A 144,179-nucleotide genomic window follows, 5' to 3' on the forward strand; every position below is an offset into this window, starting at 1 on the left:
TCCAACCAAACCACATCTTTCCACCTCTACGTTATGGAGGTAGAACATGTTAGGAACCCATGTTCTCTTAATTTCTGGAGCTGTCCATGGTTCCAAAGGACATTGTCTACATGCCACCCCTCAGCTCTTGAGTTCCCTAACCAACATAGAACATATTAGAGAGCTATTTTAGAGCTGGGATTTGAACCCTGGTCCACAGATTTCATGGCCCAGTGCTCCAACCACCCGACCACACTTTCTCAACTGGGTCTACTTGAGTTGGGACAAAACCACCAGGCCATCATGTTTGAAGGAATGAAGGCTCTGAAGGCATCTCCTCTTGAAAGAGAGGCAAAAAAAAATGAGAGAAGATATTATAAAAGTAAAATGATGTCTATGTAAAAATTTTAAGGATCATAGAAAATATTTCTGCCTGCGTTTCCATTCCATAGGGATCCACCACGCAGCTAAGGATGGCAGGAGGTGAGCAATCGAAACAGAATAAAACAACTGTGGGACATTCATGGAGGACAATAAGCCGTAAACAATAAAACCACAAATCTCATAAGCAAACCACAAGAGGCAGCAGAATAATTCATTCGTTTCCTTATTGCTTTGGCCCCGTCATCTTTTTCCCTCAGCTCTGCAATTCGCTTCTTTGGAATTTTGGTTTAAACTTGGAAGAACTTCCGATTTCAGAAATCAGAAATTTCTGATTTCTATGCAACCGGAGCTATCCTCTTGAAAGCACCTTGGATGTAATTGCAGTTCCAGCCGCCCATGAAGTGGTTTGGAAAACCTGTAAGAGCAAGGAGATGGAATTTGTGGCCCTCGAGATGTGGCTGGATTGCAACTCCCATCATCCAGACGAGCCAAGGTCGAGGGATGAAGGCATCTCCAAGCCAACAGCATTCCCATCCCTGCTATAGAAAACAATGAAATGAAATCCCTTGGTTTCTTCTCCTATGGAAGGAGTTGGGAATTTTGCATGTTTGCATTCAGCTCAAGGTTGAGGAATGAAAGGGACAGGATAAACCATCATCCACAGCTTTCTGTGTCAAAGCAGTAATCCATGGAATAGGTTTCCAAGACGCAGTTGTGAGGGAATGAGAATTTTGGCCTCTTTTGTATATGGCTGTGTCATAATTTGATGAGAGTATGACCTAGTGGTTTGAGCACTGGACTACAACTCTTGTAGGTGTGAGAGAGATTGTCGCAGCATGTGTGAGCTCCTAGTGCCTGTGAGACACACACAAAGGTTTTTAACACGTGTGTTGTCTGCGTGTGTGGGATTTTCACACATGAGCACCCTACAACAATCCCTCACCTGCACCCAGAGGTTTAACTTGTGCATTCAACCTCTGGGTGCAGCTGTGTGCAAGAGAGAGAGATTGCTGCAGTATGTGCCTGTGAGTTGGGCTGAGCATGGGGGCGCCAGACACAATCTTTCTGCAGGCGCCTGTGTGAGTGTGTTGCCTGCTTTCCTCCTTCTCTCCACAAAGCCCTTACCCCCTCTCTACTCTTCCCCCCACACAGTAAAATCACCCTTTACTCCTAACTACCCCCATCCCATACTCCCCCCTTACAGACACCCCGATTCAGACATCCCAAGAGTTTTGGGTACAGACAGATCCCCCTCCTTCCTTCCCTCTCTAACCCAACCACCGCCTATTTATCCTATCTCTACCTACCTACCCTCTCTCCCTTCCCACCTACCTCCCCCTCACTCACTCACTCACTCACTCACTCACTCACTCACTCACTCACTCACCCACCTACCTGCATACTTACCCATTCACCTATCTACTTACTTGTATACTTACCCACCCACTCACCTACCTATCCGCCTACTTGCCTATCTACCCTCCCTCCCTCCCCACACACTTACCTAACCCATCCCCATCTTTTCCTATCCCTCCCTCCTCATCCATCTATCTACTTACCTACTGACCTACCTACCCACCCACCCTCCTTTACCTACCTACCTACTTACTTACCTTATCTACCTACCTACCTACCCTCCCTCCTCACCCACCTATCCACCTATCTCCCTCCCTCCCTCCCTCCCCATCTTTATTCACCAATCCATCCATCCATCCATCCATCCATCCATCCATCCATCCACCTACCTACCTACCCTTCCTTCCCATCAACCTACTTACCAACCTGCCTACCCACTTTCCCTCTCTCCCTAGGTCTCCACTTACCTTCCTCCTCATCCTCCCCACCCTACTACCCACCTACCTGCCCTCCCTCCCTCCCATCTACCTACCTACCTGTCTGCCTACCCACCCACTCACCTATCTCATCCCTGGCTCCCTCCTTCCTTGGTTCTTTTCCAAACCACTGTTCCAGATCTCCCTCCCCCCCCTCTTTCTCCTTCCTTTTCTCTTTTTCCTTCCTCTCTTCCCAGGCTGGCTCCTCTCTCCTCCCCCTCCCCCTCCTGGTGTGGGAAGCCCCTCCCCTTTTCCCCAAAACCCCTCCCCCAGCCTGGGCTCCCCTCCCTCCTCCTCCTCTCTTTCTTTCCCCCTCCCTCTTTCTCTCTTTCTCTCCCCCTCCTTCCTTCTTTCCTTCCTCCTTCCCTCCTTCCTTCCTCTCGCCTCCGAAGCTTCCCAGCCGAAGCCATCCCAGGAAGGCGAGCAGAGGAGGAGGAAAGCCTTTGCCTAGCCATATATATATATATCATTACAAAATTACAAAACTAAATCATCCTAGGCATCATTAGACCTGATGGCAGGAAGAGGAGAAGGAAAGCAGAAGAAGCCAAGGCAGGACTGAGGAATACCAGCCGGATTCTGAGCTCCAGCGATCTCCATCTCTCACTATATATTTTTGGAGGTGTGCCTCTAGATCTCATTATTATTATTATTATTATTGGAAGAGGAGAAAGGAAAGGAACGGAAAGGGTGGAGGGGCTCATCTTCTCTGCTTCTGGATGCCTGGGTTGGTGAGGGATTCCCCGTCTGAGTATGAAAAGGACTGCTAGAGCCCCAGCCGCCCTCTCTGCGCAACATCAGCACCAGCAGCATCAGCATCAGCAGCATCTCCTCCAGCCTCGCCTCCATCCCTGCGCCCACTATGCCCTCCTCCCGAGTGGTACCCAGCGCCTCTGCCCCCTCTTGCCCAGCCGAATGAGGAGAAGCCCAGGCTGCCCCTTTCCACCCCACCATCGCCCCCAGCTCGCCCCCCAAGAGGAGCAATAAGAGCCGGTAAGAGGAAGGAGAAGCAAAGCAAGACAGTGGAGGGGAGGGGGGTCCTCAAGGTTGGATGGAGGGATGGATGGATGGAGGGGGGGTCTTGAAGTTCTCAGGGTTGGATGGATGGAGGGGGGGAGGTCTTGATGCTTTCAGGGTTGGTTGGGTGGCGAGGGGTCTTCACGTCCTCAGGGTCGGATGGATAGATGGTTCTTGATGGATGGAGGGGGTCTTGATGTTCTCAGAATTGGATGGATGGAGGGGGTCTTGATGCTCTCAGGGATGGATAGATGGATGGAGGAGTGTCTTGATATCCCAGAATTGGATGGATGGAGGGGGTCTTGATATTCTGAGTTGGATGGATGGAAATGGGTCTTGATGTTCTCAGGGTTGTGCTCTGCAACATCCCACCACATTACCTTTCTCTCTTTCTCCCTCCATGTTCATTTCACCCTCCAACCTTCCTTTCCTCTGGTCCGGAAAACTCTTTTTCTCCTGATGAATCCCCCTCCTTTTCCTTAAGCCCCCCAACCCATCTACCTACCTACTCACCTACCTCCCCAAACACCTCTTTCCCTCCACTTTATTGGTGTAAAAGCACCAGATCGTGCCTGATCGTGGAAGCTAAGCAGGGCCAGCTTGGGATGGGCAGGGTGACCAGAAACATCCTCCTCCTTTTCCAGGATGTGTCCTACATTTCAACTTTCTGTCTGGGAGGAATGCCACAATGTCCTCTGCTTGGAGCAGGGTGAAGAAGCATGGCTTTATATTTCTATGAAGGTTTTTAGCTTTGATTTGGGTCATGTTCTACATTTTTTTTTCTTGAAGGTCCTATGGTGCCTTGTCCTCCTTTGTGGTTAGGACTTCTCATCCCTGTGGATGGGAGACCATGAAGGAAATCCAGGGGCTCTGAGGCTCTTGTTTCAGAGGAAGGAACTGGCAAAACAAAAGCTCCAAATCATCTCTCCAAACCTTCCAAGCTTTGCGCTTGTAATTCCTTCTCTTATTTCCCCTGAAAAAAAAAATTAAAATGGTAGGGGGCATCAGCTCCCAGCCACGTTGCTTTGCAGTCTCTCCCCCTCTTTAGTGAGCAAAGGGTTAAGTCCTGTGTGTATATGTGCACACAATAGCACTCAAATTGTGTGTAACTGCAGCCCATGTGCAGTTGCATGTGGACTCTCTGATGGGTATCAAAAAAGCCACACAGTGTCTGGAGGCTCCTGTGTGCATCCAGTCTTGAATCTAGATTGTTGCTGTGTGTGTGTGTGTGTGTTTGGGTGTACGGTCACACACTGAGGGTGTGTAACTGCAGCATAGGCACAATCGCCTCTTTCTGGGTGTATTTTCAGATCGAGAGACATGCACAGGCGATGGAAGGGTACATGCACCTTCCTTGCTGCCTTACACACCAGCCTTGTGTGTGTTTGTCTGTGTCTCAGTCTTCCAACCTGGCTAGAGACTGCACATGTGTACACACACACACAGACACACAGCTTGTGTGTTGAAATCCACTGGGTGGCATGCTTGTGTTTGCTTGGTCACTCTTTGGAAGGGAAGGCGAGGAAGGGGACAGACTGGTGTGGAGCTTTGCTGGATGTGTGTGTGTGTCTGTTGGTGTCTATCAAAGTCTTCCAAGCTGGCTAGAGACTGTACATGTGTACACACACACGGACACAGCTTGTGTGTTGAATCCCACTGGGTGAGCATGCTTCTGTTTGCTGGGCCATGCTTTGGAAGGGAGAGTGAGCAAGCAGACAGACTGGTGTGTAGCCTTGTTGGGTCTGTATGTGTATGTGTGTTTGTATGTCTCCACAAACTGCAGCATCTCTGTATCTCTCTCCCCCCCCCCCATTGCATCCATCCACCCCCCATGTCTCAGTGTCAATGTCTGTGCCAGGCTTATATTGATCAAAACCAAGCCTAATAGAGTCCGGGAGGAAGAGCGAGGGTGTCCCCAAGGAGATAGTGTCCTCTCGGTTTAATGGATCACCCCGTTTTATGTTTGCAGAGTGACAACCCAGAAACTTGTCAGTCAAAATGCTTGGGTTTTGCAGACCACTTGGTTTCCTCCTTGGGGAGAAAAGAGAATAGCCCACAACTGTCCTAGAATGAAATGAGAAATCTTCTGTGTGTGATACATGAATGTGGAGTATCATAGATCAGGGATGGAAGCTCCAGGATGGTAGGAGGTACTTTGGGAGGCAGAGATTATGCTCAACTTTATTCCAGTTGTCCTTTCAATATTTATATTTGTGAAAGGTGGAGGATGCGCCATGCTCTGGAGGAACTTGATATGCACGAAAGGATTCAAGCATTCAGAGAAGAGGATTAGGAAGATGAGATGCAGCAGATAACACAGTTTTAGTGTGCATGCGAAAGAGTGATATGGGGAGGCGGGCTTGAACCTACAGCTTAGGTACTTAAAGCTCAGGGTAGCAAGAAGGCTGGTGGTGAGATCCCATAAATGGAAGGATTTGTTCACCTCTGTTGGAAAAGCAAGAGTGGGACCCCATCCCATCCAGAGAGGAGGGTGGGCTTTGCACAGATTTTGGTGAAGAGTTCAGAGGCATGGGTGGGTGATGCAAAGGAAGAATTTGCACAGACTCTAGGTTGGTGTGGAGAGATGCAGGTGTCCGGCTGTTGGGAGTCATGGACCTGCATGCACACACATGCACGCACAATCTGTGTCTTTCTTTCCCCTGCAACTCTCTTACACACAGGCTCACACAGGCGTGCAGCCCCACTGCCGATCACGTCTTGCTGCTGCATGGATGTTCACCTCTCCGACACTGTGACTAGCACACTAAGCATCCAGAGTTTTCCTCACAGATGTCCTTCCGCTTTGGGTCTCTCTCACACAGTGTGGCGTTTGTCTCTCTCTTTTTCTTTTTCTCTCTGATTTACACAACCCATGCACAAGGGGTATGCCTATTCACACACATGCACGCACATGGCTGTTTCTTTCACTGGCGCACAGAGAATCCCTTGCATTTTATTTTACACTCTGCTGGTCTTTTGCCCTATGCAAGCATCAAGACATCCCTGGCTATTCCACAGAAGCTGGGCTTTTGAGAGAGTTTACACAGAGGAATCCTCAATGCCACCTTCTCTCATACACACATGCACAAACATACATAAAACACCACCTGGCTTGTCTGTTTTCCCACTACCATTGCTTGGACACGCATGCAGTACAATTAAGTTTCCTTATATATTTTCCTCACTTCCCCACAAACACCACCCCCCAACCCAACATTTCACCCCAGTGCACTAAAACAGGGGTCTTCACTTGTGATTCTCCCTCACAGCACACATACACTCCCCATATGATGCTTCCTTGGATGCACACATGTTCTCCTAACTATCGCATCAGGCAATTGCACATTGATACCTGCAAACTCCTTTCAAAAGCAGTACAGTTTCTATTTTTAATGTTACCCAAATGTTACCAAAGATCCGCTTGTACATAGACCAAACAGACACAACACACACATCTGCACAGGGTTGATTCCTTTGGAAAGCACAATCTCCTGGTTGCAGTTTTCCTTCCCAGCTTGATCTGATACATTTTGTACTGTTGTCCGATTGCATATGCATGTGTGTACTGATGTGCACATATATCATGGCCAGAGCCTTCGTGGCCAGCAAAAAGAGAGATCGGGGATTGCCTTTCCAGTTCCTTTCCTCCCTTGCAGTGTGCCTTGCTTGTTGTTTTCCCTCTAGCTGTTGGTGTGTGTGTATGTGTGGGTTTGTTTCTTTGGGGAGCTCTTTAGCACTCAGCAGAAAAATGCTTTGCACACTCCGTTCCCCCTTCTTCCCCTCCCCTTATATTGCACTTTGCATGTACTCAGAACCCCAGGGAAAGCAAGATGAGATAGTGCTGCAGGAAGGAAGAAAGAAAGAAGGGAAGGGAAGGTGGGTGTTGGGTCCACCTGGCGTTGTGTTGGTGTTGCGATAAACAGGACAGGGTTGGTACAGCTTAGGAAATAGCTTTTGGGGTCCATGTATGGGGTGGAAAGAGAAACTCGGACTCTCCTGTGTGATATTGGGAACATAGCAAGACTGTGTTGGGGTATGCAAGGGAGCGTGTTGCATGTGAGTGAGCTGCGCCTGCCCTTTGGGGAGCTGGGCTTGTGTGTCTGTGCAATCGAGTGTGTCCCCCTGCTTGTACATTTTGCTGTGTTGGTGAGACAAGGACGACATGCAAGCGTTTTGTCTTGCACCAGTTGCAGGGACAGAAAGAGGGAGCAAATGAAGCAAGCTTTTGGTTCTTTAATGTGGCAATGTGCATCTGAAAACAGCAATTTCTGTGCATCCAGGAGAGGCAAGGGAGTGTGAAAGTGTGTGCTTAGAGATGTGTGTTCCTGATGTGTGTATATATTTGCATGCTGGGAAAGTCTCTCTCCCCCCCCCCCCCCCAGAACAGCCTCAAGGGAAGGAGGATGAGTTATACCTTGTATCTACATGCATTTTGTGTGCTTGTGTGCATTAATACTGAGACTTAAGGATGCACCCCAGAGTGCTACCGATGTGCACGCTCATGAACCGTACAGTGTTGAAAGGAGGAAGACATATCCTGACTCCCCTTCTTGAATTGTTGAGAGCGTATGTGGGGGAAGCTGTTTAGGAAACTGCATAATCTCCTTAAGGCAGGAATACAGATTCAGACAACAGCCCCAGTCTTGTTTCAGAGATATGTGTGTGCACATGTGCCTTCAAGTTGCCTGTTGGCTTATGGCGACCCCATCAATCTCATTGGATTTTCTTATACAATGAATACTCAAAGGTGGTTTTGCCAGTCCCTTCCTCTGAAATACACCCTACAGCACCTGGCGTTAATTGGCGGTTTCCCATCCAAGTACTAACCAGGACTGACCCTATTTAGTTTCCGAGATGAGACAGGATCTGAAGCCTTTAGGATATGCATATGTGCCTTTGAGTCATGGCTTGGCTTATGGCAGGTTCATGAATTTCATAGGGCTTTCATAGCCAAGGGATACTTAGAGGTGGTTTTGCCAATTCCTTCCTCTGAAATAGAGCCTACAGCACTTAGTATTTGTTGGTGGCCTCCCATCCAAGGACTAACCAAGGGTGAACCCGCTTAGGTTCTACATTCAAACAGGATCCGGTGCCTTCAAAGCTGTAAACCAACCCTTCCTTTTCTCCCTCCATGAGAAGTTGACTTTAGGTAGTCTTTCTTTGCTTCTTGTTTTGGGAAATGATATGAACAGCAGGGAAAATTGCATTTGGACTGAATGAGAGAGCTGCCTCTTCCTATTGAGTACACTCTGTGCATGCCCAGAGGTCTGGATGGTGGAGCATTCCTGCATTTCAAAATCCATACGGCTTGAACCATGGCCTGCTTAGATCTATTTGCTTTGAGGCAGGGAAAGGACATGATGTTGGGATATATAGTAGGCCCTTGGTATTCACTGGGGTTTGGTTCCAGGATCCTCTATGGATACTGAACTCCATGGATGCTCAAGTCCCATTAAATATGACAGAGTAAAATGGTGTCCCTTATATAAAATAGCAAAATCAAGGCACGCATATATATATAGTCAAGCTGTGAATACTTGAAGTTATGGTTAAAGAATCCATGGATACAGAAGGCCAACTGTATTGGGAAACAAGGAATGAGGATGAGGGCAGGAGATGTCTTGAGAAAGGGCAAAGCAGATTGAAAGGTTATGGGATAACAACATTAAATGGGATTATTTTCCGAGTATGAAGGGGATGCCAGGCTAAGAGGGGCATAGAAAGACGGTTCCTCCACCCATAAGGAATAAAATGTGTATGCACTACTGTCTTATTTGGAAAAGGGGTGTCAAATATAGACACAAAGGGGGTCTTCTTGTCTTGCAAAATGCATCTCCTATGAAGATACTGTGTCTCCCAGAAGGGGGAGCTCCGACTCTGTTAAACTGGGGTTCGGAGACAAGGTTTGCCAATGCCAGCTGTATGCCAAAGCCATTCCAATTCCTGTTGGTTTTAGACCTTGCTCCCCTCAAGCCTCTTCTTTTTTTCAAAGGAGTGGGCACCCAGTTTGGCCAACCATCTCCATTTTCCCAATAAAGCAAAGGAGATGGCATCAGGCTGTGAGCTGGGGAGAAAATCAACACAAATCAGCAACATACACATTGGCTTGTTGTAGCTGGGAGCTATTTATATTCCTCTTTTTTTGGGGGAAAAGAAGAGTGTGGGCGGCTGGGAGGGAGACAAGGGTTGTGTGGAACTGACAGCGCCTTTCGGTTTTAATGCCTTTCCAGAGCTAGAACTAGAGATGGAAAGACAGGGGCCGGTCCTGTCATTTGGAAGAAGGAGGCAGTTGCCTCGGGCAGCGAATGCTGTGTGGGCGGCAGACGGCGAAGACTGCAGAGTGGTCATAGTAGCATCTGTTTTCTTTCCATCACTTGCTCGCTTGCCCTCATATGGCAAGGAAGGGTCCTGTCTGTTGTGGGTTGAAGAATGCTTAGTCTAATTGGGTTGTGATGATGGTAATGGAGAGATGTAGCCTTGTTTTTCACCTCTTGGCTCAACCCTAACTGAGCATAAATATTTAAGGAGAGCTACACTTCCATCCTCTCTCCTCTTTCCAATATTGAGCAACTCAATGTTTCCAGGAAGACCACAACCAAAAGGACAACCTTGTAGGGCCTTCTTGGTAGCTGCTCCCAAGTTCTCAAACTCCCTTCTTAGAGAGGCCAGACTGGCTCCTTCCTTGCAGGAAACAAGCAGGCCAAAACCATTATATCCCAACAGGCTTTTGGGAACAGCTAGTGCCCCCAAACCTGTTGGAACAAAAAGGATGTCCAGAGCATGCCCTGATGGACCTTTGCTTTTGAACGGATACGTTTGAGATTGCAGAGACTGTTGTTTAGTGTTATTTTAAGCATGGCTTCTTACTTGAGCATTGGGCTATGGGGACTTTCTGATAGTTTAGCGCTGGGTGGAAGGTGTCCATTCTGGAAGGGGAGACATCCTCAGCAGATCCACAGATCCATTCCATGGCAAGCAAGGCAGTAGGTGGTTGCAACTCTCGTTGCCTTGCTATTATTTTAGTTACTTTCATGCAGAGTCTCCTCCAAGGTGCACCAGGGCCTTCATGGTGGATGTGTCCTCCTCTGTGGTGGCAGAGTATTTCTACCTGATCCAAACCCATCCAAAATTTAGATCATTTTGGTCTATCTGCAAAAGATTGGTGGATATGGAACTCGGGGCCTTTTTAGTGGTGGCTCCACATTGGTAGAATTGCACAAACGTTTGTGCAGCTCCATCCTTATAAGTTTTTAAAGGAAGCCTTCTGTTTAAAATTTCATTCTGTGTTATTAGTAATTGCATTCCTATCTCTATCTTTATCTCTGTATCTAATCTATATCTATATCATCTGTCTATCTTCTATATATTTAAATTGTTGGTTTTTTAGAGGTGTATATACTTTCATTTTGAGAATGGAAAGCTTTGCACCTTTATATTATGATAATAAAGAGAGGCAGTGTGGTGTAGAGGTTTGAGAGTTGGACTAGGACACTGGGAGACCAGGGTTCGAATCCCCGCTCGGCCATGAAAACCTTCCGGGTAACCTTGGGCAAGTCACACACTCTCAGCCTCAGAGGAAGACAATGAGAAACTCCTTCTGAACAAATGATGCCAAGTAAACCTCATGATAAGTTCATTTTAGGGTCGCTGTAAGTCACAAATGATTTTGAAGATGCAACAATTATGATAATGCGGTTATTGCTTAGGGGGCTTTAAGTTGAGAAGGATGACTTGAAGAACCTGTTCATACATGAATAAGTAACCAAACCCAGCCAGCCTTCAGTACATGTTAAGATGAGAATCTTGTTCAGCTCAGTATTTTTTCTTCTTGAGGACTTTCCAGCATTTTGCAGACGTCTCCATAAATTCGATGAGAAGAACCTAAGATCTCCATAGCAAGAATTCAATGAGAAGAACATGATATTTGCATAGCCTTCAGTGCATGTTAAGATTAGAATCTTGTTCAGATCAATCCATATCTATATGTATTGAGGACTTTCCAGCATCTTGCAGATGTCTCCATAAATTCAATGAGAAGAACCTGAGATCTCCATAACGGGATTATGCGAATTTGACCTGTGTAGTTGAGTGTTCAGTTTGTTTATTAGAAAGAGCATATTAACACTTGCAAATTTCTTGGGAAAGTCAGATAAAAAGAATGTGAGATCTAAAAAGGAAAGGGATGGCAAGTGAAATTGACTGATGCTGAACAAAGGTGGGGACCTCAGCGTTCCCAGAATTCCATAGGATAGAGCCATGACAGTTGAAGCAGTGTCGAGGTGCATTGGTTCTGCAGTGTGGCAGCATCCAAAGACAAAAGCTTACTCCCATATTTATCACATATGAGAGAGAGAGAGAGAAATCCTGGGAGCAATTGTATCTCCAGCTTAGACATGGAAGTCACGTCTCTGCGTCCTGTGATGAACTTCTCCCTTTCCTGCTGAAGCCCCTTGAGATGTTCTCCTTGATTGTTCTCTCCTCCACTTGCCTTGATTGGTTTTGTCTCACTTGCCTTGATTGGTTTCCTGGCGAAGGAGAGCATGACATCTCACGACCTTAACATTCATCTTCCTCCATTTCCTTGCTTTTTCTTCATTCAACCGGTGTTCATGATGCGGGGAAGGAAGCAAAGGTGCCCGGCTTTTCTCTCCCTTTGTATGAAAGCCCATTCAGGATCCTCTTGCCCGGCTCTCACGTGGGTTGGCTACTCAGTTCTTTGATGGATGCCACCTTTGTAGGGGCTTCTGAATCTTTGGCTCTGGTGCAACTTTTCGCAGACCAGATGCCAAGTGGCATTAATTGCGCGGCTGCCAGGGAGGGTGAGATTTCAGCAGCTAGCCAAAAAAGGGATGGCAATGTCTTTGATTCTTCTTAAAGCTGAATCCACATATTCTAGGGGTTGGGATAACAGTCTAGCAAACACCATAGAGCTGGAGAATGTTTTGTCAAATAGTGCTTCTTAAGATCTCTGATGTGGCGTGACTGCATTTTGTGCCCCAGTGTGCCAGGTTGGTACCATATTTGTGCCCATTGGTTAAATTGCTTTTTGTTTTCTTTTTGGCTTGTCACTTTGAATACCTGTGTTATAGATCAGCTGATCCAACCCATTGCTTGATGCTGGAAATCCATAGCTTAATTTCCAGCAGATGGCTATCCAGTCTTTGCTAGATGGTGTCCAACAAAGAAAAGTTCTGGGTGAGTGGCCTTTCATAAAATCATAGAGTTTGAAGAGACCTGAAGGGTCACCCAGTCCAACCCTATTCTGCCATGCAGGAATACACAATCAAAGCATCCCCAACAGAGATGGTCATCCAGACTCTGTTGTAAAATTTCCAAAGGACTAGACTCCATCACCCTCTGAGGCACTGTCTTCCACTGTCAAACAGCTCTTAACCTCATGAACTTCTTCCTATTGTTGAGGTGGAATCTCTTCTCCTGTATTTTGGATCCACTGCTCTGAGTCCTAGTCTCTGGAGGAACAGAAAACATGCTTTCTCCACCCTCAACATGACATCTGTTCATAGTTCAGTGGCATTGTGTAGCAAACAAACAAACATATTCTTCAGAGTGTGCCTTTAGGACAGCCAGCTCTTGTCTTATAAGTCAGCAAAGGAGAGGATATTGCAAAGCCAGTTCACAAGAGCTTAAACCAGGTGGGTCAAGGAGAACACAGTTTTTTGGACATCAGCTCTGTTCAATTTCTATTTCAGAAAAGCCTCTCCTAGGGCTAAATGGATCCATCATAATGGAAATGCTCCACATACTCTGTAGAGGGCATTTGGGGACCGGTTTTGACCCTTGGGGAAGCACAAAAGTGACCCTGGGGTTTGCTTGCAGTCAGCAGCCCAATCTTGGCCCAACCTTGGCCTATCTGCAAAGAGTGTTTATTTCATGATGCTTTTGCTTCATCTTGCTAGTGTTGGTTTATTTGGTTCTGGGAGGCTGCTGTCTCAGGGTCTGGCAAATGATGGGATGGCATGATTTGGAGGCAGGGTTGTGTGTATTTTGGCCTACCCTACACCTCCCAGCAAAGCAGTCCTGCAATGAAGGGCAAGGCCCTAGTGCCAATGCCAACCTAATTGGATCAATGTGAAGAGTCAACATTTTTGGTTCTGAATTCTGGGTTTCAGCCCTAGATTTCAAGGAAGTATCTAAGGTGCAGAAGACACTTTGAGGCTAGGTTCCAATCCCTTCAAAGTTTGGATTAAAACCAGGGGCAGCTAATCTGCTCGGGTTTTTTTAGTCCAAGCTTCCCAGGAGTCCCTGAACCTATTTTGGGGATAGAATTTGACATTGTATCTAGCTCCTTCAAAACCTAGAATGGCTTTGCCCCTTGCAGGCACTCTCCACTATCGATTCCCTTGGATGATCTGCGGACAAATGCTGTGCCGTTGGTTACTGGATGCAATTTTTAAAAAAGAAGAGACACATTGTAATTCCATTATACTAATGGGACATTGCTGTGGAAATGCAAATTAAATGAGTTTGAAACACACACACAAACACATACACACAATGGGAGGAAAATATATTGTTATTTAGCCTAGAGGGCATGTCTGGTGATGAGAGGAAATTCTTTAAGGTTGGGATGGAAGGATGCCAAGAGAGCCTTTCGAAATGGAACACCAAAAAGCCCCTTCAAGAGGAAGGCAGGAGGAAAGAGCATCCGTCTGGAGGAGAAGCCAAATTCCCCGCCGTGGGAGGTCATAAAAGCACCACCAAAGTGAAACCCATAAAAGTTCAGTGTCTTGATGTCGGTTAATTCTGCTCAGCGCTCTGTAATTAAGGAGGAGGGTTGCGTTGCAGATTGTAAGAGGACCCGGTTGCTGAAACTAGACAAACGTGTTGCGTGTTCCCCTTCTTGGTGTTTCCTTTCTTTGCATGCACCAAATGGAAATCTAAAGATGGCAGGGGATGGCTTTCTTCACCAGGGACAGGACTACCATAAGATGAAATGAAGCAGTTGATTCAGACAGAATCCAAAAGGTGCCAGCAAGGTTATAAAACATGGATCCCATCTTCCACCTTCCAAAATGGCTGGCTGCTTCAGGAGAACACCGACTCCACCTTGGCTGGCATTGTACTTGGGACTTTTATCTTCATAGATGGCCTTATCTATGTGCAAAATTGAATTTAGTAGTTTTGTAACATCCCTATTCTCCTAGGGGATGCTGTGACATTATAATGGAGAGGGATCTGTTGAGCAGCAGTGGAGCAACTGTGTCATGGCCCAATGCGAAATGGGCACTCATGCCCATTGGCATGTTTCCTGATGTACATCTGGACATCATGCTTGGAAGTGCCAGAACACCCTAGGAATGTCCAGTACCCATCCAAAGATCTTTTTCTAAATCCTTCCACTCCACGGTGGGTTCATTTTGGTCGCCATTGGATCACAGGCTTTTGACTTGTGGTTTGGGCAGAAGCCAAGAAGCTGTTCATCTCTTTGCGATTGTTGCATTGCCACAGATATAAATTTCCCATTGCCTGATGTCAGCTGAAACAAAATACTTTCGGCAGAAATAATTCACAGTTGCAACTGAGAATCAAGTGATAATTTGCTTGGAACAGTGTGTGCTGCCCTAGTTTTTAAGCACAGACGTAAATCAGGTGCAGCTTGCTTATTTATTTATTTTGGGTGTCTGGTGTGCTGCTCGGAAGGACTGTCACCAGTGATAGAGGGCCTGTTTCACATGCGGAGGGTCCCAGGTTGAATTGGGGACCTCCCACTAAAAGTAGCAGATCAGAGGAGATGGAAAAGGCCTCAAATGAGACCCTGGAGAGATGTTGAACAGACAGTCTTGTTTTACTTTAAATTGGTGGTTCTCAAACCTCCAGATGCTTTTGGACTTCAGCTCTCAGAACCCAGGCCAACATAAGAAATGGGTTTTAGAGGTTCTAGGAGGCAGAACCCCAAATACTAGGAGGACCAAAGATTGCGAACCAATGCTTTAGATAGAAAGGGGGAATGTTTGGCCTTCCAGGGGTGGTTGGACTGCAACTCACATCATCCTGCTGTGTATGGTCAGTGGTGAGCAGTCATGGGATTTGCAGACCAAGAACATCTGAACTGGGACAGTTGGTCACTCTTGAAATAGAGGATGTCTCCTACACATGGCTATCTTAGGAGAAACATGCAGGTCATTCTGACCATGGACTGTCCTAAACATGGTCCATTTAGCCAGTTTCATTATCCTACCTCCTTGTCCTTCAGATGACAAAACATATCTCTCATCCCCTCTTTGGGAGGACTGGCAGTGTGACATAGTATAAAGTGGAAACCAGTGGCAACTAGTGGCTTCTAAATCAGAGGTTGTGTGAAGCCACTCTGGAATTTGGTTTGGAGTTATCCAAGATATGTTCACCTTTTTACCTCCTTGAGATTAAAGCCTGGCATGGATTCGCCAACCCACTGACATGGAAGCTGCCAGCTAGAGGTATTCCTGTGGCAGGCACAGTCCTGATCAGTCCTCTGTCATCCTATTTCCCCCCCAGCTGCATTAAAAATGTCCCCATATCTCTCTCCTCATCCCATTTCCTCCTTGTTGTACTCATTATGTGTCAGTTTCTGCAAACTGTCTTCAAAATGCAAAAGATATTTTGCAGTTGCTAACTCAGCAAGTAGGGAGAGGAGAGGAAGGGAGAAAATCTTGCCCTTCCCAGTAGACTCAGGCAAAAGCAAGCTGTTGCAGCTTCTCCTAGCTTATCTGTCCTTCTTTGTCCATTACTTTTGTCGTCTTGACTGGACTTTGATGTTGCTTGGCCACATGGGCCCTGTTTTTTATCTCCGAAATGTTGGAAACCATGCAATTCATGGCCGAGCCAGCTCCCATCCATGACATTTGCTTGCACAGTCAGAGTTTTGAGGCCGGAGGGCAGGTAGCTGCTTATTGATTTGCTTCGTGTTTAATTTTGCAAAAGCCCTCCTGCCCTGCTCTTTAACCAGAAAGGCTCCCGGATTGGTTGAAAGATTAATGCAAACAAGAAAGTCCTTGCCCCGAGGCCTTCTGATCAAAAGGAGAGGTGACAGAGAAAGGGAACGGGAAGGGTAAGGATTTGTTTGCTGAATTTAGTAGCTAGGATTTTGACAGAATCTATATTTGGAAGGAAGGCTGCTCTATATTATGTTCTTCCCAGGAACAGCTATCTTTAAGACATCAACAGCCCATCCTCACCCACATTCACATTCATCACCCAGCATCTCTTGGGAATATGTTTATAGGCATGCACAACCTGCCAAAGGCTAGGCAACAGAAACATTGTTGTACTTGTTGTTGTTGCTGTGTGCCTTCGGGTCTTTTCTGACTTATGGCAGCCCTATCATGGGGTTTTCTTGGTAAGTGTCATCAGAGCAGGTTTACCATTGCCATCCTCTGAGGCTAAGAAAGTGTGACTTAACCAAGGTCACCCTGTGGGTTTCCATTCCAAAAACGTACCCGCCAACATTTCACGGGTGAAATCTGGGACACGTGTGGCCAAGGGACATCAAGACTGGGGTCGAGATGGCAAAAAGTGATGCATGGGGAGAACAGACAAGCTAGAAGAGGATACAGAAGTTTGCTTTTGCCCAAGTCAACTGGGATGAATAAAATTCTTCCTCCACCTCTCTAGAAATCTCCAGGTTCTCCAGGTCAACTCTGCAGTCAATTCCTGCCAGAATTTGATCATAGGATCATGCTGGAGGACCTACAAATGCCTAGAGAAGTATTTTAGGATCTCTGGCATAACTCTATGGGCAACTTCCAGCAGAATTGCCCTGGAGGACTTAAACATATCAAAACCATAAATAATCAAATCTGCAAAAGTCAGAATCGCAAATGTGGAGGGCTGTCTGGGCTTACAAAAGAGGTTCCCAAATGCAGGACTCAGTTTTGGCACCTCTTCAGTCTAGATTGAGATTCAAAGGTGATGCTGCTACAGGAAGCAAAGTCAGAGAAAGAGAATACTAATGGGAAGAGGTATGGAAGTGAAGGGAGCATCAAGTTTCTGTTCTGAGCAGATGGGAAAGGATGAAAGTGAAGCAGTTGCAGAGAAGGCAAGAGCTGGGACTTCAAGAATCAGATGGCGAGGAGAAGCGGAGTGGGTTGGGGGGATCGGAAGCAGTGGGGGAGACACTGTCGGGTATGAACACCGCTGCCATTGACAAGACAGGTGTAAATGCCGAGATAAGATGCCACTTAAGAATGAAGGAGTGTTCCACTTACAGGGCATGGCATCAGGGGGGAGATATAATGGCCAGGTGGGAGACTGTGATAAGGAGCCATACAGGTGTGAATTGCTGGTTAGTTGCAGGGGTCGGAGAGATGCAGGGGAGGCAGGTGTGAAGGTAGGATGTGGCTCCGTATCCATAATTCATATGTGGAGCGAGACAGACAAGGAAGCCTAGAGAGAAGGAGGGAAAATGTTGTGCCTGCTGTAGGCTGTACTGGAGGCTTCTTCCAGGACCGAGGTGGAAATTGGAGTTGTTGTTGCAGAGTGACTTCAGTTTTACATGCCGCCGATTCCTTGCAAGGCTTCATTTGTTTGTGGCAGGAAGGAGGGGAATAGGAGTTTTCAATTTCTAGATGGGGTCTGGAAGGGAAGCCTTCTTCCTGTCCAGGGGACAGATACAAGGCCAAAAGTCTTTGGTTTTTCCTCCAAACATGGAAGCAGCGTCCAGGGGGAAGTGGCCAGGGTTTGAAACATGGGTATTCTTTAATGCCCAACAGTATTAGGGACTCTGCGACCAATTCAGGAGGTCAATTGCTTGCAGGCTTCTAGAAGAGGCAAATTGCTTTTCCTTCTGGGGCTCTGTAGGATACAAGGGCCGTAGAAACAGCCTTGGGGGCCATACAGAGCCTTAGATTTGCAGGCAGTCCATCCTCAGAATGCTCTTGATCAGGATCTCCAAAGATCTTTAACAAAAATGAAGGGATAAACCAGCGATGGGCAAACCTTGTCCCTCAGGATGTTTTGGATGTCATTTCCTGGAAGCTCCAGCCAACATGGGCAATAGCAAATGATGATGTGATCTGCAGTCTAAAACATCTGGAATAATGCTGTCTGACACCACTTTACCTGCCGTGGCTCCATTCTACAGAACTTTGGGATGTGTAGTTTTGTGAGGCACCCCCATTCTTTGGGAGAGAAGGCCAAAGGCCTTATAAAATTACAAATCCCAGGATGCCACAGGATGGAGCTACAGCACTCAGGGTGCATTAATTCTACAGTATAGATGCTCCCTCAATGACCTGTGCATATCTTAAGTTGAATATTGAGAGGGATCTGGAGACCAAGATTCAATTCCTGCTTGCCCATGAAACCCACTGGTTGACCTTAGACAAGTTACATGCTCTCAGCCTCAGGGGAAGGCAAAGGCAAACCCCCTCTGAACAAATCTTGCCAAGAAAACCCCATGATAGGGTTGCCTTAGGGTCGCCGTAAGTTGGAAATGACTTGAAGGCACACAACACACATACAGTTTGCAAGCTATTTAGGCCTACCTAAATAATAATAAGTTTGGAGGGAGCTGCACATTCTGGGATCAGGCACGGAAAAGACTCTTCCGTATCCTCACCAACCATACAGATGAAGGTGGAGAGACCAAGATAAAGTCCTCACTTAAAATCTCAGAACTTGGGTCACCTTGGATGGAGACATGTGGCCTTTCTTTCTCCAGCTCTCTCCATTTTCGGTGTAATGTGTGCTCCTCTTAAGCTGAGGATGAGAGGATGTAAAGGAATCTACCTTCCATGTCATTGCAGAAACTGACCCATTGCTTCAAGGGAATTGTAGCTCCTTTTCTGTGAACCGGAAGACAAAGGCATTGATATTTCTTGACAATTCCTTGTCAGGAGTCTAGAATGGGAACAGGCTTAACTGTCTGGGGGGTTTCATTCATCTGGATAGGTTTCTGCATCAGGACGTCTGGAGTAAAATCAGAGGCAACTCAGAATATTCAATGAGACAGGGGTTGCAGGTGCTCACGGCAAAGCGAGCCTCACACGCTGGCAGGGAATACGCTGCCATCTGGTTTGTTGCACAGAGCCACATCAAAGCATTAATACTTGGGGTCCAAGACGCTGCTGGAATTACCTGTCCGCTTTCAGCGGGGAAAAATGCGACTTGGGGAGAAGATCAGTACGGAGGAAAGAGAGGCAAGGAAGCTTTATCTTCTGTAGAAAGGATCTCATGGTCTACCCTAGTGCTACGTAGAGGAAGCTGGCATGGCACAGTGGTTTAAATGTTGAACTATGACTCTGATTTGGATCCCCAGTGGGTGGCCTTGGGCAGGTGACACTCTCTCAGCCTTTGGAGTGTGACCCTGAGATCTAGGGACGCTGGTTAAGACCCCTTCTAGTGTCATTTTCCTGTCTGGGACCCTGTAAACGATGCCACTTCTTGCAATGAGAATTGCAAGTACGGTCTCAATGGTGCCATTTCTTGTAATGAGAACTGAAGGTGGGTGGGGAGAGAGATAGTCATGCTTCTTTTTTTCTAGACCCACTTTGTACACAGAAAACGCCAATCCTTTTGCTGATTCATTCCTTTCTGTGCCCTTCAGGATGTTCTCCAGCCCCTCCTTCCATCTCTTTCTCTTTCTATCTCTCTCTTTCTCTCCCTGGAGGCAGGTTGTACAGCTGTAGCAAAGTTGAAGTACTAAGACCAATTGCTGAGCTTCTTTCTTCTGTTAAAACCACACCGTAAGCAACAACTTAGTTGATTTTAACTTTTCTGGTTTGGGTCTTTGGAACAAAATGTGGGCCTTGGAAATGATGCTGACCAACTGTACCAAGTCAATTGTTTACGGATATCAAGGGAGAGCCAGCTTCGTCTTTGCATTCCTACATTCATTTCAGAGTTTTTGTAATTTCTGTCATTTATTATTGATTAATCTTGTAGTAGTAGTAGTAGTAGTAGTAGTAGTAATAGTAGTAGTAGTAGTTGTTGTTGTTGTGTGTTTTCAAGTCCTTACTGACATATGGCAAACCTAAAGTGAACCCATCATGGTTTTTTGGTAAGCAAGGTCTTTGCCTTCCTCTGAGTAGTCTGAGAGTGTGTGACATTCAGTGGGTTTACATACCTGAGCTGGGATTCAAATCCTGGTCTTGAGTGGTGGAATAGTCCACTGCTCAAACCACTACACTATACTGCTGGGAGCCAATTACCTGCTCTTAGAAGACTCTGGAGGCCATATACGTGCCAAACATGATGAGGGGAGAGAAGCTCAAACTGCAAGAGTATGGAAACTGTCTATAGTGGAACATGGGATATACATACAAATCAGTATTCCAACATGTGGCTTCTCAAATGGTAGAGTGCTTGGAGGGTTGGACTAAGTCTCTGGAGACCAAAGTTTGAATCCCATCTTGGCTATGAGACCCACTGGGTGATATTGGGCAAGTCACCTTCTCTCCGCCTCAAAGGAAGGCAATGATGGGCCAGCTCTGAACAAATCTTGCCAAGAGACCTCATGATATGGTCATCATAGGGTCACTGTAAATCAGAAATGACTTGAAGGTACGCCACCATCACCACCGCCACCAGGAACCTTCTGAAGCTCCATCAGTAGGACCAGCCTACCATTTTGCAGCGTGAGAGGATTGGCAGGTTCAAGGCCAAGAACTGTGTGGCTCTATACATCCTAAGCAAGCTTTTGGGGAATTCTTCTCTGTTGCCATCATGGCATTGTCAGCTTTTGTACTTGTCCTTTGCTTCAGGCAGCAGAGTGCCTTTGGCCAGCTTGTTGCTCTGGCCTCATATATTCTGTGATCAGTCACTGTCTCTGCAGCTTTGCTGTATTCCTCGAGCCCCTAATTCTCTAATTTGGTTCTTGTTTTCCTTTGTGCCTCCTTTATCGATCTTTGTGTCCATTTTCATGATCCATCAGCCCTTCGAACGGCCATTTTATTTTCATTTCATTAAACCGCACGCCTGTTTCCATCAACGCAAACATGCCATTCCCTTCCACCCAAGTCAACGTGAGCGATTATATCTTTCACTCCCAGTGTGTGTGTGTGTGTGTGTGTGTGTGTGTGTGTGTGTGTGTGTATATATATATATATATATATGCATGTGTGTTTTGATGCCTATCTTGGGTGTTGAACTTCGGAGACAGGTCACCAGAGGTTGTGTTGAAATATAGTGGATAGTAGCTGTGTGTGTCATAGGGCAGCATATTCAGTGCGGCTGGAGCTGTGTCTCCCATGCAGTTTGGAGAGAGAGGAGGACAAGAAAACTGAAAGGCAAAAGAAGGAGTAAAACATGGAAACAAAGCAATAGATTATAAATCTCAACTGGGGAATTTTCAGCTGCCTGGATGTACCAAAATGGTAAAGAACCTCCAAACGTGGGTCAAATGTGGATGGAATTATTGAGAGTTGTTGGTCGAAATATGTGAACAACCATGTTTTGTGAGCCAAGCGGTGTATTATGTATTCCAGTTGCCTCTGTTTGCCAGGGATAGTTTTGGTTAGGGATGTAAGTATGTATATTTATTTATTTGTAGCCTACTTTTCCTGACAAGGGACTCAAAATGGTTTGCAAAACAGTTGTCAGTTGGAATAGGTAGACAACCATGTTTTGCAGGCCTGGCTGTGTGCAATGTATTCTAGTTGCCTATATTTGTGACGGAAAGTTTTGGTTGGGGATGTAAGTAGGTATATATTTATTTGTACCCCACTTTTCCTGGCAAGGAAAAGTGGCTTACAAAAATGTCGTCGGTCAAAACAGGTGGACAACCATGTTTTGCAGGCCATGCTATGTATTCTACTTGCCTCCGTTTTGGTTAGAGATGTAAGTATGTATATATTTATTTGTACCCCACTTTTCTTGACAAAGGTCTTACAAAAAAGTGAAGGGCAGCTCAAAATCTTTGTGGGTTTTTTGGGCTATGTGGCCATGTTCGCCTGCATCTGTGGCTGGCATCTTCAGGAATAAACTCTTCTAGAACATGGCCACATAGTCCCAAAAACCCACCAAAAACTATGGATGCTGGCCATGAAAGCCTTCGACTCCACATTGCAATTGAATTGTTCCCCCATTCCTGTAGTTCATTGGAATAATTTTCTTGCATCTCTGTTTTTTTGTCTCCTTTCCCTTTCTCCCAATCCCTCCCTCCCTCCCTCCCTCCCTCCCTCCCTCCCTCCCTTCCTTCCTTCCTTCCTTCCTTCCTTCCTTCCTTCCCACACAGGACTCCACAGAATGGAGCAAGAATGAGAGGAAAAAGGCAGACAGAAAAGCATGAACTGGAGGCTTATTGAGTTCCTCTACTTCCTCTTTATATGGGACCATATCACAATCCAGCCCTCCTCCCAGGAACCCGCTGCGACCAACCAACATGTCTCCAAGGAATTTGATTGGCTTATTTCAGACAGGGGGCCTTTCCACCACGCGCGGAGCTACTTATCCTTTGTGGAAAGACATCGTCAAGGATTTACAACCCGATATAAAATATACAGGTAGGGCCCCGGCTTTCCCCGTCGGCGTTTTTATCCCCCCCTTTGCTTTACTCACTTCTTTCCAGAGACCCTGAAGCGGCAGACCACTCTGGTCTACAGCCAGGATGGGAAGAATATTTGGAAGGATCGACGTTGCAAAACTCGTTTTTGAAGTCGACGATAAGAATCGTAGATGGGGAATAATGAGTTTGGAGCTCATTCTGTGCCGAATTTGCAGGTGGAATTTTTTAATTTTATTTTTTGCACAGAAAACTGCACTTTTCTGTGCAGGAGGCTTTTCCCCCTCTGCACAGAAAAATGCCATTTATGCACAGAAACAATATCGTCTACGTTCAAAATGGCCACATGTGAATCTTCTGTGCAAAACGACCACATGTGAATTTTGCGCAGATTAAGTCCCGGATTGAGAATAGGCGTTGAAACTGGTGTGGTTTTTGAAGACTTTCTGGCAGCTTGGAGGAAATTTGCAAAATTACTTCTCCCTAGCTTTGAGAGGAGGATGAGGAAAGATCAAGTGAGGGATTGGCAATTGTGTTTTTCCACTGGTTCTCGATCTTTGGCCTTTCAGATGTTTTGGACTCCAACTGCCAAAATCCTTGGGGCCTCTGCCCAAGACTCCCAAAGGATCAAAAGTTGAGAGTCATTACTGTAACCAACTCTCAGTTGCACTCGAACTCTCTAGCAGAGAATTCTAAGTATCCCATGAAGCATGATCTCAGGATTATGGCTGCTAAAGTGGTATCAAAACGTCAAATGTGGATGCCCTTCTGGTTCATCCTCATGAGCACAAAATATTTCCTTCTTGAAAAGAGAAGCCAAGGGTTTTTCTTTTCCTTCTTCTTTTTGAGTCTGAGAGGGGAAAATATCGGCATTTATTAGCATGGTTTCTGCAATTGTTGAAAATTTGAAACAAAGATCATGGAAATCTTGTTGTAGAAACTATTTAAAAATGGGGAAAACATTGGATCAGCTGTTTTCTTCTTACTGAGCATGGCTTTTCCGTTGCTTCCTCTCTCTCTCTCTCTCTCTCTCTCTGTGCTTAACTTTGCAAAGAGAAAAGGGATCCAAGAGATATTTTTGTACCCATTGTGCGATGCATGATGGGAGAGAATCGCTTTTGATGCCTTATTGATGGAGGTGAAATCTCTCAGGGGGACTTGAGAATCCTTGGCAGGCTCTCTCGCTGTGTTGAGACAACCATAAATGAGACATTAGTGAAATTTCTTTGCAGCCAGGAGAAATGAGTGGCAGATGCAGAAAAGAAATGAGAGGTCAGGATCCTGCGCTGGAGCTCCATAGCAGGAATCGCTGCGTGCAGAATTACACAGTGGCTGAGATGCTACAGTTAGGAGAGGGACCATAATGTTAGATTCATGGAGTAATGCAACGGTGATCAAATGCTGCCTTGTGAATGAATTGCACCACTGTGCAGCTGAGTCTGCAATGCACCTCTGCATGCATCTCCATGTTGCACCTCTGCCCACCTTGAATGGAATATGGCCATTTTGCATCAGATATCCATTCAGGGGAACTTAGGCGTGTGTAAGGCCCAACAGGATTCCACCTTTGGATCTTCCCACACAATCTTTATGTTGAATGGCAATGTTGTGCAAATGGAACAAGGCTCCAAATGTGGAATTGAACGTGAAGTCAAAGGCTTTCACGACTGGCCTCCATAGTTATTTGTGGGTTTTGGGGGCTATGTGGCCTTGTTCTGGAAGTGTTTATTCCTGATGTTTTGCCAGCATCTGTGGCTGGCATCTTCAGAGATTTCACAGATGCTGGTGAAACGTCAGGAATAAACTCTTCCAGAACATGGCCACATAGCCCTCAAAACCCACAAATAACTATGGATCTGAATGCCCAACTCAAGGTGTATGGCCCTCCTTGCACAGTGTATCATGGATATCGATGCACACTTTGCATCCATGTGCAATGGAGCTGCATGAGCAACTCACATGCCTCAACCCTGAACTGAATCCACATTGGTCAAAAATATCCAACTGGTTACATAGGGGCATTTGCAAAACCAGAAGCTACCAACAGGACTCCAGATTCCTTTGCTCTTCTCAGCACCTTGCTAGTCCTCCAAAGGAGATTTGCATGGTCCCAACTTTCATTTCGTTTGGCAGTTGTCAAGAGCGCTCTAAGTTAAAAACCCTCCCTCCACTTCCAAAACCAAGGGAAAAAAAGTTTCTGATCATATCTGTTTAGCCTGTCTCTCCTTCTGCTGATTTGCTTTTTATGGCACTGTTTTACTGCTGTGTTTTACAATTCTCATTTTACGGCTGTTTGTTTATGTTTGTTTTTATGGAGGTTTTATTGTTAGGATTGCTTTTAATTTTGCAGAGAGACTATGCGACGCATATGTATGTATATGCATGTGTGAGTGAGTGAGTGTGTTCCAACTCTGAGTTTGCTGGAGAGTCTGTCTATTTCACTTTCTATAACATTGAACATTTATCAAGTATAACTCATTTCCCCCCATTTTTATGTTGATTTGCAAAAGATTCTTATTTTAAAGGGAGCACAGATGTTTGCGCATATTTTTGTCTTTGTTTCCCCCTCTGTAGCTCTACTAGCTGTTGGACAGGGTGAGGCTAGTTTTGTGTGCCATGTTTGATTGAGGAAGGCATAGAGTGCCATGAGAGTGCATCATGGCACATGTGGCAACAGGGCAGAGTTAGTGTATAAGACGTTTCCCCATTTGGCATTTGTCTTCTTTCCTGGTCACCTCTTGGGTCAATGCAGGTGGTGGTGGTCACTCACAGGGGACAAGGAGGGATTTCTTGCCCTGTCACCTGGTTGGAAATACACATGTCCCTCCACATTCTCTGGGGTCAGGGGCACAGGACCCCCGTGAATGTGGAAAAACCACAAAGAACAAAAACACTATAGCTAGAAAATGATAGGTTCTCAAGTGCAACTCTGTGGTCAACATCTGCCAAACATTGACCATAGAATTGCGCTGGAGGTGCTACAAATGCCTAGTGGAGTGTTCTCTCTAGGAATATAGGTCCATCAGTGTGATTTTTTTGGTTTAAGATGACCATAGAGCTGTGCTGGAGGACCTAGATATTCCTAGAGAGAACATACTAATAAGATCATTGAATAATCAAATCCACAAAAGTCAAAGCTGATAAGTATATTGGGAAAAGTTGGTAGGAGAACTTTTTGCCTACCCTGAAACATGGGATACTTAAAATCCCACCAGGCATTATTGGCTGGGTGTTGCCAGTTAAATAGGCCGCATAAGAGCTGGAAGTATGTAAAGTAAAAGAATGGCAGGGGAGGTAGGGGAAGTGAGAAGCCAACTAGGTGTAGTGGTTTGAGCATCAGACTACGACTCTGTAGACCAGGGTTCGAGTCTTCGCTTGGCCAGAGACCTTGGACAAGTCACATTTTTCAGCCTCAGAGGAAGGCAAAAGCTAGCCCCCTCTGAACAAATCTTGCCCCAAAAAACCCATGATGGATTCACTTTAGGGTTCCCATAAGTCAACAGTGACTTGAAAGCACACAATAGGTGCCCTTACCTGGACACTTGCCACCTTAAACAGAGCATCGACCTAAGGTATGCTCCACAGTGAGTTAGGAGATTGTAAATAGTGTGGCCTTTTCCACTTGTGTGCATTTTTTAATGTCTCCGGAATGGCACAGTACATTAAAAATTCCTGAGAAGAGCAAAAACTGAAGGATAATTGTGTTCTACTCCATGTATCAGTTCAGGAGGCATGAATTAGGTCAGTGCATATTAAAATGTGAGCCAAACAAAATTTTCTCACCCATCCCTCGAGTTCGCAGGGTATAAATGTTCAAATAAATTAGTTTAACTTAACTTCTTGACTCCGATGCAAAGGATAGACAGTACTTGGAAGTTGCGAATGGTCAAAACAAGGGGGGATATAAATCAGCCTCAATGTGTCCTTAGATGGATAGCATATTTCATTGAATGCTTTGTTCCTTTTATCTGGAGGTGACATGGATGGTCTTCTGAAGAGCGGAAAGTTCAAAATTGGGACTAATGAATAGGATTTAGGCTGAAATCTCCACCAGATCAAAGATGATGATGATGATGATGGTGATGGTGATGATGATGATTGCGTAGATAGTGACTAGGCTTCCTTAGAGGACAGTGGACCCTTCTTCATTGTTAGCCTTCCAATAGAGGTTGAATGGACGTATCTTGGGAGAGATTGACAGGAGGGTTGTACTAGATGCCCTTTTGTTCCCTTTCACTCCATGATTCTACCGTTCGTGGACCCAGTGAGATTCTTTTCCCTTCCCCTGCTGTGACTAAACTGCTATTAGTTATTGGGATGTTTAATTATAATTATAAAAGATGAGGAACACATTTTTCCCCCTTCTTCTTCATGGTTTAAAATTGATTATTTCGCAGTTTTAAAAAAGCCATTTCATGCCACATTGACCAAAAAAAAGGGAGGGGGGGTAGAACATTTATGTTTTGTGGATAAATAGAAGGCGTTTATTAATATCAGAAAACAGTTCCATCATATTAAGACATATATTTCCCTGCATGGGATGCTAACAGGCTTAATTGACATGCTTTGCAAGGTACAAATGTGACATTGCTACTCCTAGAGCATTACGTCCAGGTTTGCTTTTCCTTGCCATGGCCATTGCTTCTGAATTATTCCACCTAGTTATCATAAATGATAACAATGATCTCCTCTGTGGAACCTGCTGGACTGAATTTAAAGTATTTACATCTCACTGTTTGGTGCATATGCACCTGGAGACGCGTTATAATAGAGTTCAACAAATGCATATTAAGAAACAGTGTGCAAGGCAACCACATGCAACTAGTAAAAAGCTAAATCAATGACGTTGCTGCCATGTCAACTTTGACTTATGGCAACTCTATGAATGAGAGACCTTCAAGTGTTCTGGTCCTCAGCCATTTTGCAAAGCCAGGGCAACTTTGGCTTCCTTGGTTGAATCAATCCACCTGTACTACAGTCTCCCTCTTTCCATACTACCTCCTAAGGCCTCATTCCTACTTACAAATAAATTAGTTTGCGATCCGAATTCATGGATCGATTCGACAGCGGAGCATGGTTCACACTGCATTTGCCCTGATTGCATTTTCCCCCTGTAAAATAACCCACTTGTGGTTCACATTCACAAATGAATTGATTCAAAATGGACTCACTCCAGCCGGTCAAAGGGCAAATTTAAATTGATTCTGATCTACATCTGGTTCACATTTGTGTAGAATCGATTTATCCAAAAAGATGTGGGTTAAATGGGTCTGGCGCATGCCCCCCCCCTCTCCGAATCGCTTCAGTGATTCTGTTCAATTGGGAACCAGGGTCATTTGACCTGGTTCAAACTGATTTGGTGTCTGGTTTAAAAGGTAGTGGGAATCAGCCCTACTTTGTCAAGCATTATCTTTTCCACTGACTTATGGTGTTTCATGCTATGTCTAAAGTACAGCAGCCTCTGTTTATCTTGGCATTTATGTAGAGTTCAGGCTTGATTTGCTCTGAGACCCATCCATTTGTCTTTTTCTCAGTCCATGCTATCCTTACTCAGCCATGGAAACCCACTAGGTGATCTTGGACAAGTCAAATGCTCTCAATGGAAGGCAATGGCAAACCTTCTTGGAACAAATCTTGCCAAGAAGAACCCACGGTAGGTTCGCCTTAAGGTCATCATAAGTCGGAAATGGCTTGAACGCATGCAACACACACAGAGAGTCTTCTCTATCTCATGACTTCACTAGTTTCCAGACTGCGCCTGGTTCAGGCATGATTTCCCCCAAGTATCTTGCAAGAGGACATGGACTGGGTTCATTAGAAATACTGTATATCAGTTATGCTACCAAACCCTCTGAGATCCGTGCCCCTTTGGCCGTGATGTGACTGATATAAGCCGAGCGAGGGATTTTGCTACCCTTTGGAAGCCGAGTTTGTAAAGCCGGTGGAAAGTCACAACATTTTTCGTTCTAATTGGCAATTGTGTCTCAAATGGATTTGGAGGCGAGTTTCTTAAAAGCTGCAGAGTTCCTGACCTGCTTCTTTTCCTGGATTTCCAGGGATCTTTTCAAAACTGAAACAGATGCATTCAGAACCATCCATTGTTCTGTTTTTTGAAAACACACACACACACACAGTCACATGCATTCACACATACAAACAGTATTGAGGGCCCATTTCCATCAGACGTTTTGGACCAGAGGGAGAATTTCTGGATTTGGAGGCATAAGACCCTAACACTACATGGACCTCAGTGTAGAGCACTGGTTTCCAAACGTATGTCCTCCAGATGTTTTGGACTTCAGCTCCCAAATATCCTGAGTGTTGGCCAAGCTGGCTGGGGTTTCTGGGAGTTGAAGTCCAAAACATCCGGAGAACTAAAGTTCGGGAATCACTGGCCTAGAGGATAATGCCATAATTCATGTTGAAAACTGGATTGCCACCTGGGATTGGCTGCAACTCAGTTTTGTCTTTGGCAGCTGAAGAAGGTGAAAGCTGAAACTTTCTGATTTAAGGCTACCCTAAGGCGAACCTCTCATAGGTTTCTTTTTGGCAAGATTTGTTTGGACAGGGCTTGCCATTGCCTTCCTCTGAGGCTGAGAGAGTGTGACTTGCCCAAGCTCAGCCAGTGGGTTTCCATGGCTGAGCAGGGATTCAAACCCTTGTTTCCACAGTCATAGTCCAGCACTGAAGCCACTACAATGACTTTCTCTCTCACACACACATTTATATATCTGCTCTTTTCTTGTCTTCTCTCTATTCCCCGCACCACACTGCATGAAGTTATGTGCATAAGGCATTGCCCACATGCTTCAGCACCTTCGTCCTTACATTACCGGTGCGTCCATTAATGAAACACTACAGAGAAAGTGAGACTGAGCAAAAGATCTTTTAATGTTCCGCTGAAAGCAGGCTTTTGTGCACCAATTGTATCCAGAAAGGCATTTGAGTGCCGATGTTCTCTTTTGCTTGGTCTTTGTGTGACCCAAGGAAGAACTTCAGAAGATGTACCGAGAGGCGCATGAAGCCTTCCTGTACATCAGACTTTACAGGCAACCTGACCTCGCTTGAATGGCTGAGGAATAAATGCAGGAGCTCAGAATGATGGTGTCACAAACTATTTTTGAACCCAGGTTTCTTTCCTTTGCTTCTGTGGGCTATTTGGAGCCGGAACAAAGGGAAACACACCAGAAGACCCAGGAATGTAGTTTTATTATATCTTACCTCTCCAAGCTTTGATTGTGGTAGAGTGGGTTTCTTTCTTTTCTTTTTTGGACTGATTTCCACCTTTTTTCATTGCTTAGGTTAGCCAGCCAGATGTAGACTATGGAAAGGTGATGCTACATCATGCTTTCACAGCATAAACTGACACTAGGGTAGTCGAGTTGTGGTTGTGTTTTACCACCCTTTTGTGGAACACCAACATTGTCCAACTGGCTATGTATCTGCTGATGGGCTTGCTTATTGTCCCATTATGCAATGTGGAAGGCAGCCATTTCCACAAGTCTAATATCTCCAATAGTACATTGAAGGCCTGCTACATCTTCTAAGAATGCACACTTGTATGTGCACTGTTTACACTTGCAGATTGTAGCTTACGGAAAGCTGATCTGGATATTGATGTAATATGATGTCAAAAAAGTACAACCTGATGTGTAAGGAAACTTACGTATGTATAAAACACCAAAAGGAACCCAAGCACTGTGAACATAGCGCACTTCATACTGGAACAGGCCTCCTCAGATGAGGAAGGAGAATTGGAGAGGCATGATAACAGGCTCCAGCTGGAGCCAATGGAAGTTGGCAGTCCTGTCATGGAGTCGGCAGAAGCAGGACCTGGATCATCTCACACAGCTCCTGAAGATCATGAGGATGATATGGTGGCCCTTCGTCCTATCAAGTGTCATAGATCGTAATACTGGTTGCAGAGTAGCAGGAAAAGCACTGGTCAGCTTTAAAAGGACAACAGTGAGCTACTTAGGTGAGCTGGGCTACTATAAATTAGCGAAGCAAAGACCTTTTCTTTTTACTTCAAACCCTCCATTCCCACACTCCCTTTGTGATCTTGACTGATGGGTCTGGCTTTCTGGATCTTGGTGTGTACTGGTAGAGTAATCTTCCCCATGGACCGTATCAGGCTTCTTCTCAAACCTGACCATCTGCTTCTTCAAAGGTCTAGCATTCATTTCTAAAATCCTCCCACCTTCGTCCCTGAATCGGCACAAGGAAGTCTTGCATTTCCATAAGTCAAATCTGGTACAATTGTGACCCTCTAGATCAGAAGTTCTCAACCTTCCTAATGCTGTGACCCTTTAATACATTTCCACATGTTGTGGTGACCCCCAACCATAACATTATTTTCATCTTGGTTCCTAAGACCATCGGAAATATGTGTTTTCCGATGGTCTTAGGCAACCCCTGGGAAAGGGTTGTTCGACCCTCAAAGCGGTTGCAATCCACAGGTTGAGAACCTTGGCTCTAGATAGTTGTACTGCAGCTCTCATCACAGCTCATCATTGCTTGTATTGGCCTGGGCTGAAAATGGTACCTAATAACATGCAGAGAGCTGGAGCTTAACTACCTCTGCTTTATCCAGCTGCTTGATCAACATAAAGTTGAAGCACATGTGGGGGATATGCTGGGAGCTGGGAGATCAGCTGAAGTCGTAAAGAATTAAACCAGAAATCTGAACCATGGGAGAAACCAGGAGTCAAGAGCAAAGCAGAAGACCAAAAGTACAACCTGTACTAGAGATCAGTAGTCGTTGCTCAAGCAAAATGTCATCAAGGCAGGAAGCCCTCTCATATTCCTTCCTATAGAGAAAAGTAGACAGTCTTAGTAGAGGCAGTCTGGATCTGAAATATTCTCAAGTCTCAGTTGAGAAGCTGAAATAACACAATCTTCCGCATGGAGCAGTGGTCACAGTTCTCAATGGTGTGTATATTTTCCACCAATTTTGGAACATTGATCAGGCAGATGAAAGCAAGCAAGATGAAAGGAGATTCTCCTTGGCAAAACATTGCAAATCAGCACAGCAGGGGATGGAAACAGTAAGATTTGCACAGCCTTTATCATGCACATAAACTAAACATGTACTCTAGGTTGCAAGGAGTAGGCAACTTGGAAATTAGACGTATTGGGTTGCAAGGAGCTAAAATGAATTCTTTGCAGGGAAATAAACCGTGCAGCAGTTCCTCGATACAGACATTGAAACTTGCCCAGAGATGGTCCTAGTTATATCTTCCTTTTCTGACTTTTCTTGATGTTAGTTTATATTTTTATTCTTTGCCTTTTGGCAGAGCGTGTGCATTCTGGGAGTGAACAGGAGCCAGTCAGTTGTGCCATGTAGCTGCAAATGCCATTCCTTCTGATGTTCAGGGAACGACCTTGTTGGATGCCCTGCATTATACATCAATAGGCACTGGGATGTGCTTTCATGTATATGCATCGTGAGAACAAAGAGGGACCATGGGAGAGCATGCGTGACTTGAGTAGGACTCTCGAAAGTGGTGGGGATTCTGGTGGAAGGAACTGTAGGCTGTCAAGTGAAATTTTCCAATGCTAAGACGCTACCTAAAAGCAGGTCAAAACGTTGGTCCATCTAAGTTGAGAAGAAGTAGGCCTCAAGCTTGAGAAAGTGGATCAGGCTATTGCATCTCCTCCTAGATACTGGCAGGGCAAGAGTGTTTGCCAAAGGGCCATCTACTGCCTTGTGCAAAATTAGCATGTTATCCAAGCAGAAAAATCTGCACATTTTGTACAAAATGACAGTCTCCGGCTGCAGCTTTTTCGCCACGGAAAATAATATTCCATTCCTTGCAGAATCCTGGGATTTGAAGTTCTGGGAGGCAATATAGCTCTCTGATAGAGAATGCCAAATACCTGATACAGCTACAAATCTCAGGATAGCATGAGTTTTAAAGTGGCTTCAAAGTGCTATAATTGTATGGTATGAAAGAGAGGGAAAGAGAGAGGGAATGCTAGGAGAAAGAGAATGAAGAAGGGGTGAGTGAAAGAAAAGAATATAAGGGGTGGGTGAGAGATGAAGGTGAAAAAGAGAGAAGAGATTTAGTGGAAGAGGGAGGAGTGACTTAAATCTGCTCTCACCGACCACCAGTTTCCACCTTGTCCCCCAAAATCTAGGCCTTCAAAGCAGTTTGTTCCCCACTGCCTTCTGGGTGACTATCACCCACTCGGACCCCGCAGAGCCTTCTGAGATCCCAGACAAAGGGATGGCATGCCTACCCTCAAGCTCCAGATGCTTTTTTCAATGGCAATGCAGGGAATGATCCTGGCCATTTCTGCATTCTAGGCATGTACTCTTCCACCCAGTTCTGGCTTCTCCTGATGGAGGAATGATTTGTTCCACCAGCTGCTTAAGCACCTTGACTGATGGTGGTCCTGAGGTTAATGGCGCTTTAGTTTGGATGAGCTGCTTGGTAAATGGGATTTTCTCTGTGGCTCGAAAGCAGGCAGGAATTCAACAGATGCATTGCCCCACCTTCCTGGCTCCTTCAGGTGTTCTCCAAAGGGCTGAATCTCATCTCTCAAATAGAATCAGCACTTTCTGGATATTTCCTTTGAAGTCATTGATGCATGCCAGAGTGGATTCACTGCCCTACTATCAGTTGCCTTTGCCCCTGGCGGGTATCGGGCCTTGGCCAGCCCACCTGGGAGTGGCCCTATAAGTTGTAAAAGTTTGCACGCATAGTTGAACAGCAAGCAATGAGGTCAAGAGGTTAATCTTCAAGTACTTTGGCCCTCTGACCCAATGGCTTTGGTCTGCTGGATTCCTATAGCCCATGACCATGTTTTTGTTTAGCTCTATTTCTCGGCAGGAAATAGAGCTGGGTGATATAGCTGGGTGCATCTGTATATCAAACAAGGCATTTCCAGACTTCTAAGTGGAGGTGCTTTCCTTATAACCTCAGGAAATCTCTGCCTACATGTCTCCTCTATTTGTTTCATGGGAAAAGAGGTGGGGGGGGGATCTTCCCTTTCCTTCTGTCCTCCCTTCTGATGCTTTCCCACCTCTTCTCCAGACTCTCCCAGGTGGGCCTCTCCAACAAGCGCTGGAGGCTGGAGACGCTTTGCATTTTGGGAGATGAATCTCAGTGCCGTAAATCTGCTGGCTCACTCTCGGAAACCGGGGCGGGCTCTTGGGAGCGTATTTTAAGGTTCTAACAAGCCAAGCAGAAGCTATTACTCAGTTTTAATTTTAATGCTGCTTCCCTCCAAATGGGGCGGCTTTCGCAGCTCCTCACCGGAGCTGTTATGTAAAGAATAGGAGTCATTGTGTTTGACGTTAGGCATTAACTCGGAGTTCAAGCACGAGAAGTTCTGGTGCTACCTATTAAAGGGTGTTCTATTTTGGGCACCTCTGCAATTTCCCCGTGCTCCTTCGCTCTCGGCTCCTCTCCCCTCCTTGTTCTCTTGCTATTTATGAAGCCTGAGAACCACCCACTTGCCTCCATAAGGAGCACTTGCGCTCTCCCACAGAAGGCTGACATGGGTCAGACCTTGATGTTTCACCAGAACTATAAGTTCAGCTCTGAATGCACAAATGGGAGAGGGAATATCAGTGACAGTTGGTGACTTCCGTGTGAGTAGCGGAGTCAATCTGTCAAGGGACGTGTACCTGGAGAGCCATCAGGGTAGGCATGAACCTTTTCACTGGTTTCCTTCCCATTGGATGGAATGACTTTTAAATTAAAAACAAAACAAAACAATACCTCCCCCATTGGATACATTTAAGGACCTTTTTTGGGGGGAATCAGAACTTTCTCTCCCTACCAAAACTTTTAATCGAGGTTATCTCATGAAAAAAGGCAAAGCCTAGAGTGGACCCCTTGAATCAACTGGATTTACCCATTTGTTAACTCACCATTGGTGAGACTAACCAATACCCTAAAGGCAATAGTTCCTGTCTGATATTGGAAGCTAAGCTGGGACATCCATGGATAGGAGACCGCAAATGAATACGAGTGTATTCCATGTACCCCTTGAATAGTTTGGACTAAAATCCAAAGCAAAAAAAGACCACCTCACCGACATCAAGGCCACTGGTTGCTACTAGATTGCATTTATCTCCTAATGTCATCATACGCAGCGTGTTGATGCTTTTGTTGGCCATCTCCGCGATGGAGAAGTGGGATGAATATTTTAAATGGATGCATCTTAGAAAACAATATGCCTGCAGTCTAAGGCAAGCAATACTTGCTGCTCCTGGAGAAGTTATACATCAGCATGTTTGGGCTTTTAAGCAATGCATTTCCCTCCCTTCTCCCTCCCCCCCATGGTACTCCAAAGCCATTTCACATCTATCTCGCTTCACAGAGCTTTGCTCTGACACAGTCATTTGCAATAAAATATTGACAGAAAACTGCAACGAAGCCAACTTCACAAGGGAGTCATTCGTGCTGCTTGGATGAATCCCTTCGGGATCAGATGCTGAAGAGTAGGGACAGAGCAAGTGGGAGCCAAGAGATCAGAATGCATTTACGTTCCCGGAGTCTGCCTACTATCGATATTGCATTGTGCCTCTGACACCGAAGGGACGTGCGGCTGCACCGAGACGGGATTTGCACAAACATCCCAAGTGCTCAAGGAAAGGAGCTGTCCAAACATTTGGAGTCTAGCTCCTGAGAGGGAAAGGAAAGCTGTCAGTTTGGCTAGGGTTAAACTACTGGAGAAGAAGGAAGGACGTTTGTGGGATGGGCTGAAAGCTGAGAAGATGAAGCATCAGGGAAGCTAAGAGCTGTTGTTGTGACAAAGGAGATAAAATGGTTGCAGAAAAGTATTGGTCCGGGGTGGGCTGAATAAAATTAGCCTAGTAATGGGTAAGCAGTTTGAAGGTAAGAGGCAGGGCATCAAAAATGGCTGGTGGGTATGCCATAAAAGGTGGTAGAGATGCTTGGGAAAAGCCCTCGAGGCGGACAAAGGGAGTTCACAAGGAAATGCGAGAAAGGAAACCATGGCTGGGCTTAAGGAAGATGAACCTAAAGCTTTAGGCAGAATGGGAAATACAGATGCACACATCAGACCTACAGAGGTGTGAATTATTAATGCCAGGACTGGTACCAGGCCAGAATTGTATTGTCATAACTAGAAGGGTGGATCCTGCTGGCCCTTGGCCAGAGTTGGAGGACACACAGTCCCAGAAAACCATCCAGCAGAGAAAGCACTGCAACAGAGAAAGCGATCCATCAGAGTTATAGCTTCCTCTCTCATTACGACATCCACATTCCAAGTTTCCAAAAAGGTTGGCTGAATTAGCCCAGCCCAGGCAGATTCAGAAGGAAATTTTAGGCTGCATGCTCATTGCCTAGGCTTTCTGTGCAGAAAAATAAGATTCCTATGTGCTTCTTAGAGTGGTGAGACTGAGAGAAAGAAACCCTGAGAATCATAAAATTGAAGGAGGTTCATATACAATAATTTAAATCAGCAAAGGACAAGCTCTACTATACTGGGCCAGTCATAGCGTGACTGGTGGGTTACATACAGGCCCTGGGGCCTGTTTTTGTGTAGCGGTCCTCCAAAGACCCCCCACAAAGATACACCAAACACATGGAAACATGCAAAATCAATCTATCAATCAAGAAGGATAGATAGTTTGCATGCTTTCATGTCTTTGGGGTATTTGCAATGATTGCACAAAAGTATTGGTCAGTGGTGGGGAATACCCCAAATGCAAATTTGCAATACCCCAAACACATGAAAACATGCAAAATCAATCCATCAAAATAGATAGATAGATGATAGATGGATGGATGGATGGATGGATAGATAGATAGATAGATAGATAGATAGATAGATAGATAGATAGATGCTTTTGTGTATTTGCAATACCCCAAATGCATGAAAACATGCAATGCAATTGAATTCAATGCTATGCATGTGTGTCTCTGTGTGTGTATGCAATATTTTGGGACATTGTTGTGGGGGTCTTTAGAGGACTGGCATGCATATATACATATACATATACATATACATATACATATACATATACATATATACACACACACACACACACACACACCTACCACAAGAACCCTAGAATCCTTTCCTACCCTAAAATGCCTCTATTTTCCTCCACAGCTTCTCTCAAAATGGGAACTGGAGGGATGTGAGAGCACTTCCACTCACCATTTTGAGAGGAGCTACAAAGGAAAAAGGAGACTCTAGGGCTTGCTGGGGGAGGTATGGCTTGCAGGAGAAAAGGAAGGAGATTTCCCCCTTGTCACTATGCAGCAGCCCATCTTTGCTGTATACTTTTAGTGTGGCATAATGCAAGGCAGCATAAATATTCAGGCGTCCACCATTTCACAGTTGGCACTGCAACAGGCAACCATGATGCACACTCAAGGCTTTGCGTCTGCTTGAAGAATGGTTTGGTGCACCGGAAGCGGCGCTTACCCAGCCACTTGAGCAATTGTCTGGTCCTTTACAGGGCTTTGGTTCCAGGACGCTGTGTATTTTAATTCTTTCCCAAGAGACAGAGAAGGATAGAGAAATAAAAGATTAGGCAGCGCGTCTGTCATTCGGCTGCTGCCGGTTCCCCCGGGTGCCCAAGGAGAGATCCTTCTCGATGTGTGACATCTTTTATTTGATTTTAAAGACCTCCACATTTTTCAGTTAGGAAGGGATGTTGGAGCCACTTCCAAGGTACAATCCATCAGGCCACATTTGTCATAAAAAGGTGTGTGTGTGTGTATGTATTTAAAAAGAAGAGGTTCTTTGGCTGTGCCACTCTCCTTGCAGACTTACAGATATGCTTCCAGAAAGGTGAAATTTTAATGTTCAAGTATAGCGTCTCACACATTTGCGGCAGTTTGGGGCACAACCTCCTCCTCACAGAGAAAACAGTGAATATAAAGAAACATATATTCATATATTATTATTATTAAATGAGAAAACACTTGGCTAGGAATTTCACAGTCCTCCAACACAACTCTATGGTCAACTTCCACTGGAGGTTTGCAGTTCAGGATGTATTCTATGCAAAATTAGCTTGAGATCATTATGAGTAGAAGATAGCATTTTACACACCAGATAGCTCTTTCTCCATGAAAGACAATATATGTCTGCAGAACAGTATTATTTTCCACAAGGAAAAATGCTCAGTCCTTGTATGTAATATTTTTTAACTGGAGACTTATTCTGTGCAAAATTCACACACGGAGGTTTTTTGCTGACAATTAGCTTTTTTTCTGCATGGACACTAATATTTTATCTGCACTCAAAGGGGATCACAACCACGTGTGAATTTTTCACAGAATACAACTCCAGCTACACAATATTCTGCTCAGGAAGCAGCGTTTTCTGAATGGGAAATGGTGGTACGTTTGAATGACGCGAAAGCAAATGATGTGGAATCGTGGTGTCTCCATCCCAGCATGACCAAAGACATGGCACTTTCCTGTTCCTCGCTGCCTTGAAACCTTGTCTCCCCTCAGGCACATTAAATCCCTCTTTTGCCTGAAACTGGATGAGAGGTCTCCAATGACATGCGCTTTTTGCAAAACACAGAACTTCAAGATTTATTTCCTCGCCTTGCATCGCTCTGTTTTCTTCACTTTCTTCTCTGTTGAGTTTTATTCTGCTCTGTCTCTAAGGGTAAAGACTAGGCATTTTGCTCTTGTTGCTGTTGTTGTGTGCCTGTAAGTCATTTCCAACTTATGGTGTCCCTGAGGTGAACCTATCATGGGGTTTTGTTCACAGGAGCTTTGTTCAGAGGAGGTTTGCCATTGCCTAAGGTCAACCAGTGGGTTTCATGGCTCTACACAGAACATGCACAACAGAACATATAATGGTTATAGGACAACTGAAATGGAGACACTAAGTCATGATCATGCACTGATGACAACCATGCTCAAAAAACCCCATTACTGCTGTGGAGCCTATGGAATGCAGTTCCTCATGTCTCCGGACTCAATTCATGGACTCAGGAGGCACTGAGAATATCATCTCCCAGGTTTTCCAGTGTTGATCTTAAGGTCACTGTGAATCATGGACGTGATCTAAGGAAGCTTCCCATACCAAGACCACATATTGCAGATATGTTTTGGGAAGAGGATAAGACCCTGGCTTGCCAGATGGAGGAAAACTCCCTCAGACTCAAAGAACACCCATGAAGGACATGGAGTCTCCATCCTGTTGACTTTCTTGAAGGTGATAACAAGAAGTGCCTGGGGAACTCATCCTCACAAAAGAACTCCAAAGGAGGAGAGGATTACACAGAGCCATGGCAAATGGGATGATCTGAAGCAACAGATGTATGCTGATTTGTCTGATGGACATCATAATGTCCCTGCTGTTCCAGTTTGCTATCAACTTTGACTTATGGTGAGCCTATGAAGAAGAGATGTTCAAGTGTCCCAGTCTTCAGCTGTCCTGCTCAGGTCTTGAAAATCCATGGCCATGACTTTCTGGATTGAACCAATCTACGTCTCCAGTAGTTCCCCTCTTTTCCTACTGCACTCCACTTTACCAAGCATTATTATAAGAGCTGCATTGCCTCATGATAGTTCCTAAGCATGACAGCCTCAGGCTAGCCACCAAGTTAGTATTGTGTCTGCACTGAAGCACTACGAATGGAAGAAAGAAGAACTCAGCCTTAGTTCTCCAGAGTGACTTGACTCCCTGGCTCTCCAAATCCTCTTATTCACTTCTAAGACATTAAAATAATAACAATACTGGCATTGTTTTCTCACCATCCTTCCCCCCCTCCATCCGTCATGGGACAGGCAACATCATTCCCCTCCATGCTTGCTTCATCTCCAGTGATCTATATTAAATATTTATCTGAAGAAACAAGCTCTGGATTGCAGGCACATTTTCCCATTATGAGCTTTTATCAACAGATGCTTCCCTGAGATATTCTCCCTTGAGCTGACTTTCCCCGTCCAATTCTGAGCCAGACTTTCTGACAATATGACATCTCTTCCTCCCCCTTCCTTCCTTCTTCTTCTCCAATGACCTTTTTCCCCCTCCCTCACTCCATAACAAGCTGCTGATATGCCAGAATTTATGGGGTTATAAACATTTTTTATGGAACGGGGAAGGAGCCGGGTAATTCAGCAGTGCCTTTTCTAACAACAACAAGAACAACAACAATAAATCCTGTGGGGGTGGAGACAATGCTTGACAATTATAAAGTATTATGAGAAACCACCCCCATATTGAAGCAGTTAATGGGTGTTCAAAGGACAATGGAGCAATGGTGTTGGTTGTGTTGCTTTACCAATGAGGAACAACACTGGGCAGTGAAGTCCATGTCAGTGGGACAACAAATCCACTCCACATGTTAAAGGAGATGTCCAAAGTGCTGAGCTGATGTGGCTGGTTCAGTACTTGAATTCTGGAATCGTTTTACCATCCTAAAGGTAAAGGCAAAGGTAGTCCCTTGACATGAATACTAGTCATAACTGACTGTAGGGGGCAATGCTCATCTCTGTTACTAAGCCAAAGAGCCAGTGTTGTCCAAGGACGACTCCGATGGTCATATGGCCAGCATGACTGCACCGAACACTGTTACCTTCCCACCAAAGTGGTACCTATCTATCTACTTGGATTTGGATGTTTTCCAACTGCTAGGTTGGTAGGAGTTCACCCCATCATAGGCCTCGAACTGCCAGCCTTCTGATCTTCATATCATGAGAAGTGGCATCTTAACCACTAAGTCACCACATCCCTTCTACTGACATAATATACAACAGCTGTTGCAAAGGAGGAATTGAGCATTCTACTACATGTTGGCAAGGCGGTTTTCATTGAAAGAGAGACATTCAGGTTTGATAGTGGCACAAACCGAGGGCATTGTCCCTCCAATAGTAGTTCACACCCTTAAAAGATCATGCCACTACATTCAGTAAGTAGGCAAATGCCTCTCATATAAGAATCCTGCCCTCTCTTGACATGTCCCTTCGACCCCCAAATTTCTAGCATTGTTGTTGTTATTACTATGTGCCTTCAAGTTGGCAACTCTATGGAAAACCTATCATGGGGTTTTCTGAGCAAGATTTGTTTGGGTGATGGTAATTGTTTTTCTCTTCCTCTGAGGCTGAGAGAGTAGGACTTGCCCAAGTATGACTGGGGCCTAGAGAGTATGACTTGTGGGTTTCCACAGCTGAATAGGGATTTGAAATGTGACCTGCAGAGTTGTAGTCCAACACTCAAGCCACGAAACTACTCTCTTGTCTCTCTTCTATGCAACCATTAAAGGTTCAGGAGCCCTGTTTTTTTTAATTTCACCTACCAACACTAGGGTAAGATGAATGAGGGAAGAAACATGTTTAATGCCCTGTCTTTCCAGAAACTAATCTCTGGAGGGTGATGGGAGAGAAGGGATGCAAGAATCCAGGAAAAGGTACCATGCTGATACTGGTCTTTGAACATGTCCAAGTTTGCATGCATAACAGAGCTTAACAGGTCTATCATATGCAGAATGGAAGCCTACCACCATTTTGGACAGCATGGACCAAGGATGGGGAGTGAATGCAATACACATTGCTCTTCACCATTGGTGTGGTGGACTCCTAGGTATGCTTGGACCCCTAGGAGAGGCAGTCCAGCTTCTGAAAGGCATCACGTCCTCCTGCCTTGCAGATAACCCATTGGTTTTTGGTGTGTGAAACATAACCCAAAAGAAGCAGAAGGGGATAGGGGTGTGAGGGAAGAGACACTGGCAAGGTTGCTCCAATGGTCATCTGGTGCTTCAAATGTGTATTGGGCACTTCTGATGTACGCCAGGCACTCCTGTTGTGCTCCAAGAAGATTCAAAGAACCTTGATGTGCATCTAATGTACATTGCACATTCAGTCATGATGAATCAGTAACTCCATGGTCATGCAGTGGATGTTGTAATGCCATAGCAGCTCCGAGGTGAATATGGATATTGTGAAACAACTGAGTTCAATTTAGCAAACGCAGAAGGACATTTACAAAGATGGACGTCCCTAGCCGAATGCTGCCCGGAGTTGGGCGATTCTTTAGCACCTCAAGGGCAAGGTATTACATCCTAAAATTACTACCTTAAACTACCAACTATGGAGGGCAGTAGATTACTGAAATGGCGCTTGCCAGTAGAGTCAGTTAAAAGATATAGCTCATTTAAAGCCTCCTGTTTGTAATAAACTGCACTCTTCATTATTGGTTTGCAGGGTTAAGCAAACGAAGAGACCCGGTGCAGCTTCCTTGTATTTTATTTTTATTGCACATTTTAATACTGTGTTGCACCTGCTCCTCATCCTCCACAGAAATGTAGCATCCAGAAGAGGAGTTAACAAGGAGCCTGTTGTGTCCATCGGAATCTAGCTGGGCCCTGGAAATTGTGTATATAAGGTCAAGTCGAAGGCTTTCGTGGCCGGCATCCATAGTTTTTTGTGGGTTTTGGGGGCTCTGTGGCCATGTTCTAGAAGAGTTTATTCCTGATATTTCACCAGCATCTGTGGCCGACATCTTCAGAGAATTATGCTGGCGAAACGTCAGGAATAAACTCTTCCAGAACATGTCCCCATAGCCCCAAAAACCCACAAAAAAACTTGGTATATAAGCTTGGGTGGTTCTGGGACTCCCTTTTATCTGAGGTTCCAGCAACCAAATAGTTCAGAAAATAGGCAACATGATTTGAAGATGATGTTCATCACAAATGAGCCAAATGCAAGCACTTCAGGTTTCTTACATAAATGGATCAAACCCAGAGGATTTTCATCAGAGGTCAGGGAACACTTTCTTTGTAAGGAAATGCTAAAACTGTAGACCATCCCTCTTTATTTCTCCTTCCTCTCTTCTTTGGTGCCTACCGGTCTCCTTCCTTCCTTCTCTCCCTTCTTCCCTTTTTCTTTCCTTACTCATCCCTCCCTCCCTCCCTTCTTCTCTTTTTCTTTCCTTACTCCTCCCTCCTTCCCTCCCTTTCTCCTTTCCTTCCTTCCCCTCTTCTTTCCTACCTTCTTCTTCCCCTTCTCTTCCCTATAACCATCACCTGAAAGTCAACTGAGGGTGAAAAAAAATTATAGAGATTTATCCAGCTATATCTGGCATGGAGAAAGAGAAGAGGATCTCATTATGGCAGAAGTCAAGTTCAGCCAATGAAACTGATGATCCATTTGTTTTAATGAATCGCTATATTACAGTCAAGATTGCAAGCGTGTGTTTGCGGGAGGGCAATCCGGACTGAGCCCAGAGCAGAAGGTGCAACGGACTCCATCCCCCGGAAAACTCACCCCATTGAGACGGAGCCCAGCATGCTTATTCTGCAGCGAAACATAAACTAAAGACACCGCTCCTTGCTCCGTCCTTTAAAGTCTGTTTGATTTGGCCCTAATGCCCAAGCAAGGGCACCTAGGATTGCTTCTGCCATGATTCATTGCCGCTTTGAAGGTCTCGACTCCTTCCTCTGCTGCTGTTGTGATTTTCTCATTATTTGTGGCTTTATTGGCTCCTATTTATTATTTTTTTATATGAGTGGCTGCGTCGTCGATGGATTGTGTTTTAAAATTGTTTTATATTGATGCTAGCCATCTTGTGGACCCTGGTTGGGGGGGGGGGAAGGGGGTGCAGAAAGAAAGGATTTCACAATAAAAGAAATAATAAATAAATTGGATTCGGGCTGGGGAGGGTTTTGAGTCATCTTTGCTTGAAAGCCACGCTTGGTGTGGAAATGGAGCCAAGCGCATGCTTGTCACTAAAGCATGTCAAACACGCTGCCTAGATGTGCATCTGTAAAGCACAACATGTGGATTAAATTCCAAAGAATTGCCAGCCATCGAATTATAGAATGAATAGGTTATGGAACTGAAAGTAGTCCGAAAAGTCATGTCTTGTCTAAATATGCCAAAGGCATCAGATCCCATCTGATCTTGGAAGATAAGCAGGGTCAGATTTGGTCAGTACTTAGATGAGCATGAGCTGGTCAACTGCAGAATAGCTTGCCTCAGTGGAGGCAGGATCTGCAGCATTTGAGATGTCAAAACCAAGTCTGAAGGACTACCTGTATGGGATGCTGTAGATATGGATTTTCTGCAGCAAGAAGAGGGTGAGCTAAATTATTGTCATGTATCTGTATTCATTTACAGTATTTTCACATTTTTCCCAGTACTAGGGCCCAAACTGGCTTGTAAACTATTGCAACCAATACAGACGAAACAGACAAACACATGAGTATATATGGTTGGCATTCTGCTTGGGTCATACATCTTTGTAAATGTGTGCATGCCTTCAAGTTGCCTGTCCATTTAAGGTTCCCCCATGAATCCCATAGAGTTTTCTTAGGCCAAGGAAGACTTTGAGATGGTTTTGCCAGTTTCTTCCTCTGAAATCTTTCTCCATCACCTGGTATTCTTTGGCAGTCTCCTAACCCTGCTTAGCTTCCAAGATCAAATGAAATCTGGTGTCTTTAGAGTATTAAGGGTGACTGCTGGTGTCTTACCCTTGTATACGTTCCTCTGTGGAAGTGGTTGCTCATTTGTGTTTGGTGAGGAACAGTCTCACTCCATTCAAAGTTGCAGGGATGGAGTTATGTATGAGGTGCCATCGTATGAGCAGATCCACCTGCACAGGAGATGTTCCTGAGATGGACATGCACATGAGATGTCCATGCATTTTGCACATTCATCTGTGAATTAAATTGTATGCATGGGTTGTTTAGCACTAGCAGGCCATAAACCTACATGCAGTGATTCACTCTACATGTTCCCCATACAGGATCTCAGCCTGTATCTACTACTTCACATTGGTAAGCCACTCATGATTCATTCAGGGGCTCTTTTGTTTTCGGTGGTGAAGCAGAACATTAACATTCTGCCCCGATATCTTACCCCGATGGCACCAGCAATATAAACGAAGACTATGCCTTAGTCGCCAGCTCATATTGTTGGATTGCATCCTGGCGCTGGGCCATCCTCTTGACAGGTGATTCCTTCTGCCTTCCTTTACTTGGGCAATAAAATCATCTCAGCACCAAATAATTAGGTCTGACTCATAAAAGGAGGCCAGGCTGTCTGAGCCGAGACAGTGCTGGAGTCAATGTCATGCTTGTTTGATTGCAATTTTTCTTTTATTTTGTTCCTTCCTCCATCCTTCCCTTGGTGATTTCTTCCTTTTATTTTTTAATATGGTGCTGGAACAATCCACTTAACTAAGAGCATCCTTAAAGTCATGCCAAATTGTCCTCTTCCTCTTCCGAGCCATTGCTCTACCATCAGCATGTCCAAAATCTCCAACACATTGGCTTGTTCTCTTTGTATCGCCTTTATCTTCACCACCAACTTCACCATGGAACCTGCATTAACATAGTTCGGCACCTAGTGTGGCTTCTCTGGTTTCTAGACAGCCAGCCATGTCCTTCTGCAAGATACTCCATTGCATCCTGAATACTATACAATGTACAGTATAATCTCTTGCTGCTCTTGTTCCTCACTTCCCAAATTCATCCAGGTTGAGCACACATAACACACACTGAATTGCTTTAGATGCTTGATAACTTTGCCTTAGGGTCACCAAAAGTCAGAAATGTCTTGAAGGCACACAACAACAACAGTGAAACAGCAGCAGCAATGCTGTGTTTTTCGGCACTGAGGATTCCCCCCACAGTGTTCTTGAAATAACCGAAACAATGTGCACCCTCAGCGTGTCAAAACAGACAGGTGCGCTTTGATCGCAACATATTTGTTTATTGTTTGTTTTATTATTGAGAACACATTTGTGTGTCTGCCTTCCTCCCCGAGAGACAAGATGGCTTCCCTGGCACACGATAAATCCCGGGTTTCTGCTGAACGCTGAGAAACTCTGCAGAGTCTTCTGCTGATGCTCAGCATACTTTTTCCTTTTCTTGATTTATCTAGTTCTCCCTTTGGTAATGCTGCTGAAATGCAGCCTTGTTGATTTCCAGAGAGAGAGAGAAACTCTTGCAGAGAAACAGAAATGGGTAATGGGACCCTGCAACAAGGTGCATCCCCTCTAACTGTCCTGGTTTGACAGGGACTGTCCCAATGAATCCTCTGCCATCCTGTTTTTCCTTCTGTTTTGAAAATTTCCTTGTTTCTCGCTCCTCCTCCATGTTTTGTCCTCAGCTTATTCCCATTGCTGCAAACTGAGCTTAAAAATGCAAAAGGCGCTTGCATATCAATAACTCATCAGGGAGGAATGGCGAGGAAGGGATGGAACCTTGCCTTCCCTGTTGGATCAGGCAAAAGCATCCATGCGCAAGCTGCATCCATGCACAACACTTCCACATACAAAACTCTGAATCATTGAACTGAATACTATTCTGCATTGCATATATATGTGTGTGTGTGTGTGTGTGTATGTTTGTGTGTGTGTGTCCTTGTTATCCACCGGGGTTTGGTTCCAGGACCCACTGTGGATAACAAACTCCATGGATGGTCAAGTCCCATTAAATACAATGGCATAGCAAAATGATGCCCATTATGTAAAATGGCAAAATCAAGGTTTGCTATTGGGAATTTATATGGTTGGGTAATATTTTCAAGCCATGGATGCTTGAATCCGTAAATAAAAAATCCGTGGATAAGGAGGGCCAACTATATGTGTGTGTGTGTGTGTGTGTGTGTCAAATTATTTCTGTTCTTGTTGTGTGCCTTCAAGTCTCTTCCACTTCATGGCAACCTTAAAGTGAATCTATCATTGGCGTTTCCTGACAAGATTTGCCCAGTGGACGCTTTGCCTTTGCTTTCCTCTGACACATAGAGAGTGTGATTTGCCCAGCTGGGTTTCCATGGCCAAGCAGAGATTCGAACTCTGGTCTCCAGAAAACCGGAGACCTTCCACTGATGAACCAATGCATGCGTATGACACCAACAGGATCCTGTGCTGTGTTTAATCTCTCTCTCCCTTCCTTTGGTATCAAGTACCAGCCCTTGGGCTCTTGCACAAAACTCATTCCTCTCCTTCTGCCCTCTGGCCTCCTTGGCAATTTGAAGATGGAGTATTTAATTTGGTCCGAGGGCCTTTTCTTCCTGGAGTCTTCTCTCCGGCTAGAGATGTGCCTGCCCTTGGGTCAACTCGTCCCAGGAGGCTGAAATCCTTGCCCCGTCCTCTGAACCGTATCTTTCCACCTCATCATTTCCCCTCCAACGTCTCCATCCCCTTGAGGCTCCACACTGCTAACAAGCATTCACAATACTCTCTGGTGATGCCCACCATTTTATTTTATCTTACTTCTTTAGCAGTAGTGGCACACAGTCTTTCTGTTGTGTGCTCATTAGTCAAGCATTGCTACGGGGCAAAAATAGAGATTGCCTTTTTCTGCTATAAGTAAGATGGCAACATTTGGGCAACCTTCTTTCCCCTTAGGCTACTAGAGGTTCCCTTGAGGTTCTAGACTAACTGGTTTTCTTTCCTCTTTTGTTCTCACCAGGACTTAAAAGTTGGGAAAAAGTCACTCAATAATAATAATAATAATAATAATAGCCATGAGACCAGTCTGGGAATAAGTGAGTCTATTTTCCCCTTGCCATTTCTGTAGCCACTATGAGAGCAGGACTAAGGGTGCATCCACACTGTAGAAATAATGCAGTTTGATACTACTTCTGTTGTAGCTCCATCCTGTGCAATCCTGGGATATGAAGTTTTACAAGGTCTTTGGCCTTCCAAAGAGCACTGGTGCCTCACAAAATCCCAGGATTGTGTAGGATGGAGAAATGGAATGGGCTAACGTTTGCCTAAAACCTACACATCTTAAGTTTAGACATTGGCATATGTTCCGATCTCATTGCCACATGGTTTCCCTCTTCCCATATTTATACCATCATGTATATTTTGTCCCATGTGGCCATTGGATTTCCCTTCTCTGTGTGTGCATGAAAAAGTGTACATATTCTCATTCACATTTTAAAAATATTGTATTTCAGAATACAGTTGGCCCTTTGGATCCACAAGAGGTTCAGTTGTCATGGATGTGAAAAAATACCAATAATTGCGCCCCATATTATTAAATGGCGGCATATTATTATTAAATGGTGTCCGCATACACATCACCGCCATTTGGTAATATGGAGTGCGATCTACCTGTTATATACCACAAACCTATATACTTACCTGTTCTATACACACACACACACACACACACACACACACACGTATTTAATGTTGCCCATATGTGGTCAAATTAAATATTGTACTTTAAATGTCTTCCTTCCAATCTAGACAGACTCATTGCTTCAATATGAATCACTGTATATTGAAATAATATCTTTCCTTCCCCTCTTTGCTTTCCCTTCTTTTGCTCCTCTTCCTCTCACCCTGAAACTGTTAGCTCTGGCCCTAGAAATGTCCCTGTGTCTCTCTGTGGGGGTAATGCACCCTATTTCCCCTCCTTTCCTTCCACCATCCCTTCCCTTGGTCTTCTGCCTTTCCTGCCTGGATTTGGAACCTCACCTGCCTTGTGTTCCTGTGTTGTCGCTTAGGGAATTTGCCCGTTGGAAGGTGAGGAACACAGCCATCGAGCGGAGAGATCTGCTCCGTAACCCGGTCCCCCTGATGCCTGAGTTCCAGAGGAGCATCCGCCTGCTGGGCAGGAGGCCCACAACGCAGCAGTTCATAGATACCATCATCAAAAAGTACGGCACGCACATACTCATCTCTGCCACCTTGGGAGGTAGGTGGCCGCTGGGTCTGAACCTTCGGTTGGCAAGGATTTGGGGTTGGGGTGGCAAATGGGGAAGAGGGTCAATGGACTGTACTAGCTCTGATGCTTTGGACTTGTGTCAGAAGTCCTTTTTGGTTGTCATCTTGGTTCCTTCAATCTATGGCTGAATCCACACCCTCCAACTTTCCCAGTTTGTGGGGACAATTAATCCTGTGCCATCCCACTTTTTCATTTGCTCTTAAAATGTCCCAGTTACTTTCTCCTCCCAGAAAAGAGGAGAGAAGTGGGCAACATCTTGCTTTTCCAAGGAGGTGCCATCTCCATCCCCAAGATGGATAATGTTTTGGTTTTGCCACTATTGCAATTTTTCACATGTGTGAAACCGATTGTTTTACAAGTGAGTGTTAGCAAAGAAAAACATTGGATGGTTGTTCATGGCAGGAATCGTTCTGGTTTTTTACACTGGTGTAAGGCCTTTATACACCTAGGTGTATTTTTTTTTTGTGTGTGTGCGGCTGTTGTGCAATGGTTGCATTAATTTGGGATGCATTAATGGAGTTCATTTTGTGTTCAGTTGTACACTCTTGGATGGTGTGTAACTTCATCAGAGTAACCTTTGATTCACTGGAATTGTGGAAACAACAGCTTTTGCATACCCCAATGCACTGTGGGACAATAACAAGGCCTGTTGGCAGATATGTAATAGGTTACACAGTGTTGGTATTCAGCAAATGTATCTTGTAGTTCATCTGTGTAATTGCACAAAAATAGATTGGCATGCACTCGAATTATGCAGGAACTTGGCCTGTGTCTTTTGGATCTATCAGTTGCATTATGGAGTTTGCTTCATGAAGGGAAAAGACAGTAGTGTTGCGCAGAATGCTCAAAATGCCTTTGCTTGGCCCCAAACTGCTCTGATGCCATGGGATAGTCACAAATAACCTCAGAAGAGGATGAAGTGAAAGATAGCTAGACCAGGTTCTTGACAATTTGGATTACCAGCCTCTGTGTACATTAGTCAGCTCCTTCCCAGGAGGCTCAGGCAAAAGCAAACTGCTGCAGCCTCTCCTAGTTTCTGTGTTCTTCTAATGAATGGCCCCTTGTTTATGGAATTCCTTCTCCAGATCCCAAAGAACTTGCTGCCACCGGCTAAAGGCATTGCCATTCATCACAAGGGCTGTATAGCACAGTCTTTGCATAAGTCCACACATGGGGATTTGCATAAGAAGAACCCCAGTGTTGGATAATAGGGTTTAGTTTTGAGCAAACCGGTGTAGGACCACGCCGTGTGTTTCTGTTTTTCCATGCGGCGGCCCATTCACGAAGGACACCATTCAGATGTCGTCTTCTCACCTTCTTGACCTCCTGCCACCTGGCTCATTCCTTCCCCGTCTCCCTCGAAATCCCTCACAAACGCCGACCTTTTGACAGTGAAATATATTTTTAATTTTGCCCAGGCACGGCGGTGAATTATTCACCGCGGCTTGTTCGCGCGCCTGTTTTTACGACACAACACTGTAAAATATGCACGGGCTTTGTAATGGGAGCTGGCGATGGACAGCGGCACTAAGCGTTCCATCAGCCCCCGATGCAGAAAACGCAAGGAAGGGAAGCCGCCGGGGGAACCGTACAAGGGGAATGAAAGATTCGTCTTGACGGCAGTAAAGAGGAAGATGATGCAAATAGAGCCTCTTGGGAGCATGCATTGTGCATGAGCAGAAGGATTCGCCTGGTTGGAGACTGCAGGCTTGCCTTACCCCCAACCCACCCAGGATATACGACCCATCAGCCCTTGACAGTCCATAGCTTCTCCGTTTCATTAGAACAATCCCCAAATTAACCCCACAGAGCTCTGAAATCTGCTCAGCGCATCAGTGGCCATTTTCTCAGTGCTGATCTTTACCCATAAAGGGATTAAACGAATGCATTCTCCTTTCCGTCTCGTGGTGATGTGACCTAGTAGCCACTTCTGCAAGGACAGTACCACCTCAAGCTGCAGGCTGGAAGGCATATCTTCATGCAAGTTATTCTTGCACGAACGAGAAGAGAAAAACAATACCTTTCCAAAAACCATACAGGAGCAAGTGGGGTCTGATGTGCTCAGATTCCAATCAGACCAGATTCTGGGAGTCACCAAGTGGAATAAAGCCTCTCGCGTAACAAACAGACACTGTGGCTGGCATCTCATTCATGACCTATGTATGTGCAGCAGATATAGAAGCAGAGTTGTGTGAGCAGCTCTGTTGTCTGTGGAAATTGTGCCTTGCGGGTTGTGCATTTCACAACAGCTCGTGTGGCTGATGTCCATTGCACAATGTTGCTACCCTACCCGGGGGTTGCATCGTGCTGGCTTGGCACATCTCTGCAGGAAGAGATTTATGCTATGCTGAGCTGACGCTGGGTTGCAGTCTCTGTTTGTTGATTATCGTGGCTGATTTGTGGATGCAGAGCATAATTAATATATGCAAAAGAACATTTATGCAGCCATAACCCTGATCAGATGGGAAGCTGCAATGGCCCACAGCTGTTGGCAGAACTGGTGCCCTAAGATATTGCTCCATGGGCCAGTAGGTAAATAGCAAGCTTCCTTCCCATTGAGTGAGAATAAAGGGATGTGCACCTGTGACCATCTCATATAGTTATCTCCTGCTACTCTCAAAGCTTTCATAGGAAAACCATGTTTTTTTGCCACAATATAGGCAATCTAAGGATCAAGTGCCACCAAAGAGCCTTGAGGGCCACATATGGCCCCAGGGTCACATTGGCCACCTTTCCATTTTATAAGCTCCTATTGACTCCCTTGGAGGTCTCTCAGGAGTGGGAAGCACCTCTCACACCTGGAAGTCCTATCTTCTCGCTGCGCTTTCCTTCTTCCCAGTTTCATCCAACCCACATCCGTGTCCCCTTTGCACAAACCCAAGCAAGGATCTGCCTTCCCCATTTTTATTTTTTGAGTTTCCAAGAAAAGAGCCAGCGCCGAGTGGTTTCTGGGAATGTGTCCGCTCAAGGATGGAGTGGGCAGTGCTGAGAGCTAATTTGCAGGGAATGCCCTGAAGGGAAGATGGCTTTGAACATTGCGCCTACTTAATAAATGGGAAATTAGGACTTAATAATGCAGCAAAAATCTATTAACCCTCCTTGATTGCTGACGCTGGCTTTTTCGTCGGGGATGGGCTGCTCTTTTCCCCTTCCAGATCTATAGACGGCAACAGTTTCACGAGTGAAGATGGAGGCACACCACACTTTCATACCAATCGCTGTTACACCCAAGACACACACAGAGAGCAAGCAAGTTTTCCAGAGACTGGCACCATATGTGTCCCAGTGCCACCCATTTATTTTTTAACCCCTAGAAACTATCCGCAGACTGTCTTTTCATGGCTCTAGCAACTAGTCTAGAGACCATCATCTTGTTCTTTTCAGTGTAGAAGAAAAGCTCTTTCCGGCACAGAAAATTCTGTTCTCTCCAGAAAAACAACTCAATTTTGTGCAGGATAAATCCCAAACTGAAAAGGTTCATGTCAGCCTGGGTTTTTATTACTGTGTGGATGAAAGGCCTCCTAAGAAACTCTTTGGATGCCACTTTGTGTTTCATGGAAGAAGAAAAGTGAAACATAATTGAAGTGTGAACATCAAGTGCTAAAAAATAGCCAGAATTTTGAATATTAGCTAGGTTCGGTGATAGGATTTTGTTGTTTTTAAGATGCTCACCAAAATTCCTCATGTTGCGCTAAGACCCTTGGCAAGATAATCCATGGATTTTTGCTCCTTTGTGGGACATGTGGAACATTTCAGAGATATTGAATTCACACTAAATCATGTACGCAGGCGTTTACTTTTACTATTTTAAAGTATGGAATGGCAATGTAGTTGGAATTTGGAGAAACCCAACAACATTGAGTCTTTCACAAGCTTAGTATTAAAGTCCTAGAGAAGTTTGATGTGAGCATATTGTTCATTTCTCAGGAGATCTTGTCCCAACATGAAGCAAATTTCTGTACCGCTCCTATGATGTACTTTGAAGCTCTCTTGGGGATGTTTTGTGCCTTGATTGGAAATCAAAGTCCCTATCTATTTTCCTGTTCTCTAGCCCTGATGAATGCGTTGCTATTTTTACAATGCATTGTTAACATCATTTTCAAAGTGAGGCCCTCAATTTTCAGTTCTTCCAGCTTCTAGACCTCTTGTTCCAGGTCAATAGAAGTAAACTCCCTTGAGTCTTGCATCTGTTGGGGAGGATTTCTAGGTACATCTTGACCCAAATTCATACTCAGGGACATTAAGTTCTAAATCCTATGGGACTTAATTTGGGAAAACTGAGTTGAAATATTGAATCAGTGGGGTTTGCATAAGTGTTGACACCCCTTTCGGCAAGTGGTTTAATATATATCTTCTGTCTGGGGTTACCATTAGGATTCTAGTCTAAGGTAGAATCGTAGAGTTGTAAAGGATCTCAAAGGCCATATAGGGCAGTGGTTCCTGAACTCTGGTCCTCCTGATGTTTTGGACTTCACATCCCAGAATTCCAGACTGCCAGACAAAGTAGTTGGGGCTTCTGGGAATTGAAGTCCAAAACATCTGGAGGACCAAAGTTTGGGAACCACTGATCTAGTGCAATCCCTTTCCATGTAGGAATATGCAACTAAAGCACTCCTGAAAGATGCCCATGTACCGCTGTTTGAAGACCTTCAGAGATGGAGGGTCCATCAACACATGATACAATGAGAATGAGAATGTCCTCCTGTTCCTCCTCCTCCTTCTGTCTCTTTCTCTTCCGCCATCACCTCCACCTCCTTCACTATATTATGCTTTTTGCATATCTTGAAGAAAAGAAACAATCATCTTCTTAGATATTAAAACAGTTCAAGACAAGCTATAGGAATGTGAGCGGAGTAGTCCGTTATACCATTGGACTCCCTTGCCAAGGTTGGCTCTATCCAAGGACTGACTCAGGTGGCTGCCTTGAGTGAGATGCAAAGGCAGCCAGATCTGTCCTGGACTCTCTATGCTACTCTGCTGTAGAACTTGGATTTCTTTTATTTTCTGCCAAATAAGAGCTGGAAGGAGAGTGGAAATTGGTAAGAAGGAAGTATGTGATGGAAGATAACTGGGGAACAGAGGAAAGAGCCAATATGAAGCTCTTGACCCTAATCTCTGGATTATCTTGTGGGCATTGTGCCAGGGTTGTCAAATGTGTACTCGAAGCTTTCCTTCTAAAATGAAAGTGGGGCTATTTGGAATTTGGCAGCGCTGGCCATGTTTTGCAGTATGTTTTTGCATTGATGCCATCCGTCTCAGTTTCTCCTGGTCTTCAAAGTAATGCTCCTATTCTATTTATGATGTTATTGACTGCACCCAGATGTGGACCTTGAGGTTTGCCAACCTCTCTTCACTCCCTGTCTTAAGTCACTTTGTTTGTCAGTACTTCTTCCAGTGTGGTGACCTCTCCCTCTTTCCTCTTTTTTTCATTCTAGGAGAGGAAGCCTTGACCATGTATATGGACAAAAGCCGACTTGACCGAAAGTCAGGCAATGCAACCCAAAGTGTTGAGTCCCTTCACCAGCTCGCCTCCTCCTATTTCGTGGACCGGGATGGAACCATGAGACGTCTCCATGAGATCCAGATCTCTACTGGAGCGATCAAGGTACACCTTGCGTTGCATTTCTTTGGCTTTAAGGAAGCTATCCTTGGACTGGGATGGTGGTGATGGAGATGGTGGTGATGATGATGATGATGATGATGATGATGATGATGATGATGATGATAATGGTGGAGATGGGATGATGGTGTTTGATGATGATGATGATGATGATGATGATGATTTATATCTTGTTTTTTTCCAGTCTGGGAATCAAGGCAACTTAGAGAAATTAAATTATATACCACTAAGAGCTGTCCTCAATAAAACATACAGGAACTTGGGATGTAATTAAATCACTAGAATTAAAACCAGCATGGTCTAGTGGTTTGAGTGTTGGATTACAGCTCTGGGAGACCAGGGTTCAAATCCCTCCTTGGACATGGAAACCTACTGGGTGACCTTAGCCTAGTCATACACTCTCAGTCCCAGAAACCCTTTTGTAGGTTTGTCTTAGGGTCACCATCGGTTGGAAACAGCTAGAAGATCCCCAACAACAAAGTTGTTTCTTGCAAACAGAAAAATTGTAAGGTGTAGTTTTGCCAACTCTCCTCATCTCTTCCCCTTCCCTTCTTTCTCTTTCCCTTCCCATGCCAACCCTTGACACAGAAGGATGTTGAAGTAGGGTAGCCTGAACCTCACCCTTATATATCATTCCCAGGGCAATGCTGAGCCATGGAAAGTAGAGACACAAATGGTCCCAAGAGCCATGGCAATAACCGAAGTGATGCAGAGGCAGGGACGATCATCTTTGCACCTGGGTGGAGGGCTTGTTGAATGGCATATGTTGTTCCTATTCAGCCTTTTGTGAGCTAAGCTTTATTTGGAAACTCTTTTCACCGGCTCTCCGGTGTATGGGCAACATGAGGCTACAATACCGCTGGACAAAAGGCTTTGAGATTTGAAGTGGTCAGGGACGCAGAGCGAGGCACAGGATCGCTTCTGTGGAGGGCAGACAAAGGAATCGAGAATGGGCCTTCAGACAAAAAAGAGAGAGAGAGAGAGCCTTTTCTGTCCTTGAAAAGCAATCTTCTGGTGTGGCTGGAAGAGGGGGGAATTCATATTCTCTCTGCAATTGACTGATGAAGCTGTCGCAGGGAGCAATTTCCGAAAGGTTTGGTCTCCATGATCACATTGGATGTCAACAGGGCAGGGCCTCTTTCTTTGCAACACTGAAACCTGAGAAGCCTGGACACCTCCTGATAGATTGCCCAAAATCTTCTCATCTTTGCCTGAAAGGATTGGGGGGATACTTCAACTGTGTTAGAGAACAAGGGTTTGAGAATGAGAAAATGAAGCAGGTGATACTAACTGATACAGTATATGGACATGTCCAGTTAAAGGAAATGTGAGTTCCTGGCATCACCACCACCACCACCACCACCACCATCATCATCATTATCTACTTTCCAAGTTTCAATGAGATGTTTCTCAAGTATGTAGGTCAGAGGAGAAGCATATTTAACTTGAGGTCTCTGAGGAGCTGTTATGACTTTCTCCATTGTAAATCTGAGTCAATGTGCTCATGGATCATTTCAGAAAAAAGCTATCTTAGGATCTGTAGATCTTCACTGCCAGGTTTATATAGAGGCAGGAACAGACAAGTGTTCTAGGACTGGGAGACCATTTTCACACCCATGTTCCGCTAAAGAGTGCACCATTGCATTTTGGCTAATGAAAATCAGCCCCAAATGAAGACATATCAACACTGGAACTGGTTTACACTTTTTATTTACCTATGTATTTGACTGATTTTTTAAACTTGTGGCAGACCACCTGCTCCCCATCACTGATCTATGTTAACTGATAGCAGCTGTCTAGAGACGGAAGTCTGATACCTTCTCTGTTGCACCATCTGCTTCACAAAAGATAGGTGCTTTATACTCTGGGATCTAAGAATGCTTTGGGATTTATATCCTTCTGGTCATTCCCAATTCATCCTATTTCTATGGGGCGGTAGAGATTGCTTGGTTCTCTGTTGTCAAATGTCATGATTCGAGCTTTGTTTCGCTCCCCACTATTCTAGGTGACTGAAACACGGACAGGCCCATTGGGTTGCAACAGTTACGACAATCTGGACTCTGTGAGTTCCGTCCTTCTGCAAAGCACTGAGAGCAAACTCCACCTTCAAGGTAAGACCCAAGGGACAGCTCTGCTTTGCTAGCAAAGGGATTGAAGAACAAGGTGGACTCTATTGCTCCATTCTCTATTTCTGCTCTGTGGGCGGATTCCAGCCTTCATTCCAAAGCTTCCCCAAAGCTAGACAGCCTATCCAGCTCTTCTATCCCATTCCATCATCCAGGTTAACTTTCCTGCATCTACCCCCTTGCAGAAGACCCCAAGCGCAATGCCAAGCTGAAGTGTTGTCTCAGGTGGCATTGGTGACAAGGACCTCTTCATGAGATTTTGGAAAGCTGCCACCATTGAGATGAGAAAGGTCCAGTCTGGATGGATGGATGGATGGATGGATGGATGGATGGATGGATGGAAAGCCATTCTGATTCTGAAGATGCCACCACTGTTGCCAACTTCCTTCTTCTGGCTCCATCCTTTCAGACTCTTGCCAACTGAGCCCAGCCAGAGCTGGTGAGGCTGGCGTCTTGGGGATGTTGCTCTTTTCTCAAAACTAGCCTCTGAGCCCCAGCAGACTGCCAGTTCCTGACAGTGGCTTGTCGTGTGTGGCTGCTGATCATATTGGAGGAGACAAAGTCACGATCCGTTAACCTGCGGCCCTGTGAATCATTCTTAATGAGGCCTTGCAAAAGCAGCTGGAGAGGAAAGGCAAAAATCTTAGCTAATTATTCAAAGAACCACCTTCTAGATTGTGGCAGGGTGGGGAGGAGGGATGAAACACAGCTTTAAAGGTCAGGGTGTATTATATGAAAACCATTCTTTCCCCCCAGCTGAGTAACCCTTGCGATGCCTGCTTTATACCAGGTCAGAGTCTTTGGTCCACCTGGGCCAAAATTGGCAACATGATCTCTCCACGATCTTTCCCAGGCTAGTCTCACTGAGATGCATGAATGTGGGAATGGGGAATGTCATTGTTCAACTGCAGGGCAATACATTCCCAATTCTTGCCTCAACAAGGGGGTTAAGGGAATCACATTGTCCTTGTGGAGAGGAGGGCAATGTCACTGCTGCCATGAAAGAGAAGCTACTAAAATTCCCAAAGAAGAATTGCAAGTGCTAGATGCTTCCCCCCCCCCTTTCCTTGAAAGAGCAAGATCACAACCCTGATCCCACTGTCAATCCTCCTCCTTCCCTTTTCTGTCCCCAAATATCTATATTTACTTCAGTGCCGCAGCTATTCTTCCTGACAGATGCCACTACGCCCCTCTCGCTTGAGAAGTAGGTCAGACAAAACTGGGTGATGGACAGCCAACAGGCAGAGAGTTCTCCGCTGGACTGGAGGTCCAGAAATAAGAGAAGTCTGTTTTGTGCCTCTCAGTCTGCATTTTTTAAAGGAAAACATTCCAGCCGCTATTAACGTTATCAACACTGGAACAGGCAACCAAGGGCAGTAGCTTTCCCTCATCTCTGAATGAGAAAGCTGCTCTTTCTAAGCTGCTAGACAACCATGCCCTTCCGCAGTGACCTCCAATCTATATCCATGGCCATGTGGCTACTGGGAGGTATAGATGTGGACAAGCCTTGGAAACATTACTTTGGAGGACTGTAATTCCCAGAATATTCAAGGGTGCATTCAGACTGTAGAAAATAATGCAGTTTGATACTACTTCACTTGCTATATAGCTCCATCCTATGGAATGGCAAGCCACCTTGAGTCTCTGCACTGGGAGAAAGGTGGGGTTTAAATAAACATCATCATCATCATCATCATCATCATCATCATCATCATCATCATCATCATGGGATTTGTCATTTTACAAGGTATTCTCTCCCCAAAGTGCCGGTGCCTCAAAACTACAAATCCTAGGAATCTGTAGGATGGAGCCATGGCCATTGGAATGGTGTCAAATGGCATTATTTCTTCAGTGTCGATGCACCCCAAGCCAACATGGCCATTGCCTTCTGGAAGCTGTCACACAAAGAGGTAGTACAATGAAGCAAATTTTGGGGCTGACATATCTCGGGAATGTTACTGATTTTGAACTTCGGTTCTTGGCATGCACCAGTCACCATTGGATTGTGGGAGCTGCAGAACAAGGAGTGACCCTTTCCAAGCTCTTGATGCAATATGTCTGAGGCCTCAGGGAGCAAAAGGTTCGGCCTTCATATAATGATCACCCCCCCCCCCCCACAAACTCACACACACACTTTCCAGTGGCAAGATCTGGATGAGACCACAGCTGGCCTCTTCTTTCTTCTTGCCTTGGCCCTGGTGGATTCTTCCTTTCTTTCTCCTTCCACTCCAATGAACTGTCAGCATTAGATAAGCACAGTCCAGAACCACAGTGGCACAGACCAGATGGGCAATTCACCTTCCCTTCTTTGTTAAGCCATGTTTCAGCCAAACTGCTGGAGCTTTGGGCTCCTTTGTCTGCCAGTCTTGAAATCCCAGATCTTGATGGCACAGCCAGGGTTGGGGATTCTCAGCGAGGAACTCCATTCCTTTCCTCCTTGCCACAGACATCCCCGTGCGCATCGGAAACTGAGTCTGACAGGCAGAACTTATCAGGTATGAGGAAACAGCTGTGAATGCTCTGTGGGCCTGGGGCTCTCTGATGCAAAGCCATGGAGTTGGGGAGAGCAGCAAGAGACTGGAGAGAAAATACAGATCGCTGTGCATTTGTGTGTCTGAATGTTGTCTCTGAGAAACACAGGGATGTGTTCACCCACTGGAAAAGGGAGACAGAGTCTCCTCTTGTTGACCTTGGAAAGCCCACCTTCCCTGCTCCTTCTCGACCCGTGATGCAAGTGAAACTGACAAAACCAGGGCAGCTGTTGCGTTCACTTTTGCATTCATTCAGGACTCGCTCTGTGCTGGGAAAGACCCTTGGCTGCCCACATTTTCCTTACAATGGTGGAGAAAGAGATGATCTCCTTGGCTTATTTTGATCCCACCCTTTGCCACGGTGTGTGTGTGTGTGTGTGTGTGTGTGTGTGTGTGTGTGGTGCCCTCACCTTTCCATTTTATTCTCATAACTATCCTACAAGGTACATTAGATTGAGAAAGAGAGCTGCATGCTAGTAAGTTAGCCAATGAAGCTTCCAAACCCATTCCTGGTAAAATTTAAAATCTAAAGCCACTCTCCAAGGTGGTGGACCCTATTCCCCCAATAGTTTGTCTTTTCTGATAGCTCCTTAAAACTTGAGACTTAATGCCGGAATGGATTTGCCATCCTATTGGCATGGGGCATACCAGCCACTACTGCTGGAGGCCTCATTTGTACTCTTCATTTCCATCATCTCCTTCCCTCCCTTTCTCTTTGCTAGGTCTCCAGGTCATCTTCCCTCAGTACTTACAAGAGAAGTTTGTGCAGTCGGCATTGAGTTACATCATGTGCAACGGAGAGGGAGAATACGTTTGCCGAGACAGCCAGTGCGGTTGCCAGTGTGCCGAAGAATTCCCACAATGTAATTGCCCCATCACCGACATTCAGATCATGGAGTACACCTTAGCCAACATGGCAAAGTCTTGGACAGAGGCCTACAAAGATCTAGAGAACTCAGGTAATGGTGGGAGAAGGGGGGACAGATTTTTCTGTCAGTAAGCCAGTATGGTCTGCCCCAGAAGATGGGCATCATACAATCCTCCAGATGTTGTTGAACTGCAGATCTCAGAAGATTTAGCCAGCATAGCCAATGGTGAAAGATGCTGGGAACTGTAGTCCAACAACTTTCAGAGGGCCACTTCCAGTCTACTTGGACTGCCAGCAGTTTTCCTGGGTCTCAGGTATTGCTCCCATCCATTGTAAATTTACCTTTTTAAAACTGAACTTGTATAGGATTGAACCCAGGACCTTTTACAGCAATGGTGACCCCTCCTGAAGTTTTTTCTGCCTAGACCTTCTTGAGTCAATGCATGAAAATGCTGAAAATTATGGGAATGGCACTCCAAAGGCAGCTGGAGGGTCATGGTTGACCATCCCTTTTCACATGTAGAGCAGATATTCTGCTGTGAAGCTATGGTCAGGATTGGCCCAAGATATATATTTGCCCAAAGCAAAGGAGAAGATAATGCTCACCTCCTATGGCAAGTACAGAAGTACAGAAGACTGAGAGTTGAGTCTTTCTTCACCAATAGTGACAGGGAAATGGGCTAGTTTGTAAAGTGCAGGAGAAACTATGTGTTGCACACAGCTTTGGCATCCAACAGAGGAGACTCAGAAAGAATGGCCCAGGGGCCTATTTTTGCATCCTCCCCAGCAACTATTTGAATGTACTTTCCTCAACCTGCCTAACAGTAGGGCCTGTCACAGACAAAATCAAAGTACCGCCGTCTAAAGAAAAGAGTGCATACTGCACTCCTCTCCTCTTCCAAAGAATCTCCACTTGATATGTGTGCATATTAATGTTTTCTCAGATGAATTTAAATCTTTCATGAAGAGGCTACCTAGCAACCATTTTTTGACCATTGGGAGCATCCACCAGCACTGGGGGAACGACTGGGACCTCCAGAACCGGTACAAACTCCTCCAGAGTTCCATGGAAATCCAGCGCCAGAAGATCCAACGCACTGCCCGCAAACTTTTTGGCCTCAGCATCCGCTGCCGGCACAACCCTAACCACCAGCTGCCTCGAGAAAGGTACCCACATCCTTCGTTTACCTGTCTTCGTGTGAGTTTGTGTACAACGTTATAGCACTGGTGGTGCTGGTGAGACAAGGCAATGATGAAAATAATACAGATGTCAGTGATGGATATTGACTTCAATGGCAGTGGGATGATGAATCCTCCCAGAGTTTCATCCTAGGTTGCCGTCCCTGATGCTGAACCTATTTGGGGCTGTGTTTGAGCACTGTAGAGACCTTGTGGATGAGACCTTATGGTTGAGAATAGATCAGAGTGAACTCACTCCCTTGCTGTGACCTGGAAGCCATCAGCCACCATTGTACAACACTGTTTTATTTACTCATCTGGCACAATGTTATCCAAACAGCATCTTGCATAAGCAGTGGTGGAGCAGAGCTGCGGCTCAGAGAGTCAGAGCACTGAGACACTTTGATGAGGAACGACAACAAAATTGTCTGTCTCATTCCCTCTGGCATCCCTGTCACTTCTGAGCATAGCTGAAAGTAGCTGTTGTGATGTGTATGTGGAGTTGGGGGGACAAAATTAATTTATTATTGCAAATTATCAAGTTTTATATAAATTGTGTTGGGATGGCTTGGTCTCCAATGGGCAATTGAGACCAAAAAAGACTTACTCCCAGTAGAGATGCAGATTTGTAAACCTGCTCTTAGACCCAGCTAGAGTAGTCTCATCCAATCAATGGTTTAATGTTTATGGAGATGTCATTGGTGCAACAGGGCTAACTCTAGTTGCATCTAGTAATTGGATTCAGATCTAGAAGTGATAGAACTGGATATAGATCAGGGGTGGGGAAGTAATGGGGGGCATTTTTGATGTGAATAGATCCTACAGGCCTCACTAGTGTGGTCAAGAGAGAGGAAAGTTGTACTGTGTCGCTTCTGGTTCTGGTTTCAGCTGATTTGGAGGGGCTGGGGCAAGATGTGGTGAGCATTAGTTTGTTGGCTGATGGGAGTTGTAGTCAACTACACTTCACCTACCTTTGTTCTAAACAAACCTGCTTCATGCAAAGGGGGGGGGCATGCTGGGAAGACAAGACTGGGATGAAGTAGAAATCATACATATATTATTTTTGATTCATCAGCTTAGAAATAAAAGCTTCGGAAGAGGCACCTAGCATCTCTCCAGTCAAGCGTACTCCAAAGCTTTTAGATAAATATGTCTTTAGCATTTCACTTCTATTTGGGGAAAGGGAGTGGGGTGGCGGGGGGAGTGAATCCAGCGAGGCAGAAAGACTGTCTCCGGCGAATGCTATCAAATCTGGGTGAGATGGGACAAAATGCGTGATGGCAGCTGAGTTTTTAAATGAGTGATGTGCCTGAACTGTTTAAGTCAACACCACCAGGCATATTAGCATTTTTCCCTCGTGTTTGTCATTCTGTATTTCGAGCAAATTGGGCGGAGGGAGGGAATTGGCTGGGAAGAAAATGAAAGAGAGGGGGAAAAGGAAGCGATTCTACTTTGGCCTAGAAAACCCTTCTTGGTTAGAGGTCTGGATTTTTTAAGAGAGAGAGAGAGAGAGAGAGAGAGAGAGAGAGAATATGCCTCTTTTCTAAGATCCAGCTGTGGACATCATTAAAGAAGATGGAGATAAGGAACAGGGCGCATTCTATGCGGAGGCTCTCTGTGGCATCAAGGCAGCTCCGACAATGGCAGCCAAGGCAGATGGCATTCAAAAGGAAGCCTATATAAATGGGGAGAAACTGGAAGGTTAAGTAGCTTGGTGGTACGCTATCCGAACATCAGTACAAGACTTTGTCCTTGGCATCTCTAGAAAGGGCTGTGAGAGACCCCTTCCTAAAATCCATGACATTGAGACAATGTAAATTAGGATTTCTATCAGAGGTAACAATCCCATAGTCCCCCAGACATATTTGGACTACAGTTTCTAGCTTTTGTCTCCATTGGCTATGCTATCTAGGATGGCTCAACATCTGGAGGTTTGTCTCCTGGCCACTTGTGCCCTAAATCCAGTTGTCAGCCACTGACTAGATCCATTCAGACAATGGAGTCAACATTAGTGTTAATTTCCCACTTCTCCATGGATCCAATAGGTCTATTATAGTTGGAATGCACAGCTGGATTTAGGCAAAAGACTAGGCAACCTGGTGCCCACCACATCTGGGGCTAGACTTCCAGATGAATTGGTGGTCTGATTCAGATTAACAGATCTTACTAGCCAACAGAGGAAGAATTGGAACCAAGGGATGCTGTCATCCACAAGGTTGACTCATCAAACCTTCAGGACAAGGGAATCCATGGTCTGAACATTATTGGTTAGTCCCAACTAGAGTAGACCCAGTGAATAAATGAATTAGTAAGTCAACCTCTATATCAGCGGTTCCCAACCTGTGGGTCAAAACCTCATTGGGAGTTGAATTACCCTTTCACAGGGGTTGCATTAGACCATCGGAAAACACATATTTCCAATGGTCTTAGGCACCGAGACACTGCTCCTCTATGGCTGGGGGTCACCACAACATGAGGAACTGTATTAAAGGGTCACGGCATTAGGAAGGTTGAGAACCACTTAGCTGGGACTAAGCAATAAGGTTTAGGCTGGTGCTTTTCATCCCGTGATACAACAGGCTTAGGTTAAAGCTGGAGTCCTAAGAGACAGCAAGTGAATGTAAAACATCCCTGCAACTTTCTCCTGCAGCAATCCAGAGGGAACTTTATTTGCTGCCCCCCAGACGCATGCTCCCTTGCTCTGATGTGTCCCGCCTGTCCGACGCAAGTTTCCCAAACATCCCTGGAACAAAATTAGAGCCAGAATGGCCCCATACTGGGGCAATTTTTGGCTGTGCGAATGCCCCGACCGAGACAGCAGCACTTAATATGTGCCACGGACTTTGAAAAGATGGAGTGGTTATATTAACAGCGGGAGACTCTCTGTCCCGTTCACAAAAGGTCTAATAGAAATAGTATGTTCTATATTCAATTATAGCCTGAAGGAACGCTCTGACACTCGGCTGCCCTTCTGAAAATGAAGCAGAATAAGGCTGAATGCAGAAAGTTGTGTTCAGGCAATGCAAGTGGGAGTCCGTTTTTGAAAAGAAAATATATATGTAGCTGTGCCTCCTCTGCTGATTGCTCTGCCTCATGCACCTCTAGACTTTGTTTTTGAAACAAGCCGAGCAAATGAAGTTAGTTACCAGTAAAAGGAAAGGGGAACGTAAATAGCCATGGAATCCATCATCCAGTCCCTTCCTCCTCCTCCTCTTCTTCTTGGGTGGTGATATATTGTTTGCCTCTGGGTGGGCTGCCGAACTTCGGAGAGTGATAGATTTAAGACCTTTGAGCTGCGGCAGAACTATTTATTGGGGTGGCAGTGGAAGGGTGATTGTTTCTGCAAAAATGTGGGGGCAGCTAATAAAAACAGATGAGAAAACGGCAAGCGCCAGCATGAGTCAAGTCAGATCCAATTTTCCAAAACAACCAGTCTCAAAATTGTCGCTGAATCCAGGCAGAGCTGTATACTAAGACTGGCCAGCACTTTCCTGTATTTCCCTTTCTCCCGCCATGTTGAAAATATGGCTTCTACTCTGTCCAGAGGAAAGATGTGGGCTGGGATGCCATCAAGGGCTTATGGGTTCCCCACAAAAGTGGTTGAGCATTTTTGCCCAATTCAGATTGTCTGCATAAACTGTGCATATGACACTGCTGTCCCTGCAGAGCACATGCACATTGGGTTGTGCTTTCAATTGTGCAACATTGCCACTGAAGACGAGGGTTGTGTAGCACAATGAACAATGCTTGTTGTGTGCCTTGAAGTCATTCCCAACTTGGTGAACGGGGTTTCCTGGGGCTAAGAGGGTGTGACTCACCCAAGGTCACAGAGTGGGTTTCCAACTTTAAGCTGGGAATTGAACCCTGCTCTCCATTGTCCAAGTCCTACGCTCAAACCTCAATGACCAGCCTCCTTTGAACAAATCTTTTCAAGAAAATCCCATGATAAGTTTGCCATAATGACTTGAAGACACACTACAACCACAACAACAACAACATAGCAAATCCTATCACAACTTTAACCCAAACCACAATGCTCAAAACGTTGGAATTCTAACTGAGGCCAGCAAATATCCCATCAACTTGTTCAATCTTGGTGCATAGGATTAAAATCTAGTGTATTGTGCAGACCATTTACCATAGTTGATATTTACTAAGCTTCTCTGATGTGATAGAAGGCCTCAGTGTCCATCCTGTCTTCTTCCTTGGATGGATGGATGGATGGATGGATATGTATGTGTGTGTTTGTGTACACTCACTCACTCACACACACACAAAACAGAAGCGTATGAGAGAGAGAGAGACAGTGCATGTGAAATATCCCTTTTGCCTTCAGCAAAATGTGCATTAGTAAATTGTTCTTGGCAGAGAACGGGAGGTGGAATCTGCAGTGTTAGCCATTGTTGATATAGTTTTGTTGCTGGGCTTGTTCTGCTAAACCGTATTTATAGATTCCCGGGATCTGTCTGACTTCCTTTTGACTTGCAGGAGAGGGAGAGGTGGCGAGAGACACTCGCAGCTCCGGAATGAGCAAGGCATGTGCTAATAGCCCTTTCACGCTTCTAAAACGACTGCAAGCATGTGACTACTGATTTGTTTTCATCCCTTTTCCGTCTGATTTGTTTGCTTTTAATTTTTTCCTTCCATTTTTTAAAAGTCTTTCTTGCACTCTTTGGTCAGGCCCAACTAGATGGGACCAGTTGCTGCCATGGGATTTACTGAGATGTTGACTTGCTGTTGACCAACTAATTCAACAGGACTGGTGTGGTTGAGACTTAGCAGTAGGACTTGGGCTACCATTTCTATCCCCAGGATTTTCCCTACCTATTTTCCTAGATATATTGACCAAGATCCTACATCCTGTAAATCTACCCTCCTGCAGTTAAACAGTGGTGGTGTTACACCAGCTCAATACTAGTGTTGTGCAACTGACTGCATATGTACGGTTGTGTCTGGCTATTGTCCTATCGGACCTTGAGGATGCTTTCGGCACCCAAGTGAATCAGAAAGCACAGATGAGTAGTTATTCACCAGAACTCTACTTGCACAACTATGAATTGAACAGGTCTATTGGCTCACTGGCTCTGCCTGTATCTCTGCTTCTGTCTGTGTCTCCATCTGTCTACATACATGCACACACTCATTCTTCACCAATCCCTCCTCCTTCCCATCTATTTCTCCCTCCCTCCCTCCTCCACCTCTTTTTATCTCAGCTTTTTCCCCCTCCTTGTTCCTCCATGCTATTGTGTCATTTTTAATTCTGCCTTTGATCCAGCGCACAACCTAATGATTATTCAGAGGTCAAGCCAGACGGGTGCTGCAAATTTCACTAATCCGACTCCAGGAGCCTCTGTCTGTAATCACTCCCTCCCATCTACAGGGATGGCATCCTAATTTCTCATTAGCAAGTGCCATCGCTGCAAAACACTGAACATGCTCTGCCTTCGGGGAACAACGGAGGATTTCATAATTCAGGTGGGGGAAAGGGAAGCAGCGAAAAAGAGTTCTCAGGGTAGGAAGGAACAAGCAGTCTGACAAAGAGCATTGGAGGCTGCTGCCACACTGCAGAATTAATGCAGTCTGAGACCATTTTAACTGCCATGGCTCCATCCTGTGGGATCCTGGGATTTGTAATTTGCCATGGCCCCAGAGCTCTGTGACAGATAAGGCTAAATATCCCACAAAACTGCAGATCCCACAGTTCCATAGCATGGAGCCATAGCAGTTGAAGCAGTGTCGATGCAGCCTGAGATGCTGTGGACTGGGCATATAATATGGATCTCTTGTTAGGCCTGCAACAAGAGTCTCGTCTTCAGAAAAGTGCACCATGCTCAGCATTCAGGAGCACATTCACCACAACAGTACCATATTCAGAAACAAGTCAAAGGGATGTGGTGGAAATCATGAAGCTCTCCAGATGTTGTTGTACACTAGCTGCTGAGGGGGATGTTGGGAGTTGCAGTCCAACCACATCTAGAAGGCCTCACAATTCTCAACCCTGTTCGAGAGCCTAGCATTTAGACTGTAGAAGTCATGATCTTTCCTTTCTTGTTTTCAGAACAATACAGCAGTGGCTGTCCAGGGTCCAGTCTCTCCTCTATTGTAATGAGAATGGATTCTGGGGCACCTTCTTGGAAAGCCAACGGAGCTGTGTCTGCCATGGAAGCACCAGCCTGTGCCAGCGTCCCATCCCTTGCATCATCGGAGGCAACAACAGCTGTGCCATGTGCAGCCTGGCCAACATCTCTCTCTGTGGCTCATGCAACAAGGGCTACCGTCTCTCTCGAGGCCGCTGCGAGCCCCAGAATGTGGACTCTGAACGGAGTGAGCAGTTCATCAGCTTCGAGACAGACTTGGACTTCCAGGACTTGGAGCTGAAGTACCTCTTGCAGAAGATGGACTCTCGCTTGTATGTGCACACCACTTTCATCAGCAATGAGATCCGCCTGGACACCTTCTTTGACCCCAGGTGGCGTAAGCGCATGTCCCTCACCTTGAAGAGCAACAAGAACCGGATGGACTTCATCCACATGGTGATTGGCATCTCCATGCGCATCTGCCAAGCGCGCAACACCAGCCTGGATCCCTTGTTCTATGTCTATGTCAACCCTTTCAGCGGGAGCCACTCCGAAGGTTGGAACATGCCCTTTGGAGAGTTTGGCTACCCTCGCTGGGAGAAAATTCGCCTGCAGAACAGCCAGTGCTATAACTGGACTCTGCTGCTGGGAAACCGGTGGAAAACCTTTTTTGAGACTGTCCACATCTACCTACGCAGCCGAAGTCGGCTCTCTTCCTTCATGCGCAATGAGACTGGTCAAGGACCCGTGGATCTGTCTGACCCCAACAAGCGCCTGTTCTATATCAAGATCTCGGACATCCAGGTGTTTGGATACAGCTTGCGTTTTAATGCCGACCTGTTGCGCAGTGCTGTGCAACAGGTCAACCAGTCCTACACGCAAGGTGGCCAGTTCTACTCATCGTCCTCGGTCATGTTACTACTGTTGGATATACGGGACCGAATCAACAGACTGGCACCTCCAGTAGCACCGGGGAAACCCCAACTGGATCTGTTCTCCTGTATGCTGAAGCACCGCCTGAAACTGACCAACAGCGAGATCATCCGAGTCAATCATGCGCTGGATCTCTACAACACCGAAATCCTCAAACAGTCTGACCAAATGACAGCCAAACTCTGCTAACCCAGACTTTTATGTACTTATGTACTACCAGACTCACCTTTTTGCTGTAAAAACAAAACAAAACACAAACACACACACACACAAAACCACAAACCAACATTTAAAAAAAAGAAGATGAAAGAAAAGAGTTTTAAAACAAATATGAAAAAAAATGTAAAATGTAATTAATATACAAAAGGGATGGAAGAGAGAGAGAGAGAGAGAGAGAGGAAGGTCTTTGTTGGGAGATGGAAAGAAAACCATTCAATGAACCGTGTCAAACTGCTGGGCATGTTCTGTTATTCCTCCAAAGAGTCATAACATGAGATTCCTTTAGGTAGGATCCAGAGACAGTCAGGACGGGTGGGATGGGGGACCATTCAGAAAGAAGCCGAAACGGTTGTTTTTGAGATTTCCTGTATTTAATTGTAAAGATTTCAGCTATGCAGGTGCCAAAAAGAGAGAGGAAGGAATGGAGAGAGAGAACGCTAAAAGAATTCTGTGTACAGATACAAAGAGTTGCCATTTCTCCTAAGGGGACCAATGGCCAAAGATAAAAGATATTTCTTTTGTGAAGCGTCGTAGCAGATTTATTTTGAATCATTTCCCTCACCCCTGGGATGGATCTGGTCACTTGAAAGGAAAAGGCCAGTCATTATCTGGTGGAGAATGCGGGTTTTACCCAGCTTGTATGTGCCATGAACTGAATGCTTTTTAATTGAGCAATCTTTTTACATCTTGAAACTGATGGATGCAGGTTCATTTTATACAGTCCAATCCTGTGTAGTGGAGCTGGTGATCGAACTAGGTGCTGAACCCCATCTCTAAATACATTTGGGACCTTGGACAGTTGCCACATGGGTCTAGACTAGTGGTTCTCAACCATCCTTTAATACAGTTCCTCATGTTGTGGTGACTCCCAACCATGTCTCGGTTCCTAAGACCATCAGAAATATGTGGTTTCCAATGGTCTTAGGTGATCCCTGTGAAAGGGTCATTTGACCTCCAAAGGGGTCGTGAGCCACAGGTTGAGAACCGCTGGCCTAGGCTGATCCATGATGGGACCATCCAAGGTGAACTCTTGTGACACATAGGGTTCAGCAACTTTTACAACTTCTTTAAACCTAGGACTAAAACCTGCATCAGATTCACTGTGCCACTGATATGTCAACCGTCAGCCACCACCAACTCTGCATGGTAAATTTCATGTTGTTTGCCAGTGCCCAGGATGGAAATCTGGCAGAGTATTGCTATGAATGTTTTCTTGGAAGCAACTCTTCAGAGTGCCTTACTCACAAGTAGCATGGCATTCATGTGCAGGAATAGTAGTGGAGGATTTTGGTCCATATGTACACCCTGCAATTTGTTCAATATGCAGAGAGGGTCATGTGTACCTTATTTTACCCAAGAACCACCTTAGTTTCAACCCAGTGCATTCAATAGATCTTTTAAGACATAGTGAATGATGTTCCATGTGTACAAAATAATAGGAAGGTAGGCAATTTCCCAAGGAAAATGATATAAGAAGAAAAGGTATCCCTAACCCACTCTTCTCTACAATGGTATCATGGCCTAAATCAGGTGGAAGCAACCACAGAGAGCTCAATTTTCCTCCCAGTACTAACCCAATATGCCACACCAGCACATTTCAACACAAGAGAAATGACTCTTTCCACAGAAATCAATTGGTCAAAACCAGGAATAGAGGTACAGCCCCTTCCAAGTCTTTCTTACCATTTGTGGATCACTTTTGGAAGTCTGCATAACCTCCAGAAGGTTCCAGGGAAGAAATGTATCCCACAAACCTCGGGCATGTGACATCCCTAGCTTTGTCATTAACAGAGTAAGGTATGTCCCTTACATATTATTGTGACTGGGTTGATACAGTGCTGACTGCTGGCTCCAGTGTTATTTAAGTGTGCATTTTTTCTTAATAGAATGGCTTCAGAACATGACACAATGTAGCACACTGACCACCAAATGTCCATTGATCTAGGACACAGGTGGACAACCATGCTGGTTCCTGGACCAGCTTCATTTAATGCCACCAAACCAGGACCTCCATAGGCTGCGCTTACCCCTTTTGCTCCCTAAATCTGGTCACATTTATTTCAGAGAAAGAGGTAGGATCCTAAAAAGCATGTGATCAGGGAACCTTAACATTGAAAATATCCAATACTGGGGGCATCTGGAGCCATGGATATCCATTTGAGTGACATTTTTTCAGGAGTGTGGAGGAACTCTGCAGGAACCAGAGACCTTGGTCACATACATATAACCTTAGCTTGCTCCATTGCTTCCCCTAATCTAGAATGTACTGTCTATTCATTTTAAAATCCTTGGGATTGGGCATATATGGAATGAGATTTCCTACGGACTAACTCCATAGGAAACTAACCATATGGCCAAGCTAAAGAGATATAACATCTGTAACATGGCTACATGGATGTCTCCACAATGCTGAGTCTACCACCCATTGACTCTGCTTGGAGAAGTTATGTGTGTGTGGTCCACTAGGGACCATTGGACTGCAACCCCAGTCGTCTCTTGCCATTGACTATGCTAGCTATGTCTGATGGGAACTGCAGTCTAATAGCATGAGGATTCCCCTTCTATAGATGTGAGAGCAAGACCCCATGATTCATCCACCAGCAGCATCTGGAGCAAGGTCTCCTCTGCCTCCCCAACTCTTCTCATGCTCTCTGGCACTGTCTTTTCCCATTTAACAGTGCATTACCATAAATATCCCCAGCAGGATAAAATATGAGGGGGAAAAAATAAATCTTCCACAGAAGAACAGCCTGCGAGATCCGGTTCCTCTCCTGCTTCAGGCAGTGGGAGGACGCAGTTGGGGAACACAACGCTCCTATGACGCCGAGAGAGGAACAGGAGTTGCTGGGAGGCTGCTTAAATCTTCTGAGCCCACTCCCAATCTTCTGCTCAACATTTTCAATTCAATTACTGCCTCGCCAGCCCCGCGCGGGAGAAGGCATATTGAGTCAGCTTGTCTTATTAATAAATACGCGGATGCTAACGCCGCGGAAGCTATCGAAGGCCCGCTTGGAAAAAGGCCCAAGAGCAAAGCCGGAGGTTGCCGTGGAAACAAGAGGCGGCCATTAATGAGACGTTGCCTCAAATCCTTGGGAAGAGCCTAGGCCTCTTGGCATCTCTGCCCTCTGGAGGGGCGAGGGGGCCATGGGAACCACAACCCCTATCTAACCGGTTTCCTATCCAACGTCGCCTTTGCCAAAAGTAATTGTCAGCTCAAACATTGTTGGTGAAGAGTTTGGACGTTTTCGTACAATGCAAGAGCTTTTAGTTCAAGTGTGCATTGTGCATTCAGAGGCACACTGGGCATCGTCACTATTACAGTTGTCCCTCCGTATCCATGGGTTCTTTATCCATGGATTCAACCACCCAAGGCTTGAAAATACTCCAAAAATACATAAATTCCAAATTCCTTGTCTCCCAACACAGATGGCCCTCTTCGTATCCACGGATTCTTTATCTGCAGATTCAAGCATCTACAGCTTGAAAATATTCCATCTATCTATCTATCTATCTATCTATCTATCTATCTATCTATCTTCCAAAAAGGAAGGCTTGATTTTGCCATTTTATATAAGGGCCACCAATTTATTATACCATTCTGTTTAATGGAACTTGGGCATCCATGGATTTTGATATCCAAGGGGGGTCCTGAAACCAAACCACAGCAGATACCAGGGGTCCACCAAAGGATGATGGTGATGACGATGATGATGATTTTCACTTATATCTTAATCACTTAGAAACTTTCTTAATCACTTAGAAACAGCCCAGATCACCCCCGGAGAGCTTGGTAGAACCGAAGTTAAGGAGGCCGTGATTGTGAGGAAAGAATCAGTGCCAAGATGTGTCTCGAGGCAAGGCCTGACCAAAGAGAAGCACAGCAAGCAGTCTCTCAAACGCCATTCTCCAGAGCTTCTGGCTCTTTGGTCCTCCAGAGGCATCAAAACACTATTTAGCTAGGCTTGCCTTGATTTTAATTTGAAGAAAGAATCCTTTCACAAGTGTCCTAGGGCAAGAGTTCTAAACTCCAATGGAAGCTTCCAGCAGTAATTACAATTCTCTGTGCATAAAACTTTTTTATGTTTTTCCTTTATTCCCTCCTTCTCTCTCTTGTAATATTTCCAGCCCTGAACTGAGAATCAAATGCAAAGGGAGGGCAGACATTAGAGCAGATCTTATTACTTGATCTCTGCAAGGTCCTGAACCTAGTTTGGGGACAAGCAAGTCATACTAAGCCCCAGAGTAGATTCACCGTCCCAATGTTGTCAAGGCCTTCAGATACTACAGTCGGGAACCTCGATCTGCTGCAAGGTGTTGGGGAGCACATACTTTTATTAGCTTCCCACATATCTGTTTTACGTTCCACCACTGCATTTAATGGTGCTTGAGTTCAATAGCTGTCATCACTGAGGGACCTTGTAGCACTTTCCAGACTCATAGGTGATACAAGATTGCATACTGATTTTCCAGTCTTTGTCTTTGAATTCTTGCTCCAGCTCAGTCTAAGCAATCTCATTCATGCCATGTTACAGTGGGATCTTGGTATCTGCTGGGGTTTGGTTCCAGGAGCCCCCATGGATACCAAAATCCATGGATGCTCAAGCACCATTAAATACAAAGGCATGGTAAAACGGTGTCCTTTATATCAAATGGCAAAATCAAATTTCTGGAATTTATATTTTCTGGAATGTTTTCAAGCTGTGGATGGTTGAATCCGTGGATAAAGAACCCATAGATACAGAAGGCCAACTGTAATTTGCTGGTAGACAGGAATGCTGACTATGGCCCAACTTTGGAAAACCATGGGCCTATTAAACTACCAAGAAGTACTTGGATAAAACCCAAGCGACCCAGACTAGTCAACTGACCCCTTTGCAAAGTTCCTGGCTAATCCTATGTGAGATACAACTCAATTTCCATCGCCTTTTGTGCCGCACAAGTCAATCTGTCCATTCCATTCATGGTCCTGACCTAAATCTGTCACGATGGAATAAATTCATTTTAGCACTCAGGGTCTTACTGCAAGATAACTTCATTATTGTACCGGGAAGCCTATAATAAGCTGCTTATGTAACATACATGAAAACTTAATATACTCTTCTGACATCAGATAAGTTGAAGGGGGAAAAGGGAGAGAAGGTTGGAAGACATGTGCTGCAAAGGAATCAAGCTCTCTAAAAAGCAACAAAGGCTCTGAGACTGGTTTTTTGGGGTAGAATAAACTTCATCCATTGTGGCTCAAGGCCAGTTTAAGGATACGATACAACCAAGCACCCACACAAAGATGCTGGCCAAAAATATTATTTGTTTAGTAAATCCCACATGCAATATTCTGACGGATATCAAAGAGGTAGGGTTTATTTTATGGAGTCATGCATCGGTTGCACAATACAGCCTCATTAGTGAATTGTGGTGTTGCACAACCAAGTGTGCAACCCAATGTGCATGCACTTTCTGCATGCACAAAGCACCATGGGTCAGTATGTGCAAAGCACAGTGAGTGATGATGATGATGATGATGATGATTTATTACCTTACCTACTTCTCCGTATGAATTGGAGAACAACAACAAATAACGTAACACATAACATCAGCTAAAAGAGCATATAAAACCAATATATATTAAAATTAGGAACTTCCTTCCTTCCTTCCTTCCTTCCTTCCTTCCTTCCTTCCTTCCTTCCTTCCAACATGCACATATGTACACTATTCACAACTGTCAGAGAATACTACACACAAACACATGCGCACAGCCCAGAATATTCTGCAAAATTGTTTCTCTGACTTCGCCGTTCGCAAATGGAAGGGAGGCTTCCTTGTTTCAAAATGAATGCAGAGTGTGTCATATGTGCATTTTGTGACAACATCCCTCCTTTTGCATCTCCTACATTATGGCTCCTCCACCATAGACTGCCATGTGCACATGAATGTTTATGGTACCATGGATAAGATTCTTATATGAACTCTACCTTCTTTGGGTTCCTATGCATACCCTTTTTATTGGCATTTCTGTAAAAAGGGGTTCTTCCTGTCAGCTGATAACTTAACCTTTGTGTCGGGATGTGGCACTTTCGACTATGTAATGACTGGCACTCACAGCCTGAACATCAGAAATAGATGGTAATAATAGTCAATATTACACTGGAGAAAAATGCGTACCAGGATTGGTAGATCCAGAAAGTCTTGAGTCCGTTCCACCTCATTTTAACTCTCCCACTTATCAGTTTCCCCTAAATCAGAACTGAATGCAATGTGATTGTTTAAACATTGCTATTTGGGGTCATTATGAGACACCGGCCATTAAATGGAAGATCATGCACTTCAATGGAGGCTCATGTGATTAAATGGAGAATCATGCAATTAAATGAAAGATCATGCAATTCAATGGAGGATCATGCTATTAAATGGAAGATCGTGCAATCAAATGGAGCACAACGCAAAAAATATGGCCATGTGGGGTAAGGGAGGAATCTATGAAAGGTCTCCTGCCGACTTTACAAATGCTTATCCCTGCACCAGAACCAAAATTAAAAGTAACTTTTAAAAAAACCATTCCAAAGTTTGCTTCCCGGAGAGACCGGCAATTAAGGAGCGCGATCTGAAATGAACATTATCAGCACAAAGAGGAACCGAGTCCCATGGAGGGACTGGATGGAAAATGAAGATTTTGTAAAAAGTTTACTCAGATCAATTTCTTTGCGGGGGGAGTGTAATTTATTTTGTTCCGGCTGCAAAGTGAGCACACATTGCGTGATTTCCCCCAGGTCCGCCTACTGATTCCATCGCCTTGTGAAACTCACATCGCCACACAATACCTTCTTGCCGGTATCTTTACTTGTAGATCCAGGCCAATAATACCTCAGGGGTATCATTCCTCTTCTGCAATTTATGATAGCCCCCACCCTCGGAGGCAATATGGGAAGGGGGGAAAAATCAAATATGTACCCATTAAATATCTTGTTTGGATTCTTCAGCTGGGATCCCATTGGAATACAAGGCTGCAGTAAAAACCGTTGTGTTAGCAGTTGTGCTTCCTCCCAGGTTGAGTAAGTGTAGTCCCTAGTGCAGCCCCTCGTTCTGGAAAGACACACTTTGGGTTTTGTGGGATGGGGTCCAGTCAACCATTCATTGCCCAAGAAGCAAGCTCACGGCCATGGCTTTGTCCCGTTGGTTGCACAACTGTAGGAACGAAACACAGATCTGCTATGTTCTCGTTGTTGTGTGCCTTCAAGTCATTCCTGACCTATGGCGACTCTAGGGCAAACCCATCATGGGCTTTTCTTGGCAAAGTTTGTCCAGAGGAGGTTTGCCATGGCTTTCCGCACAACGTCCAGTGAACCACACAATGCTGTCTCTTCACTAAGGGAACAACTTCTATAGGCATCATAGGACAAGCAAGAGACTTTCCGAGAATACATGCCTTTAAGACTCATCCACCTTTGTTCTTCTAATCTGTATTTTTTTTTATTAAAAATCAATAACAATAAGCTTGGAGGAAGGCATCTCTTATTGTATTCTCTGGAACGTCAGCAGAAGGACATTCAATATTGAAGGTCAAGCAAGAGATGGGTAAGAATTTCATTTCATTTTTTTTAATTATGTGTGTTAATTATTATTTTATGTCCCCAGATGGGAAGAAGGAGGAAGAAGCCAAAGGGGTGGATGAAGGGTGCATATAAAACCAATCTGACAGATTTAGCCATCTGAGCTTCAAGTGTAGATTCATGATGGGTTTGTGGGAGCGGAGAGGAGACAGACTAGAACTGGATTTATTCTTCCAAGTGTGGCCACACTGCACATTTGTGTCAAGTTATTGGCAACAATCCTTCTGGTGCCAGGATTTACATGTGCAAATTTATGTGTGTAACTTCGGCACACATTTTGCATTGCATTGACGAGCAGAAGGATGGAGAGAAAGAGATAGTACAATTAGTATATGACTGTATACTTATTAATTAGTAGGGGGTATTTCTCTTCTGAATAATAATAGTATTAATAATAATAATAAATTTTATTTATATGCCACCTCTCCCACAGGATCAAGGCGGCTTACAACACTGAGTAAAACACAGTATAAAATACAACATACAGTTAAAATACATCCCCTTAATTCCCTCCCTTCCCTGTCCATACTACAATAAAATATCATTAGACAAAGGATTAAAAAATTAAGAATTAAAAGAATTACAAACAAATAAACACAAACAGAAAGTCTGGTGCTGTTATTCATTGCAAATTGCCAGGAAGACTTTGCATCCCAGGTAATCTACTTCTGTGTCATATGCGCCACTGGTTGCGATGCTGAAGAAATCTAGAGGTAAGAGATGCTAGTGTGATCCACTAAAATGGATGTTTGGAAGAAGCTTTAGATGTGAGGGCCAGGATCCTGTCGGTTAGTCCCAACTAGTGTAGAGACCCACTGCATGGCGAATCAACACATGTGCAAATTCTTTGACCCAATGGGTCTACTGTGGTTGAGATCTTCGGCAGGATCCAAGCTGACAACTAACAAGCCTTGATCTTTCTCCCTTCTCTTATTTCTTTTGCTTTCTCAGCCTTCATTTCTTTTTTCCCCCCTGCTCTTCTGAATCATGTCATATGCCATAAATTTTTCCCTCTGGCAGGAGGAACAGCGCTTGTCCTTCACAACCTCCAACCCCTGGAATATTAACCCTTGTCCTCTTTGGACAGATTCCCGCCCGAGGAGATGCCAACCTCTCTCAGCACTGATGGAAAGCAGGGTGAAAGTCCCTCAAGGGGCCGGGGAGGAGAATAAGATCAAGAATTCTCCTTTCAGATCTCCCATTTCATGTTATGCTGAGAAGCGCTGCTGAGTCGGAGGTAGGTGGGAGGAAGAAGCAGAGTTTGGAAGCACTATTTTTGGTCTACAACTGTCAAGGTCCTCCAGTTTGCATGGCAACTCACTTTGCTGTGTTGCATACTGTGAAATGTAGTCTCAAAAAGAGACTTGGAGAGATATCTGGTGGCTTGGCCACCAGCTGTCAGTGCCACCCACAACACCAATGGACCAGCCAATGCCATCCACAATGCCGTCCACAACACCAATGGACCAGCCAATGCCATTCACAATGCCATCCACTACACCAATGGACCAGCCAGTGCCATTCACAATGCCATCCACAACACCAATGGACCAGCCAAAGAAGCATGAAGAAGCCCTAAGAGGCACACAGTGCTATGTCCTCCAGCAACTTACCTCAACTCACAATCTCAATATTGGGAGGTTATCATTGGGACGGTGCATATCTCCCATACTCTGAACTTCTGAGGTACTCAATGCTACATCCCAGAGAGATTCAGTACCTGGGATAGCTTCTCAGACCAAAATGTGGAATAAATCGACCATTCCACTCGTATCAAATCCATGGCCGCTGCTGCTCCAGGTAAAATGGGTAGTAGGAATGGAAGCAGCATATACATCTGATGGAAGATCAGATGGGAGATGGCAACACAGTGGTGAAATTCTAAGTATATCTACTCATGGGTTCCTTATAACTATGTTGGACTCAGGGATGTAATGGAAACGAAACACTGGGCAGTACAGTTTCAAGTCTCCTTCTTCCTATACTGGAGCAAAGATATCCGAGGAACCCTGATATAGTCAACACCCTTCCCTGTGCTATTCTGAAAGATGGGAAGATGTTCATTCACTACCTTCCAGTTATATTAGAAAAGAACAACACAGCCCTGCCATCTGCTCTTTGCAAAGTTGGAACTAGGCCTCACCAGCATGTGAAGGGCCAGACTTTGCTTTACATAGTGCTTTATTGTGATTCATGTTTGCATCCTGCCCTCTTTCCATGGAGGACAAGGAGGAAGAAGAAGCAGAGAGAGAAAATAAGAAGTCAAGAGAGACAAGATAAAAGAGGGTGCCACCAGAAAGAGAGGAGAGGAGAGGAAGAGGAGAAGGTCAAGTCCTATCTAGCAGATATATAGCTGAAAAATATGCTAGCATAGCTATGTCAGAGTTGTGCTATGCGGGTATTTTCTGTATCACATCGTTGTTCAATGGATTGTGTAATGGCTAGCAATATCTCACCTGTTGTTCAATGATTACATTAATTGTGCAACTGAGATTTGGAGTCCTAATGTAAATGCAAGATTCAATTTTAAGAACCACAGAAAAAGCCAACAACCTTAGCAAAGACTATCTGAGTATAGCAAAGAGCAGTAAACAAGTTCCCAGTATAGTAAAAGCACAAGAATCCTGGAAAAAGCAAACATGTCTTCTTCTTAAGGAGGGCAGAACCAGATTGAACGTTGTCTCCTTAAAGTCTGAATAGTCACTCGGCTCTTATTGAAGACATACACAATCAAAGAATACTGAGCAGTTCTGAATGTCTCTGTTCTGAAAAGCCCTTTACAATCTAGATTTGGAAGGCAGGTTTTCAGATAAAGTCCCAAATCCTTTGGAAATAGATATCTACAGTTGCACTTCCGAGGTCTTCCCATCTTTTGGTGATCTCCAATCTTGCTACCATTACGATGAATGCAACTGGGTCTTTATGATGGATGTTCCAAGGAAGGATGGGAGCTGTGTAGTCCTCAAGATGTTGTTGAACTACAGCTCTCAGGAGCCCTAGCCATCATACTTAATGATGAAGAGTGCTGGGAGCTGAAGTCCAAAGCTATCTGGAGGTTGTTGTGGGTATAAAACACAAGGAAAGGACATGTATGCCCTCTTGATTTCCTTGAAGATTTTTCTGAAAGGTCCATGTTTATATGTCTTGGATCCCAGTTCTTCATGGCAATGCCAAGCTTTGGGTGGACAACAGGTTTAAGGCTTTTGCACTTCCAGATCAGTGGTCGCCAATTGAATTAAGATCTGAGGATTCCCTCTGGAGGTCCATCATAGGCTTCAATGGGTTTTGTTGCAGGGAACAAAACACTGGGGAGGGTGTTTTACAGGTTTAAGATGGAGAAGGGATCGCAGCCTCTACCGCAATCCAAAATAGATATTCAGGCGTAAAGCTAAGTCAACTATCAGGATGCCAGCCTTTGTGGCCCTCCAGGCATTGTTGGGTTGCAGCTCCTAGCATCCTTTGCCATTGTCTGTCCTGTTAGATGGTTATAGGCCACAGGGCTTAATAATAGAGAGGTGATGCTCAAGGTCCTGAATCCCAGAAAGCCTTGTTTTTGCATATGTAGTTAGCCTTTTTATTTTCAGTTGAAAATTGGATAATGTATTCTACTTCTCTTCCCCACCCTTCGGGGAAAAAGGTCGAAGAAGGGGGAGCCAGGCAGACATTTTCAGGCTGAACTGTTTTTTTTTAACTTGGAGAGGGAAGAAGAAAAAAGGGGAAAAGAAAAAACACAGAACTGAAGAAGACAACGGTAGTACAAGCTTGCCTTGCCTCCTGCTAGTTATCCTGGGCGGCAAGGCTCCAATTTCCAGCCGTATGACACAGCGAGATAAGCGGCAACAATAGAAAGCCAAACAATGCAACTCCTGCCTCTGGGTGTCTGGAAGTCATGATCCCAATGTATTCACAACTTTGGCTGCCAACTTCGGGGAGCGAACGCGAATCTCATCTTCCCAGAGGCAAGAGGCACACCGCCTGGAGCTAGAGAAAGCTCCCTGCCTCTTACCCCCGCAGGCATCCAGCTTCTACCCCAAAAGGAACGGCCTTGCAATGGGAGCCGGGCGATCTGAAACACAAGATTACAAGCCTCACATTGGCCTCTGGGCCTTTGCATGCCTACCTCTGTGGAACAGCCTGCTGGGGCTGGGCATGTGTTTAATGCTTTCTTTTTATAACCCACATAGATCAGATAGACCTTTTCATTTCTTTTGGCAATGGAGCACAGTTTTATATTATTATTGTTGGCTGACGTTCTGTTCAGGACCGTGTCTTTGCTCAGGACTTAATGTGTGTGACAGTCTGAATGGGAAAGAGACTGCGTGGTGCAATGGTTTGAGTGTTGACTATGATTCTGGAGACCAGGGCTCGAATCCCCACTTGGCCGTGCTGACTTTGGGCAAGTCCCACTCTCTCAGCCTCAGAGTCATGACAATACCACTTGCATTTCTATACCACTTTGTAGTGCTAAGCGCTCTCCAACACTCTCCAAGTGGTTTAAAATGTGTTAGCCAATTGCCCCCAACAAACTGGGCACTCATTTTACTGACCTACAAAGGATGGAAGGCTGAGCCAACCTGGAGCCCTGCAGGACTGAACTCACAACGTTTTGGTTGCGGTATCAGCATTTAACCACTGAACAACTCTTGCCAGATCCAGCCTAGGGTCGCCATAAGTCAGAAATGACCTGAAGTCACACAATAACAATAACAACTATTTACACAAGTAAATAATTACATGAAAAAGTCATCCAACTTTTACTGAAGAAGGGCCTGGTCAGAACGCATGTTGTTTTGTTTTAGCATTGTTGTTTTACCATTGTTGACTAGTAATTGTGTTGGCTTTGAAACTGGCATTTTGCTCTCCCTCCACCATGCTTATTGCCCTGCGCAGTTGTCACCAACTTTAAATGGCAACTGCTATGACAGTGGTGGCCACTGCCATAGCATGGTGGCATCGATTGATCTGTGGCCACAATGTGGATTTGGGGAGTTCAGTGCAATTCCCCTGAGAGCAGGAAGGTGCCCTCTATATGTGGGATAGTTTGCCCAGACCACAACCAATGTCACTGTCCAACATCCTCCTCTGTTCAACCAGGAAACAGTATAATAATTGAGGTGGTTTTGGAGAGAGAATCAAAAGAACAACTGGGCCGATAATAGGCAAATCCAAGCATTTTGCTTCTTGGGCCAAGAACAAAACAAAACAAGATGGTGCCCAACTCCATTCCAGGTAAAGAAACTGATGGCATCAGCAGTTGAATTTTCCTTCAGCACTGGCAATAGGACAATGCCATCCAGAACACCAATGGACCAGCCAAGGAGGCATGAAGAAGCCCAAAGAGGCACACAGTGCTATGTCCTCCAGCAACTTCTCTCGACTCCCAGTCTCCATCTTGCTGCCCGAGGCAGCTGCTTCATTCTGCCTCATGACAGAGCCGAACCATTGCCACATCCTGCCCCATGAGTTGGCCCTCATTGCTTAACTTTGGAGAGAGGGAAGGAAATTATACCTAGTAGATCCAGACATAATAGATTTTTGCATCAGCGCTGGTTGCAGGTGACTGGTTGCCGTTGTATTTGAAATCCAGAATGTCAAACGGTGTTTTAAGAAGATTTAAAATGGATGAATTAACAAGAGAAGAAAGAACTCAGTACTCTTGTTTTGTGGAAGGGGTGTCTTTCTGACATTGAAAAAAGAAACAATCCAGGGAAATAGGTTTTTCGCCTGAAATTACCTCCATGTTCTATAAGCAAATAGGAGACTCTAGAAATGATTTCTTCTCTCAGTGTGTCTTTTTTTCCTTCTCCCTTTACCTTTTCCCTGTGCATGCCCTTACAGTCTGCAATTAAGATAACACGCGATAAAAATCAGCCATGCATTTGGGAAGGAGAGGGAGAAAGAACAAGACTTGTGCTTGTGTCGTTGTTTTTTTATTTAAAAAATAAACCTCATTGAGATTGCGCCTTTGAGGTCAAGACATGGCTCCGCTGGGAGAAATGGAAGAAAATGCGGTGCTGATAATGCTCTATAATGAGTTGAAACATGGGTCGGATCCTGACTCTCCAGAATAGAAGAGAAGGCAAAGGAGATGCGGAGGGTTGGAGGAAAAGGACTAGTCAAAACTGTTGCAAGGTCTCATGGGCAACAGCTAAAGAAAGATGCCTCTTCAATAAGGCAAGACAACTTAGAGAAGGTATACCCACACACACTTGAAAAATCCCACAGTTGAGATCCTACCTTGCGGTTGCGTGACGTAAGTATTTGTGCATGAATTAATTCTTCAGGGTAACCCTTTTTTGAAAGGTGGCACTGTGCAGCTGGACCCAGACACCAAGTCTGCATCCAAATGCACAACCAGATATATACAAAGGTAGATTAACAATGCACAGTGTATATCCAAACAGAATGTGCATCCAAGTGCACCGATAGTGGAGGTCCCCAGACCAGGGCAGGTCCATGAACCAAGTCCATGGAGTTTCCAGGAAAGAAGCAGCTGTAATGAATGCACACAAATGTGGTTGCAGTTCCTAGCACATTAGAACAAGCAGTGTCCAGAGGGTCCTAAAACCTTGGTCTCCAAACCAGATCTGCACAGATGTTGTTGGACTACACTGCCATGGTACTTGACCCCTTGATCCCCTTGATCATGTTCATTGAAGATAATGGAAACTGGAGTCCAGCTAGATCTGGGGGCTGAGGTTCAGTCAAGACTACTCAGGTAGGCCATTAATCAACCAGTCTTGCCTTCTTAAATGCAAAACATAGCTATAGACGTTTCAGAAAATGTAGAACTGCTCATTGTTTTTGAGAGAGAAATGGATGCTTCAGCAGCAGGATTTCAGCCTCGGTGACAACCTGGCTCTTAGACAGACAATCTGAGACAGATTCCTGCCAAGGTCGGTGACCACCTGGGTTTCTATGTAGTCACCTTCTTGGCTTCAAAGAGAGAACACTTTCTCTCCAGGTCTTATCAGCATCCCACAGGGGAGTTTTTCAACTCCGCCATCCATCCATCCATCTCCGAAAATGTCTGAAATGCTGTTGAAAACAGTGAGCCAGCTGACCTGGTGAGATGGTCAAGGGCGGCCATTTCACTTATAAATTGCTTCCTTCACACTTTCCTAGATTCTAGCTGACACTTCATGGCCAACTGCGATGAAACATAACCTCTCAGCTGCTTTGTGTTTTTGTGCCAAAGCCACTTTGCCCAAAAGGGTTAAGGCAGCTACCTGCTGGATAAACTGCCGCACCCAGCCATCTCTTCCTCCTCCCCCCAAATTCATTATCCCCTCTTTTTGACTCATCACAAACAGAGCACCTTCACAGCAATTTATCATGTTTGCGCTCATTTGTTTCCCTTCAGAGCCTCTTCCAGACACTCTCCTCCACGACCTCTGGCAAGAGAAAGGGGACTGCACACAATTTGAGCCTGGCATTATGCACCGTGAGTGACAAATTGGTTTACTTTTTTTGTAGAGATGAGGGTTTGGGGATGAGGGGAGGAGGCATGGTATTATTTCAAAGTTTGGGAAGTCAAAACTTTCATTTTGAAGCTATTTTAAAAAATGCAGCTGTAGCAGTTCTAGCAAAAATTCCATGGACCTCTTCAAACTTTTCATCCCAGGTTTTCGTGGGATGGATCCATGACAATTCAAGTGCTTGTTGTTGTGTGCTGTCAAGTTGTTTCCAATTTATGGTGTTATGGTGACCCTAAAGTAAACATACCCTAGGGTTGTTTTGGCAAGATTTGTTCAGGGGAGGTTTGCCATGGCCGTCCCCAGAGGCTGAGAGCATGGGACTTCCCAGGCAAGAATTGAACCCTGGTCTCCAGAGTTATAGCCTAACACTCAGTCCACTACACCACACTGGCTCTTTGTAGTAGAGTAGACCCATTAAATCAACTACTGAATAATGAACCAACATAGAGTTCAAGTGGTACACAAGTGATGGAGCTGCTCAGTGTGGATACATGCCTGGGTTCAATTGATCTCAGATATATTTGCATCTGATAAGCCAGCTGGTTCAGATATGAATCTCCCTTGTAAATATCAGCAGGAAACCAGGATCCTTTGCAAAAGCATTGTCTCTGCAGACGCAGGAGGCCAGGCAATCCCAGTGATGATCCACTCCATCACAGGCATCTTCTGCCTTTTCCACCTCACCTTGGCATACATCCCCGGATGAGGCTGAGAGCTCTTTTCAAATCTTCCAGTTGCCTGGTTACCAGGTTAGTATTGATGACAAACCCTTAATGACACACCAGCCGTTTCACCCAGCTTCATACCAGTTACCTTCTCCTTGCTCCTTTTCCTTTCTGGACTCTCAATCTCTGGCTTCCTTATTTCAAGTCTGCATTCAGCTCTTCAAAGCATCCATGCTGTGCCCCCTACCTATGTTTATTCCAGCACTTCTGCTCTGAAAATCAGATACGTTAACCAGAATAAATGAGGGAATTGTCTTGATTGGGAAATGTATCCAAACAATGAGCTTCAGCTTAGTATGTTCGAACACCATGTGGCATTGGCAGAAACCAGGTTGCCATATTCAACATTGCAACATGCGCTATAGGTTGGATTCGGTGCCACTTTCCCTTGCCTTGCCACCCCAAACTCATCGCCTCATTTTGGGCTGGAAAGCTGATATATCATTAACATAGCCATCCATGTTGGGATATGAATATCTTCTTCTCTCGCCCCTTCTTCTCCCTTCTCTATGATACATTTATTTACCTCTGAGTGGGTTGGGGGAGAGATGGCTTTGTAATTCCAAAATCTCAGAAGAAACTGGGATGAGGATAATTTCCCAAGATTATCTAGTTACTTAGCCGTAGAGAAGGATACATCTGTGAGATTTTCATCCATACCTTCTCAGCAAAGAAAATGACCCAAACCAAATCCTCAACCACCTCCACTAGAGAAATGTAGTGCATCCAAAATGGTTATTGTCATCCTGGCCAAATGTGAACAGCATACAGTAGTACGAAATAGGGTTCATTTGTAGGCCCTGATAAATGGTTTCACATTAGCTAGCAGTTCAAGAGAGCCAGCGTCTGTGATGATCTTAGTGTTGGACCATGATTCTGGAGTTGTTGCTGTGTGCCATCAGGTTGTTTCTGACTTATGGCGACCCTAAGGCAAACCTATCATGGGCTTCTTTGGGACTGAGAGCGTGTGACCTGCCCAAGGTCAGTCAATAGGTTTCCATGGCTGAGTGAGATATCACACCTTGGTCTCCATAGTCATAGCTCAAACCACTTCACTACTCTGGACACCAAGGCTTTAAACCTCACTCGGCCATGGGGAAACCTATGGAAATGGATGCTGGGCAAGTCACACTTCAGCCTCAGAGGAGGGAAAACCCACACTGAACAAAACATGTCAAGAAAACCCCATGAAAGGTTTTCCTTAGGGTCGCCATAAATAAGATGTGCAAATGGCATCGATGCACTTCAGAGTGCTCCCTGATGCACATCTGGACACTGGTTAGGAAATGCCAGAATGCAACAGGAGCTCTCAAAGTGCATCAATGTTCACCAGAAGTGTCTAATGCACACCAGACGTACCTGATGCACATCAAAAGTGCCCAGTGCACATTGGAGCGCACTTGCCAAAGCCTGGATGTGCATCGTTGCAATTGACTCACAGGGGTTCACTGTGTTTCTGCCACATAGTGATGGATTAGGAAAGTCAAGAAATGGAGACTGTGAAGTAGGATCTTGGCCAATACTTGCAAATGCTGGAAAGTTCTTTTTAAAGAAACACCGCCTTTGATGTGAATCAAAGGAAATTCTTTCTCAGGCCTCCTCTGTGTTATCAGGGCTAGAGTTACAGCGACTGGACAAGGCAACTGAGCTTCTGGCAAAGACAACTGTATCTTCCCCAGAGAATAAAATCAAGACTCCATTTCTGTGAGCTGTCTCTTCTCCCCGGATTCTCTCTAACCCTTTTGCGGAGAGGTAACTAGAAGTGCCACCAAAGCTATAAACCACGCTGCTGCCCGGCTCGAGTGCACAATCGACCCGAATATATTTCATCCTCCTCCTGCCAGGGCCTAAAGCATCCAGATGAATATGTGCTTAACTATTTATAATTGACCTTTGCACAAAGGAACATGAAATTTTTATAGCCCAAAGCTTCATTTATTAACTTTACTGGAGTGTAAAATATTGCTGTTTGCTATAAATTTCGAGCAGGACAAACAATATATATGCTAATTAGCCGCGTCACAGCCCTTTCGGCGCGGATCGGCCATTTTTAACGCGCACGCACAGAAATTGCAGGGAGGAAAGGAAGGGGACATGAATAAGATGGGAACGGCAAAAATGACAATTGAGCCGTTTGATACTTTCTGTTCAAACAGGGAAGTCTGAAGTGGTGAATTAATGGTGTTCATTATTCCAAGTCCATTTCCTTTTCATTTCCTTTATAAATTAGCCCAGGTAACATGCTGCGTCCCAGAGAGAGACGATCGGAGGCGACCTGCAGAGCCGCACCTGCAAAGTACTGAGCTTGTTCCAATCTCTTTTCTCTCTCTCCCCTTTTTAGACTACTTTTCATTCCATTCCCATTCCCCCCTCCTCCTCCTCCCAGAATATCTTCCTCAGTACTTTTCTTTGTTTTCAGTCGCCTCACATCTCCGGCTTGTAAGGAATGGTGAGGCTGTCATGTTCCTCTTTCTACCAGATGAAAAGTGTCATTGAACTGTCCCTCTCGCCATGCTCCTGCCAGTGATTTCCACTGCGTGGTGTGGATCTGTGGGAGCTGGTGGGACCCATGTCAGTGGGACGGTGAAGCAATGCCATGTTTTGATCTGGATCTCAAAGGAGCTGTCCAAGGCGGATGAGGCTATTTCGGAGGGATGGTTCAGCATCTTGGAAAGCTCCTTCAAAACTAGACCAGGTTTGTTGTCCCACTGAAGTTGTGACCATTGTTGTTGTGTGCCTCCAAGTCATCTTTTGCCTTATGGTGACCCTAAGGACAAGCCATCATAGGGTTTTCTTGGCAAGTTTCTTCAAAGGGGGTTTGCCATTGCCGCCCTCTGAGGCTGATAGAATTCGGAGACCTAGCCATATTAGTCTGGAAAGCCAGTATGCAGAGGGATCTTGTGGCACCTTTGAGACTAACTGAAAAAAAGACGTTCATAGCATGAGTTTTTGTAGACTTGAGCCTACTTCCTCAGAGGCATGTAATTCTCTCTTTGGGTTCTCCACTTGAAATGTGCCTCTGAGAAAGCAGACTCAGTTGTACAGAAGCTCATGCTACCAACGTCTTCCTCAAGGCTTAGAAAGTGTGACTTGCCCAATTGGTTTTACATGGCCGAGCCAGGATTTGAACCCTGGGTTCTTGAGTCCTAGTCCAATGCTCAAACTGTGGAATTAATGCAGTTGGGGAAGGTGGGAGAAGTCCCTGGTCTTTCCATGCTAAGTGTCTTTGCTCTATGATCAGAGACAACTTTAGCAAAGAAAAAGGCACGAACAACATCTCTACTCTGGGAACATTGCCCATAACCCTCCGATTTCCCCTCCACACGAGATGCATGCACAGAAGGTCCAGATGGCTAATGTTTGTGAGAAGCCGGGAGACGTTTGGTCTATGAGAACTGCAGGAGACCCAGCTGACTCATGCCGGAGTCAGCAATTTTGGGGGAGCTCCCGGCCTCCATTTCCCTCCAGGGGGGCCATTTTGAAGCAACCGAGCCGTGCTCTTTGGGAAAGCAGCTGGCCTGCCGCCGTTGTGCATCTGCATGAATGAGAAGGCATGGCGGGGAAAATGGCAGGGAGGTGTACAGAACCAGATCCAAAATATAATTGCCTTTTCCTCCCTTTCTCCTCCAGTGGGCTAGTGCATAATGAGGAGGTACAAGAGGTAGATTTATCACAAGCCCTGCTCCCCTTGGAACGCCTGCCTGGCATTGAGTGTTCAAGGCGATCATCAGGGAGCAGAAGTGGAGCATCTATACTGGTGTTACTATTACTCAAGGATGCTCAATCCTGGATATCTTTAGCCCAATGTGGTGGATAGAACAACACATAAAAAGAGAGAAGAGAAAGAGTGAGGGATAGAGAAAGAGAGATGGATGAAATTCTACGATGGGGTTGATTCGCCTCTGTCTCCACTTGTAGGGTCAGGCAACTAGACTCAGCAACCCTTTTTTTAATTGAATAGTAATAAAATGGATATTGTGAAGTCGAAGGCTTTCATGGCTGGCATCCATAGATTTTTGTGGGTTTTTCGGGGTATGTGGCCATGTTCTAGAAGAGTTTATTCCTGATGCTTTGCCAACATCTTCAGAGAATGCTGGCATGGAAGAGAGTGGTGTGTGTGTGTGTGTGTGTGTGTGTGTGTGTGTGTATCCTTTTGACCCTGGGTATATATATATATCTCACACTCTGTGTGTGTGGTGTGTGAGTGTGTGTGTGTATGTGTGTGTGTGTGTGTGTGTATGTGTGTGTGTGTATATATACACACACACACACACACACACACACACACACACACACACCACTCTCTTCCATGCCAGCATTCTCTGAAGATGGCAGCCACAGATGCTGACGAAACATCAGGAATAATCTCTTCACCCCCCCCCCCCCCCCCCCACAAATATCTAAAAATGAATACTGTTTTGGTAGAAATGCGGGATAAAAATCCTACAAATAAATAATGAAATAGTAAAACCTCCGCCAAATATGTAATCAAATGCATGCTGTTTTTGTTTTAAATATTTTCCACGGAGTCATTCAGTTGTCATTCATGTTGTTTCAACCCCTTTTTATTTTTAAAAATGAAAAAGTGCCATTTAATTGTGTTTTTTTAAACTTTCACATCAATATTTTTTAGAGCTGGTACCTTGTTTATGAAATGCTTTTTTAAAGCTGTAAATGTTCATCCAAAAACAACAATGTTGACACCCCATTTTAGACGATTAAATGGTGGGTTGATAGTTTTTTTTTAATACAAAGAAACGTTTTCTTCCTTCCCTCCCTTTCCAAATTATGCTTTTGCAAATGCTAAATGCATTTTGCAAAAACCTCCTGAGCCCTTGTTCCTAGAGAATAGTAGCCCTGCTGGGAAGAAGGCCTGGCATTATTTTAAACAGAAAGAGAAACAATTAACAAAACTAGTTAATTGCTTCAAGGAGGAGAAGTGGAAGAGGGAGAGAGAAAGAAAGAGGGACCTATCATCCTACTAGTGTGTAGGTAGCCTCTCCCTACTCTCCATCCGCAACAACAACAGTAATAACAGCAGCAGCAGCAGCAACAATGCCTTGGCTTTAATGATTTTTCTGTCTGTTTGTTTCCATTAATTTTAATCAATCTTAAAAGAACACAAAGAATATCGCCGAGTGGCCTTGCAGCGCTTTCCAATTTTCTAAAATGTCCCCGCTCAAGAAATTGCAATTTCAGCTTCAAACCCTGGGAAAGGTAATGAGAAAGATGGTCTTGATCATGCTCTGTGTGTGTGTGTGTGTGTGTGCATGTGCGTGTGTGTGTGTGTAAGGGAAAGTATGGCGGGCAGTCAGAAAGATTTGAATTAGGCGGTGCACTGGACTGGAACCAGACAAAGGTGTATGTAGTTTCCTTTTTTCCTTTTCTTTTTTTGGCTCAGAGTGAAGGAGTTGTCTCAGGTGGCATTTGTTGGTCAAGATCTCACTCTGCGCTACAGGAAAGCAAAACTTTGCAGGGATACAGGTGGGCACTTTGTGCTGTCTTGCCGGCGAACTAGGGCTAGATGGGGCCCAGGCCAGAAGCCCTAGTCCACAGCCACACCGCCATCATGGCTCACCCCCATCCATACGGGGGGGGGGGGGGCTTGCCATGATGATGTATGCATGGTGCCACATCCAAATAGCGGGGTGCATGAGCACACCAATCACGCTCCTTCCTGGAAGCTGCCAAAAGTGTGCTGGTGCTGCAGTGTGCGGCTGCTGCAGCACCGACTTGAGGCAAAGATGGCTGGCACAGAGTTGCCCATCTGTTGAGCCCCTTTGTTAGCATACTTACATGGTTGGAGGCATGATGATAATGCAGGTGTTGAGGTGATGGTGGCCATATATTCTAAGAGCAGCCTGGATTATTCTAGCCAGGAAGCTTCCCAGATGGTGGTCCATCACCTAGGCACTCTGGAGCGAAGTTCATACATAGGTCCTTCTGTACCACCATTACTAGTGTGGGTTGCTCCTTCTGAAGCTGAAAATGAGGCACCTAGAACTGATCATGTGGCTGGACAACTTGTTCTGACATCAGAGGGAACAACTTGCACCAGCGGTGGTGGAGGTGGGTTGCATATATGGACTTGTTGTGAGGACAGTCACCCGGCTTCACTCTGGAGGGTTCCATATCTTCTGAGAAGATCCAGAGCAAAAGGTGAGTTTTTACAATCCATGTGAAGGGTGGTATATTGTGGGTTCGGTGCAAAACTGGACATTCGTCATCCAGATGTTTCTCACCACAACTGGAGATTGGGCCCTACGTCCTTTAGACCAGTGGTCCCCAAACGTGCTCTTTAAGGGATTTTGGACATCAGCTCCCAGAATCCCTGACTATTGGCCAACATGGCTGAAGCTTCTGGGAACTGTGGTCCAAAATCTCTTATAGAGCACTGCTCTGGACCAGTGGTCTCCAAAGTGTATCCTGTAAGATATTTTGGATTTCATCTCCCAGAAGCCACAGACATGTCAGTCAGTAGTCTGGGATTCTGGGAGCTGAAGTCTAAAATCTCTTAAAGAGCACAGTTTCGGGACCACTGGTCTAGACCAATAATTCCCCAAGTCTGGTCCTCCAAGTGTTTTGACCTTCAGTTCCCTGAAGCCTGAAGCCTGAAGCCTCAGCCATCTTGGTCAATGGTCTGGGATTCTGGGAGCCAATGTCCAAAACACCTGGAAGGCCAGAGTTTGGGAATCACTGCTCTAGACTATTCACTGTGAGGATGGAGGAAAGATGTGTTATTTGGCCTGTTCAGACATGGCCAAGGTTAGTAGATGCTATCTGCTCCCAGATCCAGCACCAGAACCTCACTAGATGTCCTCTATGGGATCACATTTTCTACCATCTCTGCTTTATGACTCTGTGCAAGCAGCAGGATGGAACACAAAAGCTGGGCAAAGGACTCACTCATAATAGTGATGAAGATGCATCATGACATTTGAGGAGCTGGTGGAAGTCCGGAGTGAAGCGAACCAACTTACTGAGACATACAGTCTCCCTTGGGAAGAGTAAGAGCAAGCTAAGGAGAGCAGAACTGAGGCAGAGGAGGAGGAAGGAGATGACAGTGCATGAGGGTTATTAATATTCCCATCTCGCCCTACTAGCAGGCACTCCAAAAGATGTTGAAAATGTTGCGTTTTGACATTTTGGAAGACATTACATTTTCCAGAAACATAATTAGCATTTTGGAAGGAGAACTGCACCCTCCCTTCCAAACTGACATGTTCAAAATGTTAACATTTTGATATTCTCCCCCCCCCCACTTATCACACTGCCTACATTAAATTAGTCATCCTCTTCGCCATAATATTCTACATCCCCATTTGCCACCTACTTGGGGTTCTGCGGCAACAAAAGAGCTCTCTGCAATGGAAGCTCAAGCCATCCTAGTGCGATCCGTACAGAACAAAACAGTCAAAATATTGTCAAATTCACAAAGAAGGAAAACTTGGAAAACAAACTTGGATGGAGATGTATCAACAGAGACAGACACACTCTTTCTGAGATCCGGAGAATGAAACTTGACAATAAAACCTAGTACCTACAAGAGTGATTAGCTTTTCCTAGCTTTAAGCCAAGGTTGGGCAGCCATTTTGGATGCTGCATCTTTCAAGGAGTTGAAAGTTGAGGTTCTGGGAGTTGAGGTTCAAAATATACGGAAAATCAAAATTTGAGAACGACTGGATTAGATGTCCTCTCTGTGTGTGTGTTTATGTGTTTTCAGGTTGCCTGTTGACTTATGATGACCCCATGAACATCATAAGGTTTTCTTAGCAAGGGGTACTCAGAGATGGTTTTTCCAGTTCCTTCCTCTGAAATGTTGTCTATGGCAACTGGTATTCATTGGTGGTCTCCCATCCAAGTCCTAACCAGTGCTGAACCTGCTTAGCTTCCAAGATCAGACAGGATCTGGTCTCTTTCGGGTATTTAGTTATTTAGATGACCTATTTGTTCCCTAATTGTCCTCCAATTCTTTCCATTCAAGTGGACATGAAATCGTAACTGGCAAATATTCAGTCCTTTAGAAGTGGTACTCTATGTTCCTTACAGCATTCAGTTAAGAAAAAGGTCATTCTCCATCACAAAGGAGAAATCTCTCTGAAGATCAAAATGAAAACATCTATGTGTCCATTTGGAAAGGAGAGGAAGAAGTGATCCTGGATCCCCATTACAGTAGATTCATTGGTATCAATAGACTTTACCTACATACTGACTCACCGTTCAGGCATTGGTTCAATATGTCTACTCTGGTTGGCGCTAACTAAAAGGCTTTAGTCACGGTTTCTTTTCATGTGTGATAAAAAGACTGGGGATCATTTTCATCTATAGGCTATGGATGCCACCAATCGTCCTAACAGCCAATGGATCCAGGGTGGTCTCCTTGTGTAGACAAACACTTGCAAAAGAGAACAGCTTCTCTTTCAGATGGTTGAGAAGGTGGTACAGTGGGTGCAAATCCATGTAATACAGCTCCTTCTAACCTGTGTCTAATCCTTTGTGCCATGTTCACAAACATAACAACCTGATTTAATTTCAGGAGAAAACATCACCTCTAATCATGTCGAGCTAGTCATTATTTTCCCTCCACTCTTCTTCTGAGTGCGCTGAGTTTTTGAATGCTCGCAAAGTCTTAATAGATCAATGACATTTGTAACGAGTGTTAATATTGCAAAACAGCATCAGGGCTCTGTTTGAAGAAATGAATACCGATGTGTTTATCATCTTCCCTGACTTTTACGACTGTTCTGATCATCTCTCCTTTCGCCCTCCGTTTTCAGTGGGGTAAAAATAAAAGTTCCTGGTCACTTCACCAAGTCTCATTGATTTAATCTTGGGGTTCTTTCATCAATAAACCCACGCTGTTGTTACAAGTAAAGGAAGATTAGCAGGCAGATTAAACATGCTCCAAAGGGTTACGTTTATGGATTGGGGATCTGATCATATGGAAGAAAAACCAGGTTTCCCTTTCTTGGGAGAACACCTGATGAAAGCAGAACATTTGGGAATTTGGATTGTGATTAGATTTCATGTCCTGGTCCTCATGTCTAAGAAAGGGGCAGTCTAGGTGTTATGGAAACTGGACCTCTTTGAGAAGGTGCAAGGAGGCATTGAGCATCAGATGAACGAGAGGTTGATAGCCACGTGTGGTGGGTGGTTGCTTCCTTGTCGATCCTCTCTGGGTTGTAGTCTGAACTTTAAAAGGGACTACCCAAAGTTCTGGACCTTGGCATCTCAATCAGTTCAGCACTATCAATACATCGTTTGAAATTCTATTTGAAACCCAGAATAGATTTACCAACTGATGTGGGGTCCATTGTTTCAGCCCCTAAAGACTGGGATGTGAGATGTCTTAATTTCTGCCTTGATATCTTGATCCCTTTTCAGCCAAGATGTAAGCCCTACTGAGTTCAACGCAACCTATTCTTTGGAGGATATAAGGTTACAGCTTGAGTCATCCTCTCTTCTGTGCATTGTGATAGGTTGCTGTTCTTGACTGGAATCCTGTTGGTTAGTCCCAGATGGAATAGATGCATTAACTCAGTTGTTGACTGGTAAATCAGCACATTAGTTCAATAGATCTACTCTACTTGGGATGGACAATAGGGGTTGGAAGGCTTTCAGGGACATGTGCAGACAAATGGTGTACAGTGGTTTGAGTGTTAGGCTAGGACCTAGAAATGCCCAGAGAGGTGCTTCCTCTAGGAATCTCTAGGTCCTCCAGTGTGACTCTATGGTCAGAATTTGCTTGAAGCCATTCATTTCAATAGGGTTCGCTATAATCCATGGTTTTAGTTTCCACAGTAAGTCCAGGAACATATTCCCAGCAGGTATGGATGTTGTGATGTAGTCTGGAGTTTTGACATATCTCCTCATCACCTGGTTGCAAAACCACCGTCTGCTCCCATACACTTTGATCCACTACACAGTTATGAGAGGAGGCCCATGTTCCCACCTGGGATGTTGCCTTCTTCAGGACTGATAGATAGTCCTTTGCAACTGTGCGGGTGCAGCATTATGCGCCTGTGCTGATGCAGAATCTCCACCAAGATTGGACCTAATGTTTATTTATTTCTCCCTCTCTCTTCTTCTTCTTCTTTTGGTAGGGATATAACATGTGATAAGTAAATTGTTGTCACTAAGCAACCTGAACTGGGTTTATTCCTGTCGTAAGTGTGATGCTGAGAAACCATGGTGACGGGAGTGTCAGAGAGCTGGGCTGAGTTAAATAAATCCAACGTTCCTCAGGCAGACGTGATGTTCTGCAGGACAGGAAATAAATGCCACCAAGTTGTGTTGAATTTTGTGCCTATGTTGGGCATCATAGTCTAGTGGGATCTATTTTAGGGTTGTTGTTGTTTTTTTACTATATCTTTCAAGTCCATCCATAGAAGCTGGACATAAAATAGGTGACTCATGCTCATCAGCTCATCGATTGTTGATCGTCTCATTGTTGATCAACTCATCAATGGTTGATGTGTGTCAACAATCCCTAGCTAGGGTCCCAATCTGTTTCAGTCCATTTGTGCCCCATTGTGCATCACTCCGAATGAGCATCAGTCCCAGTGTGTGTCACTCTCTCCACTGGCCACAAATCCATTTTCAAAAACGTAAGTCTCTTACTGAATTCCATTACTTCTATCTCTAGCGTCCTACCCTCTGAATATTTTTTGTTTCGCATTCCTTTGGAGTTGGCATTTAGCTTCTCATTTCATAATTTTGTTCTCTAATATAGCAGCTAAAGACCTCACCTTAACTTGCTTTATTTTCTCCGCTGTTCCATCACTTCAACAGTACCTGCTTCGTAATATTAAACCAGCTGTTCCTCTTGTTCCTTGGATTGAAATTAATTTTTAACGAAGGAGGGGAGCAATCTGAACTTCTTCTTCTTCTTTTATTTTTTGTTCTTCCAAACCTCATCCATATTCACGAGCCTCTAATCGTGTTTGATCAATCAAAATTCATTGTGAAACATATTAACCCCTCTTGCTATGCAGAATTTCAATCTTGGAGCGGGGGAACCATGAGAGAATGGGTTGGATTGAGCTGTCCCATGACAACCCACTGAGTTTGTGGGATATCTAAACATGATCTGAACAATCGTTGCAAAGTATAAGTAAGTCTCCAGCCCTTGCTGTTTCAGAAGGAACCTTCATAAAATAAGAAACCAAGAACAATGATGTTCTGATGGTTGTGGATGAAATCTAATGGGTGAATTCCAATTCAAGTGGACCCATTCAACCAACCTTTGAACAGATAGGTCAATCCATTTGGTTGAATGGCTCTACCGAAGTCAGGTTTGGGAGTCCCATCGGACTCTTGGATGGTTTCACACAGAAAAAGGCCTAAAGCTCTTGGATGCGGAAGGGAGGAACAGAAGGCAAGCCCAGGATAGAAACCTAGCTTTGGTGGCCAAGTGTAACAGATGAGCTAGGAGACACTGTCAAAAAGCATACGCTTTGCCTCTAAATGATCCCAGATTAAATCTCAGGTAGTGATGGAAGAGAAGAACTCTGTGGCAAGCATCCTGGTGGTTAGTCCTGAGTAGAGTAAACTCACTCGATCATTTATGGAATGAAGAATCTAAGCATCAGTAAATCTAAGGGGTCTACTCACATCAGGACTACAGTAGAATTTAGGATGCTGTCTGAAAGCTTATGGCCTGAATCTCTAAAAGAGACCCAATTGATCCTTCATTAGATAGAGACACAGCATGTAGATAAATATTGAGAAGCTCTCCTTCAGGTATCAAATATCCTAAATATCAAAATCCGCATCATGAATTTAGTTTGGACGACTATGGGCAGCAGAAACAAAACAGTTCAGGGTTTTCCCCCAACTTTACACCAGGAGCAGGGCTTTGGGAAAACCAATTGGTCTCGATTGCCCATTCAAGTATCTCCGAAATGCTGGGCATTATAAGAGGAACTACTCACAATAACCATTTCGAACCCACTCCCAGCTATGGATTATGGCTAAACCAGGAAGAATGACATGGTCATGTTAGTCTGGAAAATCAGTATGTAAGGGGATCTTGGAATACCTTTGAGACGAACTGAAAGAAATAAGTTCGTAGCATGAGCTTTCATAGACTTGATCCTACTTCCTCAGATGCATCTGGGGAAATAGAGTCAAGTCTATGCATGCTCATACAACTAACTTCTTTCTTTCAGTTAGTCTCAAAAGTGCTGCAAGATCTGAGGAAGTTGGCTCAAGTAGACAAAAGCTCATGCTGCCAGCTTCTTCCTTTCATTTGGTTTCAAAGATGCTTCTAGATCCCTATGCATACTGAGAAGAAATAGGGACGCCTTGGGAGAGCACCAGATGAAGTTGACCTGATGGCCTCTGGCTCCTTTCTGTGCATCCTGGCTTTGCTGTCCAACATGGAGACATAAAACGATTTGCTCCATCCATCTCTAACATTATCTGCAATGCTGTCCTCAGAGCTATGCTAATCTCCGCTAACTGTGCACTGGAGGTTGCACACTGCACTGTGCAAGCAGTGCACATATATCCTGTGGCACAGTCTAACTTCCACCAATAGTTCAGCAATGAATTATGACCGACGTTCAGTGGGAAAGATGTACTTGGTCTCTCAGCAAGCTCACAGTCCCATCTTGTTTCCTTTGCAGCCTCCTCCTGGCCCCATCCCTTTTGCCCGCCGATCCCATTCCCCCAACCCCACTTTGCTATTTTCTCTGATCAGTCCAGCACATAAATATTCCCTGTTATTATGAACACAAGAGGAGAAGGGTCAGTGCAACATGGAGAACCATTTTCTCTGCTTTCACTCCGAGTTTATTGTTTTCAGCTCTCGAGGGGGGTCCCAGACTTCATCACATTCGGTGCTCTTCCTTATAGGGACTCTTCTCCCAAGTCTCCGATGAGTTTGTTGGTGGAGAAGACGGGGATATGAAGATTTAAATTTATATTTCCTAGTGCCAGCTGTAATTGGGGTTCCTGGGGGAAGCAACCCGGGCGGATGACAGAAATAAAACTTGCCAGCTGGCTTCCAGTTCCAGCGTTCTCCTTCCTCCCCTCCCTCCAAAATCCAAGTCTTTCCCCCCCAAGATATGCAGCTCTAACAGTTCCTAGAAGGGACCCCCAACCCAATTACTCCTGAGCAAAAAAGCTGCTGTTGTTGCTAAGGCCTGGAGCTGCAGAAAGCCCCTCGAGGAGTTTATTGAACACATTTAGATGATTTATCCCCAGCGTTTGTCTCCTAACTTTTCCAAAGGCTCTGCATTGAACAGAAATCTGGAAGGGGGAGAGAACAAGATCTCGTGATAAAAGGGTGGGAGGATATGTTTTTTCCCCTTCAAGGAAGGAAGAAAGAGATTAAAATTTGCAGAAATGGCCTGTAAGTTAAAAGCTCTCCCCTTTTCCATAGGACCACTATGAGAAACCGCTTGCATTGGCTTATCGAATGCAAAGAGAATGTATGATCCTTTGGAAGAAACCCAAGAGGGCACATGAGCTTGCCCCACATCTGAGATCTTCTGTGGAGACTTTGCTTGCATCTGTACTGCAGAAATAATATGGCTTGCCACCACTTTAACTGTGATGGATGCATGCTATGGAATTCTGGGATTTGTAGTTTGGTGGGACACCAGAACACTCTGAGAGAGAAGGCTAAATATCTCACATAATTACATATGCCAGAATTCCATATCGTTGAGCCATGGCAGTTAAAGCGGTGTCAAACTGCATTAATTCTGCAGTGCAGATGTGTCCGTGGACTCTTCCTCCCAAGACCTGTCTTAATGGTACCCTTGGTCTAACCCTAGATTTTATCCCTCAGAATCCAGGTCTAGCTTTGAAATGAACAGCCATGAAAGAAGACTCAAAATGAACAGGCTTTCATCCAGTATCTTGGCATATGCTGTTTTTAAAGGTCTTCTTGGCAAGGGTCTTCTCTCCAAATAGTCCTTATAGACCTCCTCTCGGATAGTAATGTGGTCCTTCTGCCAATCTGTAGGAGGCCAATGCCTATTAGGGTTGATTTCCCAGCAGAAGAGAAAATAGAGATGCAAAACCAATGCTTTGGCAGGGAAGATAGGATTCGGGTGTGAAAACTGTTGGTCCCCTGTTGCCTCTTTGCCCATATTTAATAGCCTGGCCATCTGATGGAGAAAAGAGAAGAGACAGGCAGCAGAACCTGGATGTTCCAATGCAACAAGATGGTCTCTTTATTGTGAAACTCTGTGATGCACAGAATTACGGTATCATTCTGAATTCTATGATGGATGAAATTATCATTCTGTGACAAGAAGATGCTGGATAGCCAGCATGGCTATGTATGCAATAGATGGGAGTTGGGTGGGGGAAATGCAGTTGAAGGGCCGGATGAAAGTGGAACAAGATGATCCCAGGATGTCTTCAGTACTACAGTTCTATGGGCTAGATATAGTCTTAATATTTCTTAGAGACCCATCAGAAGGAAATATATAAGAATAAAGCTCTTCATTACTAAAGTGATCCTTTGATTTTACTGGATCTTCTCCCATGTCTCCAACATGGACCTATGATGGAGTCCCAATTCCTCCTCCTCTTCTTCCTCCTCCTCCTCCTCCTCCTCCTCCTCCTCTTCTCTTCTTCTTCACTGGATCAGGGACCTTAGATAAAGGAGAGCCATGGCTCCTTTTCAAGAGACGTTGACTGCCAGTGGTGTGGAGGAGTCCAAGGAGAGAAGGTAAAGATGGCTATTGAACTGGTGCCATCTCAGATGGCACCAGATGCTCCTTGGATGGTGGCTGAAGCAGAATTGGCTAATTCGAGGCTCTGTGGTTTGAGACGGCATCCCAATTATTTCCAATTACAACACAGAGATGACAGCTGCTGCTAATGGAAGCTTCCCTGGGCAGATGATGGAGATTTTCTTCTGCAACACTAGTTCCAGAGACAGAAAGTGATGTAGGTTAGAAGGCAAGAAAGGTTGCCTTCCGTGTCCATCCGTATTTTAAATTTCATATTTACAGACCAGTACGGATACATTATCAACCACCCAAAGATCCCTATGAGGTTTGAAACAGACTCATTCAGCAGGAAAGAAGATAGAGGTCTTTCCAAGAAGTTGTGATTGAAAACTCATCCATGGTTCCCCTGTTGCCATGAGTAGCATTGAATTAATTTGTTTTATTCCTTTATTTGATGGTGGAGATTTTCTTTTGCAATACTAGCTTCTGAGACAAGAAAGCTACAAAGGTTGGGGGCAGGGGTCAAAGTGTTTCTTACAAACACAAACAGTTTTAGTTTGAGTGTTGGAGTACAGCTCTGAGAAACCAGGGTTTAGATCTCAGAATTTGTCCAGAGGGGTTTTGCACTTGCTTTCCTCTGAAGCTGAGAGTGTGTGACTTGCTTAAGGGCACTCAGTGGGTTCCCAAGTGGGGTCAAGCATGGATTTGAACCCTGGTCTCCCAGTGTCCTAGTCCAGCAAACCACTACATGACTGTGGAGCTTCAAGATATGGGTAGCTTCCTGGGTAGCTTCCAAAGCTAGCTTGATGTATTTGTCCCAATGAAGCTAACACCCAGGATGGACATTTTGGTTGGTTTTCTTTATAGCTAGCCCTGTTAGCTTTGCAATATTTTCAAACCTGTTCCAAAAAAGGAAGGAAGACGGCACACGCTTTACATGGAGATGTGCCCAGGTTGATTCCTCGATATCTCTGCGTTGGGTTGAGAAAGACTCTCCAGCCCCAAACCCTGGAGAGCAGCTGCCAGTCAACACAGACTCTACTTAGCTGGAAGGATCGATGGTTTGATGGGGTAGAAGGCAGAGACAGAGTGGAGGAAAACAGATTTAGGGGAAGACACAGAGGGAAAGCTTATTATGATGGCCCAGTTTCCAGAGTGCTCTTGCTTGGCGGCGTGTGTGTTGTTGTTTGCTGCTAGAGGCCCTTGGAGGGATTGTAAGAATTAGTGAGGGGTTTTGTTGTTGTTATTTTGGCAAATGTCACCTTTGTGTCGCTCAGATTCTTAGGTATAATTAAGGAGGGAGAGAAGGCCGTTTCTACTTAGTTCCTTCCAAAAAATAAATTAAAAGGGGGATTAAAAAGGAAGAGGGGGGAAAAGAGACAGAAAGATGCATTTGTTGAGGCAGAGACCAAGAAACAATAATATATTAGCGAAGGCGAGATCAGGGTGAGAGCCAGCATAGTATAGCAGTTTGAGTGTTGGACTATGACTTCAGAGACCAGGGTTCAATTCCCCGCTCAACCCCAGAAAACCACATGATAGGTTCATCATAGGGTTTATGGGGGGACCCCACTTTTTTGGACATAGAAAGAACTGATAGCATGCTCTCTGTCCTTAATCTGGGATAAATGGAGGAGAAGGAATGGGACACGGATGAGAACAAGAAGTCATTGCAGGATCTTGATGATGGACGTTGGTTGTGGTAATAGTAGTGGAGGCAGTATTGGTGATGATTGGTATGGAGGATGCGGAAAGAGACGGGTTTCTACTATGATCTTGGATTGTGGCATTTCGTACCTTTTCAGTTCCGTTTCTCGGCATGACTAATGCCCACTGGGTTGACTGTCTGAGACACCGTGTCACCCTTCTAGCTTCAAATTGGCTGCGTTTCTCAGTCTTTTAAAAGCCCAGGACAAAAAAATGAAAAATGACACAAAGGAAGCCAAGTGGCAACACAAAGGCAGCTCTTTGGATCCAAATGTTCCTCATTTGCAGTACAAAGCAATTCAGGTCAGCTTCCCTTGCCTTTTTCATTCAAGGGGTGTTTATAGTAAGTAGCCACAGGCCATTGACGCTAATCCGGTTTCTGGTACCTTTGTCTTTTTGTGAGTGCTGCCTTCCACTCTTCTCTTTCCACTCTGGAGAGCATAGAAATATAGGCCAGACCAGCCAGGGCTGAGAATTTGTTAACCCTTAGATTGTTGTTGGTGTTGTGTCCCTTCAAGCCATTTTTTGACTTCTGGCGACCCTAAGGCAAACCTAGCATGGGGGTTTTCTTGGCAAACCTCTTCAGAGAGGGTTTGCCATTGCCATCCTTTGGGGCTGAGAGACTCTGACTTGTCCAAAGTCACCCAGTGGGATTAAGATTACCCAAAGGACAGAGGTACAAAGAACATGGGAGCCATGGGTGCTGTCTGCATGGGCCAGAATATTCTGGAATCAGACCAGAGCTATGGATCCAGAACTTCCCCAAATTCCCTGCATCACCTGGGACCCTCTGTTGTGCCACAGGGCAGCAATTCAGAAATGTGTCTGCTATGTCACCCAGCATGACCACAGTGATCATATATTGCTTGCTATGAGGTCAGAACGAGGCACACTGTTTGTGCAGAAAACCGCACTGAAAAATATTGTTTTCCACTCACGATGTGCCGTTTCCTGCAGAGAAAATGTTGTTTTCTGCATATGAAAACCATATATGAATTTCGTACAGTCCTGTTCTGGTGGCTCCCAAGGTGACTCCCAAGGTATCATGGGGTTTTCTTGGCAAGATTAGTTCAGAGGAGGTTTGCCATTGCCTTCCTCTGAGGCTGAGAGGGTGCAACTTGCCCAAGATCATCCAGTGGGTTTCTTGGCTCAGCTGGGAATTGATCCCTGGTCTCCAGAGTCATAGTCCAACACTCAAACCACTACATGGACCTCTGATATTTGGAACTGGAGGTGCTAGGGACTGAAGCCTAGGACTCCCGATATGCAAAGTCCATGTTGAGCCATTTGCTCCCATCCTTCACTTTGCATTTCATGCGTGTTGGTCTTCAGATTCCTTGAACATAGGGAGCACTAAACATAGCAGTCAAAGACTAATCCTTCTCCCACCACTGCAGTTCATCAGCCTCCCACGGGCATGAACCTGCTTTGGTTTGTCTCCTCCTCTTCTTCCCACAAGGCCACCGACAGACAAAGGAGACAAAACTGTACCTATTCTTTCTCTCCAAGTGGATTACAAGTGAATATGAACAGGAGGGAAATGCCAACTTAACTAGACTGGGAGAAGGCAGGGCTGGGGGTGGCGGGTGGGGGAATGTCGCCCAGAACTGCTTGTTCTTTGCTGGAAACATCCAAATTTGAGACTGATGTGAGCATAAGGAAGGGTATCAGGAGATTGGGTAATTAGAGATGAAACAGAGTGGGCAATAAAATGCCATTTGTTCATGCATGTGTGTGGATTTAAGAGCTCTTTGGGGGATCTGGAAGGATAAGCTGGAGAGGCAGCAGAGGAAAGCAGAAGATGCCTCTTTGTGTAGGAAGCACTGGCATGGTTTAGCCAGCCATCATACACACTTTTCTCCTTCCGCTCAAATCTAACTTGGGGACAGGTTAAATGGCCAAGGATGTTGGCCCCACTAAAACAGAGAAAACCCTGTTGGTGACTTGCATACCTCTATAGGAGCTGTGAAACATTTTCTTCCAGTGCAAATATCTGCATTCAGTATGAGGTTACAAAAGTGGAGTTGTGCACGTGATGCCATTGTGCATGGAACAGTAATGGAATGGGAATTTGTCCATTTTGAGAGCAGGATTGGATCTGGAACTTCGAACCCCTTCCATGGGAGGAAACATGGCATGTTGAACATTCTTGTGACTTGTGGGAACTTGTTGTTGTAGTTGTTCCTGACAGAACGTCTTGTAGTTCTGAAACGGCCCAGCTTTGCCTTAAAAAACTATGCTCACTCTCTTGTCATGATGCACAGAAAACTGTGAAGCTTTCTGATGACCAAATCAAATCAAATCCACTGAGAAGTTTGGGTTTTCTGTCCATGTACTTAGGAAGGGTTGAAGGGGCCCATATTGTGGTTGCAGCCTTTCCTGGTTTGAATGTTGCACAACTCAAATGTTATACAGCAGGAAAAGAAACTCTGGCTTAGTGAATTGGCAGCCTATGCTGGTGCAAATATTGCACAAGTTACATTCCATGCTGAAAGATGCAATGTACACCAGTGGAAACTGTGCAAATAGCCATGGGCAATGGGCAACCACACACAATGGAAATGCATGCACAACTCAGCTTCTGCAATCTGGAACTGAATATGACCCTTCTGTACCAGACAAAAATGTCTATAGGGGAAGCACTAGCATGCCCAAGACAAAACAAATTCTGACCAATGGCTTTCCTTCCCATTTGGCTATGCTTTCAATACATTCTCCCCCAATGTACATATTTTATTCACACATTTTCTTATGATATACATTTCCACCCTTACGGGAAGTATGTTTTTTCTTGTTTTACGACCATATGCATCACACTTGATTTGATTTTCAAAAATGTATAGCACACTATATTTCTTCCAAATGCGTGGCAGGCCTTGGAAATCTTATTGTGATCTGTGGTGTGTTTAGTCTCACTAGGAATTCCCAGTAGTGGACAAAGGCTACTTTTTCATCGATTCTGTTGAATCCAACACAATTCGTGCCCATACCTAACCTCTGGGAAGTGGACCTCTCCATTGAGATTTCACAGGCCTCTTGGGAACGGAAAGGAGCCCATTTCCTTCTGTGGAAGGTTGCAAAGCCTTTGACTCCCTTGGCATTGTTCAATCTCAGAATTAAGAGAGAGAAGGAGAGGGAGGAGAGAGAGAGACAGCATAAGCAAGTCAGTGCAAGAAAGCATGTGTGTAAGCCGGCAGATAACAGTGACAGGGAGGAAAGGAAGGAAAGCTCTTGTCACTTTCTCTCAGTTTCTCAAATCCCTCAGGCACCATAATCATAAACAGCCTCTTCTCCCAAAAAATGTGACTATTAGGCTTCTTTCTGTCAGGTTTTTCCTCCTTTCCTCACTCCCTTCAGTCCTAACAAGGAGCTGAAGAAAATAAATATTTAATGGCCCTCTTCAATATTTTAATGGAGGATTTCTGGTTCTTAAAAATGCCACAAATCTGCCTAGGCAAGGGAGAGGAGAGGATTGAAGGAGGGAAGGAGGGAGGGAGGGAAGGAGAAGAGAAGAAGAGAGAAAGGAAGGAGAGGAGAGGAGAGGAGAGGAAAGGAAGGAAAGAGAAGAGAAGAGAAGAGAAGAGAAGAGAAGAGAAGAGAAGAGAAGGAAGTAGAGTGAGGGGGAAAAGGGAGGGAGAGAGGGAGAACGGAAAGCGAGGAGAGGTGAGGAAAAGGGAGTGGAAGGGAAGGAAAGAACTAGTGGAAGGAGGGAGGGAAGGGAAGAGAGAGGAGGACAGGAGAGAAAAGAGAGGAAGGGAAGAAAGGGAAGTAGAGGGAGGGAGGGACAGAAAACAAAAGGAGGAAGGAAGGAAGGAAGGAAGGAAGGGAGGGAGGGAGGGAGGGAGGGAGGGAGGGAGGGAGGGGCTGCTTGAGGTAGTGGCTTACAACATCTAGAGGCAGTCTTGGCTTAAGGACAGGAATCATGTGGCCTTCTGGATGAACATGGACTGGAACGCCTATCATTCCTGGCCTTGGCTATGCTGACTTCTGGGAGCTGCAGCCCAACAACATCTGGAGGGCTGCATGGTTCGCACTGCAAGGCTAGAGATCATGGCAGTGTTCATGTTTTCCGAAGACACCAATAAAGACGCTCCAGACCCTCCTTCCTGCAGGAGACTCAGAGCTCCAGGAGGCCCCAAACCCTTGGCAAAGCCAAGACAAGAAAGAGGGACGCAGCTGGATGAGACAAATAGCAAAATGTAAATCTATTTGCCGTTGAGCCGAGAGCGTTCCTCACAAATCCGTTGGCCATGCATATTCACCTGGGGCAGCCCAACAAGCCTGACTTTTCTCCCCCATTTCCACCTGTTGCCATGAGAACCTCTGCGGCTCCGAATGTGTGGGGAAGATAAACACCATGTGATACACAACATAAGTAACAACACCATATATTGTATTATTTTCGGCGTTGCCTCTTGAGAGCCGGATGGGGAGGGGGAGAGTTGTGGTTTGCTTCCTTGTTTCTTTTCATTTTGCAGATGGTGCCTCAAAGACGCTACACTTCACTTTTCAGAAGATACCTTTATAAAGAAAATGCTTAACGTTCTTGCTTAGTGGCATTCATTCTAACAACATCCATATGCATATAGCCTTTTCCTACTTTCCCATCTGATCCTTGCCCTGCAATATATACAGTAGGCCCTGCAAAAATGTAAAATTGCCGGTATTCAAGCCCTATTGGCTTGAATGATGGTGTGTGCCCCATTTTGTCTCCCTCCATTTTCCACCTGTGAACAGGTGAGGGACACGGATTCGATGTTCACGAAAACGGAGGGACAACTGTGTGTGTGTATATGTGATATATAGGGTATATATATTCTTTTGCCTAATGACATTTATTCCTTACTTTCTTGCAAAAATCCCAAACTGTTTGTGTTGCTGGTCCTTTGCAACGTATGGTGACCTATGGTGACCCTATTAATTGCATTGTAAGACATAAGATGCCTTCAATCCCATTCTTGGGAGAAAGATGAGTCAATGAGTCAATAAAACAACGAAATAAAAGTAATTTGTTAATTCATTCCCAGCAGAGCCAGCATGGTTTGAGTCTTGGACTATGACTCTGGAGACCAGGGTTGGACCCCCATCTAGACCATGAAACCCATTGGTTGACCTTGGGCAAGTCACACACTCTCAGCATCAAACCCTATGATAGGTTTGTCTTACGGTCACCATATTTTGGAAACAACTTGAAGGCACACAGCAACAAACAACAATGGATGGATTTGTGAACAGCTGCCCAGCTTCATTCTGGAGTGCCCAGATAACAGGGAATTTGGGGCATCTTTGGGGCCAAGATATTCTGGGCTGCTCCCAGAAATGATGATGATGATGATGATGATGATGATGATGATGATGATGATGATGATTCCTCCCAGTGGAAGCCTTTCACTTTAGGAGAGAAAATAAACCCAGACTGTACTGATGGGCACTTGGCTGGTATAAAATGATGAACCGTAATAGCAGCAAACGGAGAAGTGGGCAAGGAGGGTGCGAGAAAGAGGAAAGAGCAAAAGGAGCCACCCTTTGTCTTCTTCCTTCCTTCATCCACTCTGCCAGTCCCCTCAAAGTTTGTCGCCTTATCAGCAAGAAAAGCAATATCAGCTCTTGAAAAATTAACATGACATTTTGCTGGCTGCCTGGTTCCTCCTTGGCTTGTCAATAATGCAGCCGGTTCGGCAAATATTAAATCTCCTTGCCAGAACCCTTAATGTGACAAGGAGCTGATGCCAGGGAGTGCTATTACTTTCAACTCCACATCATATTTAATTTATTGCATAACCCGGTGTTATTGCCTTTATTGATGAACTGTACAGTGTAAAATGATTATTTGTTAAAGATCCTGCCGTAGTAAAATATCTTTATGGCTCGGCAAATGTGTTTGTGAGAAAGAGACGGGCACCGGAGTTCCTTATGATGATCATTATTATGATCTGCCTTTCTAGCTCTTCATATCCTTAATGGCTTGCTTACCTGTGGGCAAAAAAGCAGACCCTTGGCAGAGGAGAGAAAGCACAGGAAATGCACTCAGCTGAAAGACTCTATGTATTTGAGGATAAGTCATAAATGTGACTCCTGAAAACAGGTCGTCTTATCCATGGTGTAATATAAATACTGTACTTCGTATTAAAAAAAGGAACTATTCCCTCCTTTGAGGTTTCATCCGCACTGCAGAAATAATCCAGTTTGGCATTACTTTAACTGCCATGGCTCAGTGCTAGGATTCGAACCCTGATCTCCAGAGTCGTCGTCCGACACTCAAACCACTATGCCACACTGGCCCAGTTTGACACCTCTTCAACTGTCATGGCTCAATGCTGGGATTCGAACCCTGATCTCCAAAGTTGTAATCCAACACTCAAACCACTATGCCATGCTGTCTCAGTTTGACACTTCTTCAAATGTCATGGCTCAATGCTAGGATTTGAACCCTGATCTCCAGAGTCGTGGTCTAACACTCAAACCACTATGCCACACTGGCTCAGTTTGACACCGTTTTAACTGCCTTGGTCCCATGCTCTGGATTCCTGGGAAATGGATTCCTAAACTATATTTCCTTTTCAGATCTATTTGTTGGGGATCGACTTCTCACTGGGGAGGCAACCCATTCATTTTGTCCCCTTCCCATAGCACTTCTCAACAGGGAATCTGAATATACCAAGACACCATGTCTAATGCAGGAAAGGAAAATTTGCAAGCATTATTTGCATTCCTAACAGAAGTCCAAAACCCACTGCAGAAATAATCGAGTTTGAGACCGCTTTAACTGCCCTGGATCAATGCTAGGGAAATCTGGGAACTGTAGTTTTGTGAGACATTTAGCCTTCTCTGTCAAAGAGCTCAAGTGCCACAATAGACTTCAATTCCCAGGATTTCCTAGCACTGAGCCAGGGCAGTGAAAGCGGTCTCAAACTGGATTATTTCTGCAGTGTGTGTTTGGACCAGAGAAGGGCATAAAGGCCGGGTGAAGTGGCACAGCCTTGGAAACAAGATGGATCTCATTTGTGTTGCAAAACATCAGCCACCTCATTGAAAATCCAGTTCTTCCTCGACTGTTCCCTGCCAGACGAAAACCTGTTTTCAAATCACACTTCAGATATCAGCCGAGGCGCCTTAATATCTCTCTTCCCTAATATTTTTCTCGGCTTCATGCATGCACATCCTTCCCATGGGTAATTTCTTTTTCTAGGTCTGCTTGTGAGATACATATACACACACCATCTTCACCATCGGTTCGTCTTGTTGGACTTGCAGTGTGAAATCAACATTAATAGAAGGTAAGTCTGTCTCACTCCTGATCTCCCCGCTGGCCTCTGGTAGGATTTCGTACTTCTTCTCTCTTGGACTAAATTGCATTTCTTCAGGCGCAAACCGAAACCCCGGCCTCCGTTGGCATCACCGCCAGCTGCAAATCCACAACACTTGAATATGGACTACGCAAACACCTGGGATGCTGATCCTGGGATTACATTTGAAAGGAAAACAAAAACAGAGGAAAGACACCATTTCCAAACACGTCCTTTCTTTTCAAGAGACTTTCCGAAACATAAATGGTCAGTTGACACTTCACATCAATTTTGAAATTTTTCAGTTTGGCCATTATTAATCACCTTTCCTTCATCTTTATAAACCTCTTCTTGGGGTCCTATCCTTGGATAGTTGCTCAGTGGATATTCTCTGGCTATGTCCCTATTGTATCCCATTGAGTTTCAGAGTATGAGAAAAATCCATTTTGATGCATTACGGATGGGAAAGAAATAGTTAAACAAACCTATGTTTCTTGTGGCTCCAAAAATCCTGATGGGAGGAATCCTGGGATGATGATGATGATGATGATGATGATGAATTTTGCAGTTGAGGATTCATTCTTTGCAAAATTTGTACACGGGCTTTTATTTTGCACAAAACTCAGCATTTTCTATGGAGAACACCACAAATAATATCTCTGCACAAAGCAATTTGGAAAGCATTGGTGCACAGAAATATTAGCTCTGCACAGAACTGATAGAAAATGCTGCTTTCTGCAAAAAGAACCACACTTAATTTTTGTGCAGAATACGTTACAAAGTGTGAATATTCATTTAATAGGAAATTGGTGGAGAATTTCATCCCTCCCTAGTCCTACTGGAAACACTAAACAGCATCACAGTTAGCCTTGAATCCTATTATTAGTCCCAACTTGGGGGGGGGGGGGATCTATTGGATCCATGTTTGAATGGTGGATCAACACATTGGTAAAACTCATTGATTAATTGGATCTACCGATTATCAATAGGTTCAGCTCTGGGATAAACATTCCACCAAAACGACTGGACAATGTACACATTTTGATGGACATAAGAAGGTGCATTTAATTTGAACCTTCCATGCCTAAAACCAAGGAATTGGCCATGCTCATACATGAAGTAAAAGGAGCGTAACATTACACTCATGGAGTTTACGGTTGCACAATGCACTGTTAGTGCATTCTGATGTTGTGCCGCAAAAAATGCACACCTATGCATGCAGTATGTGATGCAAATCTGCATAACGGACAATGCACAACTGCAAGCGAAGTCTCCAATGCACAATGCACATAGACAACAGCAACACACTTGGAACGAATACAGATCTTCTGTGTCAGACCAAACATTTGCAGCTGTTTCTGCAGGTGAACCGAAACCAGTGGGAGAAATCAGCAGGATCCTGGGATATCAGAGAGAGAGATGCAGGGTTTTTATAGATATCTAACTCTATGAGAAATGTGGTAGAAACAAGGAGGAGGAGAGCGATACACACATCTCCGGTAATCCTGTCAAAACAGCACTTGATGCATGATACTGAGTAATAGCGCCGCTTTATTCTTCAATTTCCCCCCTAATCCTTCAAATGCATAATCTTTTCTCTCCCCCATCTCATAATTCCCTTTCCCCAACCCCTCTTCCCCCTTTTATTACACCCACTTTGGGAAAATGCTGAAAAAATCCCTCTCTGCCGTTTCAAAAAACCGAACCATAATTTTCATGCTTAACGGAAGACGTATTGGCAAGAGTTGACATTAAGTGGAACTAATGACACCGTTAACTGCTAAATAACTAAGGAATAACTACCTGGTAATTTATGACGCAGCGCAGGACGTTTGCGCAGCAACTTCTGGAGACTTTCTGGTCTGGGGAGGGGTGCGCGATGCACAGGGCCGGGAACTTTCCCTTCCAGTTAATGCGAAATTGCTAACTCTGCAGAAGCATGGGAAAGACTCCCCTGAGCTAAACACAGCACGTGGCTGCCCTGCTATTAGAAAACCCAGCCATAATGAAAAGAAGAAGAAGAAAAACCTTTTAAAAAAAACACAAACCCGCTGTTAATAAATTCCTAACAGATCATTAATTCTCATTCCAATTATTGTTTTAAACCCCGTCTCTGTGCAGAATGACGCATGGACTCTTTCATTAGAAATAACTGGTGCAGCAGGCTGGGCTGCCAAACTGCCTTCTCCGTCCCAGAGTGGCAGACTTTATCTTTCTCCGTTACAACCCAAGAGTGACATCTTTTATACAAACAGCAACACACACACACACACACACACACACACACAATTCCCAAAAGTGCGGATCGCCATGGTGCCAAAATGAAGGCTTCGGGAGTACCCTAAAATTGCAAAAGTGTGCGAAATCTTCAAAAGAAGACTCTCCAAATCAAACCTCCCCAAATCAGAAAGAGATTGACATCACCTTCAACAAATCACAGATGAAAACCAAGATACGCGGGTCTTGTCTAAACAGCATCGCAGTGGAGTCAAGATGGCAAATAGTATTATTGAGGAAGAAGACACAGCCCAGGACAGGTTACAGCAGTTTGCTTTTGCCTGAGCCTCCTGCACATTGAATTCAATTTGCAGCAAATGAAGTAAGCTGAGGACAAAGGGGGAAGAGGAGAAGGAAGCTGGGACATTAAAAAAATCAGGTGCAAAGGGGGTATGGCAGAGGAATTTCCCTGCTGAACTGGTGTAGGGGATTCACATTGCCTCCTCAGAAGGTGTCATAAGGTGACTTGCCTAAGGTCACACAGTGGATTTCCATGGGTGAGCGGGGATTCGAACCCTGGTCTCCAGAGACACAGTCCAACACTGAAACCACTACACCACCCTGCTCTATCTAGTGTGTCTCTCAACTACAAAGTCTAGGATACCATATGTGACAGCCATGGCCATTAAAGTGGAATCATAGCATTATGGGCATGCAAGGCGAATGCCCTTCCCTGTGAGCCTACTGTGTGTTGCATGCCTTCAAGTCGTTTTCAACTTATGGTAATCCTAAGGTGACCCTATCCTTGGGTTTTCTTGACTAGATCTGTTCAGAGGAGGTTTGTGATTGCTTTCTCCTGAGGCTGAGAAAGTGTGACTTGCCCAAGTGGGTTTCATGGCCGAGTGGGGAATTTAACCCTGGTGTCCAGAGACGTAGCCCAACGCTCAAACCATTATGCCATGTGTAGTGGCATTGCTAAGCCACTGATTGACTTGCCCACGGTCACCCAGTCAGTTTCCATGGTTAAGCAGAGATTCGAATCTTGGTCTCCAGAGCCTTAGCCTTAGTCTCCAGAGCCTTAATCCAGCCTGTTGCACCAGTCAAACCACTACACTACCCTACTGTATATCCCTGAACTACAATGCCTAGGATTCCACTATACCCATTATTTCTGATTTTTCTACTGGCGCATGGACTAGATGCATATTTAGCAGCAGAGGTTGGACAGGAGAAGAAAATCAGACCTGGGAAAGCAACCGGCGCGAGAATGGGATCTACCTTGGTGCATGTTAAGAAAAAAAAGGAGACACGCCGAGAGAGACAAATAGACAGCAGGTAATGAAAAGTCCGACTGACAAGTGAATGACAGGGAGCGAAAAAAGAGATTGAGTGAGATAGGAACAGGAGAGAGAGAGAAAGAGAAAGAGATAGAGAGCGGGATGCAATTTAGGATTCTTCTCTGCCTGGCTTGTTCATTCCCTATTCTCATGTGCCAGAGCAAACTCATCCCTTTGGAGGAGGGGGGGAGCACATCGGAAGGGAAGTGGAGGAGAATGAAACTCTAATAATGTTCCACAGGTGAAGGAGTTATCTTGGTTTTTCTCCTCTTCCCTTTTTCCCCCGCCCTCCCTCCCCATCCGAGCTAACACTCAGTACATGAAATAAAGGTTATCTTGAAAAATAGGTGCTGTGACTCGCATACAAAGGAGCCCTTTTTTTCCCCATGACAGAGAGTTTGTCTCTGAAAGGCTCCGATATAGATTTCTTTCTTAAAATGGATGACGGCGGAGAAGGGGCCGGTGCATCGGAGTACATGGAGGGGAGGGGAGCAGTTATTCCTTCTGCCTTTCTCCTGCTTTCAAGTACCTAATAGCCTTCAGAAGAGATACCGAAGCAAGTCCCATTGAGTTCAGCAGGGCTTACTCCCCGGTAAGTGGGTATACAATAACAGCCTGAATGGTCTTTGAAAGAAGAGCCAAGAAGACTCCCACTTTGGACAAAAGAGAGTGCTTCCCTTGTAATGGCAAGGGAGGAGAGATCTTCTGGGCCTAATGTGGTCCATTGCAGTCTAGAAGTTCCCTGGTTGCCCTGACCATTTCCAGGAGCCTCACCCTCTCAATGTGACGTTGGGTTGTTGCTGTTGTTGTGGTGGTGTGCGTTCAAGTCATTTCTGACTTATGGTCACCCTATCCTGGAGTTTTCTTGGCATGTTTCTTCAGAGGGTTTTCTCCATTGCCATCCTTTGAGGAAGAGACAGTGAGACTCACCCAAAGGTTACACAATGGGTTAACAGGGTCAAGCTGGGATTCAAACTCTAGTCTCCAGAGTCCAGCATGCAAACCACTACACCACACTTTCTCTCTATGAAGATGTGATAGGAGAGCACATATGTCCTAAGCCACAGAGGTCCTGTCTTAATCCCTTCTCCTTCCTGCCACATCTCTCTCTTGAGGGAAGCTCACCAGGAACCAAATCCAATGGCTAGCAGTGCTCCATGGACAACCACTTTGAGTAGCATTGCACTTCAGGGAGTGCAAGAAAGAGATAAGTGTTGTGGGGAGTAAGACAGCATATGGGACATTGTTCCTAAGGCATGATGTTGTTCATTCTCTTCAAACTCAAAGCCTCACCTCAAAATGTTGGGTTGTAGGTCTGTCTCTACTCAGCTCTTGTGCATTGTTTGCATGGTACACAAAGCCGTCTAGATGTGATGCTGATGAGTTCAAATGAGTCCACAAACTTTTGATGAGTCCAAATGAGTTCACATTCTTTTCATGCATCATTTCCATACATGCTTCTGCACTTAAGTGAGAAGGCGTCTCAATGGGACGGAATACACACAGGTATCAAGATCCTTTGCTGTGGCGTTGAGCCAATGCTCAGACTCTTTGCGTGTCTTAAGCATCTCTGCCAAAACTCTAAAACACAGAAGAGACCATTCAATGGGCTGATATAGAATTGATCTAGTAGCCTCTAGGGTCAGCTAATTCAAATGTTTAATCTCAACAAGATTCTGTTCCTATAGCGTTTCTCAAGACACAGGAGCACCCCTGAGCATGAGAAATACACTGCAATCTTGACATGAGGGGTTATACGGTGTTCCCACCAGGTTTGAGAGGTTTGGGTCAAAAGAGGTTGTTGTTGTTGTTGTTGTTGTTGTTGTTGTGTGCCTTCAAGTTTTTTCTGACTCATGGTGACCCTAAGGTGAACCTCTCAAGGGGTTTTCTTGGCAAGATTTGTTCAGAGGAGCTTTGCCATTGCCTTCCCCTACTAGAGAGGGTACTTAGTTAAATATACTTAAATAAATAGCTAATGTAAATTTTTGGCCAACAACAGCAACAACAATAATTGAACACTACAGCCATTGCTTCATGCCCCAATGATTTCAGTGGCTCAACCTCTGGTCCTCCAGATGTTTTTGGCTTCATCTCCCAGATTCCCTCATCATTGGCCATGCTGGCAAAGGCTTCTGGGTGTTGAAGTCCAAAACATCTGGAGGATGAAAAGTTTAGAACCATTGGTTCAGATAGTCTCAACCAATATGGATCCAGGACTGTTGGGATCCTGAAATGCAGAAAGCAATGGACCAGTTTATTCTTGTTGCTGTTGTTAACTGCAGTCAAGTTGACTTCAACTCATGGTGACCCCATGAGTAAGACACCTCTAAGCCTCCTTATCCTCAACTGCTCTACTCAGGTCCTTCAGGTTCAAGTCTGTGGCCTTCTTGACTGAATCTACCCATCTCATATGTGGCTGTCTTCTCTTTTTTACTACCCTCCACCTTTCATAGCATTGTTGTCTTTTCCAGTGAGTTATGTCTTCTCATGATGTGGCCAAAGTACTACAGCCTCAGTTTGGTCATCCTGGCTTCTAGGAGAAACTCAGGGTTGATCAGCTCTAGTACCCATTTGTTGGACTTCTTGGTCCATGTTATTCTCAGCACTCTTCTCCAACACTGCATCTGAAATCAATTCATTTTCTTTTTATCTGGGATAACAGACATGGGAAAATACCAAAACAGAAACCCACTCTCTCCAGAGTCGAGCCAGTGGAGAGGTAACCATAGGAGAACATCACAAATGGGACACTCAGGAGCATCGCCGTCTTCTCATTCCTGCCTTGGCAAAGGCAGCAAAGAGCTCAACAAGCGAAAGCAAACAGGCCTGGAAGTGGAAAAGAAGGTGGAGTGAAATGGAGAGAGACTGCGATAAAATAATAATGGTGTAGCAGAGGGGAAGGTGGCGAAAACCCAACTTCTAATTCTGCTCCTGTGCGCGTGTGCATGTGTGCGCATGTATTATTATTATTTTTTTAAGGTGACGAACCTGCTAAATTGCCCGTTGGGTTATGTAAGGGAAGTCATTGTGTTTCCGTTGAAAGGGCAGCCTTGTACGAAGAGCTCGCCACACTCCTTGAATGATAAGTGGCCGGGCCGCAGGAGCGAGGCGGAGGGAGTGGGCCTGGTTCCAAATTGATTAGTTCTGCTGCCTTCTCATTATTGTTCTGTGTGAAGTTTGGCACGCAAGCAAGGTCATTCCATGTACCGGGCCTTCTCTGTCGGCACAGCCAATGCTGCTGCAAACTTCGCCTCTGCTGCTCTTTCTCCTCCTGCCCCTCCACCTTGTTCTGCTGCAAACTATGCGGGGAGGTGGTGGTTGCTGTCCGCATGAGAAGGAGGAAGACACAGAGAGCATACAAGCTATCAATTTTGCATGAGTGCTCGAGATAGGCGAGAGAAACTAATTTGATGTGGGCTTTTGACAAAGAATACAACACTTGCCGGAAATGTAACAATCTCCCTCTGTAGTTTTTTGTGGATTTTTTGGACTATGTGGCCATCTTCTAGAAGAGTTTATTCATGACGTTTCGCCAGGATTCTCTGAAGATGCCAGCCACAGATGCTGGAGAAATGCCAGGAATAAACTCTTCTAGAACATGGCCACATGTTCTATGGCCACTATGGATGTTGGCCATGAAAGCCTTCGACTTCGCAATTTCCCTCTGGTCTTTGGTACACTGCTGCCATGACCATTTGCCCACCTTGCTGTGTGGCAGAGAAGCACTGCCCTTCCCAATCTATGGTGACAGGAAGGGACACAACATCACTTCCTGTCACCATTTTGAGAGGGGCTGCAGAGGAAATCAGCGTGACGCACCCAAGATCATCCAGTGGGTTTCCATGGCTGAGCAGGGAATCAAACCATGGTTCTCCAGAGTTGTAGACTAATGCTCAAACCATAACACAACACTGGCTCTCATAAAGGCAAAGGTGGTCCTTCAAATATCCTGGACCCAATCTGTGTAGGGTATTATTGATCCTCAACACCACTTTTAATTGTGCCTAGAAATAGACTGGCAGCTGGAGAAGCTACTGCAATAATGGAGTTGTGTGTTCCTTGTAACTAGGCTCAATTCTTATAGTTCTTTGTGCCAAGTTTCTGAGCACTTTTCAAAGGCAGACCCACATAAAGTACATTGCACCAACCTGGATGGGATGTAACTCAGGCATGTGTTATCATGGCCAGGTCTGACCTCTCCAGGACTTGTGACTGGATACAGGGAATGAAGTCCCATGAGCTTCTCCAAATTGAGGAGGACACTGTTGACTGCAAAGGTGCGACATCCGAACTGCCGCCCGAAAATTCTGTTGGGAGCTCAGAGTGCCTCCTTCTCTTGGCAGCCTCCTGTCATCATACATCCACAACGGCGCATGCAGGTGATAAAGAATTAATGCATGCTCCGTGTGTGTGAGGGTGGGGAGGGAGCATCTATGCTAAATAAACAAAGCCTTTGATTATTTGACATTTCCAGTTCACACAAGAACATCTTGGCAAGGCTGCATTATTGATGATTTGATGCCTTTTGCCGCCTCAAACCGAAGCTGTGTTGTTGGGTTCTTTTCTTTCTTCTCCCAGAGACTGAACTGTTTAATTAAGGTTTGATTAACCATATTTACGCTGCTATCTGCCACTGACTAGTTATAGGACCCCTGTTTCCTCCAAATGTGATTTAGCTTCCAGATCTCATCTAACCCTGAGCATCCAATCTTGGCTGTTTGGAGGTGACACAAACTGGTCCAAATCCTCCCATGACAGGCGGCCCTAGCGGCATCAGGTTTAGTGCTATGGGACCTTGTGATTTGGAAAGACTAAGGCTGCATCTGCAAAACATAAATAACGCAGTTGGACATCACTTTAACCACCATGGCTCAATGATGTGGCATTCTGGGGATTGTAGTTTGCTGCGGCACCAGAGCTCTCTGACAGGGAAGGCTGGAAATCCCATGAAACTACAAATCCACAGATTCCATAGCATTGAGCCATGGCAGTTAAGTAAGAAGCGCCAAAATCTTATTGGAGATCTGGCCTGGAGTAATGATTTGGGTGGTAGACCAAGGTCGGAATCCTGACTCGGCCATGGGAACCCACCTTGCGGAAGTCACACTCTCTCAGCCACAGAGGATGGCAATGGCAATCCCTCTCTATGAATAAATCTTGTCAAGAAAAACCTATGACGGATTCACTTAATGTTACTACAAGTCAGGAACAACTTGAAGGTGCAAAACAACAAAAAAACTTATTCGGGTTTCCCAGAAAATAAAGGGGCTTGTGACTGGGGACCCTGCTTTCCTTCCAAGATCAGATGGGATCTGGTGCCTTTAGAGTATTTTGTGAATCAACTATCGAATGGTGAGTTCCTCAATGCATTTTCTCCCTCTCCGACCTCTGTGGCTTAAGATAGCTCTTCGGCCGTGTGGGGTACAGCCACAGTATGGGATCAAAATGTTTGCGAGAGCTTCTCAGCTCTGACACAAATGGATTTTAAAAAAATAAAGAAGTAGCAGTTGAGAGGAAAGAGCAACGATGAGGAGAAAAACATGACAAGCTGAGAAACAGCCCTTAGGAAGGCCCGCAGTTACAACCCACTCCTCTGAAAGGCAGCACTCCTTTAATTTCCCATTTCCCCGCTCAAATGGAGACCAAGGTGTAAGTGACGACGGAGCTTGGTATTAATCGCTTCTTAATTATGCCCATCTAAAAGCAATTACCTGACTCGGCACAGATACATAGTCAGGGTTGAAGTGATTGCGAGGATGGGATCAGGACAGGAGGTCATTCGTTCAAAGAGGATCCTCACAAGTCACTGGTTTTGAAAGAGGAGCCATTGGACTCAAAAGAACCCAAAGACAAGGACGGCCAGCCTTTAATGTCATGGAGAGAGGTTCTTGTGGAAGTCGTATCCTTCCATTCACCATAATGTCTAGGCAGGTTACAAGAATCAATACCATCATCGCCATCATCACCATGATCATCTATGCATTGGGTGGAATACTCCTGCAGTGCAAAACTTGTTGTGTGAGGTTGTGCTTCCTCAGAGCCTGTGCACACACAACCCTCTCTCTCTTTGTTGACTTGCTGGCTGGGCAGTTCATTGACCGTTGCGCAGATTGGCCACTGAGCTCAAGATCACAGTACTATTTGTAGTGTGACATGCAACACAACTACGCCAGTGTATATTTGCACAACAGTTAAAAGTGTGTCGCATCCCAACTACCAAGTGTAAAACCACAAAGATTAAAAAAACCCAATAGACTGGTAGATGGAAGCCACAACCAAAACTGGTCCAAGGGCTTCACATGGATTTCACATCCTACGTCTTCGACACCAAAGAGCAGTTCCAGGACATCCATCAAGGTGACAATGCAGATGACATAACACTCATTTAATCGCAGCAGAATGCAGCAGTTGGAGAGTTATAAAAGGAAACCCCTACTACCATATTTGAAATATAGCTGGGTTTGCATATCGCTATATCTCCACATGCCATGCTGTTCAGATTTCTGTAAATTAGGAAGGGAGGAATCTGGGTATTTTTGTTCCCTTCTGTTCTTTGCTTTTCCGTATCTTGGATTCATTCCATCATGTGATGTTTTTGAAGTTGTATCTTTTTTTTTTAAGCAAAAATTCACACTAAATAAAAGTACCTGCGATATCCATTTAGAGGCACGTTTTATGCAAATTTGTCTGATTTTAATCCAATTTTGGCTGTATTTTACACATTATTTGAGCTGATAAGTGCATCCCAAAATCTGGTGGAGCATGATATTCAGCTGATTGCTCGGCGACGTCCTTTGCGCTTGCCCAGGAATCGAGAATCAGTTTGCTCTGCATCAAAATGCAGGCAAAACCGAAATCCTCAGATAACTGTATTGTTCGTTTTATACATAATCATGGATCTGCAAAGCCTCCCAGCCTCAGACTCCATCAGTGTTCAATGCATACCCAAATTCTCTTGCACGCAGAGTTGCGCTTTCTTGGCCACTGTGAAATGTCAGTATTCAGTGCACTGTTGCAGAATCACTGACACATAAGTACAGCTTGTTTCACCTGGACATCCTTGAATGATGCATGACTATTCATCAGTGCCTCCAATGTAAGGATGGAAAGACCTTTAATAAATATTTTTAACATGTTTTTCAGGTGTCAAGAAACCCCAGCAAGAAGAATCTTGGGTGGACAAGAACCTTTGCAGTTTGGGACTTCACATAAAACTATGGATGACTACCTTGAAAGCCTTCGACTTCACTTTGGTTGTGTCTTCCTGCATGGCAGAGGGGTTGGATTGGATGGCCTTTGGGGTCTCTTCCAACTCTATAATGCTAGGTAGATACCTATTGAATCAATGGCATGCACATATCTGTCATAGTATATCTATTGAATCAATGGAATGTACATATCTGTTGACTCTCCTACTTTAAGTTGAGCCCACTGTAGTTGGGATAAGCCACGAGGGCTCAGGTCATCAACATTATAAAAATTGGCGGTCAGATTTGTCTACCTCTAAAATAGTCCTTGAAATTTTTGGAGCCGGCTTGCCTTCATCTTGGTCTAGAGAAAGATCAGCAAGTCCCCACAAATCCAAGCAGCAAGTGGTGACTACACATCCAGGCTTTGAGGAGTGTGTCTGCCCTGTCCCTCGGTGGTCTTTTGCTCTGCATCGCACCACTGAATGGGATAATACAATTATTGGATAATTAGAGTAATCAGAAAGCATTCTGCAATGGCAGGCTCTTAATTGACTTGCCCATTAATGGATAATGATCGCGTTCCTTCACACTGCCAGCCTGACCCCTTGGGGGTAGAAGGGGGAACAGGTGGAGGGTTGACCTGAAGGGCTGATAAGGCAGCTGTTTGGAGGGCAACCTAGGTCTAGCAAGAGCCTCCGATTGGCTTTGGCGAAGGGCAAAAGCTTTTAAGATGGAGAGAGAGGGTGACTCCAGATTTTTCTGCTTGACAGTGGAGGAAATGGCAAAGCAACCTGCATGCGTCATCTTCCTTGCTCCCTTCTTACTGTCCATTTAGTCTCCCATCATGGCATCCATGCTGGACCTCAAGCTCTGATGGACGGTAGGATAGTAAATGTCCTCTAGGTTGCAGTCAAAACATCCAAAGTTCATCAATCATCATTTGGTGAGTTTTTCCACCTGCACACCCTGTAATTCATACACAGTGAACAGTTCTATCTTGTAATGCCAAAGGTGCAATGCAGCTCATGAAGTTAAAAATGTGAGGTGCTTTCACTGTACTCACATTATTGGAGTAAGAAATCAATTGCAAAGGCAGTGGGCCCTTGGAAGATCTTTGGGGAGCAGTAGTGTCACCCCCTTTTCGGATATCACCTGGTGTGGTCCACATCTCTCGCACCCTCCAAATGTGGTATATCAATATGTAAATAAATCCCATTGATTTAATGGGTTTACTCCAGTTGGGATTAACAGTAGAATTTAAGTCCTAAAGGAACATAGGGCCTATTCCCCTTAGGATTCTTTTGATGGCTCTTTCTTCCCATGCAATCGTTCCCCAGTACTTGAAGTGCCGCAAGAGTTAAAGCTTGCTAGCACTGGAAGAAGAAGAAAGAGGCAGACAAAAAAGAGAGAGGGAGAGGGAGACAGAGGGAAGAGAGACAGAGGGAGAGAATCTTGCCACTTTTGGCATGTAAATAGCGTTTTGCAAAAGAGCCATTTATCAGTGAGATTATGGAATCTGTTTGAAGAATCCCCTGGAGGACACACTGGAGAGATGGCTTGCATGAAACTTAACGAGAGGTTCTGCACAACACACACCGGGGCTCTGTGTAGGCAGCAACGCTGGCAGAGAATTAAATCCACGCTGGAAATGTTAATAGATGCAGACACATGTTCGTGTTTGTTAAGCGCTCCTTGCTTTTATTTGATTCCCTCTCCCCTTCCCCACTCACCGTGCTCTGGATGCTGTTCCAACGTTTGCCCCCGTCCCTCTCAAATCTCCAGAGAAATTTCCAGCCCCCCATTGTGTCTACCATCCTCAGCCGTACTCATTTACATCTTTCGCAGCTTGGCACTGGCTTGGCAATGATGCCTCTCTAAATAGGCCAGAGCCTGGGAAAGATAAAAACATTGCTGAGAAGTCTATTCTGCCCAGTTTCACTCATCAAGTGAACAGAGAGCATGCATAGGTCACACAGGAAGAACAACAACTACTGACCAGTAGTGTTGTGGTAAAGGGTTTGGTCATATTAGCAGGCCATGGTCAGAAGATGTTGGAATATCTCCATCTCCATCTCTTCGTCTCCGTCTCCATCTCTTCATCTCCATTCCATTTCCATATCTCCATCTCCATCTCCATTTCCGTCTCCTTCTCCTTGTGTGCCTTCAAGTCATGAGTTATGGTGACACTAAGGCAAGAGTTGTACAGAGGGGTTTTGCCTTGACCTTCCTCCAAGGTGTCTTGCCCAGTGTCAACCAGTCAATTTTCACAACTCAGCAGGGATTTGAACCTTGTTGTCCTTGGTCATAGTCCAAATCCCAAACCACCACACCATGCTGGCTCTATGTTTAGAACTGTTGTTTTGTGCCTTCAGTTCATTTCTGACTGATGATGACATGAAGATGAACCTATCATGGGTTTTTCTGGGCCAGAGAGTGTGTGACTCACCCAAGGTCTCCTGGTGGGTTTCCATGGATGAACAGGGAATTGGATCTTGGCCTGCAGGGTTGTAGTCCAATGCTCAAATCACTATACTACACTGGCTCTCATGTTTAGTATAGAATCACTGACTCATAGAGATGATTCTATGCTATACTATACTATACTATACAGAGATGGTTCTCTACTAAACTCCTCGGGATGGAGCCCTAAGAGTTAAAGGTGGCATCGTACTGTTACAACTGTGTGGTGCAGATAGGCTCCGAAAAGCAAAGTGTGTGTTCTCAGCAGAACCCTGATAACTCATTCAGTCTCTACTCTGGTGTTAATGTAACAGATTTATTAACCAAGGTTATCTACAGCACTCTGGCAGTCCCACTAAATATAGACTTGCAGAGGGAATTTTTCCTCCCCAAACACCTAAAAGGATATTGCATACAACGGATCAATAGCAAACTGCTCTAGTGCCCAAAAGGTCTGGAACAGCACTAAGCATCTTAAATGCAGGGATCCTTGTACGATGTGAGCTTTCTCAGACAGATTGCCTTGATTTCCCTTCTGTGTTGTCACTGCTGCGTGCTCAAGTCGTTTCCGACTTGTGTCATTTAGCTCTGGTTCCGCAACAAACTACAAATCCCAGAATGCCATAGCCATTAAGCCATGGCGGTTAAAGAGGCACCGAGCTGCATTATTTCTGCAGCAGAGCTGCAGCTCGGATCCATGGAAGGGTGAACGAAACGGAGGAGAAAAGGGAGATTGCTTCATCCTTGCTAGCAAGGGAGACTTCTAGAAAATCCATCAGCGGCATTGAACTTAAATCGGTGTACGTTATCTGAATAAATTAGCTTGGTTGGTTCAGCGGTGGCTTGTGCCTGTCAGTGATTAATTACAGTTCTCCTTTCCCCCCGCCTGGTAATACCCTTATCATCGGGGGTCACATGTTCCCGGTTCTCAGCATGTTCCCCGTCCATGCTCAGTCGTCCAAAATTTGCCAACCAGGGTCAGTTATGCCAGAGGGGTGCAGCTGAATCTGGCTTCCCTTTGCAATATTACCCACCCTGTGCCCAACCTCTCTCAGCAGCTGTAAAGACTAGACCAGCCTTGATCAACCTTTTCCTTTTCTTATCCTGGAGGAACCTTGAAATTAGGTCCAAGTCTCAGCGAACCCCTGCAGAAAGGAATATTATTTCTGCGGCTCTGAAACAACAGTTGGCTGAGGTTCTGTATCAGCTACTTAGGTCCAAAACACAGTGCAGAAATAATCCAGTTTGAGATTGCTTTAACTGCCCTGGGTCTGTGCTAGGGAATCCTGGGAATTGTCATGTGAAGCTGAAGGCTTTCATGGTTGGCATGCATAATTTTTTGTGGGTTTGCCATTGCCATCCTCTGAGGCTGAGAGGATGTGATTTGCACAAGGTCATGGGTGAGCTAGGATTTGAACCCTGGCCTCTAGAGTCATAGTCCAATGCTTAAACCACTACACCATGCTGGATATATGTAAGCAGCGTACTGGACACTATATGCAGGATACATCTGTCCTCTTGTCAGTTAGGGCACAGTAGACTGGCATTTCTACCCACCTCCTAGCAGTGATCTCTGGTGTGCAAATCTGAAACATATCCCTGTCTCAATCCCTCCATGCGCCAGAGATTGCTGCCAAGATGGAGGTGGAAACATTAGTTTGTTATGCACCAATTGATAGGAGAATAGACCTCCATCGCTCAGACTAGCTGATGCCAGGTAAAGCAGGACTGGGGAACTTTTGTGATCATTGCAATAGTACCGTGATCATGACTACCTAGGCCTTGCTCATATGTATCACTTATAGATCCATAATGCTATTTCCTAGCATGATGATGATGATGATGATGATGATGATGATGATGATGATTCACAACTCCTAGTGACCTCTTACAGGTCCATCATATTCCAGGAAACCTTTGCTTAGACAACCTGGACAACACACTTCATTTTTATCAGGAGGAGGACCAAGAAGAGGAGAAGAAGAAAGCAAGAGGCAGAGTTGTCGCATGCCGCGTTGCATTCCAGTTTGGGTGATGGTATAGCAATGTCACCCGTCTTAAAGGACGCTTAACACCCCGTGCAATGTGTATTGTAGGCCTTCCGCTCTTGACCATGTAGCCATTTGATGGGGTGAGGAAGCATCCCCTACCGGCAGCTTTCTTCCAATCAGCCATTTCTTCCCAATATGCTTGTGGCCGGCTTTCATATCTGTATCGCGAACAAATCAACCTTCACACTTCAGCAATCTTTCTCAGAGAGATTTCCTCATTTTCTACCTTTCCAGTACCTGCTATGGCGCCTCTTGCATACCAAAATTTGCAGACGGAAAAGAGGAGCTAAGAAGCAAAGAGTGCTGAGAGAGTGAGCAAGCAAGCACGCATCTCACTGTTTTTAATGGCTATTCTCTCCCACCCAATTGCCCTTCCCTTTTCTTGTGCCCTGCTCTTCCTTGACACCTATACAACAGGTAAAAACATAGGTCATTTTCTATCATTTTTGTCCTGCCTGCTAGCCTTCCTTCTCCTACTGCCTTCAGGAAACAATTGACAACGCCGCTGCAAAGTTACAGAATATTCATGAATATTTTAACTTCTGGGGGAAAGTGTCACAGCCTGTTGAGCAGCTGCCACCACAGTCATACGCGCATGTCTTTCCATGCCTTCGAAAAATTTGACAAGCAGGATCTATGGCCCTTTCGCATCACACAATTATAGCACCCTATTCCACCTTAATTGTCACGGCAACATCCTATGGAACCCTTGGGTCTGTAGTGTGATGAAATACTAGAGCTAATGGACCGAGAAAGCAAAATACCCCTCCCCAAACTATGATTCTATGGGACGTTCCCAATATGGTTAACGTGGAATGTGTTGCTATCATTGTGTAGTGTGAAAGGAACTCTATAGTTATTCTTACTGCGACCCTACAGTGCAGTTCGGTATTACTTTGCGCATATTGCAGATGTGTGTATTGGACTAGGGCTAGGAGGGAATGGATTGACCAAGGTCATGGCTAATGTAATGAGATTGAACCAGGGAATTTAGGACTCATAGCTCAGTCTCTTCACTACGACATAATCCCAAACATTTAGGATGGGATTATTTCACTTCAATTAAAATTGGGAAGGTTTGCCATATTCAGTGCACCTTCTTCCAGTAACTACCTATCTACCTCTCTATTGGCACACATACAAGCAGTGGCAGCCGACAGCTTCCCTGTCAGTCAGTGAGGAGTCAATCTGCTCTGGGTTTTAGTCTTAAAGTTACTCATATAATTTCTTTGGACAGCTCATTTGAGATTCAGATCTTGTTTCTGCCCCACTGAATTGGAAGCTGCCCTAGATAGAAATGCAGATATCTCCAAGCATTTAGGAAACTAACCTGTCAAGGGAGAAAATTAAACTAGAGCAGTGGTTCTGAAACTTTGGTTTTGGATTCCAGTTCCAAGAAGCCCCAGCCAACTTGGCCAACAGTCAGCAACTCTGGTCCAAAATATCTGGATGACCAAGGTTTGGAAACCACTGAATGAGAGAACGTTTCCCCTGAGCTTCTTCTTACTGAAGGGTAATGTGTTCTAGACTGGAAAGGACTGTTTATATGAAGATGAATATTCCTCCATGTCATAAGACAGACCCCTACCTGTCTCCTAGTCGCCCACCTGATTTAGTGTTAAAAGACTGCACCAGGCATAGCAATGGGATTTTTCTTTCACTGGACGAGAGGTATATATACACTCACTAACACATGCGCACACCCACGTTATCTTCGCCATATTGATGCACCACCAGATGGCATGCAAAGCAACGCTGCACAGTCAGTAATTGTATTTTAGATTGCACAATTTATTTATCCTTTTTGTTCCAGAGAACCAAGTGAACTTGTAACTCCTCCACCAGCATCTTCTGCAGATGAGGCATTGACTCCTGGTAAGGGCAAATGCATCATCCCACCAGCGTTTTCCCATCCAACTTTCTAAGGATATTTCCCAAGTGGGATGATGGGCTGCTCTCAAATATGTTCCAGATTGCATCTGACATCCCCAATTCCAATTTCTCTCTCTTTTTCCTCCTCGCAGTCATAATGGGATCTTGGCAATAAAGATGGATTTGTTAATTTCCATCCTCTTCTCACTCTCACTTTTAATCACTGTCATGCATAAATTAAGCCCGGCTTTCAAGACGACTCTGCCATTGTCTGGTGCGCTTAAAGGCCACACTAGAGGAGAATTCCAAAATGTAGTCTTCACATTGTGAGCTCTTTTTCTTCCTCTCTTGTTTGTGTTTCTGCAGCAGGATGTGTGGTTATTGTCTGTCGCCCACCAGGAAAGATTCAAAGGTGATGGGTTGTCAAGGTGGACCTTTTCCCAGAGACAGCCTGTCCAACTGTCTTAAAACATTATAACAGATTTGAAACTATGTACAACAGCATTGAGGGTGAATGAAGGCCCAAGGCATTGATGAACAGCCCAGGTTTTAAATGAGTGTTGGCACCAATTGGGCCTCCTTGAGGAGAGCATGCCACACCTGGGTGCCACATGGCTGAAGTTGTGCAATAACACAATTCATAACAAGGCAATCACAACATAAACCCATTCATGTAAAACCCAGGTTTGAATCCCCGCTTAGCCATGAAATCCATTGGGTGACCTTGGGCAAGTCACACTTTCTCAGCCTCAGATGATGGCAATGGCAAGTCCTTTCAGAAGAAACCTTGCCATGGGAACCTCATGAAAGGTTTGCTTTAGGGTCACCACAAGTCAGAAACTACTACTACTACTACTACTACTACTACTAAATTACAGACCTTGATACAGGATTTTGGCCATTACTGAGGAACTGGAAAACTTGTTCAACCCCAGTTCCATGGTTGAACCTCAGACAGACCTATGAAATGTTGTGGGAATCAATCTTGATGGCTTCCTTAATGGTAGACAACAAAGGCCACTTCTTTTCCTCTCTGTAAAATGGGGCTAACTGCTCCAAGCCTGACCAAGGACTTTTGTTTTACTAATAGATGAAGCTTTACACAGACAGAAATCAAACAGATTTCCTGACGCATCTTGGCAGACGTCAAGCTGTTCTCGTGTCCTCCTCTGGAAATAAAGGCAACGAGAAGAGATGGGCAGAAGTGAACTGCAATCAGACAGGCCTTTCAGAGAAGTGTGTGTTTGTGTGTTGTGTGAGAGGGATCTGGGTGTCGCTGCTGTGAGGATTTAGCAAATCAAAGTGTCTGCAACATGAGCATCTCACTCCTTGTTACAATCAGCCAACATTTGCTCTGTCTTGCTATTTGCTGATGGACAAGAGCTTGGACTGGAGACGCTTGGTTGTAGTTGGGGACATCTCAAGTTGTAAGGCAATCTGCACTCAAACAGTGGAATTGTTTATGAAATACTTCATTTATGGGGGGAAAATTGACCAGGAAAATGCACACACCACAGACGCCAAATAGATCATTCGGGGAAAAATTGCCCTTGCTCCTGAAGCATGTCTCAGCCATCTCCCTCAAACAACACTACAGCCATAGGACTGTCGCAATCTTTGGAAGATTTACTTTACGCAATTTGGAAACTCTTTATTCCAAGATGATGTTCAACATTGTTCCACAATGTTTGAAATGTTTACACCCTTTGATATTCAGTTGTTTGGGAAAACACTCACTTGTAGTATTGAGCTTTGATTTCATATCACTATTCCCCCTCGGCCTGTTATTTCCATTGGGTTTTTATGGGATAAACTCCCTTTTTACATTCCTTTAAGATCTCTTCTGTCCCCCGTAGTAATTCATTTAATCTCTATCTACTAGCGTATATTTTATTTGTGATTGTCATCAACACAGGATCGGGAGCCGAGATTGGCTTTGACAAATTTCTACATTCCGAAGCCTATTTCTTATGCTACTAGAAATCCAAATCACATTTATTCTGGAGGATGATTGATGAGTGTTTGGGAAAAGAAAGTATCATCTGTCTTATTATTTTCTCTGAATCTCCAAGTGTCTATTAATTGTAGTTCTTCTATAACATCAGAGAATACTTTGGCTACTTTCCCCTGATTTTTCTTGACCCTTTTTGTGGGTCGGAGTATCTATCTTTGCATGGTTCAATGATTCCATGGAAAGCTTTCTCAAGTCACAGAGGACACAACCCTCAAAGCTTTCTGGAGTCACAGAGGACACAGCTCTTAAAGCTTTTTCTAGTTCAAGGGGAACCAGATTTAACGCATGTCTTCTGGAAGAAGCTGGACTATCCTGCCAATTTCTTCTGGATAATTCTATGAGATTTTGCACACTTCGTTTGGGGTGAATCCGGAAGATTTTGCACACTTCTCCTGCCTGGTTCCGATCCCTTGGGCCTTTTCTTCTTCTATCTTAAGAGATACACGCGAACCTTTCTGCCTCCCAGAGAGCTAGACAGCAAGCCAAGCTGGCGCCTTTTCAAATGAGCCCGTCGGATGGCAAACGTGGAGATACACGGGGATAAAATGAGCTCTTCTTATCGATTTTCTAAACCAATATGGCACCGAGGCTGCCTCTCTGTGCCATTTGCCTCCTCTGCCAGAAGGCATTTGTGGGCCTTCCATCATTTTAATTAGACATTACACCTGACACAAATGCCGACTTGATTAACCTTAAAGGAGCTGGAAGAGGTCCTTCTGATCATTAACATGCCCCCCCAACAACATATTATAACTCACGCTTAACATGTCCTATTGCACAAACTCGCACCTTCCATCCCCCCGCTCACTCGCCGCAGCTGCCGCGTGACGTTCAGACATCTGCGAGAGTTTCTTTTATGGGATGTTGCCTTCCGTAATAAAGCAATAAAGCAGAGATTTAAGAGAGGAATGGCTCCGGACCTAGCAGATGATGCATTTCCATGTTTACATAAAGCACACCTTTTTGAAGGTGTTTGTTTTTTTACTTTCTAGGGGCAGAATGGTCCTTCAGTGCCTGAGCTTTTTTGACTTGCTCTATATGGGGTTTGTTAAAATTGTGGGATTGTTCGTTACCATTCAGAAACAACTCAAAGGCACACAACAGCTTATGGTCATAAAGTCCACTCCTATGCTCCTGCCCTACTATCGCATCAGCAAAACACTCTACCCCTCAATGAAACCATGCAAAAAAGCAATTTGAGGTTGATTCTCTTCTGTGTGTGATTGATCTCTGCATGCATTCTTGTGCACTGCTAAAATACTAGGCCCAAAACCACAAGTCCTGAGATAAAACCCCAGGCTATTCTGTCCCAGCACATCAGGGCTCTGGATTGTGAGGATACCTATGGAACAGGATCTCTTTCATACCGGCTAATAGCAGCCGCTTCCAGAAATCCCCCCCACAAACCCCTATGCAAACACACAAGACATTCTCCATTGTTCTGCTTTCCATATTGCCAGCTTCGTAATTAGAGTCTGAAACCTCTGGGCCTCTCCTCCTCCAAAGGATGAGCTGCTAAAAATACAACCCCTGCGGGTGTCTATTCAACTTCTATTTCTGTATTATTATATTTCCCTTTCCCTTCTTCTTTTTTTAAAATCCACAAAGTAAATCGGAGGAGAAAGAGGAGTGGGGAATGCTGTGATCATGAAGGCAGGACTTGGCTGGGCAGTTTCTGGGTTCTTTAATTGCACAAAATTACCATGCGCTTGTTCATCAACTTTCTCCATAGACTTTCAAGAGCTTATCTCCCAACTTTCTTGATTCGTCCAGGAGGCCTGAAACATGCCAAACAGCTCTTCTTCTTTTATGGAGTAGGAACTTTATTTTTCCCATGCTATTTTTGCCTCCGGTACCACATTTTCAGTTAAAGTAAGAATGCCTGGGAACACTTCTATTGTACTAAATGCGTATACACATGCGCACACATCTGCATATACTCTGTTGCAGAAATCACGGACCACTTGTGGAAACGAAGATACAAACTATCTTTCTGCTCTTTTCCTTCAGCCTCGCTGCCTTGTTGCGTCCGTTGCTAAATCTCACTTCTCATACCTCTTCTCCGACTTTGTTGTTGGCCGCTTGCAGCTATTCCATCTACCTCTCCTCTGTTTGTTTATCAGTCTGTCTATCTGCCATCTACCTATCTTAAGGGCATTTCGTGCCACTTGATGAACCGCTTCCTCCACCCAGGATATTACTTTACTGAAGTGAAGGAAGGGGTCTGTCACGGTTATGTATCTGACTTAGAAGCGCAGATTGGATAAAGTTCCTTTTGTTCCATGGATACACACATCCGATCCATGTATCTGTCATGGTGCATCTGGATCCGTGTGGTGAGGATTTACATAACAAAGGTGAAGAACAAATTGATTCGATACGGTGATTCGGGCTTCACAGCCGAGGGGGGCTAGCAGGGGAACCGGAATATAACCGCACCAGAGAAAGGACAGATGGGAAGGAGGAAGGATGCAAATTGGTGACAACTTCTTCTCTCCCAAAAATGTGATCTGACTTGCTTAGTTGATCAAGTATATCAATCTAGAATTCAAAGATATAGCCGTGTTAGTCTCTAGAATCAGTATGTAGAGAGATCCTGTAGAACATAGTTGCTTGTGGGTTTTTCAGTCTATGTGGCCATGTTCTAGAAGAGTGTATTCCTGATGTTTCTCCAGCATCTGTGGCTGGCATCTTCAGCCACAGATGTTTGTGAAACATCAGGAATAAACCCTTCTAGAACATGCCACATAGACTGAAAAACCCACATAAAACTATGGATGCCGGCCATGAAAGCCTTCGACTTCACATCTTTGAGACTAAATGAAAGGAGTAGATTGAGGTCTACGAAAGCTCATGCTGCCAACTTCTTTCAGTTTGTCTCGAAGGTGATCTACAAATTCTCTCTACATACTATGTCAATCTAGGCTGGATTTATGGAATCCACAGAGGAAGGTCCTGCAAAATCATCATCATCATACTATATATATATATATATATATATATATTCCCCCAAATGTCACTAAACACCTTCTGGGAGTGTGAGGACATTTTCATCATCTTTGTAGTCCCCCATCCCAAGCCATTTGAGGTTCTCAGTTGAATCAATGGGATTTGAATGAACGCTCTACTCCTTTTGGGACTCACATGTGGATTTGTGCCACTGGGCTGCAACCGCCTTGCATAAATAATCCAGCTTGTCAACACTATAACTGTGCTATGACTCAGTGCCACAGAACTCTGGGAATTGTAGTTTTGTGAGACATTTAGCCTTCTCTGTCAGAGAGCTCTGGTGCCACAAGAAACCATAGTTCTCAGACTTTCATAGCACTGGGGCATGACAGTTAAAATGGTGTCAAACGGGGATATTTATGCAGTGTGGATGCAGCCATGGGGTACTTTTTAAGCATGGCTAAGTCTGGACTTCCCTTCTCTTCCTCCTCATCTTCCTCCTCCCATCCCTTCTTCCTTCTACCTTCTATTTCTGGATAGTTCCTTCTTCCACCATAATCCTTTTTGCTGAAAGTCTAGGACACAGTGTCACCAACCTTGAAGGTCACATTGCAAGATTTGTCAGGGGGGGGAAGCCAACTGGAGAAAAATCCATGGGGACAAAGTTGCTGAGAAACAATTTTGCAGGGCACCTGCTGGGAGAAGCAGCCAAGAGCAGGAGAAAATATCGAACTTTCCAGGAGGGGAAAATAATGAAATAAAAATAAACTGCAATGGATTGGAAATAAATTTGCAGTCTCTCATGGGACGAATCTTCAGGGCAAACTCCCAGTTGCACCTGAGCAGCCAGCTTTCCCTGCGAAAGTCGCTCTGACTTTCCTTCTGGGTGCCGAGGAAGCTTGGTTTGATAGATTCCAAATGACAGTGACCTCAAAGGAAAAGGACGACGAGAGAAGGGCTCCTGGAGTATCTGTTCCTGTAAGTCAGAGCGCGAGCGGCGAAGCCAAATAAAAACCAAATGCGCAAATGATTGGAAAAGTTTATTGTGAGCTACAGAACACCTGTATCTGTAGTCCAACTTGGATGGATATCTATGAACATGGGAAGATTGTACAGCTGGAAGGAAATATTCAAAAAGAGTAAAAAGGAAAAGAGAGTAAGGGAAGAAGGAAGGAAGGAAGGATGGAAGGAAAGAAGGAGGGAGGGAGGGAGGTTTCTCTAGTGTTGAGAAAACAAGAAACCTGGACTGATGAGAATTAGTGCTTATTCTGCACAAATATATATATATATATATATATATATATATATATATATATATATGTATGTATATGTATATATAGTGGCACTTTCTAAGTACACTCATACCTCGGGTTACGAACGCGCCGGGATACGAACTTTTCGGGTTACGAAAAAAAAAAAAATAAAAATTATTTCCGGGTTACGAAGGTTATTCCGGGTTACGAATAACCTTTTGGTGCTTTTTGGCGCTATTTCGCACCAAATCGCGGCTTCCCTCCATTAGCGCCTATGGGTTTCTCGGCTTACGAAGACTTCCGGGTTACGAAAATGGCGCCGGAACGGATTATTTTCGTAACCCGGGGGCCGAGTGTACACAAGGAATGGTGTTTTGCACAAAATAAACACCAGCTACCCTATTGTCAGGCTCGGAAGGCAGCATTTTTGGCACAGAAAATAATAACATTGTGCAGAAATAATGCTTTTCAAAATAACCAATGTGTGAAATTTTGCACAGAACAAGTCCTGAACCGAGAACAATCTTCGTAAACGGCACAGCTTCCGATGGCCTTCTCACAATGAGAAGACAGTTGCCATTCAAATGATGGGGGGAAACTGCAAAAGAAAGTATCTCCAATCTCATATTGTTCCTGATAGTTTCCCCCCCAACTGTTGGGAAACCATTTTTGGAATGATGAATTGTGAATATTTTGTCTTTATACCTCAGGCAGCAATATATCCAGGGCTGGCCTTAGTTGGGTCCCTTCGAAAAGTTCTCCCAAGTAAGAACTCCTGAAGAGCAACGAATGGCATGGCAACCTCTCTTCTTGCCCTGTAACCCCTTCCAATTCCCTGGTCCCCTTGACAGCTTGCTATTAGGCAGATTCCTGCATATTAGCTAAAATTAAGTTAAACTGTGCCTTGAAAACTACTCAATGACTGACAGCTTTCTCAATGCGCCTGAACAAATGAGCCCAGGTCTGTCACTGAAAGATTCGTCTTGGGCTGTCATATAATCCAGGCCGTCTCCTTCCTGTGCCGAAACCTGCCTCACTTAGTCAGCTCAGGGATGGAGAAGAGGTCCGTCAACGTTGGGCTTTGACATTTCCTCGTCTGAAGCAAAAAAAGGCCCCAAAAAGTATGCCTCCCTTCCCTCATTGGACTTTTTCTTCTTCTTTGAACAGTTCCATAAAGTTGGAGACGGAAGTGAGGAAAGGGAGCAGTGTTTTTTCCTCTTGAGTCTGGCTTCGCTGTATCTACTCTCCTTCTGAAAAATGGAGGCTCAGAAGAGGAGGAGGAGGAAGAGAAGAACTAGAAGGAGAAGGAGAAGGAGAGGAGGAGGAGGAGGAGGAAGAAGAGAAGAAGAGAGAGAAGAGGAGGAGGAGGAGGAGGAAGAGAAGAACCGGAAGAAAAGAGGGAGAGGAAGAAGAGAAGTACTAGATAAAAGAGGGTGAGTGAGAAGAGATAGAGGAGGATAAAGAGAAACAGAAGGGGAGGGAGACGAGGAAGAGTATGAAAATGAGAAGAACTAGAAGAAGGAGAGGGAAGGGGGAAGGGATGCATTAGCAGAAGATGAGGGCGAGGACAAAGGGAAAGAGAAGGAGGAGGAAGAAGTGAAGGAGAGAAAGGAGGAGGAAGAAGACAAAAAAGGAGAACCAAAAGAAGAAGAGAGGGAGAAGAGACTCAGACACTGCTTAGATTTGCTGTGCTTGCAAATTCCCTCAGTGGCTTGGCCTGCTCCTTTTTCTATGGATGCCTAAACTGTATTTCCAAAGGTTTTTTTGAGGGGGGATAATGTCCTCACCTTGCACCACCCCCAGTCACTACCTATCTACCTGCTGTAATGCCCTTGTCGGTATTCATCAAATGTCCAGAGCTTTTTAGCTGACCCTTTTTTTAGCTTATATACAGTTTGAGTTAGCATATCAATATAGGGATATGAACCTCATGATGAGTAGTAACACAAAAGATAGAAGGCAGGGAGGAGGAGGAGGAGAGAGAGAGACCATAATGAATAATGAGTAAAACTCTAATTGGAAATCGCCATTCATCATCACGAATAAGTGCGCTTCAACTTCCCAGGTATTTTCATTTCCAGCCATGACAGATGTTGAAAAGCCCCTCTTCCACCACTTCTTCTCAAATACTATTCTTCTCGTGTTGACTGCCTCCTCAAATTAACCTCCTTTAATAAGGTGGAGATATGTGCAGCCGAGTTTCAATTTACTGCATAGATCTCAGGTGGCATGGACATAATACCTCCCTCTCGCTGGAGACCTGGGATATTTTTTCTTCCTCTCTTTCTGAGTCATTGGGTATGGAGAGCAAGAGGGGGAGAAGGCATTATGGATATGGGAAGTCGAAGGCTTTCATAGCCGGCATCCATAGTTTTTTGTGGGTTTTTCATGCTGAGTGACCATGTTCTAGAAGAGTTTCTTCCTGATGTTTCGCCAGCATCTGTGGCTGGCATCTGTGGCTGGCATCTTCAGAGAATGCTGGCATGGAAGAAAGTAGGATATATAGCTATAGCTATAGCTATAGCTATAGCTATAGCTATAGCTATAGATGCGCGCTGTGTGGGATATATATACCCAGGGTCAAAAGGATATATCTCTATATACCCCACTCTCTTCCATGCCATCATTCTTTGAAGATGCCAGCCTCAGATGCTAGTGAAACGTCAGCAAGAAACTCTTCTAGAACATGGTCACATAGCCCAAAAAACCCACAAAAATCCACTATACCAAAGTCGCTTAATGAACTTTGAGATCATTCCTTCTCTTTGGAGTTAAGTTAGACTTGATCGTTCAGTGCCAAGCTACATCTTACTTTATTTCAACCTCAGTACTTGAGGAGTAGCCATTCCCTGTATATGTTTACTCTAGGACTTAATTCTGATGAGGGTCCTAAAAGAGAAGGTCCATAAAGGGACTGTTACAAGAAATGACCCGTTGCTATAGGACCATGGGCCAAAATGAGGTAGAGTAAGAGAGGGACAACTGTGGAAGGCTCCAGTTCTTCTCTTCTTTCCCCCCACTGCATCGCCTTTTCTCCCTTTCCCTTCTTCTTCTCGTTCCTCTCTTTTTCCTTCTCCTCCTCTTCTCCCTCTCCCTCTTTTTTCCTCTTCTTTTCCTCCTCTTAGGAATAGTTTGCTAATTCCAAGCTTTCTACATGAGCAAGAATGGGATGCAACATCATCCTGCAAATTAACGCATGGGAAGAGAAAGCATTCGATGCATTTGTGTATGTGTGTCTGTAGACACACTTACTTGCTCCTAGGCTTCTCTCATCCAACGTGTCACATTAGGAAGAGAGAAAATGTAGAGAGAGACGTTTCCTACCATCGGTTGCTTGCCTTGGGGTTGAACTGACGGAGCCGACTGTTATCTCTGGCGGAAACCCATCTGGTGCTGAGGCAGGCAAAGACGCGCGGAGAGGCCTTCCGAAGGTCATCCTGACCCTCTTGAAATTGATTTAATTGATTTTTCCTTTTTAAAAAGAAGGAGATATATTCTGCCGATCCATCGCAACAGATGTCCAAGGCACCTAAATTCAAGTCAAATTAACATAGGTTCGCTGGGAGCACAATGTCAACTTGTGCTATAAGCAGCTTAAGTCCGGCATCCATTCCACAAAGTGGGCTGAATCTTGCAGTGGTTCCCATTTCCATGGAGGGACGTTTCGATACGCTGAAACACACTTCTTTGTGAAAAATTTCACCCCACCAGGAGCTTGTCGTTGCCGAAGCAGCGCCACATGATCAAGAATGAAACAAACCTTTCTCCATTGTCCTAATTTCTATGAGTTTATTAAAAGACCTCGGGCCATTCATTATGCAAAGCAGGGGGCCTGGATGTAGCGTTCTGCAGAAAGCCTTCCTTCACTTTTCCCCTCCGCGAGAATCGTTGTTCGAACACGTGAGCCCCTTTTTTGTTAGTAAAACAATATTTTGGAGTGTTTTGGAGTTCACCTTCTGCCAAAGTTGTTGTTGAAGATCCTGGGTGCTCAAAAAACCTGCCGACGATGAGGATTTTTATGAGAGTTTCTCCAGCGTTCCTTTCCTTTATTCCTGCCCCTCTGAAACCAATATCTTTCCTCTTAAATTAAATGAGAACGATGGAGGGAGGGTGGCAGAAACAATTTTATGCATGGCACTAGGGGAAAAAAAGAGAGAGGCCAAGACTGGAAAAAAGAGAGAGGTGGTTTCAGGTTTTGCATTTTTGCAAAATCAAAGAACAGAATCAAAATATCTTCTCTCCTAAAGCCTCTTTAACTTCCATGGCTCAATGATATGGAATTGTGGGATTCGCAGTTTGCTGTGGCACCAGCTCAAAACGACAAAACCCAAATGCCATAGCATTGAGCCTTAGAAGTTAAAGTGATATCAAATTACATTGTTTTTGCAGTGTAGATTTAGCCTAGATGGGCATCCATGGCCCATGTTCACTGAAATTTGGTTGCTTCTTTCCAATGGACTCCTCCAGAACACATGCACACGTTACACTCCTCAGTCTTCCACATCAACGCACTGAAGATTAATGCCTTGGGCAACACCTTTTGGCTGCCATCGGTTCTCAATCCAGCCTGCCTCTAATGATCATGGACCCCCGCTATCTTTCCAAAACACAATGCAGAAGTCAAGCCAAGGCCTAGCTTCCCCCCAGAAGAGGCCGCAAGTCAGAGTTAATTAAGATAACGAGAAGCAAAGAGCGACAGTAATTAAAAAAAATATGTGGCATTGTCTTTTGAGACGTGCAAGAAGGAGAAAAATGAAGAGGAGGGTGGCGGCAGGGAGAATCCATCTCAGATTTGCTGGTCACCGAAAAGAGGAGCCATATTTCCCCAAAATGTTAGCAGCGCAGTCATTTGTATAATCTGCATATACTCTGCAGGGAAGGCCCTCTCCTTGGTTGCATATGAATGGCAGAAATAATGCAGTTTGACACTGCTTTAAGTGTCCTGGCTCAACGCTATGGCATCCTGGGATTTGAGATCTTTGATGGCAGCTGGGCTTTCTGACAGAGAAGGCTAAATGTCTCATGGGTCTACAAAACCGAGATTTCCATAGCACCGAGCCAGGAGAGTTAAAGGCCTCATTCCCACTACCTTTTAAATCGGATTGTGAATCGGTTTGAACTAGACCCATTTAAGCAGCGCCTTTTTGACATTGTTTTTTCCGCTTCTTTTTCAATAAATTGAATCTGCGCAAGTGTTAACCACGTGCGGATCGGATTTAAATTTCCCCTTCGGCCAGTTGGAACCGAATCATTTTGAATCAATTCATCTATGAATGGGAACCATTAGTGGATTATTTTAGAGGGGGGAAATGTGACGGGGGCAAATGTAGTGGGAACCATGCTTCGCTGTCAAATCGATCCATCAATTTGATCACAAACCAATTTATTTGTAAGTGGGAATGGGGCAAAAATGGTGCCAAACTGGATTATTTCTGCAGATTCAGCCCTTCTCTCTACAAACTGTTGTCTGCATTGAGTAGGCAGAACATCAGTGTCAAAAAGACGCTGGTTAAATGGGTCTAGTGCATGGCCCCCCTCTCTCCGAATCGCTTCAGCAAACCGATTCAAGTGGGAACCGGTGTCATTTGAACCGGTTCAAAATGATTTGCGATCCGGTTTAAAAGGTAGTGGGAATCAGACCCATGATTCTATGATTAGGGTGTCACCCAGTATGATCCTCACTCTTTGCACACCCCTAAGACACCCTCGCTTTCTACATCTCACTGCAACCTCCCTCCTTTCCTGCTTCCAGCCACAATGGATTCTTTAATCCCCATCAGAAGCTGCTCCTGGAAAAAAAAAAATCTCCAGATTAATTCTCCTCTTTTCCTCCTCCCCTTTTTAGAAACTTTTAATTAGGACCCGATACTGTGCCATTATTAGTATTTGTTATTAAGTGTTAATATCTTGCTCGCTCACTCTCTGTCTCTAATGTGCCCATGCACCGTCTCCTTTCCTTTCCCTCTTCCCAGGCTTTGTTTTAATTGTTATATTTTTTCATCAGTGATCAGCCGAGCTTCCCTAATGATCTCAACTCATTTAAAGGGTTTATAACTCCAATGCAGAACTCCAATAAAAAAAGAAGAAGCAACAGACTTGCTGGGAATCCCCTAAGGGGATTCGGCATCTAGGAACACAATAAACTAATTTACTACTCGCTGGCTCTTCTTATCCCTCCCTACTCCTTCCTCACCCCCTATTGCCTATTATATTGTTTTGTGCAAATCCAAATCCTGCTGGAATGTTAAAAAAAGACACATACTCCTTTCCCTCTCCTTCATTTGGCGAAGATCAAAATGATGCTGAGGGCTCGATTCTGCATCATAGAATGGAACATGCCTCAAAAAGGAGCTACGTTTGGTCAAGAACCCTAAATCAATGCTTTTCTTTGGACTACAACTCCCATAACCCCCCAGTCAGTCCTTGTCTGAATCATCTTGGAAGTCTCAATTGAAATGGGTTTGTTGAATCCATCCTTGAATGGGGTGTCAAACCTACATAACTCCCATTGTAGCTCCTATTGGTGCATGGGTCTACTCTAGTTTCGACTGTAGCGTCTAAGGCATAGTGTCTCCTCATGTAAGATAAATAGAAAGATGGTTGATAGATAGATATTCTTGTTGTGTGCCTTCGAGTCATTTATTCCTTCAATTTTTCTTGTTAGTGTTCTTGCAAAATGTCCGACGTTCAAACCCTGGCGCCTTAAGCTCTAAGCATAAATATGAAAGATTGCTGAGATCCAGATTCTGGATGAAACTATCCGTTGCACAGCTGCCAAGACTTGCTGTGAGAGGGACTTCGCATAGCCTTTGATGTCTGGAGTCTGCACATTGGTGAGAATTGTGGTGTACTTTGGGGAAAGAAAATGCACATAAACCCAGGTGTGCCTTTTTGGGGTGAAATAAATGGACCACTAAAAATGAGTATGCAAAGGGATCTTGTAGCACCTTTGAGAGTAACTGAGAGAAAGAAGCTGGTAGCATAAGTGAAGTCGAAGGCTTTCATGGCCGGCATCCATAGTTTTTTGTGGGCTTTTTGGGCTATGTGTCCATATTCTAGAAGAGTTTATTCCAGCAATGAAACGTCAGGAATAAGCTATTCTAGAACATGGCCACATAGCCCTAAAAACCCACAAAAACTATGGGAGCATAAGCTTTGGTAGAGTTGGTCTACTCCCTCAGATGCATGGAGTGAAGTGATGCCCAGGAAGGGCCTTTATAAGCGGACTTTATCACTTCATGTATCTAATGAAGTACACCTGGTCTACAAAAGCTTATGCTATCAGCTCCTTTGTCTCTTGTTGCTACAAGATCCCTTTGCGTATGACTATCCATGGATATGGAGGGCTGACTGTACTAGCTAAGGTATACACATTGGTTGATCCAGAGTGCAAGAAAGCTTCTGATGTAAACTAATTGTCCCAAAATAGTTATGAAGTTTGAGATCCAATTGCAATGTCTAAAACTCTGCTAGCTTTGACCTTTGTTCCAACCTGGAACTAATGTTCCTTCCTGACATCCCTCTTCTCTTCCTTCCAGAGTGAGGAAGATAGCTTGCCCTTTCATTCACCCCTGCCAAGATCCGGATGTAAATGAGATTCCTGGCTGGCTGATTAAAAGGTCACTGTTAGCATGCATAGCTAAGAATTGTTTCAGCCGTGTTGCAATATCATGGTTTAATACCAAAGGTAAGTTGACATAAGGAAGTTTGGGGAAGGGAGATTTTCGGTGCCTCCTTCTCTAACTCCCCCAGTTCACTTTGTTGCTGGAGAGTTCCCTAGAACAATGCAAAACGGCCTGGGACATGTGGGAAAAGGGATAGATGTGAAGGTCCATCCAGTGGTGCAGAGCCTACATCTGTTTATGTGCCTTAAATCCCCCCCATGTGGGGATATGCATTGATTGTGCTGCATTCAGTCTTTGAGCTGAATGCCAACACCACACACATGAATTCATTCCCGAATGTGAAACTGAATGCACAACGAAATGTCCATCTGATGCTCATGACTACACACATTCATGCACATGCACATCCACATCTCTGTGTACAATGGCATTACGTGTTCATCTTTGCTCCTCAGGCTTGGCTTGGATACAGACGTTCTCTGTTGGACAAACATGTCCATCAGCTTCTGGAGTGGAACCTCTGCCTATGATCTATGTCTACACAAGATTCCAGAAGGACTCTGCTTCATTCTGGACTTACTTGCAATCCTAGCGGTGGAGAAGATGGATTTCCTCAACAAGATTATATGGGTATGGTCTATTCCTCCTGTCATCTAACATATTTTTGACTGTTTGCTCTTGACTGGCCAGTGGAGACCCATTGTATCTCTAAAAGTCTTTGGTTGATACAGGTCAACACACTTGGATATATTTTTCGATTCTCGGTGGAGGCATAGCTGTGGGGACTATTACAATTACGACAGTTGCTTCATGATGGTGAATTCATTCTAGGTTCTACTATAACAGTGTTTCTCAACCTCTGGTCCTCCAGATGGTTATGACTTCATCTCCCAGGTTTCCTCATCAATGGCCATGCTGGCAAAGGCTTCTGGGTGTTGAAGTCCAAAACAGCTGGAGGATCAAAGGTTGAGAACCTCTGTACTAGAACCACTTTGGATTTCACAGGATTGCTCCAAGGTTCTGAACCTTTGTTGTGAATAGTGTTCAACACATTGGATAACTCTCTTAGTTCCCATCAAAACCACCCTCGCTCCTATAAAACGCCAATTAGATTTATCATCCCAAAACAACCAGCCAGCTACATCTGCCTGCAGCTGCCTGCTCTTCAGCATTTCCCATTGCTCCGCTGTTGGCAGGATAGCTGCATCTTTTTGAACGCAGGAGTTGATTTTGGTCGAGAAGGCAAAGGCTAAAATGAGATGCGCCGGCAATTTCCGAGGTTGCTAGGGGTCTGTGTTTTTCCAGTGTCATCCAAAAACCTCTGAGCCGCTGTCAATCCCAGATGGCGATGTGATGCTTTCTCGGCCCCTGCGCCACACGTTTTGTTGCTGATTTGAAACCCCACGATTCACGTTAAGTTCTCCCCTTTTGCAAAAATACTCCTCTAATTGAGCAGACGGTGACCAATTTTGGTGTGAGAAACTGCTCCGAGGAAATTAATTACCTGCTGGGCACAATCTCTTTCTGTTGGCATAAGTGCAATTGGAGTTCTTGAGAGATGACCTCACGGTGTATTAGAAGGCAGAGCTATAATTCACCTTGAAAGTCATTGGGGGAAAAGATACAGTGGGTCCAAAGTATGATCGCTCCATAGTGTCACCAGGGCAATTCTTGGTGTAAAGCGTTGACCCCCCTCAACAGAAGAAACAAGGGGATCTCAGAGACAATGGTACCGACTTGCCATATTTCAAAATGGAGCACTGAACAATAACTCACAACATGTAGCAAGGTACTTGTACTTACATCCTTTCCCCAGAAACTATGATCTAACTACATAACGCAATACAAGCATGAGTTGTAATTAGAATAGACACGTTGACTAGATGGGAACTTGGTAAATCAATACTAATGTAAGTTCGATTGATTCGATAGCTGGATTTCTGTTGGTTTAAGTGGCCCTTTGGAAGTGGTTGGGCATTTTTGGTTTGAAGTGGAATATTCATTTCAAGGTGGCGGAAGTGGAGTTTTATACCCAGTATCATTGCTCCTTTGGTTACATGTTCAGTTGGTGTCTCAGTTTAGTTGTGCAATGTTGCCATTCAGCACAAAAGCTGCAAAGCACAATTGATACATGATTCCATAGGTGGACATTTACATCACAAAGCCCCTTAATAGGGTCCTATCCGCTGAGTTTAAAATACTGTGCACCCGTGTCATATGCAGGCACCTTTTATGCGGTTTTCAACTTATGCTGAAAGCCACGCAATGTAAGTTGTAATGCTGCACGAACCTGTGGCACACTCACCGCGCCACACGTCATGCACAAGCCCCATTATTTTAAATGGGGCTCGAGTATATGCACTATTTGCCTTACGCAGAGGGGTCTGGAACAAATCCCTGCGTAAGGCAAGGGTGCACTGTAATCACGATTCAATCTATTGTTTTACAGCAAGCTGTGAACTGGCAGCTGACAGGGGAGGACAGCTGTAGGTATGTATGAAAGACTGTTGTCATTGTTGTTGCTGTTGTTGTTATTGTTGTTGCTTGACCAAGGTCACCCAGTGGGTGTATCTTTTTGAATTTATTTATCCCATTTTGGGATAAAGGTGGGATATAAATCCAAGAAATAAATAAATAGGATAGGACAAAGCAAAGGCATACATGGATGGGCTGGAATGGATAAATGACCATCAGAGCGTTATACTGTCAGTTCCTCACATGAAGTTATAATGTTAACACTGCCATGAAATCAGATTAAAACCACCAGCGAACAGCAGGCAATGTCTGCCGAAGCCGGCAGCATTGTTTAGAAGCTGCGAGGGCAACAGTGTGGACCATCGTGCTTCTCAGGAAAATCAGATCTAAGCAGTGAATGTGACTTGCCCAGTTCCTGCACCTGGGCTTAGTGCCAGCCTTCCTATTGCCGAGACTTGGCCGTGGGCTGTGCAAATGCCAACGGGATGAAATATGGCCCCCATTACGATGTGGGATCTATAATTCATACATTTGGTCAATGCAATAGGGGGAAAGGCAGCGAAATCCTTCAAACGGGCCATCCTTCAAATAGTTATTTCCGTGGCTTGCACCATGGTGTTCCTTATGATTTCTTCCTCAGAGGTCTGTGGCAGAGGCTGTTTGGTGTTTCATTTCAACTTGTAGTGGATCAGAATTTACTAAGATCTGAATGTGGGACAAAGTGAAACAGGAAGAGTTGCCCAATGCTAGTCAGGACAACGTTTTCCCTACAGTCTTCCCTCTGATATTTTGGAGTTGCAATTGTAATTCAAGGTGCTGGAGAACTGTGCAAGGTTTGTTTTTTTCCCAAGCTAACCAACCTGATCCATGCTTTCCAGAGCAATGTGTGAAATGAAATTCATCACTCCCTAGTTTGGGTACACCTGGTGACATTTGGTTGCAATTTGGGAAGGTTTTCTCAAGAGGTCAACTAAATGAAAATCCCCATTCAGTGGCTGCTATGGCTTCCATATCATTGACCACTATCCTGTTGTTGTTATTAACTGCCTTTTAGTTGATCTCAACTCATGGTGACCCCATAGATGAGACCTCTCCAAATCCCCTGATCCTCAGGTGCTCTGCTCAGGTCCTGTAGGTTCATGCCCATAACTTCCCTATCCACCTGACATGTTCACCCTCTTTCTACTACCTTTTACCTTTCCTTAATGTCTTATTGCCATTTCTAGTGACCCATGCCTTTTCATGATGTGGCCAAAGTACAACAGTCTCAATTCAATCATCTTGGCTTCCAGGGAGAGTTCAGGCTTGATCTATTCTTGGACCCTTTTGTTTTTCTTTTGGGCCATCCATGGTATTCTCAGCAATCTTCTCCAGCACCGCATCTCAAATGTGTTGCTTCTGTCGGCTTTCTTCACTGTCCAATTCTCACATCCGTACATGATGTTGAGGAATACAATGGCTTGGATGATCCTAACTAGTTTTCAGTGTTATATCTTGACACTTGAGTGGGTTTTTCCCCCCTCTGATTTCTTGACTGCAGTCTCCATTCTGATCAATGTTCAATCCAAGTTATAGGAACCATTTGATGAAGTGGTCAAATAGTTCCCATAACTTGGATCAAACATTGGTTGGAATGGAGACAGCAGTCAAAAAATTGGGGGGGGGGGAAGGTTTCTCATTATATAGGGTCCTACGTTGGGTTTTACTTTTAACTTTAGAGGAACTGCTGAAGGTGCTAAACCTACCTGGAGGGGACAGAGGGGCTGAACCCCTTGAAAAGCTCCTTTAAAGTTTACTTAAAACCCCAAATTGATTCCCTACCTTGCCAGGCACCACTGCACCCATCCCAATGTCTACAATGTCAAATACTTGAGGAAGACCATTTTAAAAAAAGGAAAGGAAAGAAGAAGCCTTCTTGCTTTGAGGAACATCAGAAGAAGATGATCCCCACCCTCTTTTTTGAGATGTATGAAGCCTGCAACGTCCCCAGGCTCCAGAGACTTCACACACACAGCTATCTTGCTGAGGGTTTCTCTTATTTCTTTCTCTGCGTTCAACCATCGGGAACAAACGGCTTGCATTTAAATGAGATGAAGGAAAGCACCTCTTGCAAATGAGACGATTTCATTTGCCCATTAGGCTTCCATCATCCTCCGTCTCCCACCCTCCGTGCCTCCTAGCAAGGACTGTTACACAAGCAAGAATGAATAGCCAAGGAGAACAGCAGAGACACTCACTGGAACAGGGGGGAAAACCAGGAATAAGAAGGCGATCGCAACTGCATGGCGAACAAAATGAAATAATATGTCATTTCCTCGGTCATAATGGGCCTATCTGCTTTCATTATGAGCGTATCAGCAATGTCAAGGGGGGAAAATGCGCCTTGACATGTGAAAAAATGGTTAGCACTCATACATACGTTTTATATATTAATTCAAGGAAGGGCCAAGTTGTTTATTGATTTTTCTGCTAGGCCCATTGGGACAATGTTGATGGTCTCAATAAATTGGGGTTTTTTATGTACCCAGTATATTGGGTTGGATCCACATTTGGTTATGCCCAAGGTAGACCATTGATCCTAACCTTGTTGGTTAGACTAAAGTAGAATAGACCCATTGGATCCATTGTTGAGTAATGAGTCAATGTATGAGTAAATTCAATGTATTTAATGGCTGTACTCTAGTCAGGACTAACAATAGTATACATTTACTTGCCCGACTTATATCTTGTTTTTCGCCCAATGTATAATCCAAAGCAGATGGGATTTAGACTGTTGTGATACTTACCACAAACTATGCTCATTTTGGTGAGCATTTCCCACTATCTTGCAAAGTGTGTGAAAATGCATATCTAGGCTACAACTCTGGCTCTCATTTTTTAGGCTTCCGTAGGGTGCAAAGTGGGTAAATTTGTATCAACAAGCAAACAAAAATGATGAAATCAATTCCTCACCCCAGCCCTACAACTGTAAGGGGATAATTCACAGTCCATGTCTTTCTACAAGAGCATGCTGAAGACATTTAGGAACATTTCAGGCTTTTTGTACTCTCCCTCAGTCTATAAAGGTATTTTAATCTGTGTACTTGTGTATTCATGTGCACCCAGACAAACAAATTCCATTAGCCCCATTCCACTTCTGCTCTGAAAGGGAAAAAAAGCATTGCTCACTGCCAAAATATGAAGGTCACTGTATGCAGAAATTCACACAGACAGATACACACGCACACACACACACTGTCGGCACATGCAATGCACAGGCACTCATTCAGCCACAGCACCGTTGTCAGCCATGCTCCCCAAATGTGCTGCTAATGGCATCATTACTGCTCGGCTCCAGATTGCAAACAGATGCTCTTGATAAACTTCATAGCAGAGAAAATGCTAAAGGAAATGAAGCA

The 144,179-nt window shown here is 44.7% G+C and overlaps 1 protein-coding gene across 1 annotated transcript; it reads left to right on the forward strand.

Moving 5' to 3' along the window:
* Positions 1-2,523: 2,523 nt before the first annotated feature.
* On the forward strand, positions 2,524-68,370 carry BRINP1 (BMP/retinoic acid inducible neural specific 1). The gene is made up of 8 exons (XM_089534891.1): positions 2,524-3,188; positions 22,384-22,651; positions 48,072-48,262; positions 53,728-53,897; positions 55,918-56,023; positions 59,292-59,528; positions 60,382-60,604; positions 66,675-68,370. The coding sequence occupies exons 2-8, from the start codon at positions 22,434-22,436 to the stop codon at positions 67,813-67,815; spliced, it is 2,286 nt and encodes a 761-aa protein (XP_089391017.1). The 5' UTR covers positions 2,524-3,188; positions 22,384-22,433; the 3' UTR covers positions 67,816-68,370.
* The last annotated feature ends 75,809 nt before the right edge of the window (positions 68,371-144,179 follow it).

Source organism: Sceloporus occidentalis, unplaced genomic scaffold (genome assembly GCF_023333645.1).
Source record: "Sceloporus occidentalis isolate IW3139 unplaced genomic scaffold, rSceOcc1.0.p SCAF_8, whole genome shotgun sequence".
In the NCBI taxonomy this organism is placed as follows: domain Eukaryota; kingdom Metazoa; phylum Chordata; class Lepidosauria; order Squamata; family Phrynosomatidae; genus Sceloporus; species Sceloporus occidentalis.

Excerpts from the sequence above, each read along its gene's own strand:
- BRINP1 (XM_089534891.1), top strand. The coding sequence starts at position 22,434 with ATGAACTGGAGGCTTATTGAGTTCCTCTACTTCCTCTTTATATGGGAC. Across the intron at positions 53,898-55,917 it reads TCTCTACTGGAGCGATCAAG|GTGACTGAAACACGGACAGG; the intron begins GTACACCTTGCG and ends CCACTATTCTAG. Across the intron at positions 59,529-60,381 it reads CAAAGATCTAGAGAACTCAG|ATGAATTTAAATCTTTCATG; the intron begins GTAATGGTGGGA and ends ATGTTTTCTCAG.